At 43.3% G+C, this 129,967-nt stretch overlaps 1 protein-coding gene across 1 annotated transcript; it reads left to right on the forward strand.

Moving 5' to 3' along the window:
• Positions 1–53,410: 53,410 nt before the first annotated feature.
• On the forward strand, positions 53,411–117,996 carry LOC130681299 (androgen-dependent TFPI-regulating protein-like). Its single transcript, XM_057493987.1, has 6 exons — positions 53,411–53,609; positions 62,854–62,988; positions 64,539–64,640; positions 97,761–97,876; positions 109,224–109,375; positions 117,151–117,996. Exons 1-6 carry the CDS (start codon positions 53,457–53,459, stop codon positions 117,183–117,185), a joined length of 693 nt encoding a protein of 230 aa, XP_057349970.1. The 5' UTR covers positions 53,411–53,456; the 3' UTR covers positions 117,186–117,996.
• Positions 117,997–129,967: the final 11,971 nt, after the last annotated feature.

Raw genomic sequence — 129,967 nt, forward strand, 5'->3', positions numbered from 1 at the left:
AAGAAGAAGAGAGAGAAAAAGGGATAGAAAGTGTCTTTGAAGAAATAATTGCTGAAAACTTCCCCAATCTGGGGAAGAAAATAGTCTCTCAGACAATGGAAGTCCACAGATCTCCCAAAACAAGAGACCCAAGGCGGAAAACACCGAGACACATAATAATTAAAATGTCAAAGATCAAAGACAAGAACAGGGTATTAAAAGCAGCCAGAGAGAGAAAAAGATCACCTGCAAAGGAAAACCCATCAGGCTATCATCAGACTTCTTAGCAGAAATCTTACAGGCCACAAGAGAATGGCATGATATATTCAATGCAATGAAAGAGAAGGGCCTTGAACCAAGAATATTGTATCATTTAAATATTGATTTAATTGATACAATTAAAGATTATCATTTAAATTTGAAGTAGGGATTAAACAATTCCCAAATAAGCAAAAGTTGAGGGAATTTACCTCCCACAAACCATCTCTACAATGTATTTTAAAGGGACTGCTCTAGATGGATGTATGCCTAAGGATAAAAAGCTGTTACAAGAGAAAATAAAATAACAGCAAGGAAAGTAGACCAACCAAATACTAACGAAAAGCAAAATAAAATCAGCTATCCACAAAATCAGTCAAGGGAAACAAAGAGTACAGAATAAAACACCTAACATATAAAGAAAAGAAGGGAGAGAAATAAATAATCATCACACTGTGTTTATAATAGCATAATAAGTGAGTTAAGTTAGATGGTTAGATAGTAAAGAAGCTGCCCTCGAAGCTTTGGTAACCACAAATCCAAAGCCTGCAATGGCAATAAGTACATATCTATTGATAATAACCCAAATGCAAATGGTCTGAATGCACCAATCAAAAGACACAGAGTAATAGAATGGACAAAAAGCAAGACCCATCTATATGCTGCCTACAAGAGACTCACTTCAAACCCAAAGACATACACAGACTAAAAGTGAAAGGATGGAAAAAGATATTTCATGTAAACAATAGGGAGAAAAAAACAGGTGTTGTAGTACTTGTATCAGACAAGATAGATTTCAAAACAAAGAAAGTCACAACAGACAAAGAAAGACATTACATAATGATAAAGGGGTCTGTCCAACAGAAGGATATAACCATTATAAATATCTATGCACTGAACAGAGGAGCTCTGACATATGTGAATCGAATACTAACAGAATTAAAGGGGGAAATAGAATGCAATGCATTCATTTCAGGAGACTTCAGCACACCACTCACTTCAAAGGACAGATCAACCAGACAGAAAACAAGTAAGTACACAGAGGCACTGAACAACATATTAGAACAGATGGACTTAACAGACATCTACAGAACTCTACACCTAAAAGCAGCAGGATACACATTCTACTCAAGTACACATGGAACATTTTCCAGAATAGACCACATACGAGGCCACAAAAAGAGCCTCAGTAAATTCAGAAAGGTTGAAATTGAACCAACCAACCTCTCAGATCACAAAGGTATAAAACTAGAAATAAACTGTACAAAGAAAAAAAAAGGCTCACAAACACATGGAGGCTTAACAACATGCTCCTAAATAATCAATGGACCAAATAAAAACAGAGATCAAGCAATATATGGAAACAAATGAAAACAACAGCACAACACCCCAACTTCTGTGGGACACAGTAAAGGCAGTTCTAAGAGGAAAGTATATAGCAATCCAGGTCTATTTAAAGAAGGAAGAAAAATCCCAGTTGAATAGTCTAAACTCACAATTACTGAAACTGGAAAAAGAAGAACAAATGAGGCCCAAATTCAACAGAAGGAGGGACATAATAAAGATCAGAGAAGAAATAAATAAAATTGAGAAGAATAAAACAATAGAAATAATTAATGAAACCAAGAGCTGTTTCCTTGAGAAAATAAACAAAATAGATAAACCCCTAGCCAGTCTTATTAAGAAAAAAAGAGAATCTACACACATAAACAGAATCAGAAAGGAGAAAGAAAAATCACTATGGATCCCACAGAAATACAAAGAATTATTAGAGAATACTATAAAAGTCTATATGCTAACAAACTGGATAACCTAGAAGAAATGGACAACTTTCTAGAAAAATACAACCTCACAAGAATGACCCAGGAAGAAACAGAAAATCTAAACAGACCAATTACCAGCAACGAATTGAATAGATAATCAAAAAATTACCCAAAAGCAAAATCCCCATACCAGATGGATTCACTGCTAAATTTTATCAGACATTTAGAGAAGACATAATACCCATCTTCCTTACAGTTTTCCAAAAAATAGAAGAGGCGGGAATACTTCCAAACTCTATCTATGAACCCAGCATTGCTCTAATAACAAAACCAGGCAAAGACACCACAAAAAAAGAAAACTACAAACCAATAGCCCTAATGAACATAGATGCAAAAATACTCAACAAAATATTAGCAAACCAAATTCAAAAGTACATCAAGAGGATCATACACCATGATCAAGTGGGATACATCCAAAGGATGCAAGGATAGTACAACATTTGAAAATCCATCAACATGATCCACCACATGAACAAAAAGGACAAAAAACACATGATCATAACCATAGATGCTGAGAAAGTATTTGACAAATTTCAATATCTATTCATGATAAAAACTCTCAACAAAATGGGTATAGAGGGCAAGTATCTCTACATAATAAAGGCCATATATGACAAACCCACAGCCAACATCATACTTGTCAGTGAGAAGCTGAAAGCTTTTCCTCTAAGATTGGGAATAAGACAAGGATGCCCACTCTCCCCACTGTTATTCAACATAGTACTGGAGGTCCTGGCCACGGCAATCAAACACAAAGAAATTAAAGGCATCCGGATTGGTAAGGAAGAGGTTAAACTCTCCCTGTTTGCAGATGACATGATATTGTACATAAAAAACCCTAAAGAATCCACTCCAAAACTATTATATCTAATATCTGAATTCAGCAAAATTGCAGGATACAAAATTAATACACAGATATCTGTGGCATTCCTATACACCAATGATGAACTAGCAGAAAGAGAAATCCAGAAAATGATTCCATTCATAATTGCATCAAAAAGAATAAAATACCTAAGAATAAACCTAACCAAGGAAGTGAAAGACCTCTACCCTGAAAACTACAAGACACTCCTAGGAGAAATTAAAGAGGACACTAATAAATGGAAATTCATCCCATGCTCTCAGGTAGGAAGAATTAATATTTTAAAAGTGGTCATCCTGCCTGAATCAATCTAAAGATTCAATGCAATCTCTATCAAAATACCAACATCATTCTTCAATGAACTGGAACAAATAGTTCTAAAATTCATATGGAACCACAAAAGACCCAGAATAGCCAAAGCAATCCTGAGAAAGAAGAATAAAGCAAGGGGGATGTCACTTCCCAACTTCAAGCTCTACTACAAAGCCACAGTAATCAATTTGTTACTGGTACAAGGACAGACCCATAGACCAGTGGAACAGAATAGAGAGTCCAGATATTAACCGATGCATATATGGTCAATTAATATACAAATAAAGGAGCCATGGATATACAATGGGGAAATGACAGCCACTTCAACAGCTGATGTTGGCAAAGCTGGTCAGCTACATGTAAGACAATGAAACTGGATCACTGTTCAACTCCATACAGAAAAGTAAACTCGAAATGGATTAAAGAACTGAATGTAAGTCATGAAACCATAAAAGTCTTAGAAGAAAACATAGGCAAAAGTCTCTTGAATATAAACATGAACAACTTCTTCATCAACATATCTACCCAGGCAAGGGAAACAAAAGGAAAAATGAACAAGTGGGACTTTATCAAACTAAAAAGCTTGTGTACAGAAAAGGAAACCATCAGTAGAACAAAAAGGCATCCAACAGTGTGGGAGAATATACTCAAAAATGACATATCCGTTAAAGGGTTGACATCCAAAATATGCAAAGAGCTCACACTCCTCAACAAAAACCAAATAATCCAATTAGAAAATGGGCAGAGGATCTGAACAGACACTTCTCCAAAGAAGAAATTCAGATGGCCAACAGGCACATGAAAAGATACTCCACATCGCTAATCATCAGGGAAATGTAAATTAAAACCACAATGAGTTATCACCTCCCACCAGTTAGGATTGCCAACATCCAAAAGACAAACAACAACAAATGTTGATGAGGATGTGGAGAAAGGGCGACCCTCCTACACTGCTGCTGGGAATGTAAACTAATTCAACCACCGTGGAAAGCAGTACGGAGGTTCCTCAAAAAACTCAAAATAGAAATACCATTTGACTCAGGAATTTCACTCCTAGGAATTTACCCTAAGAATGCAGCAGCCAAGTTTGTAAAAGACATATGCACCCCTATGTTTATCACAGCACTATTTACAATAGCCAAGAAATGGAGGCAACCTAAGTGTCCATCAGTAGATGAATGGATAAAGAAGATGTGGTACATATACACAATGGAGTATTATTCAGCCATAAGAAGAAAACAAACCCTACCATTTGCAACAACCTGGATGGAGCTAGAGGGTATTATGCTCAGTGAAATAAGCCAGGCAGAGAAAGACAAGTATCAAATGATTTCACTAATCTGTGGAGTATAAGAACAAAGAAAAAATGGAAGGAACAAAACAGTAGCAGACTCACAGAGCCCAAGAATAGACTAACAGTTATCAAAGAGAAAGGGACTGGGGAGGATGGGTGAGAAGGGAGGGATAAGGGGGCAAAAGAGGCATTACAATTAGCACACATAATGTAGCAGGGGGGACATGGGAAAGGCAGTATATACAGAGAAGACAAGTAGTGATTCTATAGCATCTTACTATGCTGATGGGCAGTGACTGTAATGGAGTATGTAGGGGGGACTTGGTAATAGGGGGAGTCTAGTAACCATAATGTTATTCAAGTTATTGCACATATATAATACCAAAAAAAAAAAGAGTGCAGGAGCCCAAGTTTAAAAAGACATATGCACCCCTATGTTTATTGCAGCACTATTTACAGTAGCCTAGATATGGAAGCAACCTAAGTGTCCATCACTAGATGAATGGATGAAGAAGATGTGGTACATATACACAATGGAATATTATTCAGCCATATGAAGAAAACAAATCCTACCATTTGCAACAACATGGATGGAGCTAGAGGGTATTATGCTCAGTGAAATAAGCCAGGCGGAGAAAGACAAGGGCCAACCAATTTCACTCATATGTGGAGGATAAGAACAAAGCAAAACTAAAGGAACAAAACATCAGCAGATTCACAGAACCCAAGAATGGACTGACAGTTTCCAAAGGGAAAGGGACTGGGGAGGATGGGTGCGAAGAGAGAGATACAGGGGAAAAAAGGGGCATTATGATTAGCACACATAATGTAGTGGTGGTGGGCACAGGGAAGGCAGTATAGCACAGAGAAGACAAGTATTATCTATAGCATCTTACTACGCTGGTGGACAGTGACTGTAATGGGGTGTGTGGTGGGGACTTGATAATGGGGGGAATCTAGTAACCACAATGTTGCCCATGTAAGTGTATATTAATGATACCAAAAGTAAAAAAAAAATTTTTAACTGAACCAACCCTTCGTGGTCAGGCCTATTTCAGGTGAATTCCAGAAAGTCCCCTTTGACAACTGCTCCTGGAAGCAGGATACCAACTACACGTAGCCAGAAAAAAAACAAAATAAAGAAAAACAACTGCAGGAGAGAGAAGGGTACGTTACTCTGAGAGGGGCCGCATAGAGACAGTGCCTGGCACAGCTCTGTGGGGCACTGCACTTCGAGCAGATCAGATGAATCAGAAGGTGTTCCATACCCCATGCTCTGGTAACTGTTCCTGAGGGGAAAGAAAATCCATCTCGAAGATATCAGCCCACCTTCCAGATGGAGATGTCGTAACTGACTCTGAGGAGACCCAGGAGCTGGCCATGCTGCTGGAGATTTTAGCCCCTGGAGGGCCAAGAAATACTGTGAGGATCCAGCGTCAGAGTGTGGTACCAGGAATTACCCAGATTACCCGTGGGATGTTGGGGCCTTCTTGTGGGACCAGGAAACACTATGCATGTAATGGTATTTCCCTGTGCTCTCTGCAGAACAGAAAGCAATCACGGAGTTTCCTTTCTTTTATTTCCCTAAGACACCTGGGAAGAAACAAGCTTGGTCCTCTAATACAAAGAATTATCCAGGTTTGGGGAGGGAGGAATGTGACACTTCCCTCACTTCCCCCCAGTCCCCTACCGATTGTTAACCTAAGATGTTCTTGCTATAAATGATCTGGTATCAGAACCTGTCATCTCCAAGGGAGAGTGGAAGTCAGGGCCCAGGATCTTCAAACCTTACTTCCTGCTCTGCTGCTGGTGTATTGCCTCATCAGGCTTTCTTTGCCAAGGACAGTCACAGCCCTGGGGACAGATAAGAGAAGTCACCTGCATCAGTGATGAAGGGTTGCAATATAATATTGTTTCTTTTTAAAGTGAACACCTTAGATTCTATCAACACAATGTCTCAGGCTTCCAAGGTCAAGTTACTAAACCTTTCTTTGTTCATTTTACACTTGAACTCCAATCCCAAAAATAATCTGATTAGATGATCTGTGTCAACTACTTATTGGCTAGTTGCTGCAAACCACCTACGTATGATATGGAAGATACCTCTCAAGCCTAGTGACATTGGCTAGGACACCAGTTCGCATCCAATTCCAATTAGCTGTGTCCGCAGTAAATGTGGCAGCCGATTTTACCTCCCAAGCTAAGCATCCTGTGCAAGTCAGAACTACTGAGACAGGACAGAGGACTTAGGACCATTTTTTTCTTAGAAGGAGGTCATGCCATTGACGGCACGTAAGACTTCATGGACCCTTCTCTCCTCATCCGTTATCCCCATGACCCCTATTGACCACTCTGATCCACTCAAGTCCAGCCACTATGTGAAATCACCTGAGCCTAGACTCCAGAAGTGATTTCTGTTATTACAAACTCTGCTTTTGCTCACATAATGACAGGAAGGTCATCAAAGGGCTCATCTGTCAGAGCACCGCTCTGAAGTCCATCTAAGGAAGTTCCAGGTGGCCTTCTGACTTCCCAGATAGAAGGGATAACAGAAGTGCAAATCATGGGCATTAAATGGCAAAGAACATTGGAAGATCAAGTGCAGTTTGGGGGGAAATTAAAACTGAGAACAAAAGAATGGAAATTAAATTCAGGGCTGTTCCTTAAAAGGGTGGGTTCTGACTTTGATCTTGAAAAAAGTTTTCAAGGAAGAACTGTTTCCAACTCTGTCTTCTAACCTTTTAAAATGACTTCCATCTATTGCATATTTGGAAAAAGGAGGAAGTTGATGGTGATAAAGCAATCATCAGTTTGCATGTAAAACGATGGCATTTCCATGAACCTGTCACAAATATCTAAGTCAGTGCAAACAAAGAATAAAAAAAATTAACTTGCAGAAGTACAGCAAACACCACCACCAACTTTTCCATTAGCATCCTACTGGTACTCTTTTGCCGTGGATCTCCCTCGTACAGATGTATTGTTTCATTTCAGGTAGAAAATATAAACTGCATATATTGTCATAATTGAATTCCTTCAATAATTAATGTGTGGCTCTCTCTTTTCCTTTCCTTTTCAGCCTGTGGGAAAGTCCAGGAGGGACTCTGTCAGCCAGATTGACAGTTATAAGTTAGACAGCAGGCATTCAGACTGCAAGATGGGTTTGCAAGACTGTTACAGTCAATGTCCATTAATAGAAAGTGAGACCATTTCCGGAAAAACGTTGGCCTAGAATAAATAAAATATTTTTCAAAACTCAGCATTAGTCTCAACAAATGGAAGAAAAACACAGTTTTCCCTAGTGGTTAAAGCACAGGATTGTGAGGCTGAAGACCAGCTTCCCTGCCCCCGGTGTTCTCAGTACTAATGGAGATAATACCATCTGCCCCAGGTCTTTCAAAAGTGCAGAGAAATTATACAAGGCAAAGATGTGATGATTCTCTGGACAATTGTAATTGATACACAGTCAGGAAGGATGCACCGCCATATGTTTTTGTGTCTGTATGATTGTATGATAATGAAGAAACCCATTCTGGATGGTGGAATGCCTACAGGTAGCTCCAGCCTAGGCAGAGGGAAGTAAGGAGGCCTTATTCTGGGTCACACTTCCCATAGGCTTCCTAATGAGAACCACTTTTCTCCATTCCTCCCCACCAAACACAAACATAGCAGTATCCCCCCCTCGTTCCCCACCCTGACTCCCTTGTCCCTGATTCCCTTTAAAGTTTCTTATCTCTTGATTCTTCAAAGCAAATCGAAATGCTGGGGTAGTTTTCATGTCATTCTGGCCCGGGCATTTTAACCCATAGGAATGACTCTAATGATGGAGATCTTGGGTTCCTGTTTATTCATTCTTTACTGTGTCCTTCATGTTTTTGATCATTGATTCAGTGAATATCCATTAAGGGTTGACTATGTGCCAGTCATTGTACTACAACTGGAAATGCAACTGAGAACGAGAGGAGCGCGTCTGGGCCTTCATTAAGCAGACTTGGAAATAGACTTCCAAACAGAGAAAGACAGTCCACGTGGTGAGGGCTGTGACAGGGCACCCGCAGTGCTGTGGGGAGCTTCTGGGTTTTTGGGTCAGACTGCTTGGGGGACACTGTGGGGCACAGGGGAGTGGGGAGTGTGTAGGTTTGACGCCTGCTACTTTAGGAGAGTGGTGTTTTCATCTACAAATAGGGCCAATTCTGTTAGTAAGAAACTCATTGGGAAAAGAGTAAAAGTATTGGGTTGGGAAGCAAATGCCCTAAATTGATCTGCTTAGCCAATTATGTGTCTCTGAAGAATTCACTGAACTTTTCTGAGCTTCAGTTTCCCTCTCTGCCAAAAATGAGGGCAGAAGAGGTGGCTTTTGTGGTTTTTATCAGTTTTATACTTTTATACCAAAGTGTTTTTCTAATATCCAAACTAACCCTTTGGTCTAAGGTCCAAAATGCAGTTGTCTTTGAATATTTCCAAGGAATAGCTTTCAGTGTCTATTTTTTTAGTGAAACTATTTCTTGGCCACTGACCACTGCTGCACCCCACCTGTAACTTTCTTGGAAATCTGAAGTAAGAGCTTTGCTCAAGTGAATGGTAACCATGTGTTCTCTGGTGTCATGCCACAGGCATTGAAGAATGAGATGGTAACCAACTTGGTTTGCCCAACCAGGCCCAGCTCTCCTCATCAGTCTTATCATATCAGGATTGGAATGCCTAGGTCCATTGCATATGGCAGATGTAATGAACCTAGGCAGAGAGGGTAATGGGAAACATTAGAGGAAACAGTAATTCTAAAACAGATAAGCACACTTCATCATACAAACTTTCCTTGCTGTCAAGCTTTAAAAAGTATGACCCTAATAGAGCCAAATTAAAATGACAACTTCTCTCAGGCATATAATAATAAAAAATGACAGGCACTTTTAGAAGATCATCTGATCTAGTGCCCACACTTTGGGGATGAGGGAATTGAAGCTCAAACAGGATAAAATATTTTGGCCAATAACCCACAGCTGGTTGGAGCCAGCCAAGACCAGCATTCAGATTTTCTGATCCCCGGAGCGTGGGAATCAGGTTTCCTCTTTCCTTCACCTTGGTACCCCCGCGGGTTGTACCATTCGTCTTTAAGCTGTACACATTCCAAAGTGACCTCCGTCTCTGTCTGTTCTGGTTTCTCACCCCTGCCTGGAGAGGAAAGAGGATTTCCTTGCCTATCCTTAAATTTATCACTGCATCTTCGGATCACTCAGCACTCACTCTGCACCTCCCTTGCTGGAGGACCTCTGTACTGGCCTCTGGAAATCTCGTTTCCTTTACTGTCTGTTTTCTTAAAGGCCTAAATCAGATAAGCACACCTCATCATCCAGGCTCAATGCAAAGCAAGGTTGCTGAAGAACCAGTTAGGGCAGTTGTTTTCTCACCATACATTACTTTTGTGTTATCATGCATCTCTTGAGATTTTAATGGCATCGCTGTAGAACAAATGCTAGAAAAATAATGGATGATCTTATTGATCTATACAGAACAAGTACTGTTTGAGACTTATAATCTCTGTAAACACACACACACACACACACACACACACACATTCTCTCTCTCTCTCTCTCTCTCTGTTTTCCAGGAGTTTTTAAACCAATTCTTTGGTTATGCAGACATTCATTAAATATCTGTGTGAAAGTCATCATACTACTAGTTTTTCTGATATATAAATTACAGTATTAAAATGGATTGACAGGTAAAAACAATATGGTAACTATCTAAGCAAGAAGAGAAAGAAAGCAGTCATGTATCCTTCCTATATGTGCTCTGACACCATGTCTGCAAAGGCCAGATCATCCACCTGTTGGTTATTTTAAGAAAGAGGATTCTGGCAGCAGCTGGGAATCTGTCATAAATAACTTTCAAATCAATGTTCTAACACTGAGTCCTTTTCACATCTTTCTAAGGGACCTTGATTTTGGAGGTATTTTAGGTGACCATTCTCTTCAGAGATATAGAAAATGATAGAAGCTGTTTTATGGGCACCATGATTTTCTTCTTATTAGCTTTTCCCACTTGCAGGCTGGTCTTACCAGGTTCAAAGGACTTTCCACTGTTGAAGGATCAGAAGAACAGCAACTACGCAAGCATAATTCCTGCTACCTTCTGAGGCCATTTTAATCAACTCCATTAAACAATTAAACCAACCCACACTGCAAAATCTTCTGGTAGCTCCTTATAAGCACTAACTTTATTTATAGATGGATAAAATAACCATGAAGGCCAGAGATAATCCCCTGTGCCAAGTCGGTGATGACTCTGATTGAACTGGGAACTGAGCCAAGCTCTGCTAATGTTTCTCTGCTCTTAAGAAGCCACACTGAGATACTGGGGTGACCAGTCAGTAGCCTGAGGTCCGGGCCCCAGCACCGGCTTCCCTCTCTATCAGTGAATGGTCCAACCACAAGAGGGAAAATGAATGCTGCTCCACTCTCCTTCTCCATGTAGGACCATAGCTTTTAATAAAAATCAGTTCCAGAAATTCCACTTTACCCTCAAAAATCCCAGTTTTGGTGTTTGATGCTCCCCCAAACCTCCATGCCCCCCATGATTACTCTCTGCCTACTGCCGCTGTGTTGGCATCTTCCTGATTGTATGGGACGCTTTACTTGATCCACTGGCTGGTACCCCAGACCAGTAGCTTTCCTACTACCGTGAAGAGCTTAGCATTTACCTGCCCCCAAAAGGCCTCCCTATCATGCAAACTGGAAGAAGCCCAGCTGGGATATGCACTGTGCTGCCGTATGTTAGGTGTGTACACGTGTGCATGTGTGTGCTACACCATGGTCATGCCTGGTTAAGCTCAGCTGCCCAGTGCTAAAGCAAGTTTAAGTCATTCAAAACCACGGCAAAGAGTCATTCTCGTGACTGGCATTAAAACAAAACAGCACCCATACCCAAGGGAGAGCTTCAGCAGTTGCCTTCAAGGGTCTTTCTAAAGTCAGCAGAAAAGGAAGGTGACTCAAGTACCTTTTATTTATTTGTTTTCTTTCTCTTTTTTGAGAGATAATTGACATACGACATTATATTAGTTTTAGGTGTAGAATAATTTAATATTGTATATATTATACAATAATCTCCACAGTAAGTCTAGTTAGCATCCTTCACCACAGAGTTACAAATGTTTTTTTCTTGTGATGAGAACTTTCAGAATCTACTCTCCTAGCAATTTTCAAATATACAGTATAGTATTGTTAACTCTGTCACCATTCTGTACATTGTATCTTCATAATTGGAAGTTTGTGCCTTTTGACCACCTTCAACCACTTTGCCCATCTTCCAACCCCTGCCTCTGGCAACCACCAATCTGGTCTCTGTGTCTGTAAGTTTTGTTTTAGATTCCACATGTGAGTGCGATCATATGGTATCTGTCTTTTCCAGTCTGACTTAGCATAATGCCCTCTACTTTGGTTATCTCTTGATTGCAGTTGGAAAATTTTTGTTGCTAGAGCCTTTGAAAAAAATGTGTCAATATACAACGATGTGGGGGTTTTAATTGGCACTCTTTCTCCCACTGTGGACATTTGCAGGAAAGAGGACCAAACCACAGAGAGAAATGTCTTTAGCTACAAGCCCAAACTCTATTTATACCCCTACTTTTGTGAATAAGATTTACTCACTATGTATCTAATCTTCACAAAGAATTGTATCATGACAATATCTTAAGACAGGGTCTGCCCTTAGAAGGTACTCAGTACATGTTTGCTGAAGCAGTTATGAAGAATTCAGCTCATAAGAAATCTAAGTGATACGCAACATAGCAGAATTTAGTGGTAACCCTTAGTTACTATTTGATTCCCCAACAGGAAATACAAATACGACCTTACCTTTGTTTTCTTCTTCCAGAGATTTCAAGAAGAAATCTTGGAGTTTCAGGGTCAGCCTTTCCTTAAATTGTTTTTCTTTTATGCTGAATAAGCATTTATGATTTTAAAAGAGACTAAGCATATTCAAACAGTCATTTTACTTGAGTTTATAAGAAGAGTTCATGAAACTCTTTTTTTCTACTAACAGGGTGCAAGGGAAGATTTTTCTGATAATTGTTTGGTTAACCAGGGCCAATGAGACACATTAACTATGCTATTGATTTTTCACATTGCAGAAATATATATGCTTCTTAACTAGTGTCCTATATCCATTCTTTCCTTGGAGTAAAAAACTAGTTTCCAAACCTAGTTTTAAGAAATATTTAACAAAGATAGTCAATATTTTTAAACAGAATTTTGTAATGTTTTGTTTTTAATTATTAAAAATTAAATGGGTCTACTCCTTGAGTGGAAGATGAACATCCATGAGTCACTAGAGTGATCAGTGTCAGTTTTGTTTGAGAATCTCTGAGGCAATCAACTAAGAATCCCATGAAATTGTATGTCATTGAGCCATGAATACCATCTCCCCTGTTCTTCTACTTGGAAATGTCTCTTTCAGACATAGACATATATGTCAATGGATTTTTACTCCCCACTTGTAGAAGGGAATGACTCCCAAGCAGTGTTTGGCTTTGAGCAATTAAGAGGCATAGAATGTAAATACCAGGGCCAGTTAGGCTAAACTGATTGAACAGCTCTGAGTAGTTGCTGTGAGGGTAGTGAAGACCCACTGAGTACAGAGATGCTGTGAACTCTGACCACATCCTTATGTGACCTGCCATGTGCAGGACTCAGGGTAGGCAGGGACCTCCAAGATACTTTCCCCTTTGCGTCAGCCATACCTGATCTTCATCGAGTTGAAACCCTTGTGCTTGTGTCTGTCTGGATAACAGAGATCACCAGCAGTACCAAGGCAAGTGTCACTCAGCTCAATGCAATTAGGAAGTCAGTTTAGTGAAATATTATCAACCACTCACACTCCCACACCACTGATTCTACCGAACCACACAAGTCTTTCTTGACCAGGACTGTATCCTCAGCAGCCAGTACAATGCCTACTGCAAAACAGACACTTAGTAAACAGATTTGAACTGGATGCATTGCATGAGTTGTTGGAATAGAGTAAAGAAACTCCAGTATCTTATTTCCACAACTGCTGAAGTTCATAGCTGTAACGCCCTTAAGCTCCAAGGTCAGCGTTGGAAGGGAGGCTGGTGGAGGCTGCAGTGTTCACCGAGGCTTATACTTAATCTTTGCCCATTCCCTCTAAACCCACTGCTGAATGCAGTTGCTTCTATCATTTGTAGATACCAGTGCAGTTAGAGTTGCCGAGAGCTTCCTGCTACAGGAGGGGTGACTTGGCTGAAGCTGGGGTGTACCTTGGCTTGTACTGATATCTGTGCCTTATATGATAATGTGGTTAAATGTTGGCTCATGCCTTCTTTTAAATTAATATTACTCAAGACCCTCTTGGAAGTTTACTATTCTGTGACCTTGGTAGTCAGTTGATTTTCCTCTCTCTTCCCTGCACATTCGTGTTGAATAGGAGATATCTGCTCATTCACACCACTCAAACCAGATTAACTACTCACTTTCGCTTGTGTATGTGAAGTTATGTAGTACAAATCCTGAAAAATGAAAAAATCAAAACATGTCTTTAATATTATTTAAAATTATATGTGAGAAATTTATTTGAGAAATACTGTGGAGAATTTATCTCATGGTTTAATCACAGATTAGAGATCAGAGAACTGTTCATTATGTCTATATATGCTAAAATAGCTGGTTATCTTTGGCAAATCTGTTAGCCTCTCTGCACAGCAGGTTTGTTGTGAAGAAGACTAAACCATTTGATCATTCTTCTGGTTGGTAGACGAAGTGCTGCCCACCTGGGAACTTTGCTCCGAGGAAATCCCACTGTGCAGGTCCCAGCCCACAGGGCTCTGTGAAGGCAAGGACACTGTCCTGTTGATTAGTGGGCCTCGCATCAACAATGCCTGGCTCATAACAGACACTCAAAGAATATTTGTTGAATCAGCTCATCGATGCTTGAGGTGCTCAGTATGTCTGACATTTCTTCCTTCTGGACAGAATTACAGAATTTGTTCTACTCAATCAAACAAGTTCGTTATGGATTTGGTGGGAAGGAAAGAGTCAGCCCAACAGTTTTTCTTATTTAGAAAAGAGTAATTCAGTAGTATAAACAGGCAAATATAGACACCAAATGCTATTAACCAAAATTCCATTGTTTTTAATTGAGTTTAATCAAATTGTTTCTCACTTCAAATATCAGAGAATGCTACTTACTTACTTGGCGGTCACTTCCAGCACTTCAGAAGAGATTACTGGATTAACAGAAGGAATCTTGGGAAACACATATGGAAATTAAATAATGGAACACCATCATTTCAAATTGATTTAAGGAAATAAAGTGCCTCTTCTTTCCCCACCCTGTGCTAATTTACTATTCTAATTGACTAGAGTGTGGCATTCAGCAAATATCAAATAGCTGCATGTGTCACAGGCATCATTTTCCCTCACACTGACCTTCGATTGACCCTTCACGTTTCACCCTACAGCTAATTAAATCCAGGGACAGTTCGGTAAGACATTCTTGGCTGAAATATTTAGTGAGGGTCTTAAATTCCTTCATACTTGTTCCAACCTCTATGCCTACCTACCCATAATACATCTGCTACAGTGTCACAATATTTGTCAAAAAGCTACAGTACTTGCCATGGTAACACCATAAACACATCCCTTGCCCAGCTCTTCAAGGAGTTTATAAAAATCCAGCTGTAAAAATTGGCTATAGGCTGTAAGAGCTGGTTATTTTATGTGTGGCAGTTAACCTTTTCTCCCCCCTTTCTTTCTTCATGGTTCCCACTCCAAAACCGCTCATTTAAAAATATTTGCAAAGTAATTTAACATTTATTTAGCCCTCAGAGAGGAAATTGGAGTTGAGCTCGAGTTGACTTTTGTTAAGATTATACTTTCTGGAGACGTTGTCACTCTTTTCTTTTTGCCATCTGGGTGAGCTCAGCTGAAATCGGGAATTCTTTTTTCACCCCATCTCATTTTCTCTTGCTTTGGAAGTCTTCACTTCCCCGAGTGCCTTTTGAATATAGAGGGCCCCCTAAATAGGAAAAACACACAGGCATTTACCGAAAAAAGGGCAGCATGGAAGGGACAGATCATTCCAGCACAACCTCCATTTCACTGCAGCCCATTTCACTCCACTTGACATGGGGTGAAGTCTTTTTCTTCAAAGATAAGTTACATAGGTATCTGTTGCTCCATTGTTACTAATGGTTAAAGGTTTTTTTTTCTTTTCTGGTTTGGGTGCTTGTGCAGAAATCCCATTTATCCTTGTCCTAAAGTTTTAGATAAGATTGGCTGAGGTTACATCACTCATGGTGGATGGCTTTGACATAAGGGAACTCAAGCACCTAAGAAAAGGCAGATTTTAAAAGAAGATTGATTTTTTTTTTTTTAGTAGAATTAAACTGGTTAAAGAGAAAGAGAGAAACAAAAAATCCAAGAAAAAGTCAGTGGATACCCACTGGAACTACTTTGAGTTAGAGCCTTTGTAAGAATATACATATGTAAGTATACACATGTTAACTATGTGGCTTATGATTAGTTAGATGCCCTTGAGCAAAATTCAGTTGGAGGTGTTGATACAAGTATCACTTAGGCTAATTTACTTCAGGGCAAACAGAGTGCATGTAATAAAATAATTCCTGGAGAAAGGAGTGTGAATGGTCAGAACTACAAATCTAAATCAAAAGTGGGGCTAGGCTTCCTCAGGGCAAACATGTGTCGGGTCTGTTCTGCGGCTGGCGAGCTAAGGCACGTGTGTTCAAGATACACCTGGAGGGATTCTGAATGAGGTGGACAGGCTGGCCCAGCACAGTCATGACACTGGGGAGCTGGAGGAGCTTGTTTTTGGGAACTTCCCATCTTCCCTCATCCTGACCCCTCCCTTGCTTATTAACACAGTGCTTAGTACCTAGTACAGATGCTCAAAGATGTCGATGGCTTGTCCGTGATTTGATTTTACCCCTGTCACTTTCAGTTAGTGATAATTACTATGTATTATCTCGGAAATTGGTTAATTACTTCTCAAATCTATTGAGTTTTAATATCTTGAAACCATAACCCAGCAAAGGAAACAGCTCAGCTTGAACTTAAAAAATCCCCCTCTTTCACTCTGGCGGTGTGTGGTAGGTAAAAGCATCAGAGTCCTTAATCATAGAATGGCAGTCACAGAATGCTTGCAGTATAGGTGGTTATCTGTCAACTTTAAACAAATCATTGTCATGCACTCTGCAGCTTGGAAGTCCCCCCATCTCCCCATCACCTTGATGTCAAGAGGAGCTCCATGTGTGGGTCAGCCCTGCAAAGGGCTACAGAAGTTCATCTGAGATCACCCTGGAAATTCCCTTCTATGCGTGTGAGTGGAATGAGAAGTGATCTTATGGAGTAAATGTATTACAATGCAATGCAACAATCATCCTGAGCAGGAAAATAAATAGAGCTGTGTTCTTCTCAGTATCGGTTATAATTCAGGCAGGGGCAAATGCATGGGGAGGTCAAGCCAACAATTCTGGCTGCAGAGAGAAAACGGAGAGTCTTCTCTGTATTAGTGTGGAAGGATGAGCTCATGTAGAAACAGTGGAGGAAAGAGAAGGAGTCAAGGTCAAGGTCTTAAGGAACGCTGACATTTAGCTAGAGAGGAAACCATGAGCTTGAAAACAGGACTCCAAAAAGTGATCAGAAAAAGGGAGAAAAATTAGGAGTGTGTGTGTGTGTGTGTGTGTGTGTGTGTGTGTGTGTGTGTGTGTTACACGCAGGGATGGAGGTTCCAAAAACCCAGAGAAGATGGTTTCAACAAGTGTGAACAATACTATTGAATTCTCATGTAAGGGCAAGTAAAATAAGCAAAGGAAAAAATTATTTAGGATATTATGGGCTGCATTATGTCCCCCAAAATTTGTATGTTGATGCCCTAACATACTATGAAACAGTTTTTAGAGAAAGAGCTTTTAAGGAGAAAGTTAAGGTTAAATGAGGTCCACTAAGATTAACCCAAGATGATTAAGTCCTTATAAAAGAGGCAGAGTTATCAGGGGGTCCCGCACACTTAGGAGGACCCTGTGAGGACACAGGGAGAAGGCGGCATCCACAAGCCAAGAGAGAGGGCCTCAGGGGACACCAGCCCTGCCAGCGCCTTACCGAGGGCTGTCAGCCTCCTGAATTGTGAGCAAATAAATTGCTGGTGTTGAAGCCACTTAGCCCATGGGTTTTGTTGTGGCATCCCTAGCGGACTAGTACAAGCAACAAAGGTCATAGGCAACGTAAAGTAAGTGGAGACAGAGAGCAGAGCTAACTCAAGAAATTTGAATATGAGGAGAAAAAGAGAGATAATGGTGATAAACTGGGAGAGATGTGGGGTTTCAGGATTATAAGGATTAAAATTGAAAATTAGCAAATAATGAATGAGATCATCTTGCAAATGCCACTTTACAAAGACAAAATATCTGTCCAATTGAACAGCAGAGATACTGACATCCTTACCAGAAGCGTTTTTTGTTTTGTTTTGTTTTGTTTTTTTAACTTTTTTTTAACATTTAATTACCAGAAGCATTTTTAACATCCTTGATTCTACTAACAATCTCTGAAAGGTAGTCTAGGGTTTTTCTAATATGTGCCTCAAAACTCTCCCAGCGTCTCCCAACTTTCCACTTTTTTGTTACAGTAGCATCCTGCTTCTAGGCACCAAAATCCCCCTTAGTTTTTTAGGGCTGTCATCACAAAATATCATAGCCTGGGTGGTTTAAACTGCAGAAATGTATTTTCTCACAATTCTGGAGGTTGGAAGTCCCAGATCAAGGTGTCAGCAGGTCTGGTTTCTCCTGAGGCCCCTCTTCTTGGTTTGCAGGGGGCCATCTTCTCCCTGTGTCATCAATGGTCATTCTTGTGTGTCTGTGTTCTAATCTCCTTTTCTTATAAGGACACAAGTAATATTGGTTTAAGCCTGCCTCTGTCATCTGACAGATAATTACATTTTTGATACCCTATTTCCAAATATAGCCACTTTTTCAGGTACTTGAGGTAAGAGCTTCAACACGTGAATTGGCAGGAGGGTTGCAGGTTCAGTTCATAGCCCATCATGTAGATTTCTAACATGATCACGGGGCTGCTGTGATGAGAACAGATTGCAGAGCTGTAGCGTAGGATGCAAGGGTGTAAGAAGGCTTTTGCAACAATTCAGGTCGCTCAGTCCAAGGTGACAGTATGGTTGAGGTGGTAACAAGAGTTTGTACTTTGAAATATTTGAAAGGCTGAGCTGAGGGAAATTACTTTTGAATTGAGTGTGGACTGCAAAGGAGAAAAGTTCAAGAATAATGTTGGGGCTTTTGACCGTAGTGGCTGGAAGTGTGCCGTTGCCTTTATCAGAGAGGAGCAGATTAAGGGACAAGCACACTGGGGTGAGAGGATCGGGAGTTGTGTTTGGGACATACTAAGAGTAAGATGCCTATTAGGTACCTAAATTGAGATGTCAGGAAGGCATTTGAATGTGAGTCTGGAGTTTGGGGAAGAGGTGTGGGCGGCAGAGTCATTGGAGACGTTATTATATAGATGCTATTAAACATAAGAGGCTGCAAAAACTGCTGAGGGGAAGGAATGGAGAGAGAGAAAAATGTCCTGTGGTAAAGGTCTGGATCACTGCAAGATAAGAGGTGAAATACGTGAAGAAGAACCAGGCAAAGAGACTAAGAACGAGTGGTCAGTGAGGTAAAAGGAAACCCAGGGCTTGTGTGGTACTTGAAAGCCAGGTGATGATGTTTCTAGGGAGAAGAAGTGCCTGCCAAGGGCTCCTGAGAGCTCAGCACGAAGAGGACTGAGGACTGACCGTTAGATTCAGCGACATGGAGGTCACTGGTGACCGCGAATGTGTTTACGTATGTGAATCAGTTCTTACGAAGATAATCAACTCTGAGGCACTGAGAAGGTGAGCTCATGGATCAAACTGTAGAGGGGACAATGCCAGGGAAAACCCAGCCTTCGTTGTCCGCCTAAATGTCCTGCTGACCTCTCTAGGTCACCTGCTGCCTCTTCGCTGATCAAACCACAATAATGTCTGCGTCTTAAAGATAAGGTTGGAAATGCAGTCAACACAGTGTGATCTTTGAATCTCTGTAGACCTCGAGTTTTTGTCTCTGTTGTCATTACATGTTACCACAGTGCTTGGGACATAATAGATATAATAGACAACCAATACATGTCAAATGAAGGGATTAAAAATGAATATTATTGGTTAAGTAGATATCAGCCAACAAGTGACTAGTTTTCTTCCTTTACTCTGTGTTAGCCTGGATTTATTAGGGGAAATGACTTTGGAGAAAGATGGGGAGGCAGAAGAGGTCGAAAGAGCCATTCAGCCTTGGAGAAGATAGGGAAGGAAGGGTGGTTGAGGGGAAGCGTCTTAGACTGCTGCACCGTTTAGAAAGCATCAGCACAGCTCGCGGGGAGTCCCTGAGCCGGTGAAGCCCGTCAGAGGAGTCCTTCCCTGCAGGAGGGCGCCTGCCTTGTAATCCCATCACACCCAGTCACCGGCTGGGGCAGCCGTAGGAGGCAGCGCGGCCTTGATGCCAACGTGGCGGTGTTTCTCAGAGAGCAAAGCTGAGGCACTTGATCAGTCATCCTGCCTGCAGCCAAGGCCCGAGAGTCACTTTTCACAGCTACTTCATCTCTCATGTCTATTTGCAGCTTCCAACTCAATATTTTATATAAAGAGTGAATGCAAATAAAAGGAGGAAATGAAATCTGAAAACTGTCTTCTGCAGTCTCTAGTCAACTATTTGAATATCCATAAAGTACTTAAGGAAGTCAAGCGATTGTAATAAGCCATAATTAAAGCAACTTAGAATTGGTAGAAGATTAATCTTTTGTCTTAAATGTCTAACACATTATCACTATCTCATAAAATGATTTCATATCTTTAATAGACAGGATCAGTGAAGAAGACAAAGAACCCGCTCTCTGTTCTGCTGCCCATTGATCCCGTTAGTGACCAGCCTTGAATCAGCTGAGACCCCAGCTTGCCTCTTCTCTTCCATTCTCGTCCTCTTCCCACATAGATGTTCCTGTCAAGGTTACCGCACAGGCTGTTTCTTAGCATCCGTCCCAGAAAATCAAGCAAAACCACTTGTTCTCAATTTAGTTTTCAAAGGAGATCTTCCATCCACAGATTCACACTTGTGTTCATAAAGATGTGATTCAACAACCATGTGCTAAGAACATACTTTTTGCAAGATGAGTACTGATGAGTCAAAAGTCAAAGATTTTTTAATAAAGGAAAGTCTAAAGGAGAACATCTGGTTTGCATTTTTCAACATGTAGCACTCAGATTTTTGTAGTATAATGTGTTCATTTTCAAAAGAAATAAACTAAGTCACAATTTAAGGAATGACTTTATTTTCGCATTTCCTTGTGTGTTGATAGCGAAGTCAGAATTCTTACACTAGATTTTCTAATCCTGCAACACACTTGATCACTGCCTTGAGATGGTACGTCTTCTACAGGCTGAGAACATCAATGCCTGAGAATCATGCATTGTGCGTGTGTGACAGGATAAATAATTGTACTTTTGAAACTGAGTATTGATTCCTTAGTGGTCTATCATATTAGATATATCATTTCACTTGAATAAAGCAATTTTTTTCAGTATTGCAGAGGAAAAAATAACAGCTACAGGACATTCTGCTCTTAGTATATTAGTTACTTAAATGAGAACGTATGTTTTAAATTTAGCAGTAACCATGTCAGCCCTGTTTCTATAATTCTCCCCAGTAATATTTATGCATTAAGAATCTAAAGTGGGCGTGTGGGGAAGGATCACAGATTGGGGGAAAACTGACTTTTTCCTATTCTCCAGGGTGAAAGAAGCCATAAATTAATAATATATAATGCATTTTATAATTGTTCTTCTTCTTCTAAGGACTGAAAGCTCAACTGCCCCTTCCCATGTAACAACAACACCAGCATCAAGTGAAATATGCCAGGCAGAGAAAGACAAATACCATATGATTCACTTGTTTGTGGAATATAAAAACAAAGCAAAACAGAATGAACAAAGCAGCAGTAGTCATAGACACTCAGAAGGGACCGCTGGTTACCAAAGGGGAGGGTTTGCGGCAGTTGTCGGGGAGGATGAGGGAGAAAAAAAAGGCACAAAAATTCTTGATCATAATAAAAGTTGGTTATGGGGATAGTAGTAGAACATGGGAATATAGCCAGTGATTCTGTAACATCCTCCTATGTTGACAGATAGTAAGTGCACTAGTTGGGGTGAGGATTTAATAATAGAGGTAACTGTTGAACCACTGTGTTGTATATTTGAAAACAATATAAGATTGTATATCAATTCTTCAATAAAAAAATTTTTAAGAAATGACACCAACATCCTCTACTGTGTCTAAAGACACAAGAGAAAATCTAGAGAACCCTATTCACCTGATTAAAACATTCATTTAATGAGAGCTTTAATTATTCCATAAGAAGTTGAACAATTCTGAGGAGTTGAAACAATTTCCTCACGTCTCCAAAAGATTGTTCCTATTTTGGAGACTGAAGGTGACAGACTCACAGTCCTGGGGGGGGGGTCCAGAAAAATGTGTCTCATCCTATTTTGTTCAATATAAAAATAGTCAAAACATAGCTTGGAGGTAGCAATCAGACCTCTCTGTGAAGCTGTCACCAGCAAGGGGAAAATGGCTACTCTGAATTGTGGTGATTGTCACTTAATTTTTCTTTAAAAGATGATGTGAAACTTTTACACATTGATTTATGAGTACTGGAAACATCTGTCAATTTTATTTTGTATAGTAAAGTACTATTTTGGAAGTGTGCCCTTTGGTCAGCAGCACTAGTGAATTCTGAGTCCCATCCTTACTTAGTTTGGCCACACTTACGGGAACCCTATGACTAGAATTAAACCTGGACTTAATGTGTCCATGTAAATCTATATAATCTTTGGTCTACTTTACAAAGACCTCAGAAAGAGAGATTATGGAAGTTTTATTCCAGAAAGTTCTTTCCCTATTTTTTTCATCTCATTGATTCTTATTCCCTTAAAAGCTTTTTAAAACATAATAATGAGTACTTTGATTAAGTAGTTTCTCCTCCAATTTTCCAGGCTGCAGTAATCACCATTGTCTTATACTTTACTCAAATATCCCAGACTTAAATAACCTAAAAGCCTTTATTTTTATTTATTCACATAATAAATTATTTCAGTGTCTCTCTGGGGGCAAGGCCTGCAGTTGGCACACAGATGCAGAGCCTCCCAGGGCAGCAGCACCAGCCCCAGGCCATGCAGGACACTCGCGCGCTGTGTTGGTTTCAGCGTGGTCTCCCTCTTCTGTTTGCTTGACCCACACAGTGTTAGCAAAATCGAGAAGGAAAGAATGGGGGAAAGGCAGCCCCTATCTCTTTTTCAGCCACTCCCCCAACCCCCACTTTTTCTTCATAGCAGCATATAAGAATAAATTTTTCTTAGAAATCCTCAGTTTTCCTTTAGTTTTTCATGAACTAGGATTTGGTTCCAAAATCATTGCTAAAACTGTCACTAATAAAAAGACGGAATTATTATATTTGGCTTGGACCAACCATTTCAGATGGAGTAGATATTAGAAAATAACCAGAAGATCAGCTACATGCGTGTAAATAAATCATAAAAGAAAGTGTTGAACCATAAAAGAGATAACTAAAATGTTTTGGGTGTTAAACCTGGAGAACTATTTCCAGATGGGGACTGTCAAAGAACTGGTTTCTGAATTGAAAACTGGAGAGTGAGACACAGAAAGATGAAATGAGCATTTTAATTTGACAGTCAAGAAATGGCAATGGAAGGAATGGGGCATATGTTAAGGTACATGTTACACTGGGCTGACATAAAGGTATATGGTGTATCAGTTAGCTTTTGCTGTGATAACAAATAACCCTCACATCTCTGAGGTTTATAATCACAACTATGTTTGTCCTGCTTACAGGTCTGTCAGTTAGTAAAGTTTCTAGGGAGCCAGTGGACTGGGGAGTGTTGAGGTATTCCTTGTGATATAAAATAAAGCCAAAGTTTCCTCTTCCAGCATCTTCTATCACAAGGCTGTGGTAAAGAGGCACAAGGCTGCTGGGACCCTTTGGATTCTGGAGGCAGCACATGTCACAGTTAAGTATGTTGTTCCATTCAATTTACCAAGTTATCTTTTAGCCAGACAGTTTTGCAAGAGGTCAGAGCAGGATAAGGATCTGCAACAGGCCCAGGGTACTACATAAACGGTTCTACAACTTGAGTGCTTAGATCTAGCAAGTAGGAGGGTGAATGAAGTGTTCAAGATGCTTTGAAAGCCTTGAAGGAGAATCCCTATGAAGACTTGTAAGATTTGGATGAGTAGCTGTGCCCTCTTCTGCCAACTAATTGCGATCCCCCTTGTGAAAACCAGCTCCTGGGTTTCTATTGGTGGAGAATGAATATGTGACCACAGAAACCAAACTGCCACAGTCAGATCGCAACTGCCTCCATGGAATAATGGCTTTTCCTTCTCCCTTTCAAATTGTGTGCAAATAACTCTCACTGGCAAATTCTAACCTGGAGCAATACGTAGTAAGGGATTGGGGAAATGTAAGCCTTGGCTTCTCTGGAATGCAGAGGCCCTAGGAGCAGTGGTAGTGATGTCAAGTTGGCAAGGGAAATGACACTGGAAAGATAGACTGGGACTCAGTTGTGGTGGGCCTGAAATGCTATACCAAGATAAAAGGCAATAAGGACTCATTTAAGACTTTAGACAGAAAAGTGGCATGATGAGGGATTTACCCTACAGATCTTTCAAGTTCTCTATAGGTTGAAAGTTCACGGGGGGACCCAATAGAGTCTTAACTCCTACCTCTTAGCTGTGTTCCCTTTTGCCTGGACCTAAAATATATCATTTTATTTAATATTCACACTTAAATCCTTTTGGTCCTTTATATATTATCCTTGCAAGGTAGATTCTATCATCCCTATTTTTAAGATAAGGAAACTGAGACTCAGAGAGGTTAAGGAACTTGATCAACTTCCCCAGCTAAGGTATAAGAGCTGGTAGCAAAGTAGGTTTTCTCAATCTCACATCCAAATACTTCCACTATATTAGACTATCTCTCCCTGTGAACTAAGATGGAGGGATAGGAGCACTATAGTCAGAGAAGGTCCAGTGTGCACCTAACCTGAGGGTTGGTATCAATCTCTTCTTTGCATGCATTCATTTATTTATCCCTTCATTCAACAAATAACTAGGGGCTAGAATTTAGGTAATTCATAAGGGGACTGAAGGCATATTTTAAGATGTCTTAAACTGTGGGACTTTATATGTTGCATTTAACTTGGGTCCAGTTAAATTAAACCTGATTATAATTGGTTTTAATTGTCATCTCCATTAGTGTCTAAACTTCAAGCAGGTAGAACCATGTTTGTTTTGTTATTATAATTATATTGTTATGGTGATCTGTGATCAGTGATCTTTGATGTTACTATTCAACCTGTTTTGAGACACCATGAACTGTGACCATATAAGACAGTAAACTTGTGAAATGTTGTGTGCCTTCTGACTACTCCACCGACCAGCCATTCTCCCATCTTGCTCCCTCCCCTCAGGCCTCCCTATTCCATGAGACACAACAATATTGAAATTAGGCCAATCAATAACCCTACAATGGCCTCTTAAGTGCTCAAGTGAAAAAAGAGTCACACATTTCTCACTTTAAATCAAAAGCTAGAAATGATTAAGTTTAGTGAGGAAGGTGCGCTGAAAGCTGAAATACACTGAGCCCTCTTGCACCAGTTAGTCAAGTTGTGAATGCAAAGGAAGAGTTCTTTGAGGAAATTAAAAGTGCTGCTCCAATTGACAAATGAATGATAAGAAAGTGAAACAGCTTTATTTTGATATAGAGAATGGTATAGAGAAAGTTTTAGTGGTCTGAATAGAAGATCAGACCAGCCGTAACATTCCCATAAGCCAAAGTTAATCCAGAACAAGGCCCTAACTCTCCTCAATTTTATCAAGGTTGAGAGAACTCAGGAAAGTGCAGAAGAAAAATTTGAAGCCAGAAGAAGTTAGTTTATTAGATTTAAGTAAAGAAGCCATCTCCATAGCAGGTAATACAGGTGAAGCAGCAAGTGCTGATGGAGAAGCTGCAGCAAGTCATCCAGAAGTCAACTGAGACTCAGAGAGCTTAAGGAACTTGATCAACTTCCCCAGCTAAGATATAAGAGCTGGTAGCATAGTAGGTTTTCTCAATCCCACATCCAAATACTTCCAAGATAATTCATGAAGGTGGCTACACTAAACAACAGATTTTTTATGTAAACCAAACAGCCTTCTGTTGGAAGAAGATAACACCTAGGACTTTTATAGCTGCTGAGGAGAAGTCAATGCCTGGCTTCAAAGCTTCAAAGGACAGGCTGACTCTTCTGTTAGGAGCTAATGCAGCTGGTGACAGTAAGTAGAAGCCAATGCTCATTTATCATTCCAAAAATCCTACGGCCTTTTAGAATTATGCTAAATCTACTCTGCCTGTGTTCCATAAATGGAACAACAAAGTTTGGATGTCAGCGAATCTGATTACAATATGGTTTGTTGTATATTTTAAGTCCACACTGAGTTCTACTGCTCAGAAAAAAAATATTTTTTTCAAACAAATATTGCTCATTGACAATGCACCTTGTCACCCAAGAGCTCTGATAGAGATACACAATGAGATTAATGTTTCCATGCCTACTAACACAACATCCAATCTGCAGCCCATAGATCAGGAAGTATTTTTGACTTTCAATTCCTATTATTTAAGACATACATTTAATAAGGCTCTAGCTGCCATAGCAGTTCCTCTGATTCATCAGGACAAAGTAAATTGCAAACCTTCAGGAAAGGATTCACCATTCTAGATGCCATCAAGAACTTATATGATTCATGGGAAGAGGTCAGAATATCAACATTAACAGGAATTTGGAAGAGTTGATTCCAGTCCCCATGGATGACACTGGGGGAGTTTCAAGAGTTCAGTGGAGGATATAACTGCAGATGTGCTAGAAATAGCAAAAAAACTAGAATTAGAAGTGGAACCTGAATATGGAACTGAATTGCTGCAATCTCATGATTAAACATTAATAGATGAAGAATTGCTTCTTATGGATGAATAAAGAAAGTGGTTTCTTGAGCTGGAACCTACTCCTGGTGAGCATTCTGTGCAGGCTGTTGAAATGACAACAGAGGATTTAGAATATTACATAAAGTTTGTTGATGAAGTAGCAGTAGGGTTTGAAAAGATTGACTCCAATTTTTAGAAAAGTTCTATTTGGGGTAAAAGGCTGTCCAACAGCATCCCATGCTACAGGGAAGTCATTCTTGAAAGGAAGAGCAAATCAGTATAGCAAACTTCACTGTTGTCTTATTTTGAGGAGTGGCTACAGTCACCCCAACCCTCAGCAACCACCACCCTGAGCAGTCAGCAGTCATCAGCATTGAGACAAGTTCCTCAACCATCGAGAAGATTACAGCTTGTTTAAAGCTCAGATGATAGTTAGCAATTCTTAGCAATAAAATATTTTTAAATGAAGGTAGGTACATTGATTTTTTTAGACATAATGCTATTTTACACTTAATAGACTAGAGTATAATGTATAAACAAAACTTTTGTGTGTACTGGGAAACCAAAAAATTCATTTGACTCCCTTTATTGCTATATTCACTCTTTTACGGTGCTTTGGAATGGAAGGCCTGGTATCTCTGAGATATACTTGTAAATATTGTAGTGACTGAGTGACTGATGGAAGGACTGAGAAGAACCACATAGAATTTACCTCTATGGTGACAGTGAGAGCTGGCTGGTAGGTTTCCCACGCTGATGGGACTGGTCCTTCAAACCTGGAGCATAAGCTCTGCCTCACACGCTCTCCAGATTGAGAGCTAATACCTAACAACTCTTTGCCTGCTACTCCCTTGCCTCAAGGTGAAGAGTCTAAAAGAGACACCTCACTCATGTTATTCTCCCAGAAACAAACCTCCAAAGATCCTCCATTAGATTGCAAAGTTGGGTATAACATTAAAGACCCTTTTAAGCGTCTGTGTTCAGCCGATCTCTCCAGCTTTCTCTGCATCACTTCCCACCAGCTCCTCAAGTTAACCTGCACTCCATCCGTACAAGACTATTTGCAATTCCTCCTCCATTTTTCCACCAGAACTCCAACTTTCCCTTCACGATGCAGCTGTTCAAAAGTTGTCTTGATGTCACACCTCATTCAGAATTAGTCACACCTTCCTCTGAGATCAATGACACTTTGTTTATAACTCTATGATAGCTCTTTCCATACTGTATTGTGACGATGTATTTCCATGTCTAGCTCTTCTTGGACTTAGACCTCAGAAGTGAGGCTTTATTTGTCTTTGCACGAGTGGTTCCTAGAGAGGCCGTCAGCAGCACATAGGTGTTCAGCCAGGGGTGGGTGGATGAATGAGCCCAGAGTGTGTGACAGAGGCTTCAACTTGGCCCCAGGTTTTTATCCAGGCTTCTTTGCCTGGGTGTTCATGCTGGCCACACACAGTCCCACAGCCCTGTGTCTGCCACAGCGAGCAAAGGAGAGCAAAGGAGAAATTTTCCATGAAGGCTCAGTGATGTACAGGTCATGTGTTTTCAGTCACAAAACCATCCTCCAGGGGGGCAGTGGCATGGGGTGGTGCCTGTGACCAAGGAAGGCCCCAGGAGACCAAGTGCGGGAAAAGACTTTGAGGTTTGAATCCAAGATGCTCGCCTTTGGATCAGCCTGACATGCATTTTAATTTGTCTAGTTTGCCTGGGAGTGCAGGCTGATTTCTGACAGAGAAGACACCCGGTTACTGATTTGGTGAAACTGGCACTTGTGTGGCATTCCATCAGGGCATGTTCTCAGCGAGGGGAAGACATAAGGCTGCTATTGTTGTGACGTCCAGCACTGCTGAGGATTTCACCAGACATGTTCCCTTTCAGCTGAGAAATAGTCCTCCTTCCTTTGCGGCATGTATGAGGATGACAGCAAACTTTTATCTCTCCGGACAAGGTAGCTCAGACGCTTTCCTTGCGGCAAGGCAATCGATCATTTGGTTCTGCCAAGAGTGACGTGGAGTGTAGACCAGCCCTCACTGGGGTCCATTCCGCACACCGCCTCCTTTGAAAATACACAAAAACACGGGATGTTCAGGAGACAAGGAGCCCACTTGTGATTTTTATTTCCAAAGGCCCTTGTGTACTGGGGGCTTTGACAGACCATATCCACCCTCTGATGCAGACCGGAAGAGCTCTTCTTAGCCCCCAAACACGCCCCGAACCTCACTATTCTGGTTAACATTCAACTCTTCGCTCTGAACCCTTAAAAGCTCTTTCTGCCTGAAGCTCGCTGCAGAACATCTAGTATAGATTTTATTGGGTCTTGTGCTCTCCTCTTATGTTTCATATTGTTTCAGGTAGATTTTAAACTTCTAAATGACAGGAGACCCACCACGTGCTTCTATGGTAACTCTTGTAGTGCCTTGCACAATGATGAGCTCAATAAATAATTTGACTGACGTGTTCCCAAATACACAGTGTAAAAACAATGTATGAGAAATTAATCAGATTATGTCATCTGCTTTTTAGGCACCATCACAAGAAACCATCACCAGTTTGTAACTGAATATTGCTTCTTTTTGTAACCTTGGTAACAACTAATGCTCCATGACCTATGACACATTCAGTTCCCTATCAACTAAAGATGGTCCCCTAGCTCATGCTAACATGGGGTTGGTTTTTAGTCATAGGATTGAAACAGCATCACATTCTTGAGCCCAACCAGGATCTATTTGAAGAATTCTGTCTGCCATTCTTTTGTCCTACCTTAAAAATGATGCCTGAGGACGCTAGAGACCTGCAGGAAGGCATTTCAAAGACTAAGCAATGGGATGCATTCTTTTAGGAAAAACAATTGACATACTACAATTTATTCATATTACAGAAAGGCTGATAAAAAATATACCATCAAAATTTATAAAATTATGAGGATAAAAATAGAGTGACAACCTAAAGATGTTTGGCAAGCACCAAAAACCCCTCATCCAGTGATCATATGATTAAAGATATGAACGCATTGTAGAAGGACTGGAATAAATTAATGGTGCACAGAGACGCCATATATTCTTAAGGAAGCCAGGAACACTTGGGGTTCTGTGCTGAAAGGCAAATTACCAGACTTCTTGCAAAAACCTTACTTTATGGCCTTCCCAGACACTTGATACTGAGGGGAGGAGAGTATTGAGCTTCCCCACTAATACATGTCTTAAATTCATGTCCCCAGTCTGAAGTTATTTTTTTTTTCCTTGGATTCCCACAGAATTTTAGCTGTACCAGCAATATAATCTATATGCTGTCTGCCTTCTATTAGAATAATGTGCATGACATTTATCCTACTAGGTGTAGAGGTCTGTGACAAAAGTAGTGATAAGGATGATAAGGATGATGATGACGGTAAGAGCTAACATTTGTTATGCTCTTACTATGTGCCTTGCTTTACTAGGCTTCATTGATTTAGATTCGTTTTATCACGTCACATACTCATCTTTGTGTGCCCATTAGGCCTAATAGCACTTGGAATAAAATTATCTGTGATATCCACAAATGGTAAGCAAGTCCCATGGTTTATGTTCCCTTTGAGTAACCTGGGAACATGGGAATATTTGAATAAGAGCCAAATACATGACTGATTTTTCTCTCCCTTTATAAATTTCCATAAGGCTCCTCCACCAGACAGGGAGATGTGGTGATAGCTTGAGGACAATGCTATAGATTATATACAGTAAACGTGCTACCATTTCAAATTTGCAATGGAATCGACATACTGTGTCCCATGAAGATCACACAGTATTGAATATACATATACATATAGATATAATTCACATGTTCCAAATAAGCTCTGTAATGACTTTGAGAAGTCTCTATATGTTTCTAATTTGTCTACCTCTTTGAAAGTGGGTGAGCTCAAAAATGCTGGGTTTGAAGTGTTTGAATACCATGAAAATAGTAAAAGAGAAACTGCAAGTGTTATTCTAAAGCTCTAAGAGGCTTAAAAACAAATTGCAAACATCCTCAAGAAACTCCCACTCTTGGGGGAAATTATTAACTTGTGAGTAATGTGAAGACATTGTCAATAGATTCCCAGTTCATATCCTATGATCTTCATTGTTTATTCTTTAATTAGAATGAGCCCATCTCATATTTCTGTTGGACTTCAAAAATGCTCCAACAAAAGTAATTCCTCTTCCTACTCCCCATTCTGTCCTCCTCCTCCTCCCTTCTAGCACCAGTTTGACATTGTCCCGGGGTTACAGACCCCGAGGGAACTTGCTCAGAGCCAGTGAAGGTTAGAAGGAGAGGGGTGAGGGAGCGATGAGGGGGGAAGGGCATGGCCACCTTGAGCTCCTCGCTACCCTGAGCTCTGAAATGGCCTGTCTTTGTGACAATCTATGGAATTTCCCAAAGAGAAAGCTAGATCCTGTAGGGTTTTCTCCTTTCCTGATTAGGGAAATCTTAGATCCTGGACCTCAGAGTTTGCCTAAGTTTCTTTTCAGTGGTGGTCAGCAGGTCAAGATGGCTGAATTCCCAAACTTCCTGGATCTATGGGAAAGTTCTCAGCCTCTCCCCTTGCCTGTTTCCCTGCCAAACGGTGGGATAAAACTTGTGAGGACAGGTTTTCCTTGTGAGGTAGCTGAGGCATCTGCACCCGTTTCTGGCTGAAGACCAAGGTAAAAAAGGATTTGGAGAAACTTTACAGAACATCGTAGGGCTTAATCTGAATTTGGTTTTGTAGTTTGATAATTATTTAAGGGAATGTGATTGTTGTCTGGCCTTTTTCCAAGCAGTTTCTCTCTTTGATAGTCCTCACGCTTAGCTATAACCCCACTTAACCAGGCAGGACCCACGCAAGCCACTTCCACGTGGATGAATTATAAGATGTTGCCCAATTCAACACGATCATCATGTGGCCTAGGAGGTCGTTTTCAATAATAAAACTCCACGATAATAGAGCCTTGGAACTGTAATGAGCATCAGACATTTCAAAGGCCTTTGACCTGAGTTACCACTTCTAATCCTAGGAGAGAATTCCTCCATCTGTCCAATAAATCATTGGTCATATATCTCAGTAAAAGAGGCATTTTGTATTTTCCATCCATTCTTTTAAATAAGAAATAGAGTCAGAAGGGAAACGCATGTGATTGGCTCTCCTTGAGAAATGAGGAGGGGACACGCCCATCCGCGCACTCCCCAGGGGCCGAGGTCTCCGCTCACCCTGGTGGTGTCACCGGGACGAGTTTGGCTTTCCTCTCTACTCAGACCAGGGGGAGCAGCCACGCCACGGGGACTGTCAGTCACTGAGAACCTGGGCTCCCCCCACCTCCCCCTTCTCAGCTCTGCTGTGAAAAGCCCACAGCTACCCAACCACGCTCGGTGGAGAATCTGCAACCCTCAAGATCACCACCCAGTGTAGACTTATAAAGTGCTTTACTGGTTATCGCTCTGAACTCTTAAAACAATAGTTCAGGGAAGATATTACTTGTCATCTTATAGAAGAAAAGTCAGAATTTTAATGAGGTTAAGTAACTTGTACGAAGTTGGGTAGAACTTGGACCAGCCCCTCCCTTTTGGCGCATTGGCAGTGGAGGACTCAAAGCATGTTCCACGGACCAGCAACACCAGCGTCATCTGGCAGTTCAGTAGACATGCAGAATCTTAGCCACCCCCTCCGCCAGACCTACTGAACCTGCATTTTATCTAGATCCCAGGTTTTGTGTACGTGCATTGAAGGGGGAGAAGTACTCCAGCCAAGGGGAATTTCAGCTGAGGCCCCAAATGCAGAGTGACCTCAGGCAATGGATGTGTCCCTGGGAGGACTATTATGCAAGCTCACTCTTATTTTGTACTATTCATTTGTAGTTAATCCCCAAATTTAAATCCCTCTAGCTCTTCCATTTCTAGTGCAACAGAATCTCAACTCCTATGGGACAGATGGATCTCAATACCTCTTGGGAGTAAAGGCATTGTTTTCATGTGAATCTTTTTGAAGGTCCCTAATGAAAATGGGCTCATAGCTCCTGTTAATGTCAGAGTGATAGTTGGTCTCCATTTAGCTCGAAAAAGCCCATTTAGCTTGAATAGTATTGGAGATATTGATGAACAAGCAATATTGATTTTTGCTTGAACAAAAGATAACTAGTAATCGCAGGTTATGGTGAGCAGTTGGGAGGAGAAGTTCGCAAAGACCCCTAGGGGAGCAGGAAAGAAAGCTGTCTCATACTTTTCCCCCTGCCCATTAAAAGAGGGTTGAAAAGGCCAGTTAGAGTCTCTCTTTAAAATGTTATTACCCAAACAAAAATATTTACAGGTTCTTTTCACCTTCCCAATTTCCCATGGAAGTCAGGAAACCAAATGACATGATTTCAGAAACTGGGAAATTCCAGTTCTTTAAAATGCATCCCACACCCCTACCATCAGGTGCTTCCAAGGCCAGGAATTCCATTAATCAACATTTCTGTTCATCCATATTCTTGAAATCTTTGGGTGGTTGATTAAAAGCACTGGGTTCCATTACACATATGTAAGGCCTTTGGGAAAAGTAAACTGTGTGTTTTGGCCACTGGGAATCAGAAATCCAGACTCTTCATGATGAAATGACTCCTGTTTCTAATTCCCATCTTCACCACCCTGGGCCCAGTGAGACCTAGCTTAGGGCCCAGAGGTGAGTCTTCTCAGGCTGCCACATTTGGGACACACAGCGGGATTCAGGCCACTTGGAAAAACTCTGTATTGTTAGAAGACAAGTGTGTGATGATTTTTAGCATCATCCTTTTCATACTGTGGATGTTTAATTTGATGAGTCGTATGTAAGTTTGAGCCCCACGTGTATTATTTCACCTTTTTCTGTACTAAAACAAATATACCACCTCTAACCACAAAATGTGTAGACTCTAGTCCAACTTGGCCTCTACGAACCCATATCCACTGTGACCTAATCCACTTGTGACTTGTGAAGTTACAAGATTCCAAGTCTTTTATGTTGACCTGAAGATTAATTTTCTCTTCTGGATTTTGATTTCTAGTTCTGTTTCTGGGACCAGCAACCCAAGATCTCCTCATTGATGATTATTTTGTTCTAGCAAATCTCTAAACAACAATTTTGTATTGGAAAATTGATCTTTGATTCAATAATTAAAGCATTTGTTGAGGTAAAGAGTTTATAATGCAGTTAGTGTGAAACATTTAGCTGTTTTATAACAGGGAGTGATACGATTTGATCCATATTTTAGTAAGATCACTCTTGAAGCAGTGTAAAAGTAGAGCAGAAGAGGTGATTTAAGAGGCAGGTTTCAACCTCACAATGAATATCTCTCTCCCTACACAAGCTGTGTGATTTACTAGAAATTATCAAGTCAGTGGTACACATAACAGATTAGACAAATGCAGCACATGAGAACAGAATTTTTGAAAGCACCAGGACATATACGCACACAGACAGATGCAAATGTGCATGCACATGTAATCTGGAGTGGGGGGCCTAGGCTCTTAAAGGACCTATTTTAGCTACTGTTGTTACGTAACTCATCACCCCCATACTTGGTGGGTTATAAAGATAAGGTGATTCACTATTTCTCACAGTTTGGGCGGTTCCCCTTCGCATGGTGTTGGCTGGGGTGCTGGGGCAGCTGCGAGGTTCAAAGGGGCCTCAGTCCCATGTCCGGTAGCTGACGCTGTGGCTGCCTGGGAGCTCAGCTGGACTCGGGGCTCCCGTTCCCCTCCATCTGGGCCTGTCCGTGTGTTTACCTGGGCTTCTTAACTGTATAGTGATTCACTTCCAAGAAGCCTTCCAAAAAGTAAAGGCAAGAAAAAGTTAAGACCTCGCCTTGGGGGAACACTGGGTAATTCTGCAGCATGACATGAGTCAAACGAGGTCACTGGGCCAGCCTAGATCCAAGGAGGGGAACAGGGAACAGGTGCCACCTGTTTATGAGAGAGATCATAGCACAAAAGAGCAGTAGAATGAGAGAGAGCATTGTAGACACCTTTGAAAGCATAATCTACCATAGTACCTTTTAAAAGTCCTCTTGCATGGCACTCGAACTGTTTAAAATGGCAGGAGAAATATTATGATATCACTTTAAGAATATAAAGGGTGAGATATCTGAGATTTTGATAGTCCCCCTGTTTTAGAGGTACATTCCTATTCAATGGATCAAACACATTCCTGACCAGAGAAGGACCAGAGTCACTCATCACTCCTGGAGTGACAGAATCAGTTGGCACTGCCAGCTAGGGGAGCATCCCTACAGCATATTACCCTATAGCAAACATTCTCTGTCCTCCACTGCCAGCACTACACTAGGCATGGTGGGCTGCATGGGAAAAGCTCGCCCTCCAGCACTTGCCCCCAAGTCTTGAATACTTAGATGCATGCTTGGAATGAGAATCCCATTAGGATGGAGCTCCCAAAAGTCTACCTAGGCACACACTTCTGAGAGACATAAGAAGTTTGCCTAAACTTATCAAGAGCTTAATGGGAATAAACTAAGGAATCAACACTTGTTGACTTTGTTAGAATGCTTTAAAAAGGAACGGCTGGTTGCACCCAGGCTGGGGTGATGGACGGATCACTCTCCCCGGGGAGTGAGTCATGGTAGCATGGTTGCATGGTCAAATTAAAACTGGCAGCTCCCTGGGGAGTGGGGGAGGCTTGGCTGAAGAAGGCAGGATCCTGAGGATGCTGTTCAGATGTGTGACACCCAGTCACCTAGCTCCTTGCTGCCACAGCTTAACGTAGATCAGAAATCGTGGAATGACCCTAACCAGGACAGAAGGAAACTTTTCAAAGATTTTGTTACAATGAGCTCTAGCAAAAACAGAGCTGGGTGCTCAGCACTACCTGGCAGCTTTATTGGAGTAAGAGACAAAAATGTGACTTGTCTGTTGGCATAATGCAAAATCTATTCATTTTGTATTGTGAACACAAAGTTGGCTCCCAACTTGCACAGTGTAGCAAACGCATAGTAGGCAGTCAGCAACTGTTGAGTGGATAATTGCATGATTGGGACTAATGTCACAGACTAATTAATTGGGTTTTCCAAGTCTGCCATCTGCCCCCAGCTCTTATTTTACATGCACATACCTATCATTTGAGTTGCCTTCAAGGCCCTAAGAGACTGTATGTTGCTCCAGATTCTGAGGTGTTTCAGACCCAAAGTTTAGTAAATATTTCCTAAATCAAAACCGCACAGGCTGTGTTCATTCAGTCGACTACTCTGGAACAGTTGCTTCCCCTAGCGAGACACTCAGCAGTTAGAAGTAAGAAATAGGGCGCAAGTGGAAAATATTTGTAAAGGGAACAAAAGCAAATGGTGTTGTTTGCCAATGACATCTTGGAGAACCAGTGGGTATTCAAAGAGGGAAAACAAAGAGGCCTGGTATTCTAACATGACTTCCTTTCAAGCACACACAAACACACAACCAAAGTAAGGCAAGCCCTTTTCAGGGGGAACATTTCTGGCAGAAATAATTACTCTATACTTATTGCTGCTGGAGTTGTGGCCCAACAGGGGAAGGGAAAGTGCAAGGCGATGAGGGGGACCCATGGGCAGTGAGCACATCACAAAGGGCTCGGTTTGCTCTACCTGGAGAGGGGAGTGTATATTTTAAAATATCACATTTAATTAACACTTGCAGAGAGGAACCTAATGGCTCACACCAGTGATTCCAGGCAGCTTTTGTATGAAACAGATGAAGGGGAAACAACCTGATTAGGTGCTGGCCTAAAGCACAGTTTCCTTGAATTTCCGTTTTCCTCTTTACCATTTAATAACATGGCTGAAAATTAGTTCTGACAGCTAATCAGAGCGAGTGGCTCTTTCTTTTCCTGGAGTGGTTAACAAGTACCGTGCGTTGTGCCAACACGCCACACTGCTGGATGGCTGCACGAAGGGAAGGGCTGATTAGCATCGCTTTGCAGGCAGCCTTGTGCCTCCCTTCAGCCCAGCCAAGTGACCCCGGGGCACCCGGGTCTGCTCTGCGCCTGAGGGAGCCTGGGCCTGTCGGAATCCAGCTCTGTTTCTCCCCCTCCCCCGCCCCTCTCCCAGTGCCTCCCACTCATTCTTACTTCTGCTTCGGATGGCGCGTTGGAAATCTGTCCTACAAAGATGGTGTGTGGAACTAAATTTAGGCTGTGGAGTGATAAAGCAGGAATTAGGCAGAAGAACAAAATCAAATTCAATTCCCTCCTTAAGAGAAAAGTTTGGGGCCCAGGAGGCTGGCGCGGAAGAGGACAAGCATTTGTGTGTAAAGGCAGCTGTGAAGTGAGGTCATCCCAGGGGACTGGGCAGGTGCTCCCATCCCCCAGGGGTGTCCTTTCCTTGGCTGAAGGGAGTTTGCTCGCCTCACCAAGTTTTGTCCAGTTTGGAATGTAAAACAACACCATTGCTAAAAGGGCTGCAGTGGAATAGACCAGAGGTAAAGAACTTCAAGATGCTCCCGATGACCGCTGTATAGAGGGGTACGGTGATTGCCCCTTCAGTTAAAACTTAGAGCAACAGCTGAAGCGGCCAAAGGGGTGGTAACATAGGCCGCAGCATTCCGTGGGCCCTGCCCTAGAGCTGGTCTTATTTGAAATCCCAAGGACAAGCCCTGAGATGACAGTTCCTGACATGTCCCCTTCTTCGGGCAGAAGCCCGGGGAACAGGTTCTGGGTTTAATGGGGCAACATGACAAGCCAAGGCCTGAACTGTGGCAGCTCCAACTAACCTGAGAGTAGCCACGTCCAAGCCAGTGAGCCAGGGTGCACGCTCACACCCCAGGCGGCTCACAGCAAAGGTCAGGATCAAACCTAGGTCTGCTCTTCCTGCTGGCCCACAGGTTAGTTAAAGTTTGTCCTGGGGAGCTTTGGGGCCTCCGTGGGGGTGGCTCTGGGGCCTTCCTGGCCACAGACAGAAGCATCTGTAGAGGGTTTGGGTCTCAGGGCAGCACACACTGCAGCCGGAGCAGCTTGGCTTTGATCATTTTGTAACTTGGGGTTCAGGTGTAGGAAAAAAAGAGGCTCTATTACTCTAAAAAATGTTAGAAAACCACTGCTACATCACACTGCTTCATGGAAGAAAATTGCAAAGCTCTTTAAGTTCTTGTATGATAGAGATTTAGGTATAGGAAAATCAGTTCTTAATGGGAAGGTGTTCAATGGACATAAAGTCTCTATGTGAAATGAATAAATTTTAAAGATCTGCTCTACCACATAGTGCCTATAGTTAGCAATATGGTATTGTGGGCTTAAAAATCTGTTCAGAGGGTAATTTCATGCCAAGTGTGTTTCCAATAGAAAACAAAACAGCAACAAAAATGCCTAAGGGACACCAGGAAATTTTGGGAGGTGTCAGATGTCTCTTACCTTAATTGAGGAGATGGTATCACAAGTGTTTGCATGTGTCCAAACTCACCAAATTGTACTCATTAAATATGTGCCGTTCTTTGTAATCATTTATACCTCAATAGAGCTATTTTTTTCAAAAAAGGAAAATCAGTTCTCAGCTTCATTGATGGAAATGCGTTGCATTTGCACACACACACCACCACACACACATGCTCTCCATCACCCTGTTCTTGCACATCCCTACTCCAGCAGGACCATGCCAGCTCTGGAGGGAGTTGCCTCTGAACTCCCACTCACAGAAAAAAAAAAAGAAGTGGCTTTTCCAGCAACCACCAGCAACCACGCCCACACTTCCTGGCAGTCAGGACTGTCACTGTTCATCAGATTGGTATGCCACCTGCTCACCTTTGACAGCATTTCATCGCCAGCCTCTGAGGCTCTCCAAGGCAGAGCTGCCTCTCTTGTTACTTTTCAATCAACAAACTGAGTTACCACCAGTCTGAGAGGGAGACCTTGCCTCCTCATCACCTCTAGTCGCAGTGACTGTTCAGGAAGACAGCTATGCTGCCGAAAGCACGCACGGTGAGGCCAAATCTTAAGGAAAATGGCCCTCAGGTCACTGATATCCCAGCCTGATGGCTGGCTTGCATGGAGAGGTGGTCGCAAGGGCAGGCGAGGGGGCCAGGAGGCTGCTCATTTGCACATGACAGATGGAGCAGGTCCCGGCTGGGCCGAGCTCTGGGACCGGATATCCCCTGTGCGCAGGAAGCTGGGCTTGGTCTCGAGGCTCTGCCATTTCTCTTCTTGAGTGACTCCAGCCCCGCAGGATGAGTTCCACACAACGTTAGAATCGGCATCTGGGCTCATCACTGTGTGAGAATGAACAGGTGCCGAGGGTGCCAGGAGGGTGAGGGGCCGTGGAGAGGCATTTGTGTAGCTTCTCAGAACTGCAACTTGGGTGTCTGAACATCTGCTCTGTGTGCCAGGAAATTGTTGCCCGCTGTCTGCTCAATCCCAGTTCTAGTGTGAAATCTCAGGGTCCGGGTCGGACGTCTGTCCTTGATGCTAGTGTTCTTTCGGTGCCCCAGGAGTAGAGCTGGCTTGGAGCCATGATTCATACCTGATCCAAGTTTCATTGTTAACTGTGAACCAAGATCTCCATTTTAAACAATTGGCTTTTGAGGGGGCAGAAGAGGCACAGTTGTTAATGAGACATGAGTTTACAAATAATTATTTGGAGGAATAAGATTGCAAAGGTGTAATTTCCAAAGGATTGTTTAACTTTCTGTAAACAGGTAAATTAAAAACAAGCCTCCTCTTTGAGAGGGAAAAGGGAAACCAGTGCCAAGTGTGTAGCTTCATAGACAGAAACCTGGGATTGCATCTGCACGCATCTACTCCCCCACCACAAGCCCTCTCTCTGATTCCCATTCTTAGCAATTCTGCAATTATGCTTCTGAGCAGTGGCCACCATGCAATAAAGTCAAGATTGTTTTACCCAGTACTGAGGTTGCTCTGGTGATCGCCCTTCCCCACTCTACCTTCTTGGACAGCACAGAAATAAAAATCTGTGGGTTCTGCTGGATAGTGCTGAGTTTGAGTGTATTTCCTACAATTATGTAGAATGAGCGTCTTTTAAAACAATATCCTAGTCAGAAATCGCCAGTTGGTTGGGCAAACTCGTGCGGTGGGACCTGCTCTCTCAGAGAACACAGAGTATGCTAGCTCAGCAAGGCCACAGTGAAAATGTTTGTTTTCCAGAGCCGTATTTCCTGACGCATCAGGCTTCTGAAACTTTGCTCTCGATCTTCCTAGATCCCAGGAGTTTATAAACAGTTGTTGGCATTTGGTGGAAACAGGGACTTGGCATAAGAAACATTGAATAGGACAGCAAGAAAAGATGAATTGACCCCTTTCAAACTGTGGCCACATTGATTTCGTTCTTCCCATTTGTAGCTTTTTCCCTGGATGAACAATGCAGCAGAGAGGAGAGCTGGATGTATAGTTGCGTTAGAGCTGAAGGAGAATGTGGCTGAGGAAAGTCACCTTTGGAACGAGTGGCTTTCAGTTGATCGCATCCCTACCCCAAGCATCAGTTGGATGGAGCCACGGGACTTCTCCTCTCATAAAGTGGCCAGAAGCCATGGAGACGACAGTGTTTTGGCAACATCTCGCTTCCTTCAGGGCAAAGGCAAGTCAGAAATAGAAACAGGAACCAAGCGCCTGTCGGTTTGAAGATTCATTGCTGAAGGATCTAATTGAGCGGGGGATGCGTGTGTTTTATAAAATGTCATTGCACACCTGCTACGGTCTCTACTCTAGAGTCATTTAGTCTAGTGCGGGCGGAGTATTCTTACACTGTGACAAACCACCATTTGTGAAGGTAATGATGCTGGTGATGAAGACAACTAACATTTACTGGGGGCTCTCTGGGTGGCAAGCTCTGTTCTAAATGCTTTACATGAAGAAGTACCAGACAGTACTTGGGGAGTATACACGCTGGAAGGATCCCCAGGTGAAAACAGAATGCAGTATTTTGAAAATTTTCAGGATATTTAGCAGGTAAACAAAACAAAACCCTGCTAAGTTATTTGGAAAGGTAGCATAGTAAAGCGACTTATATAATGTTTTTTTTTAAATAGCCTTTTTCTTTTGGAATGATTTTAGACTTATAGAACAGTTGCGAGGACAGTACACTGAGTCCCTATATATCCTGATTCGGAGTCAGGGAGCAATGGCTTCACGTCCCAGTTCTGCTGCTTGTTATCGTGCCCTCGGACAGGCTGTTCAGCCGCTCAGCTCCTCAGATGTGGCTTCCTCATTTGTGAAATGGCGCAGTAAGCCTCGCTTTAAAGGATTGCAGGTGAAAAGAATGAGAGGATGTGTAAAGAGCTCTGTACATGCCTGGGCCATTGATTTGCTTGATAAACATTAGCATTTATTGTTATTTATATGGATGATTTGGTTGCAGCAATAAATTAATGAAAATAATACATGACAATAATTTTAAATGGCCAATGTCTACTCATTATAGTTTCAGCTTTTGAAAGGATAAGTTCCGTCTCCTTCCTTATCTTACTCCTATTCTTGGGCAACTGGAGGAGCTCTTAGTTCTCCCTTCACCCAGGCTCCGTCCACACCAGTCCAAATGGGTCCCCCATCTTTTGGTCTCACATTGTCAACAAGCATCTTCCCACCTAAAGAAAGGCCAGGAGGATGGAGTGGGAACACCCATCTCCTTAGACAGTTCAGGCTGCTGCAACAAAAGTACCACAGCCTGGGTCGCCTAAACAGTAGAAATGTATTCCGCACAGTTCTGGAGGCTGGAAGCCCAAGACCAAGGGTCCTGCAGCCCCCGTGTCTGGTGAGGGCCCACGCTCTTACAGGCGGCTGTCTTCCCCCGGTGTCCTCGCGTGGCCGAAAGCAGAGGGCGCAAACTCTCTCCTGTCTCCTTACCAGGGCGCTGATCCCATCACAAGGGCTCCACCCTCATGACCTTATTATGTCCCAGAGGCCCCCTCTCCAAATGACACCAAACTTGAGGATTAGTGTTTCAGTGTGTGAGGTTGGAGAGGACACACGCGTTCAGTCCATGGAACCTGTCCGGGCTGAGACGCTGAAATGTTCTGTTCTGGTCTGTTCAGTGGGGGCTCCGGAGTGGCTCACAGAGCACTCCCTCTGGGGCTCTGGGCCTGGGTGCCGGGACTCCCTCTTCTATGAGCTTCCTATTGTCTTTCTGCTGTGCTTCCAGTTGGGGATGGATGGTGGGTGGAAGGGAGAGAAGCTGGGGGCCCAAGAAACTTCTTCCCTTTCAATCATCTCTGCGGTACTGGGCTGTTTCTCTACTTCTCAAACACAGAGACCAGGATTCCCAGGCCTCTCTGTGGGCCACTAGAGCCATGTATATCTACCTCTAAGGACATTCCTACTATCTGATTTCTTTAGGAGAAATGAGACAATATTTGGGCTATGCATTCAAAATCAGATTTCTGATGCTTCAAAATTTGGTAAATAGTTGATGACACTTGAATTTTTCCACATTTTTCTCTGCTACCAAAAGATACTTCTTATTATCACTTATCATCCCCCTTAATCAAAACAAAGACACCAACTCAGTCTTGAGAGTTTGCTTTGCCTCCTACCCACCTTTGCCCATATGAACTTGCCCCCAGCACACACACACTCTCTCTCTCTCTCTGCCTCTCTCAAAGAAAGAGGTGATGATAACTCAAACCTGGGGCTTTAGGTCAATTTCAGTGGCTCTTTTCAATGCCTAAGAAACTTAGCAGGGGACATTGGGAAATTCTGGATCATTACAGTCTTAATGGAAAGCCCCAGGTCAACTTGTCTTCAGTTTAACAGCTAATGTTGACCTTAAGACACCATGAAATATGTTTGAAAATGTTTCCCATCAATGCTTTCTGGAAAGAATGTAGGCTGCTTGCAATGGAGAACTTACTGATAGAATGTGCATCTCCACCCTGCCATTCACCAAAGATACACTGCAAAAGCTGTTCCTGCAAACATACTTTCTAGTGGTGAGGTACTTTTTGGGGCAGATGCACTTTCTGATGAGGTGGTGGCTCTGAGGGCACATATTCCCCAAGAACTTCCCATCCTAAAAGCTACTGAACATTTACTACCTTATAGGCTGCATCCTTTGCACTTCACATATGCTCTCTCATCCAACCTGCACAGTAAGCTGAGTTGGCATTGCAATTACCCCCCATTACACAGTGGAAACTGAGATACAGAGAGGTTTATTAACTTTCTCACAGACACAAAGGTGCGAAGAAGTGAAACCAGGATTTGAAGAAGGGCATGCTGATCTTGGAGTTCATAATCGTGGCCACTTGTGAAGAGGTTTTATCTCAATTCACTCTAGAGTGTGTATTTCTTAGGAAGCCAACATTTAACTGCAGGCAGGCAGCCCCATCAAAACAGCAGACAACAATTTGAGAGCAGTTCCCATCATCCAGCAGCTTGCAAACATTTCCTCAGTCTTCCCCTTACTCTTAGTGTCCCCACAGTGATGTTACTGATGGTAGATAGCAGAGCTTTGAGCAATGTTAGTGCCATAGCTGAGGCCTGGATCTTCCTACTTGGCCACTAAGCCCATCGGCTTCTAAGCCAGTATATTCTCTCTTAGCTCCTGAGCCAGTGCTCATTCTGAAAGTTCTTGCAGATTGATAGAACCAGGGATGTTCACACTAATGCCACGCAAGAGCTGAAAACTGAATGAAAACTGCTTTGTTACTACAGTGGTGACTGAGGTTGTCATTAGGCCTGCAGTGAACTAATTGTTGTTTGCCCAAACAGAAAAAAATATCAGGTCTCCAGCACTTCAAGTGAGTTCATTGGTAAAGAGGCCTGGTGGTTTGAGGACAGCCTTGAAAACAAGTGGCTGTGCTTCATCTGTGCCCCATGCAGGACCTTCCCAAATCATTCTAACAGAACTCCCTTTGCATTTTAGAAGGTGGGACAGAGGAGGGGGAAAAGCAGAATGTCATGGACAAAAGTTCTGACGTCTGTGAAGACAAGTGTACAAAGGGTTGTAGAGGGTCAGAAGGAGACATTTCCTCTAACTGGCTGGTCACCAGCTGTACTTCTGTCTTTAGCAGCTCATAATCTGTGGAACATCCTTATCGTGAGAAGGCCAAGTTCCAAAGAAATCTACTTTTTTGAAAGGTAAGAGGGAGATGCTGACTATTCTGTACTGGTGTGTGGTTTATTTTAGGTACAACAAAAGCTGGAATCACTTTGAGCAACAAAAAATGTCATGAATGTTCTAGAGAAGAGAGGTGGAAAGCGCTTAGTGATCCTGGAAGCACCTCAACCAATGAGATAATGTGAAGCAATTCCAGATGAATAATTAATAGGTAATGATTCAGACTTGCTTGGCAGGCAGAAAATGCCAAGGAGGCCAACATATTTGACCTTAAACTTCAGCCATTTTGCAAACAAGCATTCTGTGAGATTCATTCATTTTCATAAAGTATGAGGATGGCATTTCCACTCAGAGTGCATCTGAGTAAATGATTAACTGAAACAACTTTTTTGACCAAATGAATCAACTCTGCAATAAACAGTCTGGCAGCAGCTCTTTTTTTGTTTGGTTTTGTGTTTTTGTTAAAGAGATTTTTTTTTATTATTAAGATGTCATTGATATACCATCTTATGAAGGTTTTACATGAATAACATTGTAGTTACAACATTCACTCACATTAAAGGGATTTTTAAAAAAACATTATAGTTTTACTGTTATGAATCACTGCCCTACGTCCTAGCAGAAAAGCGAAAACTTTCAAAAAGTCATATGATGTCATTTCAGCAATGTAGAAATAAGAAGAAAACCTTTAACAAGCAAAAAATATGTATCTGACAACAATCTTTAGCAGTGTAACTTTAAGCAGAATGTATAAATAAGCATGTGTATCTTAGTGATGCTGAGAGGATTTCAAGTTAGCTGCAATTCCTTAATAAAGACCACTTGTTTGTCAAGAGTTAGATTAGTCTCTGATCTGGGTTATACAGGAAATCATCTCCTGTGCCACTGTAGGAGGCATTATCAGTGTCCTCCCTGAGTACAAGGATGGGCAGATCGAGTAAGAAGCAAGGAAGCCTTTGCCCCCTACCAGGCCGAGGGAGTCCGTGCACACAAACACAGCCTGGGATCCTAAAGGCCTTCCATAAGGCTTTCATGGCCTGCCTTGCACTGGGGACATTGAATTCTTCTGGTTTGTGTAGAGCAATGGTCCCAAACTGGGAGTGATTTCTCCACAGGGCACTTTTTAGTAATGTCTGGATATAATTTTTGGTTGTCATAGTGGGATCCCAGTGGCACCAAATAAACAAAACAGATTAAAGTAGTAGCACAAAGACTCAGGAAATTAAATTATCATTGGAACTATACAACAGTCAGGTCAGGACCCTTGTGTTAAACTTAACCAGGGTGGTTGGTTGCTAAAATGAAAAATACCAATATAACTCAGAGACTCTTAAGATAATGATCGAACTGTCTAGGATATAACTAAAAACCACTGGTCATACCAAGAAATAGGAAAATCACAACTTGACTGAAAAGACCATCAATTGACACCAGCACAGAGATGAATCAGGTATTAGAATTACTTGTCAAATATTTTAAGGCAATTATTTAAAAATGCTTTAATGAATAACCACAAGTTCTCTTGAAACAAATGAAAAATCAAAAATATTAACAAAAACATCTCATTGGATGGGCTCAGGAATGGAGTGGACACAACAAAGGATAGAATAAAAGAATAAAGCAATAGAATTTACTCAATTTGGAAAACAGAGAGAAAATGGGCTGAAAAAAAGAAGAACAGAGCCTCAAAGAACTGTGGGATAATAACAAAATATTCAAAATTCCTATCATTGGAATCCCAGAAGGAGAGTAGAAAAAGAGTTGGATTGAAAAAGTATTTTTTTAAAAAAGTAATGGTTGGATATTTCTCCAATTTGTTGAAAGACAATTCTACAGATTTAAGAAATTGAAGAGTCATCAAATACAAAAAGTCCAAAGAAATCCATGCCACAACACATCATAATTAAACTTCCAAAAACTAAAGAGAAAGCCTTCAAAGCAATCAGAAAAAAAATGTCACATTAACTTTAAGGGAACATGATTCAAATAAAAACACATTTTTCTGAAACAATGGAGGCCAATAGGAAGTTGCGCAACATTTTCCAAGTGCTGAAAAAAAGAATTGTCAACAGTGAATTCTATATCTTACTAAACTATTCTCAAGAAACAAAAAATAAATAGGCACATTCTCAGATAAAGGAGAATTTAAATTAATTCTGTTGTTAGCAAAATTGCCCTTAAAAAAATGGCTAAACAAAGTAATTCACACTGAATGACAATTATAAAAGAAGGAAACTTGAAGCATTTGAAAGAATAAAAGAACAAAGTAGAGAGCAGAAATATTGGCATACAGTGGACTACCTCTTCTCATGAGTTTTATAAATCATATTAATAAGTAGAACAAAAGTTATAACACAATCTGATGATCAAGACAATGACATGTAAAGTGGGAATAGAAAAGGGACTGAAATGGAACTAAAGAGGCCACATTTTATTTGAAGTGGTGAAATGTTAATGTTACTAGACTGTAAAAAGTAACATATGTATATTGTCATACTTGGAGCAACAACTAAGAAAGCTATACAAAGAGATGCACTCAAAAACACTTTAATTCAATCAAGATGGAATCCTAAAAAGTGTTCAATTAATACACAGTAAGGCAATAAAGGAAGAACAGAAACAGAATAAACACAAAGAAAACAAATAATTAAATGGAAGACTTAGGCCTTAATAGAGCAACAACTATTTTCAATGTAAGTGGTCTAAATACACCAATTAAAAGACAGAGATTGGCACAATGGGTTTAAAAAAAACCACAACAAACCATAACCATTTATGTTATTTATAAGAAACTCACTTTAATTTCTACAAAAATACGTAGATTGAGTGTTAGAAAGATTGAAGAAAAGGTACCATGTAAGCATTAATTTAAAAAAGGAAGAGCAATATATCAATATTAGGTAAGGTAGACTTTATCTGAGCACAGAAACTTTCTACAAAGGGAGACATCACATATTGATAAAAGAATTAATCACCAGGAAGACATAACAATCCTAAAGATGCTATGTACCAAACAACAGAGACTCAAATACATGAAGCAAAAACTGACAGAGCTGAAAGAAGAAATAGACTAATCCATAATTACTGTTACAGACTTCAACACCCACCCCTTCAGCCAATGATATAATTTTTAGACAGAAATTCAGCAAATCAAAATGCAGTTCATGTATATAAGTATACATGATCTAGACATATTTCTATACAGATTGCTAAAATAAGATATTCAGAGCTTAACTGCTGATCTTCTTGTGGTTAGTTTCCCAAGTTCCAAAAGATTGAAACTGGAATGTACTGGATGGTCAACATTATGTTTCTTAACTTGCTCATTAATTCAGGATATAAAAATCTATCTGAAATATCTGAGTTCTCTTGTGAGAAAACATATACATTTTTGGTTAACAGTATTTGCAAAACATGCGAAATCTGGTACAAAAGCTTAAAAAGACATTCCTAGTTTGACAATTTCTCTTTAATAATTTTACCAGACCTCACATAATCCAGTGACACACAAAACAAGGAGGAGAAATTCAACCGAAAATTCTAGAACTTAGGAACAAAGTAATACAAAAAGCAGTGAAAGCTCACTGGCCTAATTGTGAAGAGATTTGTGTTGTGTTCATTGCTCCCCCATTAATAGCTGTGTGATTTGGGGCAAGTCTTTTACCCTCTCTGAGCTTTAATTTTCTCACCTGAAAAATAACAGGTTAAATTAACTGACCTCAAATGGTTCTTTTCTGCTCTAAATGTTTAAGACAATATGAGTCAATCTCATGCTTGTAAACAGGAAGAGTTCTTTAAGGCCTCCCAATTCAAAGGGCACCTTCAGAACTACCAACAGAGAACTCTGCTCCTCTGAGTGAAACTGAGATGGGCACAGAACACTGCATTCCACTGTGCAAGCAAAACTGAAGATCAAAGAGTAAGGCAAATCTGAATCAGGTTTCCCAATGTAACAGGCACAGTAGTGGGACAGGAAAGTTTTCGTAGGCTCGAGTTGGCTGGGTTTGGTGGCCCAAAACACACACATGTTCGCACCAAAAGAGACTTCAGAAGGGGGTCTTTAAGGAAAGTCCTAATTTTTAAGAAGCAGAGTAATCCCAGTGACCTCTGAGAAAAAACAAATGCCCAGAGGTGTGGCATAAATAACCCAAAGTGTGAAACACTTTATTCTAACTCAATTCTTAGCTGCACGTACAGCAAATGAACAAGGGACCACATTTAATTATTTCCATAATCACCTACTTTTCACTGGGGAGAGGTCTTTTAGAAGACAGTGTGGGTGATATTGGTTCAGAGGCAGCCAAGTTCATAGGAAAATAAAAATTGCACTGGATGATGAGGGTGGTAATGATCTGTAAATCCAAAGGGTAGAGAACCCCCAGGTAGATATTAAGAATACTGTAATACCAGAACTGCTGCAATACCGATCCATGCAAACACACCTTTATTAGCACCTAGAATCTACCTGCTACCATGAATAGTGCTGAGGGTCTAGATGCATATCAGACACTTCTAGGGGATCTCACATTCTGATTGGCTGTATGGAACCACAGTTATGGTTCCATCAGGAAAGGTAGCCCACTCAGGTGGGAATTTATTAATGGGACTGTTTGCCATAGGGTGGGCACAGTTAAGGGAGCCTATAAGGGCTCCAGGGGCACCAAAATGTACCTGTGGAGGTATGAATGTGCTTTAAAGGGAATAAGCCACCTCAAAATGGCTCTGTGCAGGTTAAGAGGGAAAGAGGATTACAGAGAAATCCTACCTACATGTCTTGAAGGTTAACATGATTGAGATTTGTCAGTTAGTTGCTTGTTTGGCACCATCAGCTGGAAGGGCCTTCCCCTTGTGCCCTAATGCAACCACACCCCCTCAGCTCTCTCACCGTCACCTCAGGAATTCTGATCTCCAATCCCTATTTCCATCTCACCGCCGTGCTGCCTGCACCATCACCGTGCAGAGTCTTCTGACACCTCCACCACGGTTGGCTCCATGGTATGCGTGGGTGTGTGTCTGTGGGCTTGGGGTTTCCTTCTAATCTCCTCAGAGGCCAGCCCAGGTCAATTGCTTCTGTAGCCCAGTAGATACCCTGTCTTTAGGAAGCAAGATAGTCACCATTCCAGGATGCTTGAGCCCATATCACTCATGAGGGGACCAACGCGCCAGTGAGGCTGACAGCTGACCAGCCCAAGGTCATGCAGTAGACTCACGCTGAGCCCCTGCTCTTTGTAGCTCATCATTCTGCGTCTGACCTAAGAATGGGTTATAATCTCTCTCAAGCAAAACTATTGCCAATGCTGGTGGCCATGACTACATCGTTCTGTGCAATTTCTTTAATCTTTATGTTCTACACAGTGTCTGGAGTTTCCCATAATGTACTCAATGCATTCATCTTTATCTCAATCTTCTGTATATTTAAAATGACAAAATAATGTTCAGGATAAATTGGTTGTATTAGTAAGTTATGCATACCTCTATTATAGCACTTATCGTATCATGCTATAATTTTTGTTTACATATCTGTTCTTTGCCACTTGACGGTGAGTTCCCCCAGGGCTTAGGCTATGTCTTACTCACCTGAGTATTCTACCTTCTCCCTAGAACTCAGCAGCTGAACACTTTGAAATAGCAGATTTTTAGCAAGTGAGCCAGCTTCATAATAAGGCTCAGTAGACAAGTATGCCTAGTATGCACATATTCATTTATTCAGTAGATATTTATTAAGTTCTTACTGTGTATCCAGCACTAATCTAAGCTCTGAGAATCCAAACACAACATCTATGAACTCTGTGAGATAATAGCACATAAAAAAACATTGATTCCTAATTGCTATGGACTAAATGTTTATGTTTCTCCAAAATACATATTTTTAAAATCCTAACCCCTAAAGTTATGGTATTTTAGGAGGTGTTGTGAGTGGAAAACTCCATAAGGGTGGAGTTTTCACGAGTGGAATTAGTGCCTTTACAAAAGAGATCCCAGAGAGATCCTTGCTCCTTCTACATGTGAGGACACAAGAAGAAAACAATCTAGAAGTGATTTCTCACTGGACACTGAATTGGCTGGTCTAGCTTCTGGAACTGTAGGGAATAGTTTTCTGTTGTTTACAAGCCACTCGGTCTATGGTATTTTTGTTACAACAGCCTGAATGGACTAAGACACTAATCATCAGGCAATTTGCAGAGATGATTGAGAGGTTCAGGGAAGGGTTCCTAGAGAAAGAAACTTCTGAGCTGCATTTTAAAGGATGGTTATGAGATAACCAGTCAAAGACATGTTGAAGGGAGGCTATCAGGGACAGGAAACAGTAAGAGTAAAGGCACTGGGACATGACAGAGCCAGGTTCAGTTGGAAAACTGCCAGCTTGGTGTTGTTAGAGGAAATCAGGTATGAGACAAAAGATGAGGCAGGAGAGAGTACCAAAGCCACTTAGGAATGGACAGTTTATTAAAAGTTATGGAGCTTGGAAGTTGTCCTTTAGATGATAGTGACACAGTAAAGGGACTTAAGCTGGGGTTGGGGATATGGTACAGCTGGTATTTTAGATAGAATCACTCCCTGACCTTGAGCAGAACAGAATTGGGGGATAGGACTAGAATCAGGAAAACCAGTTAGAAGATAGTTGCCATAGCATTGGAAGGAGATGAAGAGGATGTGAATTAAGGCAGTCATAGAAGGGAAGGAAAGAAAAGGACTGACTTGAGCTTGATTTAGTAGATAAATGTATCAGCACTTGGTGATTACTTGGATTTGGAAGGGAGAGAGAGAAGACAAGGAAAACTCTCAGGTGGATGGTGGGGCCCTCCTCACAAGACAGAGAATAGAGATTACAGGTCAGGTCTGGGCAAAAAGTTATGAGATCATTTTAGATATCTTGAGTTTTAGGTGTATCTGACTCAGTCAGAAAATGTGCAAAAAGTAATCAAAGATATGTTTGAAGCTTTGAAGAGGATGAGGAGCGGGTTGCAGCCAGATGTATACAATTTGTGTTCATAAACTAGAAAGCAGTGGTGGAAACCGTGATGGTAGGCAGAACAGCAAGGGTGAGAACATAGAGTGAGTTGGGCAGAGGACTGGGCCGGCTCCCTGGGAAACACCGATACTCAGGGCTCTGCCAGAGAAAGAGGAGCTCATAAAAGAGACTTAAAAGGAGAGTTAGCACATTTTGAAAGTGTTGGGAGCTCAAGTCCTGCTCACACATGGCTTCCTCAGGGTCAGCTTTCCTGACCACCTGACCACCCTAGGTCCACCTCTGTTATCCCCTCTGATAAGTCCCCTGTGTTTGCCTTCATAAAGCCACCTAATTATAAGTTAACACATGATTGTAGTATTGTTTAATGTCTGTCTCCCTTACTAGAATATAGGCTCCATGAGGGATTGAATCTCTCTTATTCCTAGAAAGCACCTATTAATTAATAGTTGTTCAATAAGTGCTTGTGAAATTAAAGACTGGTGTTCCAAACTCCCAGAGGGTAAAGAATTTCAATGTCGCTTTAAATAATCAACCTCTCTGTATATTATTCAATTCAAAGTGTAAAATAAGTTTATTTTACATTTTTAGCATTTCCTAAGTAAAAAATTTTAATTTCTATAGACCATTTTTTAAGTCAGTGAACAAATCTCTCCTACTTCTTCTGTATCTGCCAAGAGGTCTCCAGATACTTGGAGAGTGGAGACAGGCAGGTTACTAGCAGACTTAGTGTGTATTAGTTTGTAATATTGTGTAGCTAAATGGTGACACTGTCATTTGTTCCCCAAATCTCCATCTGGTCTTTGAGCAGGAGACAGATGACCAAAATGCTTCATGAAAATGTGTCTGTTTATCAACTAGAGATACAAATTATCATGTGAATATGGTCAAAATGTAGAATTTCCTTTAGGCAATATCTTTGTGGAAAATTTTACAAGAAAATATATTGAATTCAGAAATTACATATTTTCTATATGCAATACTTCACATATTTATGTTACATGTATCATTCATTAAAATGCTAACAATTGGATTGTTTACCATTAAAATTCACAAATAAATTTAAATGATTGTACCAATATTTATTAAAGGCTTTATCTGTGGGCACTGAGGCTAATGCAGGGAAAAAAATCCAAGTGTTAAAAAGCCAGTATCCAGGTTTGGACACAGACATTTCAGAGATTTCCATTTTTGTCTTCCTTCTTTTTTCCACTTTTGCTCAAATTCTTACTCATCTGCAAACTAATGCTCACAAGTTGTGTGTAAAGGGATAAACCCTTAAGTCTACAGTGATGTTTACTATGAAATACCCCAGGAGACATAGCACAATAACGCATAAGTGCACCAAATTCAAAGCATGGCTGATGCTTTACTGAGGGAAATTTTCTGAGGGGAGAGATAGAGGAATCAAAGGGGCTCAGCAGGGAGTGGAGAAATACTGCAAAGAAAGTGCGCAGCTGTGAAGAATGAACATTGATTCTTTGTGGTCAGGCACACTGGTTAGAGTGCAGATGGCAGCTCTGTCTCTTATTCACCTTTAAATGCATTCTTTTAGCAGCTCAGGGTTCACGTTCTTCATCTGAAAGTGAGGATCATAATGGTACTTACTTCATTATGGTGTTTTAAGAGTGTAGAATGAGCTAATATGTGTAAAGCATTTGGAATAACACCTGTCCCATAGTGAGGACTCTAAAAGCCTTAGCTGCTATTGTTATTTGCAATTTTAACCTAGGCCATGGAGTTGGTACAGTGTTGGGCTGCCATTTCCCAGGTCATTCACTCCCCTGGGAATGGTTACAGTGCAGGCCCTCTACTGCCGGCTCAGGTTTGCGCTCTCTCACTTTCAATCCTGAAGCTTGGGTGGATGACTCTCAGGAGGTGGGTTTGTTTAGTTTTGTCCTCCATGTGCGGCCTGCAGTTACTTCTTCCAGTACTTGTCAGCCCTGGCTAAATCTTCCAGTAGCACCACTTACAGACTTAACTGACTGTAAGTCGGGAGCACTTCCCTTGGGACTTGCTCAGAACCCTCTGTGGGTGCCTAGGGAAGCAAGCTGGTGAAGTCACAAGGTATCACACTTCCAGCTTTCTCTCAGGTCCCTTCTGTTAAGTGTGAGGCGGGCCCGAGTTGCGTAAACTGCCCAGCTTAAGCACATTCTTGTCCTCTCCAAGGCAATGCAGAGACCCTCACCCTGTCCCAGTAATGTCTACACTCAGGTATGTTGGGGTCATGGCCACATCCGTCTTCCTATGCTTCCTTGACCACAGACCTCTTGCTGTGCTTCTTCCCTCCCAGGGCACAGAAACTCATGAAATGGAGTGTCTGAGACAGCCCTGGGTAGAGAAAGATTACAACACCCTTTCTCTTTCTACTTGACTCCCTCCGCGCCCTAAACATGCTCACAATCCCTTCTTCCTGATTTTTCAACCTGCTCTTCATTCTTTCAAGAGATATTATTGCAACTTCCTTGCTCTGCTCCAATGAAAAGGAAAGAAAGGAGAACACAGCCATGAAGGTGTTTCACTGGAGTTTATTGATATTCCATTAGATCTTATCGGTATAATAACTCACTTAACCATGTCACCACCCCAGCCACACAGTGCAAAGTGCAGCATTCACATTGCTCTCTGCCCTCTTCCAAGCCTAAAGGTTAACACTTATACAAATCTGCTCTTATCTGAAGGCATCTGAAAACTAGTAATAATCCTGTTTCCCAAGTTTATCAGGAAAGAGAGCCTATGAGAGAGGCAACATTCAGCCCTATTGGAACTCTCAATCCCACAGGGGTGTTTTTCGGCGTCCCTGTCTGCCATAGGACTTCAGCCGTGACACACAGAAGGGCACCAGAGGAAAGTCACTTGAGACGTTCACAGCTCCCTGGCCAGCGCGAGCCATGACAGGGACTTCTACATGCATATACCACTTCCTTGTTTTGAGTTGGTATATTTTCCTCAATTATACCATCTCCCTACAAGGAGTGGATCAGCGGAAATCTGAAGTCTTTCTTAATGGCGGCCCATGGAAGTACTTGACATTGATTAATCTTGTAAGTTCACCTGGCCGTACCAGGAATTGATCTATTTGTCTATAATATTGGTGCTTCTATACATATCACCTTTGAATTTCTTTAAATATAAAGTTTCCATTATTTGCCTCCCTTCTTCATTCTTTGTGAGTTTTGGCTTTGTCTTTGGCTGGACAGTTTGCTCCAAGAAGCCCAAATTGGAAGTTATCTGTAGCAATATTTTGTGTCAGCTAATTGTTAAAAGCTCTTTTGAAAATAGCCTTCTCTTGGAGTTCTTCTCAGAAGAGCTCAAGTGGGGACTAAATCATTGGTTTCACTATGGGACTGAGTATAAATGCAGGAGGGATTTTGAACTATTGTTGGGGAAGTCTGGAAGGAGAGGTAGAATAGCGTGTGTTGCGTGGGAAGTACAATTCCCAATGAGGAATAATGTGATTTCATAGCACACACAGGCTGGCAGATCCATCTAAGAGAAGCGAGCACATTTGCCATGTTCAGATCCCACCTCGATTCTTAATAGGCTCAGGCTCCTTCTTAAAGGCAAATCACCCAACAGAATGGCAAATACACATTTTCAAATATTTACAAACCAATCACATGACTTGATCCCTTCTTTGTAGCACGACTAAACACATTCTAATAAATGAATGAGAGAAAAATAGACTTTTTAAAATGTTTTGGGAGTAGGTAAAAATATTTTTGGAGTTAAAAGTTAAAAATGATGCACTTTGGGAGGATGCTAGGTAATATTTGAGATTTTTAACTAAAATGTATGATGCCATATAAACATCTGATTTCAGAAATCAGACAAAATATTCCAACCTTTTGGAATCATAATCTTAAACAGAGGTTATGAATGTTCAGAGACAGTGACACCTCTGAAACGCGGAGGAGAAGTCTGGAGAGTTCAAGTCAGAGAGGCCTGGGGGTTCTGTCTCCTCCTCCTTGGTCACTTGCTGGCCTTTGGTTTTGGTCTAAAAGACGTGAGCCTGAGCCCAGCTGTAGTGTGCTTGAAGATAGCAAGGTGACTACTTGTTTCAATCATAAAATTTTTTGAACAAACAGAAATCAATAACAACAAATGCTTTTGTGTAACTAGAATAATACATCAAGAACCTCAGCTTTGTCTATCTATTGGCTTTATGTTAAAGAGAGTCAACTGACAGAGAGGGGTGCCAGGTCAGAACTGATGGTCAAATCGAATCCAAATTCCAGTGTGGACGTCCCACCTCACACAAGGCTTGGCTAAGAACAGATCTACCACCTGTTCCCACAAACCAGCTCCGTAGCTTAATTCTAGCTCAGTTACAAGCCACAGGTCCCTCATACTTGCAGGTATGGAAAAAAACCCACTTACCTTGTCAAAGATACTATTATCTCCTGATGTTAATCCCCTGTTGCTTCCCTGCCTAATCAGCCACCAAATCCTATGTTTTCCTTGTAGCGGGTTCATCCCTCCTTCCCTTATCACGTTTTGCTTTGGTTTGGTTTTAAACATCATTCGCCTGCTTGAGAAGTATGATCTGCTACTCAAGATGCTACGGTGGCTCCCTCCTAGCCTATGGGCCCAATTCCAAGCTCCTGACTTAAGTGCACACCTGCTTACCCAGGCTCAGGTCTGCTGCCCCACCACCAGCACCCCCCGAAAGGCTGGTCTCTCTCGAGGAAGGCCTGTGCTTTTTCCAGGGTTGGTCCCTAGGCTTCTTGCTGTCACTGCTCTTGCCATATTCACACTCTTCTTGAATGAAAGTCCTCCTGCCTCTCCACCACTTTGCTCCCTTACACGACCACCCCCAATCTCTCATTGTTCTTAAAACCTCTGCTGAGCAAATCCAGCCAAGGTATGTTTCTCCTTTCCCTGAGATCTTACAGCTTCTCTTGGTCTCTGCTTAGTTATGTACAATATGGTTTTCTAATGGCCAGCCACATGTAAGTCTTAACATTCTAGTCAATTGGAAATGGCTCCAAAACAGGAGTTTTGTTTCCAGGACCTTGCCAGCCCTAATGTTCTCAGATCCTATTATTGTATTTGCTACCATGTCTGGCACAGAGCACCTCCATAATGAAAACAGGGTGACTTGGTGTGTTGACTGGACTTGTCCCCAGCTTTTTCTGTATTCCTGAGCAGCGTAGTCTTTTCTGATCCTTGAAATAAGCAGAGAGGGACTTACCTGTGGCTGTTGCCTTTCTGCACACTATTAGGTATCATCTTGAAGGTGTAACTTAATGCTGTTTTCCCATTGATGAAGATGGATTGAATGTGTTTCAGAGGCTCAATTTAAGGATAGAGTTCCAGTATGTTACTTCAGGTGAAATATTGGGCCTTACAATTTCTATCTCTTGAGGTCTTGTGGCCTGACTAATGGTTGTTTCCTAAAGATTAATTAGTGTTAACAATTAGTTAGTGGTTGTGTTTATAAAGTCATAGAGGTCCCATAATTTGCTATAACATTCCTAAATTTATTTTATGTTAGCTTGTTGAAGTCAGGACCCCATTCTGCTTTAGAGGAAATTGACACCCCTGCCCTTTAAACAGTTTGAATGTCTAGGTGGCTGAATATCAGTTATGGTCCCTTTTAAAAGCCAAAGTCCACCTGCTTGCAAGTCAGCATTCTCAGTGTGCCCTATTTCCTCCTGAAGCTGTCCCAGGGGATTCCAAGGGGGGACAGAGGATTGGTGGCAGGGGGGTGAGTTGGGGTGGGGGGTACCACTGTGAATTGGTCACGGAGACCAATGCCGCCTAGTGCCCAAGGAGAGTAAAGGAAGGAGAGGGAGAAGTGACTCTCTGCACAATGAGGGCCTGAACTGACTCCAGAGAAGAGGCAGCCAATTCCCTGCTGGCAGGGAGAGGCCGTGTTGTCTAGTGGTTACATGCAGGTGCTCTAGAGTCAGGCGCTCTCTGGATGGTACCTTAGTTCACCACCTACTGGCTCTGTGACCCTGGGCTGGGTATTTCTTTGTGTCTTCCATTTCCCAATCTGTGATATAGAAATAGAAACAGTGCATCAGCACACCACAGAGTGCCCAGGCGGGATAAATGGCCTGATATGTAGGAAGCCTCAGAAAGTGTGTCAGCAGTGGAGAATGGAGAGAGAAGATGGGAGGGCAGGGCGAGCTTCTGGTCACCTCATCTGTATTTAAAGGTAGTGCAGAGAGGAGGACGGTTAGCGGGACATTAGCCCCCTCACTGAGCACCATGGGTGGTGGGTCATGAGCCAGATGAGGGTCACCCACCCGTCTCATGGCGCACGCGTCTCCCTCTATAGGCTGCAGGCGCCAGCCTCCAGCTGGAGGAGGACCCCGGCTTGCCCGCTGCAGCTGCCCGGGGGCGCCCTCTGCTTGGGCGCAGGGCGGAGGGAGAGTCGCAGGCTCAAGCGGAGGGCGGCGAGTGCTGGGCCTGAGACAGGGCAGCGCGGTGGGCGTCCTCGGCGTGCGCACGGCAGCCCGGGCTTCCAGAGCCTGGGTCTTCCACAAACGTTGTGTCCCCGCTTCTCCATCCACCCCACTCTCATCCAGGGACTGTCCCTGACGCCAAGGAATGCAAGCTGGGGGCTGGGGCATGGAGGGGACTCTCAGCTCAGTTTGGCTGCCGAGTTCATACAGTTTGCTGGGCTTTCCTCTTAAACATCGATTTGCTTCTGAAACACTGTTAGAGGTGCCACATAAGTGGGATCTCTGGGGGGTTCTGGGGACCTCCTCCCCATTCCCCCACCTCCCATAATGAGCAGAGGCACAGCCTTTCTATCCTCTCTGCATAAATCTGTCCCAGCCTCAGGCAGCCCTGGCCTCCTGACCCTCACGCTGCCACAGTGACGACAGCAGCCTCCGCCCGCAGGTCCTGGGGTCGGCAGAGCAGGGCCCGGGAGCAGAGACCCTTGAGGACCCACTGTTGGTACAACTCCAGCCCGTGAATAATGAGGAGCTGGGCCTCATTCATGTTACAGCACCCACCTCAACACCTGGGGCCAGCCTTGGAGTCCTGCCATCGGGTTAATATGTAAATCTGTGGGACTCTTGAGTTCAACAGGGTCAGAAGTACACTCACCTGCCTATTCCACACAGATGCTTAAGGCCACGCTGTTAGCTCTCAGATAAAAGGATGAGGGCTGGTAGAGAGGAACAGTCATCAGCAGTGCCCCAAATAAAGTAGCTGTCATTTATCTGAGCAACCATGACAGCACTTTGCTAGACTCTTTTCACATAGCATAGACATTAGTGATTGAAGGTCGGCTTCTGGAGCCAGACTGCCTGGACATGAGAGCTGACTCTGCCGTTTGCCTGCTGTGTGATCTCAGGTGAGTTGCCTGACTTCTCTGTGCCTGTTTCCTCCCATGTTGCGGGTACTGTGGCGTGGCCGGCAGAGGCCCCACCTCTCCTCCAGCATCGAGGTACGCACTCCCGGGTCCTGGGAGGAGTGCTGACAGTGGATGACTCACAGCTGAACTGCCCCAGACTCACCCTCAGCAGAAGGGATCTGCCTAGACATGGCGTAGGGCCCTCCCTGGGGTCACTGTATCCCCTGACTGGCCCCAGAACAGCTCCAAGGGCCAGCCCAGCTCTGGAGCTCCTGCGGGCGTCTGCTCCGTGCAGCTGCACTGCCTGTTTTGCTGATGCTCAGTCCCACTGCCTCCCTCGCCTCTCCCTCCTACAGATGTTCTGAGAGCTCCTCAATGAACGCTCTGCGAGTGGAGCTCAGAAACACAGCTTCTCTTTCCCAAGGAACCTGACCTACATAATGTAAAATAGTAAACGAACAGAAGCGATTCCTCCCCCTCCTTCTCTCTCTTTTTCTCCCCAAGGCGTGTTAACACAGAGCCCTCCCTGGCCTGTATTATGTCTAATACCATTTTGGCACCTAACAGGCACTCTGTGAAAGTGGGTTGCATGAATGAATGACCAAAAAACGGTTCTAACGGTAAGAGGCACTTCCTAGGGACCCCATCCACCTGTAAGATAGTCCACCCCACAACCATCTAGTGCCACACTGAAGCCAGTTGTCATCAGCTGTGTAACAGTGGCCAAGCATTCTCACAATGCTTCCCAGCTTGTCCTTCACGGTTCTTGCCTCCTTCTCTTCTTTCCTATCACCATTCCAGCTTGTGTTCTTCCTACCATTTCTTCTCTCATGTCCTTTACCTCATTCTCTTATCCCAGTTTCTCTCTTAAGCTACAAGCACATGAATGATGATTGAATATCACATGCAATGCAGAAGTCTTTGGCAAAAGCTTCCTCTTCGAGCTGCAAATGCCGCTACTCTCACCACCACAGTCATATAAAATACTCATCACAGTTAGTCTCCACTTGCTGTTCTATTCTGGAATCGTCTCTAGCTGCACGTATTGCGTCATCACGAAGGCGAGACCTAAGAAAGTCCCAGCCTGTCCGACTCAGGCAATTGTGCTGAGCTGGGCACTGAATTACTTGACTCATCCATTAAGAGGGGTTATGTCTTACTGAGAAAACTTGTGGAATCTCCCTCTTGGGAATTATATTTTTTTAAAGGAAGAAATTCTCATTTCCTGGGATACTTTAAGGAGGGTTCTGACCTAAAGGCAAAGAAATCAACTTGATGAGTTTAAAAGGCTAAGTTTCTGTGATTTCAGAATTTTTGTAAATTTTGGGAAGGCGTGTGAATGTAGAAATTAAGTCGGTTTTCGAAATTGCACTAGTTAGAAGGAATGTAATTCAGCTCTTCCAGGTGGTAAATTTGTCAGCTGACAACAAAAAAGGAAGACAGCTAACAAGCTTAGAACAGCAGCTTTTCAGAAAAAGACATAAAAGAACAAATGGAATTCGGTAAGAATGGGTAGAAAAGATAAATCGGAGCAGCAACAGCTCTGAAGTAAACCTTGATCAGGAAGATACCATTAGCTCTGTTTCTTGGGCAGCCAAAATAGCTGAGAAATGTAAACAACAGTGATTTTGTTGTGAGATTCTTAAAAGGAGCCCATTTGTCGCTGTCTCTGTGTCGGCCTGTTCTGACTGCGGAAACAAAGCACCACAGACGGGGCGGCTCACGGTACAGCAAGTGGCATCTCACAGCTCTGGGGGCTCCAAGTCCAGGTCAAGGTGTCAGCCGGGCTGTTCACTTCTGCGGCTCCTTGGCGTGCAGATGTCAAGCCTCACGTGGCTGTCCCTTCATGCGTGTCTGTGTCCTAATCTCTTCTTTTAAGAACACCAGTTGGATTGGATTAGGGCACACCCCATTATTTCATTTTAATGTAATCACCTTTTTGAAGACTAAATACAGCCACCTTCTGAGGTCCTGAGGGCTGTAACTTCAACACGTGAAGTCGCGGGGGGACATTTTCAGTCCGTAACAGCTACCATTTTCTCCCTTAATTGTTCTTGCTGTCTGTGTTTTATGAGCATCGCATTGTCATTAGAAAATGAGCAAACAGTTGTCCCACCTGCGGGCCGATCCAAACCTTCCCAGGAAGCCCCCGTGTGGGTGGAGCTCGCGGCGCCTCCCTCTCCTCGCCCCCCGCTCTGCCCGGAGCGCCTCTGTGCGCTGGTCCTGCCTGTTTATTTCCCTTGGCAACACCCCGGTGCCTCCCTCCTGAGCGCCTACATGGGGCTCCTTAAATATTCTTGTTGATACAGATGATGGCATGTCAGCACAGATTAAGATCAGTGGGGACAGAGCTGCTTCACACACACAGCTGGCATCTTTACAGTGGGGCATATGCCTGTGGAGTGACGTGTGAGCTGGGGGCAGGGAGGGGGAAGTGATTGGCAACTGTGCGGTGGGGAGCAAACTTTTATTGCTGGAGAAGCCACGGAGACTGAGTAAAGTGTTCTTTCCCTCAATCCAGTTTCCACACTGTGTGACCGGGAAAGCAGGAGAAAGTCAAGAGCTTGACTCGTGATGACTCTGGGAAGCACTCGCTCCGGAAAGCGGTCACATGGGCTGCACACGCCGGGTGGGGGCGGCCTCTTCCCGAAGAGGGAAAACCTGGCAGCCGCTCAGTGCTCAGCCCGAGATGAATTGCTGTGTTGATAGGACAGTGCAGGCCTCCTCACCCGGCCCCAGGCCCCGTGCCTGCCCTTCCTAACTGACACAGCTGCCTGCTGTGGCCTGAACAGCAGGAGGTGAAACCAGGGGCCAGAGGGAGCTGCAGGAGGGGGTGTGCGGACAGCTTCTGACAACCATGTGCAAAAGGCTGTGCTCCAAAGCCTATGGCCCAAGGGGCTGAATGTCAGAAGTACATGACAAGTATGGGTGGTAACCTCTCCATGGCATTTAAACCGTTGCCCCCCTCCCTGGAAAACCCCCTCTGGCTCAGAACTTCCTCCCCCTCTCAGGGACCACGGGGTTCTGGGACATCCCTGGTTTTCTAGCATCTGACCACTCTTTGCTGTTTTACTGCCCCTTTATCTACCCCGGTCCCTTAGATGAGGGCATTTCCCCAGAATGCACTTCCCACTTCTCTCCTCTTTACACAGAAATCTCATCCCACCTGGAGGGCTCACTTCCTCCTCTCAGAAGCCCCACTTCTCTCGAGAAATCCAGGTCTGAATTTCCAAATGGAAACCCCTCTAGACAAGAGGTCCTCAACCTTAGCTGTCCTGATTAGAGTCAACTGGGAGTGTTCTATTTTAAGATATTTTTAAATATTTTTAAAATGGGAGACTATTTTGAAGTCCTGAAGCCTCAGCCATACCCCCAGACCCATTAAATTAGAATATCAGGGGGGTGGGGAGTGAGGGGTGGGGGGTGGGGGTAAGAGGGTAGAAACCAGGCCTCTGTGTATTTTAATTCTTCCACCTGGATATAATTATCTTTCTTCTGGCCTCCCACAGTGCTTTATTTGAACTATTCTTAGAACCCCCCTTTTTTTTTTAAGTCTGACTCAAACACCAGACTCTGGGTTTCAAATCTGGGCCTTGACATTTACCAACCGAAAGACTTTAGTTAAGTTTGTTTAGCTCTCTGTGCCTGAGTTTCCTCACCTGTAAAATGAATTGGGAGAGGTCATAATAATAGGACTTACCTCAGAAGATTGTTATGAGAAATTAAAAGCCTAGATCAGTGCCTGACAAATAATAAGAGACCAATGAAAGTCAGCAATTATAGCTCTGAGTAGTTGGAAAGATTTTTAAAGTGATAAATATATGTCTAATCCAGGGGTTCTAGAACTTCAGCACAGGTAAGGATCACCTGGAGAGTTTGCTACAAAACAAGTTCCTGAGACCCATTGCCAGAGATGCTGATCACATAGTCTGGGTGGGGAGGCGGATGCTGAGGTCCTGCATTTCTAGCAGGTTTCTGGGTGTGTCTGTGCTTTGGTCCAAGGGCCCCATTGGGCTCCACTTCTGCATCCCCTCTCTCTCCCACCCTGCAGCCCAAGCAGTGCCAGGAGGGCGATTCTGCTATTGCTTTCCTAGCATTCTGACCTCAGAGCTTGTTCCCCAAGGCCAGCTTGTTTCATCATTAGCCCATCTCCCCGGGTTCTGGAACATTCCTGCCTCCCACTCTCAGAGCAGAGCCCAAATGGCTCATTTTGTACCCAACCAGTGCTTTTGAGGAATAAGATGGGCTCTGATGCAGGCATAACTCAAAACCATCCCCAACTCCTCACTGTTGTCACCCAATAGGCCTTAGATTAGAAACCACAGGTTCAGGCAAAAAACTAAGGATGGTGTGAGTTTGCCTCTGTCTTCCTCCCTCAGCCAGATTTTCTTTGTATGTACTTCAGGCACCCCCTTTTAATGAGGAAAGAATGCTGGCTATTCCCTCAGATAAGCCTGATGCCATTTTGTGCATCTTCCTAAGGAAACACAGAACTCCTCCATGGTACTGCTGTCGCTGATTCTGGCTTCCCAGCAAGATTGCAGCACTAGGTCTTTAAAAATGTTTTCTTCTGAGGAAGAGGTGAGAATATGCCCACTGCTATGTCTGGCTCTGTGACCTTGTGTTGTTCATTTTTTTTTCTGCCCACCTCTGTATGCCAAGGTATCTCTCTCATTACATCTCCTTTTAAGCTGACTCTTTATTTTGTTTCCATTTCAGCTCAAATCCATTACACTAAATACTGTATACATTATTATCCCCCAAACGACTTTACTCAATCAGTTTTAGTGAGCAAGGCCAGGGACCAGTGAGCGGGAAGACCAGCCCTTGAATTGGCTCTCAAGCAAAACAGCCAACAGCCCCCTCCTCCCCAAATCAACTCTGCTCCCAGAGGAATGGAGCTTTATGTCAGTGAAGAATGTATTAATTAAAGCAAATGAAAATGCCCTCATTTATTGTAATGAATTTAGCTCTTGCAGGCCATTTTCTACGGGGTCGCCTGCCTGGAAGATGTGCTGAAGAGAATTGAAAGAAAAAAAAGCATTACGTTTGTAACTGCCTTCAGAGACCTCCTTTTTACCACCCTGGCCTTTCCGATATCCACAGTAAGTTACAAAGATGTGCACGTGATGTAATACACAGGGACACATGGACAAACACTCCTCCTGGGGAGCACAGCTGGCCATGAGCCGATATTGCAAACCAGAGCGAGTGCACTTGCATGATGTGTTGCCTGAGGACTGCCCTGCCTTGCCCAGTGTCTTCTGGAAATAGGACACATTACTGACCAGATTTATCATTAGCCTTCACCACATTGTGACTGTGTGGTACAAGATCCTTACTGCTGTCTAGTGGGGAAGTTGAAGGAAATTTCTTGATCAAAATACAACTGAGATAACTTTGGTGCCATCGGGGTGATGGGAATAGAGGGTGCTGGGGAGAGAGATGACTAATTTTCCTTTTTATACATCTTGTTTCTCTTGCTACAATAAGCAAATGTTACTTCTGCAAGTAGAAACCATGAAAAAAAAAAGTATGAGAGCTTTCAAAGTTGGCCCATGGAAGAAATCAATGGAGGCAAGAGACAGTCTGTCTAAAATACTTGGTTGAGGGCACCCAGTGGATGTCTCATTCATTTTGTTGAATGAATGGACATCAGGAAGAAGCAAGATATGTACAAGGAGTCATTAAGTTTGTGATGCTTGCTGATACTGTCCACATTCCTATGACATTGCTTAGGTTTTCATTCATTAGTTAGAATGGAAATAAACTGAGATCACGCCTGCTGGCTGCCCACTAGCCCTATAATTAGAAATGACTACCTCCTTCCACCTGTCATTGTGCTGCTTCCTATAGTATTGAGATTTCAACTTTAAATGATAAATGAATCCCTCCAAACACCAATGAGTGTCAGGTAACAGAGCAGGTCCTGGAGTTTCAGTTCACTTTGCAGGACATCTCCCCCTCCACCCTCATAAATCTAAAGGCCAAGTTTTTAATAACAATGGAGTTTAGTCATTTTCTGAAGGCTTAGATATTGGGCCTTTGGAATTTGAGAAAGTATGAAGCTCAGGATATTAATAGTATTTTTCCCCATCTTTATACTGATTTCATAACGTAGATGGGCACTTTGAAAAGATAGCCAAGAGGTACCAGAGGATCAATCCAAAGCTCCGAGCAATGGAGAGACTCAACTCTTGGGGAACTGGCCTGGGAATCGTCCCGGGAGCTTGTCACCTTTCCTCTCTCCTAGCCTTCCTGCTTCTCTTTGTCATGCCTGTTCCGAGGGTGGCCAAGGAAAGTATAAGACTCAGGCCGCTCCACGTGGCAGCTGTCAGCACTCTTGGTGAGCGCTTGAAGAAGAGAGAAGTCATTGGTTACAGCGAAATGACTTAATGGTCTGCAAATCCCATTTATCTCTATCCTCTGCCTGCCACGATGACAAAGAATTTGTCCCTAACTCTCCGGCATTCCCGCACAGGGTGTAGCAATTCTACAATAAGGCATTTTTCCTTTCATTTTACATTTCTGTAATGTATACCAAAGATATCTCTAAAGCTAGTATCTATTTTTATTCTGCTGTGTTTCCTTGGTTAACTTAGAAAGCTGATCGGAAACAAACTTAACGGTGCTATGTTTGTGTTTCATTTCCCAGTTTGTATTTGTAACCTTCTGGATCCTCTTTCTGTATGACCGAGAACTTGTTTTCCCTAAGGCCCTAGACGATGTCTTTCCAAAGTGGTACCATCATGCATCGGTGAGTGATGGGGAAATACAGTGAATATACAAAAGCAATACTCTCTGTTCTGAGAGCTCCAAAGTGCCGTATTTATGTTGCAAAAGTTATCCTCAACCCCCAACATCCTGTTCACGCCTCCCTTTCCATCCTGTCACTATTTAAAGAGCACACTGAGGATACAAAATGAACAAAAACTGGTACTGTGATCTCAGTCACTGAGAGCAGAGCGGATGTCCAGGCAAGACTCTCTGACAAGTTGTTTATGAAGTCATTGAAAAGACATGCAAGCGTAAGGGTAGGCAACTTCTTGGTGGCTGCCGTCCTGGGAGAAGTGACTTCAACAAAAAATAACATGTAGTTAAATTCTGACCTAGGAATGGAATCAAGCAAGTTTAAAAAAAATCCACCCCAGCATCCCAAGACTATCTCACAGCTCGGCAGCAATTTCTTAGCTAACACCTGATCAGGACTATTCCTCACAAATGGAATTATTCTCACATTTCGATGAATACATTTCCATTTGATTTTTTTATTTACCCATTTATTTTTGAGGGGTTGAATAGTAAAAAGAATCTTTTCTGAGCTATTCAGGTCACTGGTGTCTGAGTACTGGTATTGGTAGCCTGAAGGGCAGAGCCGGAGCGAGGCCGCCATGAAGGAGGGGGTCTGAGTCAGCAGTACATGCACAGAACTATCGTTCAAAGGCCTAACTCAGTTCTCAATACATACAGATGGATTTCCACATTAGGAGTTCAGAAGGAGGTCTGCTTCTGCAAAGCAAATTACATTACAAAAATGGGGAAACTACAGGGGCGAAGCATACCGAGTCCCCTCAAGTTCACAGGCTTTCTTCTATTGTCTTAAACCTACATGATTACCAAATGGGAAAAGAAAGTCATTCAGTGACAGCCCCTCCACATACCCTGCCCCCCATAAAGATGTACTTTCACTTGAAACATGTACTCAGTGAGATACTGATTATTAATTGACTTAAGAGACACAAGTTCTGATCTAAGTAGAATCCAGGACCAAAAACTGCATATGAAATAAGTCCCACCTCTCAGGGACCTCTCCTACCACCTTCTTTTTGTCAGGCCACTACTTCACCTTCCAATTTCTCTTCACGTTTGTCTGGGGCACCCATGTAGGGAATATTCCTGCTTTTTATGGCCCTGTATACTGTACTACGTCTGCTCCTCAAGTATGAACTCATTGAATTCTCACAACCTTCTTTAGATAGCAGCTATAATCCCGAGTTTTACAAATTAAAAAAAAAAAAAAGGAAAAGAAAGCCCAGAGAGGTTAACTGATTTGCCTGGGGCCGCCAAGCTCCTAAGTGGGACGGCTGTATTTAAATCCAAGGCGAATTCACTTTTCATTGCCTTTCACTACAGTAAATGCAAAACTTGTGGTTCCATCTGGGTTTCATAATTCCCGGGGCAGTCAATGGATGTCAGTTTGCTTGATTAGCATAGCAAAGTAGGAATTCTCACTTAAAAAAAAAAATCCAGAGTCCTCATCTGCATGCTAGTAAGTCAAAAGTCAACTTTAGAAAATGAAGTGATTTAGGACAACTGACTGAGCTTCGTGTTACCAAAATAAAAAGGCACAGACTTCAAAGTGGCTAATTTTGGAGTCCATCATATACACCAAACACCTTTTCAAGGCTTTGTGAGCTTATGTGGTAGTTTCCTTATTAGAAACTGCCTACTTCTTTAGGGTGTCATTTTCCACATGGAAATGAGGTTGGATTTCTTCCAAATAGTTATGATGGTGATGCCCAGCATTTGTGACCTTGCTAAACAACCATATGGATTTTGGTAATTTTGGAAGCAGACAGCTGAATAATGTACATCGTATCTGTAAGCTAATTGGCATGGCAGACACAGTATCACAGAGATCCTAAAATACCTTTGTGCCTTCCTGACCTGGGGCTTTCTGTTTCTTGCCCTTTGATCAATCAAGTAACCTGAAGCCCTTGGAGAGAAAGGGCTGAGGTCAAAGGAGGAGGGACAATGGTGACAAAGGAGGAAGAGGAGGAGGCAGCCTCCCTGGGGTCAGACAGACTCCTCCGTGTTTCTGTTAATTGGAGAAACTCCCAACAGAGCCATTTCTAGGGAAAATGTTGGCATCAGCAAAATCAGTGTTGAGGGACCCCAATGTGGTCACCCCCAAACTTCCATGATGCCTTTTGATGTCTGCTCCAAATCCAGTGCCCCGACTGTATCTCATTCCTGTCTCCCAGCTTCAGTCCCTTACTCAGGACGATTTCTATCAACTTCTCCTGTTCTATCCCAAGGAATGTTCTCTGTTAACTTTTTAAATGCTAGTATAAACAAATATGGAAAAGGCTGTTACCAGGTGTGGGGAAGTTGGGGTTCCTACGGCCAGGATCCTCCCTGAACTTAAACCACCTGATGGTGTAACTGGCCTGTTGCTGGGCTGCCGCTTCCACACCTGTAGGCAATGAGCTATTGCGCTGTGTAGAGAGCTCGGCCCGGTGCTCTGGGCGGAGGCAGAGACGCTAGTGCTCGACCTACCGCTGGAGAACAAGCTGGGTGATAGACCTTTTCACCCCAAAGAACATTTGCTGTCATTTTCTTTGGTCATATTGAATCCATAGCGAACTTACCTGGGGCTGAAACCCATTGGCAAGACAATTGGCAAAAGTTGGCAGGGTTCACTGTTGACCAAGGAAAAAGACAGGCTGCCCTGATGGGAGGGGTGCTTCAGCGGGCTGCCCCTGTGAATGGGGAGACAGTGGATCATCCCCCAGTGGGTATGTGGTCGGAGGTGGCTTGCCTCCTAGAGGACTGGGCCCCCCTCATGACTGGAGGCAAGTGGAGGTGACACCTGAGGCTGTAGGGGTGGCCCTTGGCATAGTAAGCAGATCCTTTGAGAAGCAGAGTGCTCGTGAAGCAGCGGGGACTGTGGGTTGGCTGCTTCTCACAGTCTTAAAAAGGTCTACAGAGGAGACCCAAGAAATTGTGGCATGAAAACATGAGCTGCAAACTTCGGTGGATTCCCTGAGGAGGGAAGTGGCATTGTTGCAAGAAGCGGCAGGAGAACGCGAGCTGCAGACTTCTGTGGATTCCCTGAGGCAGGAGATGGCCTGGATGTGAGAGGAGGCAGCACGGGAGTGCTGGCAGCAACGGTGCCATTGGAGATGAGACGGCAGTGCTGCCAGGTGTTCTGAGGGAGGAAGAGGTCAAGGAAAAAGATGAACTCCTGAGGGAAGCACAGGCGGAGGTGGCATGAGAACATCAGCTGTGCAGCATTGAGCTGAAGGTAAGAGACCTTCTGAAGACAAAGGTAGCATTGCTGTGAGGCACTATAGCAGAGGAGGCACTTGGGGGAGTGGAGAGAAAGGTGCCATCAGCCCCAGAAATGGAGGAGCTGGGGAAGGATGAAGGGGTGGTGCTGGAGGCACTGACGCCTCCTGTATTGAAAGCACGCCCAGCGGTTGTAAAGAAAATAAAGTCCCAGCAGCTGAGAGTTCCCCAAGGGGAGGAGCAACCCCCTCCCCAGTTCGTGGAGCACTCTATGGTCTGCCCCTATACTCGGGCTGAGCCGGTGGCTGTGGGGATGAGGGGTGGATGGAATTGTTCTGTCGGGATCAGAGATGGGAAAGCTGTCTTCCCTGACAGTGCAGCCCACCTTGAGGCAGCGATTACAAAATGCGAGGTGACATGTACAGTAGCTGAAGTAACGAGAACCCGGAAAGAAATAAGACCTGTTACAGGAGGAATATCAGGTGCCCCATAAGGGTTACCAGGACCCAGATGTGGGTTGATTTGATATGGGCAGGAGTAGATAGAAGGAAATAAGATGGGAAGCCAAATCAGATCTTACTGGAGCTATGGCAACAGCTGAAACCAGAGCAGCGGTTCCAGCCATTCAGACCAAAGAGACAGAGGTCAGAGACAGAGCCACAAGTTCGGTCTGTGTGTCTGCAAGACTTTTTGCTGGAGAGGCTGGAGAACAATATTCAAGCTTCCTTACACAGGAACCATTGCAGAGGACTAAGGGCACATAGATTGAGAGGAGAGAATCCTGGAGGGGTGGAGTGTGGATAAAATGAGAGTTCCTGTGGCTAGGATTCTCACCTGGCCCTGCTTGACTAGCTCACTGCACACCTGTGGGCAATGCATGGCTGTTGACACATAATAGAGCTCTGCCCAGTGCTCTGCACGCTACACTGTGGCAGGGATGCAAGGCTGCAGGAGAGCAGAGCAGAGGACAGAGGCCCAGAGGATGGCTGTGTGGGATGGCTGTGCAGAGAGCCCCAGAGGAGAGCTGTGCGGACAGAGGGGCCCAGAGGCAGAGACCGGCTTGCTGCATACAGACTCACTCTGAGTGAATGGGATTCTAGTGACTGACCTACCACCTGGAAATAAAGTTGGGTATAACCCTTTCACCCCAAAGAGCATTCTGTTGTCCATTTTCTTTGGTCACATTGAATCCATAGCAAACTTGCCCGGGGCTGAAACCCATTGGCAAGACACACCCTTAAATCTGATTGAGGATACACACCCAAAGTTGAAATAATAAAGTAACGGTTAATACCAACAAAAGTCGTGATTAGGTGGGGTCATTCTGCACCATGTGATTACTGCCAGATGGGCCACACAGACAGGAGGGCTTCTATGCCTTGTGTGTCCTGTTCTGGCTGTAACTAACATGTGTGTTATGACTGAACAATCTTGAAGGCCTCTGAGTCCTCTCTGGGGGTGTTCCGGGGAGTCAAAACGTCAAGGGAGTGAAACTCCAAACCTCCCAGTTTCTTCCTCACTCAGAGCATGTGAGATGCTGTCTGTCACTAGATTCAGATGCAAGCTCATATGTTCTTCTTGCATCCATACGCTTGGTATGAAACTATGAGGCAGCTAAGTAAGGGAGGTGAGTCCTGATTTGTAAAGGTCAATTGTGGGTATGTCGGCACCAAATGGCCGCCCTCTGTCCTCAAATATTACAAACTCCTCCGCCACGCCTTCCTGGTTCCTCACCCGGCCCTTCCTCAAGGCAGAGGAGACCCATAATCCAGGTACCTCCTGGTAGCTTAGAGGTTTTTTATCTAAGGAAAACAGAAATACCCATAACATTTTGTGCACAGTTTTAGAAGGTTTAGAACTCAAAATACCATTTATGAGCCCCAGGTTAAGATCTCTGGCCAGCTAAACATGTACTTGAAAAGAGGGCCACCAGATAGTTTTTAATGCTAAGTTCAAATAAAAAAGATGGAATCAAGAATAATTCATCTTTAAAAGTCATTATTGTATGCTTAGTGCTATTTTCATCTCCATGGAGTGACAAAAGAAATATGAGATGCGGTTTCTAACCTCCAGTAGCCTAGAGTAGATATATGTCTAATTATATAAGTATATTCCGACCCATTCTTGTAACCTCCTAAAAGCAGAAGCAGTGTTCTGTAGTGTCTTCAGGAGAATATTGGCTATAGTTAAAAAAGTAAAATAAAATCAACAACCAAGAACCCTTATTATTCCCCAGAAAGTCCATGTCATCTGAAAGAAAGGGACCTGGTCAGGATTCCTATGGGGAACTCTGTCTCCCATTCACATCGTTTCCATGTGGTCTAAGACATCATCAGCCAGAGCTGTTCTGCTAATACAGCCCTCCAGCCCTTGTCACTCAGAGGTCGGTAAGAGAGATTCTATGGAGGGTACTTGAAGCATGGTCCAAAGTTAATGCAAACCATGTGGCTCTTGTACAGTGAGATGGCTGGAAAGTAACTCTCCTCAACAATATCTTTGCAAGTCACAACTCGATTGATACCACTTTTATAAAATATAATATTTTATAAAAATAATAATCATCTCACTATAGGGACTCTGCCTTATGATGCACATTTACTTTTTTCTAGCTACTGTATATAACAGTAAGACATTTGACTTTAACATAAGGAAGTAGTAACAAACATTTATAGAGTGCTTACTATGTGCCAGGCACTCTTCTAGGAGCTGAGGATGAAAAAATAAACAAGACCACCAAAAGTATCTGTCCTTACAGAGATTACATAGTCCTGGTGTGGAGGACAAGCAATATATGTATACACAGTAAATGTATGACAATACCAGAGAGTGAACATGCTAACACTAAAAATAAGGCAGGGTAAGGGGACAGAGTTGGTGTGTGTGTGAGTGTGAGTATGTGTGTGTGTGTGTGTATAGTTGCTGGTAGGTTTAATAAGGTATAGGGCAATCAGGATGGCAAGGGAGTGCCTCTAAGATGAGCTAACATATTTTTTTTCTGGACCTAGAGTTTTTTTTTTTTTGGTCTCATTAATCTAGAATTACATGAAGAACATTATGTTTACTAGGCTCCCCCCTTCACCAAGTTCCCCCAAAAACCCCATTACAGTCACTGTCCATCAGCGTAGTAAGATGCTGTAGAATCACTACTTGTCTTCTCTGTGTTGCATAGCCCTCCCCGTGCCCCCCACGCACTATACATGCTAATTGTAATGCCCACTTTCTTTTTCCCCATCCTTATCCCTCCCTTCCCACCCACCCTTCCCAGTCCCTTTCCCTTTGGTAATGGTTAGTCCATTCTTGGGTTCTGTGAGTCTGCTGCTGTTTTGTTCCTTCAGTTTTTCCTTTGTTCTTATACTCCACTGATGAGTGAAATCATTTGGTACTTGTCTTTCTCTGCCTGGCAAATTTCACTGAGCATAATACCCTCTAGCTCCATCCAGGTTGTTGCAAATGGTAGGATTTGTTTTCTTCTTATGGCTGAATAGTATTCCATTGTGTATATGTACCACATCTTCTTTATCCATTCATCTACTGATGGACACTTAGGTTGCTTCCATTTCTTGGCTATTGTAAATAGTGCTGCGATAAACATAGGGGTGCATCTGTTTCAAACTGGGCTGCTATATTCTTAAGGTAAATTCCCAGAAATGGAATTTCTGGGTCAAATGGTATTTCTATTTTGAGCTTTTGAGGAACCTCCATATTGCTTTCCACAATGGTTGAACTAATTTACATTCTCACCAGCCATGTAGGAGGGTTCCCCTTTCTCCACAACCTTGCCAACATTTGTTGTTGTCTGTCTTTTGGATGGTGGCAATCCTTACTGGTGTGAGGTTATATCTCATTGTGGTTTCAATTTGCATTTCTCTGATGACTAGCAATGTGGAGCATCTTTTCATGTGTCTGTTGGCGATCTGAATTTCTTCTTTGGAGAACTGTCTGTCCAGCTCCTCTAACCATTTTTTAATTGGATTGTTTGCTTTTTGTTTGTTGAGGTGTGTGAGCTCTTAATATATTTTGGATGTCAACCCTTTATCGGATCTGGCATTTATGAATATATTCTCCCATACCATAGGATGCTTTTCTGTTCTATTGATGGTGTCCTTTGCTGTACAGAAGCTTTTCAGCTTGATATAGTCCCACTTGTTCATTTTTGCTTTTGTTTCCCTTGCCCGGGGAGATACATTCATGAAGAAGTCGCTCATGTTTATGTCCAAGAGATTTTTGCCTATGTTTTTTTCTAAGAGTTTTGTGGTTTCATGACTTACATTCAGGTCTTTGATCCATTTCGAATTTACTTTGAAGTATGGGGTTAGACAGTGATCCAGTTTCATTCTCTTACATGTAGCTGCCTAGTTTTGCCAGCACCATCTGTTGAAGAGACTGTCATTTCCCCTTTATATGTCCATGGCTCCTTTATCATATATTAATTGACCATATATGTTTGGGTTAATGTCTGGAGTCTCTATTCTGTTCCACTGGTCTGTGGCTCTGTTCTTGTGCCAGTACCAAATTGTCTTGATTACTGTGGCTTTGTAGTAGAGCTTGAAGTTGGGGAGCGAGATCCCCCCCCCCCACTTTATTCTTCCTTCTCAGGGTTGCTTTGGCTATTCGGGGTCTTAGGTGTTTCCATACGAATTTTTGAACTATTTGTTCCAGTTCATTGAAGAATGCTGTTGGTAATTTGATAGGGATTGCATCAAATCTGCATATTGCTTTGGGCAGGATGGCCATTTTGATGATATTAATTCTTCCTAGCCAAGAGCATGGGATGAGTTTCCGTTTGTTAGTGTCCTCTTTAATTTCTCTTAAGAGTGTCTTATAGTTTTCAGGGTATAGGTCTTTCACTTCCTTGGTTAGGTTTATTCCTAGGTATTTTATTCTTTTTGATGCAATTGTGAATGGGATTGTTTTCTTGATTTCTCTTTCTGTTAGTTCATTTTTAGTGTATAGGAAAGCCACAGATTTCTGTGTATTAATTTTATATCCTGCAACTTTGCTGAATTCCAATATTAGTTCTAGTAGTTTTGGAGTGGAGTCTTTAGGGTTTTTTATGTACTATAGATGAGCTAATATTTTAACAGAAATTTGGATAAAGTGAGGGAGGCAGTCACAGGAAGCCCTGGCAGAAGCAGACTCAGGCAGATAAAAGAGCAAAGACCCAGAGAGGAAATACTGGCATCTTTAGGAAGCAGCAAGAAGGCTAGTGGGTAACACCTGGGGACTAAGGATGGTTCAAGGAGACGGCCCCCCCAGCCTAAACCTTGGAACATTCCAACTATCAGCACTTGGAAGGAAAAGCAGGAGAATTCAAAGAAGGAGACTGAAAAAAAGGAGATGAGGAATTAGGAGGAATCCCAGTGTAAGTTCGGTCTCTTGGAAGTCAAGTACAAAAATGTTACAAGAAAGAGGAAGTATTTTATGTCAAAATCTGCTGAGAAGTCGAGTATGATGACCTTGAAAGATGACTTGAGTCAGAATTTTCCATGGAGTTTGGCAATGTTGAACTCTAGACTTAACACCTTTAAACACGAATTAACTTACATTTCTGGACATCAGAAGTTCAAAATACATCTTAGGTATCAAAGCAAGGATGGGGATTCTAGAGGAGAATCTGTTTCCTTGCCTTTTCCACCTATAGTTTGCCTACATCCCTCAGTTCCTGGCATCCTCCTCCTTCAAATCTTGTGGGCCATTAAATTCTAAAATCTTCTCTGATAATTTTCTGCTCTAGATAGGGTTCACCCTAGAAAGCAAAAACATGACTGCCAACAGTGACCAGAAAATGGCCCTGGGAAATGATTTGTCATGTGACCCTAGGGAAAGTAGGATCATACTAGTCAAGCCAGTGAACAGAGGCATCAACGGTGTTCTTCTCCAGGGCATTGTTCTAAAGCTCCTGAGCAAGAATGAAAATGGAATCTTTTGCCACACCTTGACATTTACTTGGCTGTTTTACAGTTTCATCACTACAGTGTTATTTATGAGCTATCCTCTTGCTTTAAGACACTTTGCAGCCATCTCTCTCTTCACTGCATAACCTTCCTGATGTCAGGTAGGTTAGACTCTCCAATGGCTTCACCTGGGAAATTTTGAGAAGATAAATGAATGCTTAAAGCTCAACAGTGAAATCAGAACTAAACTGGGATTAGGAAGCACAGTTAGCTCAATAAGAACAACACAGCCCTCAGGAAGCCTTAACTTAAACAGAGGAGATTCTGATAATGAACTGCCAAAGGATTACAGTCCACTTAGGGTTTCATATAACCAGAACCAAGCAATCACGGTGCCTGCTTTCTTCATCTCTTGAGAGCAGGAACCAGAATGGTGAAAAGTACATCTTTTTCTTTTTTTAATTCCCAATTCAGAGAACTTCCATTTTGGACAGAAGAATGCCTGCCTTTACAATTCTATTATGCAGTGGTTCTCTATCAACAGGCTGCTTTCTAAATAGAAGAATACCAGTACAAAATACATCCTGATTTTAAAATCAAAGTCAAAGGTTTTTAATGATCAAAAAAATATACATGTCTTAAGAAGTTACTAGGGATTGGGATAAATGACATCATTCAGTGCCCTTGAGGATTTGCTAGTGGGCCTCCCTCCTGTGTGATGTGATTAATCCTCACTTCCATGGCAACCATGTGTAATGCTACCAACAGGAAGAATGACTTTATGCTGGAGAATAACCAGGATGGAGAAACTCATAACAGGAGCTCCTAAAATCCTCTGAAATACCAAGAGAAAGAAACAAAATCTAAGTGGGTAGAAAAGAGCTGAACTCCCACAATCTTAGAACAGAAGTGAAAATGTCCGAGAGCAGCCGTGGGTGGGTGAGAGCCTTCGCCGTCGGATTTGAACGGACAACCCCTTCCTGATGAGAAGCCAGCCCAGAAAAGCCCCCCGGGTGTTCCTAGTTGTTTCATAACCCCATGGGCAGACACTATGACAGTGGCGGAGGCCCATCCTTGCTTTGAACAGGCTCCCAACCAGCCGCATCGCTTTCTCTAATCTCTATTTTCTCTGCCTACGAAGTGCTCACTTGTGCCTAACTGGGAATTCAAGTTGGTTCAAACTATCTGCCTCTTACCTCCATGTCCCTCAGTTACCTGCCAGTAGAATGTGTTTGTGGGTCATTATCTAGTCTTCTTCATGGTGATTCTACTTGTGCACCTATGGCACACCCACCACACAGATACCCAGCTCTCAGGTTTTATAAGTCCTGAGTTTTAAATTCTCAGCCCTGTCCTTCCTCCACCTCTCCCAATTCAATAGGACATTTATTTATATATACAGCTTGACATTAAACAACACAGGTTCTGAACTGCATGGGGTTCACCTATATGAAGACTGTTTTCAATGAATATATTAGAAAATGGTTTGGAGATCTGCAATAATTTGCAAAAACATTTTCTTTTCTCCAGGTGAATTTATTGTAAGAATACAGTATATGATACATGCAACATACAACATATGTGTTAATCAACTCTTTACTTTATCAGTAAGGCTCCTGGTCAGCAGGAGGCTATAAATAAAGTATTGGAGGAGTCAAAACTAAGAGGTGGATATTCAACTGCTGGGAGGGTCAGTGTCCCAAACCCCCTCCACATTGTTCAAGGGTCAGTGTAAGTATTTGCTTTGCTACATCCTTCCTAAATCTCACCAGCTCTTCCAACCTGCCACTAGTCCTTCTTACCAGCTTCATCCTCTATCACCTTCATGTATTCACTAGATTCATTCATTTTCTCTAAAACTCTGCACTAGAGCAAAGCTAAAGAGGAATGCAAACCTGGGGACAAGGCAGAGCTCTTTCTCTGGGAAGCTCATGATTGATGAGCCACGACAGGCAGGGGTGATTGCCAGTCTGGGGAGGTTGGCGAGGAGGTTTGCTCAAAGTGGGATCCTGTTTTTATGTCCAGCGATTCGACACTGAGTGCCGTGTGTATACTTACAGGGTTTTAACAGTGGACTGACAACTGGAAGTGCCTTGGATGCCATTAAAGGGCACCTCCACTAACAAAAATCTACCAGCATGTTGGCACACTGTGCATCCATCCATTCAAAGAATCAGCTATCTAATTATGAATGTTTAGAAACAGAATGAAAACATTATGTTCAATAATAGGCCTGCCAATCAGGGGCAAGAGAGTGGGCCATTGCTTGAAAATGCTGTTTTTGCTATTGTCTTAGGACATATGATTGTAACCCAAAATAATATGGTGACATTTCCCCTTTTCACCCATTTCATGCCTGACAGTATTCTTTTGTAGCAAAGATTGGCAGACAACTAAAATACTTAACCTATCAAATAGTATTTAATAAAAGTCTTTTGTCTCCAATCAGCCCAGACAGGTTAGTTTAAAACTTGTATGTGGGAACATTTTAATTAATATGCATATTTTACTGACATATTTTTAAAACTTTACTAATCTTATGATGTCAGACTTAGTAGGATTAAAATATCATGATAATCATAGAATTGTAAGCCTGGCAAAAAAAGGGTGCTTAATAATATTTGCTGACTGGTATTTGACAACTGGAATATTGAGATTAATGTCCAGTGGGAATGACACTTAATCTTTGTGGCTTTTTTTGACATAATGACATTAAGAACATGGAACACTAGAGCATTATCTAATCCAAGAAACCACCAGGCACAAGTTATCAGGGAATGGACCAACTAGTGAATCATGTTCTATCTTCACAAATGTCCTTTCACGTCTGTTAAATTTCTTTTTGGGCCAAAAAGATTGGAAGGGATAAATTATTAGGAAGATAGGTGCTAGAGCTTGAGCCGTAAAAGATTGGGATGAGGGGAAGCAAAATTTCCTAGCTCTGAGTCTAAATCGCAGAAAGGATTGATCTCAAATGTTTTCTGCAAATTAATTTTTTATGTCATGAAAAGAATGACATAAGTACCAGAAAAACCTCAATTTTGGCCCCATTTCCGCCATTGTAATGCTGTTTGGTTCTGGAAAAGTTAACAGACCTTTCTGAGTATCGGGTTCCTTAAAACAGGTGCATTTGCTGTTCTTAATTCTTGGTGATGTTGTTAGGAACATATAAAATAATATATGTGCACATAAACTGCTACCAGGGATACATAATGACTTATGCCAAATCGTTGTGAACTTGGAATCACCATCAGCCATTCTCCATTCTGCTCTCCATGGCAGGTATAAGCCTGGAACCACACACAGTTCATAGAGGCCCTCGCTATATGGTTCTAGGAGAGAGCTGGCCAATGAGAGGCATTCTCGTGAGATGTGGAGGAGAAAAAGCCCTTTGTCTCTACTGGCAGCTGAGAACAGCATTGTGGGACAATTGCAGGCATGGGGCTAGGCACAGTTGCTGAACAAGCACCTAGGAATCGTATACTTTATACCACACGCAGCTGAGACCAATGGTGGTAGCTCCCAGAGACTTTGGGATTTGCCACCGCTTCTTGGCCAGCCCCTTCAATCACCCCCTTCTAGCAGACATTTCCCTTACTTTTACTCGACTACCCTTTCCAACAGCTGCCTGAGCCTCTCAACCCTTTCTCTGTGGAATCCCTCCGTGGGCTTCTGTGTTCCTGATGAGATCCAGGCTGATAGAGGAGCATAATCCAGCCTAGAATCCTTAACATGAAGAGAAAGTTATCCATTCAAGGGAAAGAAAGTCCTGGGTGTAGAGTATAACAGGAGCCTCAAACAGACATTACAAGATGCCAAAAATATTGAACAAAATATGTTTTAAAATATTTTTAAATGTTTGTCTTATGGGCCAAAAAGTCATGGAATTTCCCCAAAGCTAGAATAAAACAGAAAAGGAGCTAACAAAGAGAATGAGGTGCAGGCAATATTTGAAGGGAGATTCAGTGGATATTTCCTGGAATTTATGAAAAATTAATCCTCGGACTCAAGAAGCAGCAAAAGTATGTCACAGCACAAAGGACAGACATCTAGTCACTTGCACAACACTGCAGACACCCCAGACCAAAAGAAGATCCTAGAGGCAGCCAGATCAATAAGATGAATTTTCCAAAAACAAATATGTTAAACTGACAACAGATTTCTCAACTGCAGCAAAGAAGCCAGTAAACCATGGAATAAGTGCTGATAAGTGCTGAAGAAGAACCTGTCAACCTCTTTACTCACTGAAAGTATCTTCCCAAACAGAGGCAAACTAAAGATATTTTCAGATACACCAAATCAGTTTGTATCACCCAGGCCCTCGGTAAGGAGAAATGATAAGTATGTACTTCAGGAAGCAGGAAAGTGATCTCACAAGGGAGGTCCAAGATATCGAACCCAAGGGCAAGAAATTTTGGTCAGCTTATGGGGATTTTAAGAAAGAATGACATAAATACTGGATGAAAGAATGACTTAAAATACTGGATGAGAACAGAATGTAAGTTTGGAGAGAGATGATTGGACTTAAGGCATTCTAAGGCCTCCTTGAATGGCTGGTGGAAAGGGGCTAGAGAGAAAGACTTATATTAGCCATTACTATGTTAATAAGCATGTTAAATGCCTAAAATAACCACATAGAGGTGGAGTGTCTGACTTCTGTGTCAGTAGAACAGGAAAAACTGAATAGGAAAAGAAATACACTGATGAGAATTTGAATCCATGGTCAGAGGCTGTTCTAAGGTGTAGAGAAAAGAGAGGGAACAGGACTCGGTGTGGGGTAGCCCCAAACCACGAACACTGCAATACAGGAAGTGGCTTATGGGGGCAAGGCCTTTAGTGCAGATTAATTTACCTCCCCCCGAATTTCTACTGTTCTTCAAGGCACAAATCTCTGATTTATGCAACTAGCCCCCAACTGAGCCATTCCAGTTAATCATATGGTCTGACATGGGGAGTCGGGTGGCAATATGGGGAGGTCCAAATACGTTTGAGAGGAAAATGCAGTTTCCAAAGTCCTCCTTTTAAAGGGGAAGCATAAACAAGAAAGAGAGCTAATGATTAAGTAATCCATTGTTCATCCCTCTATCAGAGATCAGAGCTCAGCTCCCTAAGGCTTATTCCACAGGCTGCTATTTAATAATACTAAATTCTGATTATAGATGCATGTGGTGAAGTCTTTCTAATCTTGGCAACTCTCCCTGGAGGGAAGGCCCTTGGGGTTTTCTGGCAATTAAGAAAAAGCTCTTGATTGTAAAGTGATCTCTGGAGGTGATCAGATTGCCTGCCTTCCATGCTAGGCAGTGTAACAATGAAGCACAGGTTTGTCTTTATGTTCTGGTGGATGCTGTTTGTTTAGTTTGCGTATAATTAAAGTTGCAGGGTTGGTTTTTAATGTCCTCAGGATGGCTTGGCTTCTTTTCTCGTTAGCATCAGTATGGAAGTTCTGCACACACACCTACAGAACTTAGGCCTATCCACCAGGAAAGGGGTGAAATGCAGGAACTTTCTGTAAGCCGGGTACCCCACTGAGCGATTGAACCTCCCTCCCAGCACTCACACCTCCTCTGCTGCCTAGTGCCTCCTCATGAAGACTACCAACACCACACTGGCCTCTTCTCCAATTTCTCAATATTCCCTTCTATTCTTGCAAGATCAGGCCATCTAGTCCTTTCAGCTTTAGGCTTCACTGAAAGTGGGGTGGTGGCCTGCTGTTCTGCCATTTATTTTTCTGACACCTGTTCCCTGTGTCCTCTTTCAAACTGTCCCCTCTATGAGAATATAAAAGTACAGACCTGGAGAAGAACATCCCCTCTTCCTTCCACCTGAAACAGAACAAACCTCAAGTTAGAGCTTCATTTTCCTGGGCCCCACCATGATTTTCACCAGGATCTGTGCTGTGGTGGGGTCGGCAAACCAGGAGCTTCTTTCAGGACAGACATCGACATTAGAGCCACATAGAAGAGAAGCTGGTATGTCTCTCCAAATGGAACAGAGCCAAGAAGACTTGCCCAGACCCCTAAGAGGGACCGTCCATACTTGTTCTGCTCACTCTTCTCGTTCCGTCTCCAGCCCTCTCCACGCCGCCAGATCCAGGCAACTGCATTTGCCCCCAGCTTACTTCTCAACAGCGGTCGGCACAGTAAGCTTCTCCCTCCTGGAAACTCTGCTTTTTTTTGGCTCTGTTGATACCACACGGACTAGTTTTCCTCCTGCCTCCTAAGTCTCTGCTGGTGTCCCCCCCACTCCTGGCCTCTAAATGATGGTGATCTTCCAGCTTGCCCTGGGCCCTGCTCTCTGCCAGAACCCTTTCCCTAGTAACCACATCCATCCCCACGGCTTTAATTCTTCCCACGGGCTGAGTCTCCAGCTCAGACTTTCTTTGGGTTCCAAATTCACATTTCTTGCAGCCCACCTGACCTTGCAGCTACAGATGCATCTACAGGTTTGGCACAGATGTCTCTGAGTCAGCCAATGTGTCCTGAAGAGGACATGTTATACATGTTATATTGCCTGTCCTGTCCTGGGCTCCTCCAACTCAGGAAACAGAGCCGCATGCTCCCAATTGCTGAAGACGGAAACCAGCACTGACCTTGCCACCTCCCTCCATCCTGCCCCCCTCATGTCCAATCCATTAGCTGATCTGATCCAGCTACCTGCAAAGTATGTAGCAAATCCATTCACTTTCTAGCTCCACTGCCAATACCTTGTGGTGTGGTGTCCACCTTCACGTTCACCTGAACCACATAGTACCCCCAAAGTGCTCTTCCTGCTTCCATTCCCAACCTTCTCCACACAGCAGCAACATAGGTTGGAAAATAGCATCCCTCTTCCTGATACTCTTCAGTGAGTTTCCATTACACTTGAATAAAGCCTGAACTCTGGTTCTGCAACTCTTGGAGCTCTCCTACACCAGGACCTTTGCACAGGCTATCCCCCTTTCCTGAAATGTTCTCCATCTGCTTTTTCCTTTTATAATTTAAGCCCCAGTTTTAAAATGACCTTCTCAGGATGGCCTTCCCTGACTATCTTATTTACAGTATGTCTATTCACCTTTCTTCCTGCCATTAGAAGCAATTCTCTGCCTTTTTCCTTTGATCACCTTTTTCATCTGATTATACCTCTGTGGTCATTTCTTTCTTCTGATGCATAGACTCCTTTTTGTCTCCTTCATAGCACAAATTGTGATTGGTATCTACATGTTCTTTTACTTGTGTATGGAAAATATTGCTCATTAGACTGTAAGATCTCCAAAGGCAAGGACCATATTCATTTACCATTTGATCGCCAGCACCTCACAAAGTGCCCACATGGAGTGGGCACTTAATGAAGGTTGTTGCATGAAAGAATGCATGAAGTCTTCACCTCTTCCTCTGGTAGCCTCTCTGAGCCCTTGACAAGCCCCAGAATTCTTCCTTAGGGACAGAGCGGGTGTGCTGGGAATCAGGGGCATTTGAGAAAGAAAGGAAGCCTTTAGCAGCCCTACCTCAGAGTCTGCGGCTGACAGTATATACTTTGAAACTTGGAGGTACTTTTTGTTTGTTTGCACAGAAAGTTGTTAGTAAAATTCTAGAGAGATTACTGATACTTTGAAATACCTATGGGGTTTTGGTTGTTGTTTCTGAGATATATGGTATATTAATGACTGATCTATGTTCAGGGATGCACAGAGTCATAGTCCTGCGTGTATGTTATTGAATGAGAGCTGAGATGACGCCTGCTCTGATTAGGGCTGTGGCTCACAGATGGGTTCTCCCGGAGAGCCATCTTCAGGCTTACACTCCCCTCTGTGACCACCATTCGCTGATGTGAACTAGGTAACTGCGCCATCATGTCACCAGAGTAGGAAGAAGCCATTGAATCAGGAAGGAAAAGAGGCAGAGGCTGCAATTAAGAGGAGAAATGAAGATGTGGCCACAGAGGTGACCAGGTGAAAAAAGGTGGTCAAAGGAGAAAGGAGGAGAGTGGGTTGAAAAACAGCCTCCTTCTATCCCTGTGAAAGTGGGCCAATATCCCCATTCTCTGTACTGCAGGGCTGGCACTGGCCCTGACAGACATTCTTGACAGCAGCCAACCAAGGTTTTCTCCTGATGGGCAAAGAGGCTGGTAGTGAAGTGCTGGCAGTATGTGGTGCCCCACCAACAGGCATAGGACAAAGTCTTTGGTGGCTGCTGTGGAACCTAAGCTTCTAACATCTCAATAGAAAGTAAGAGTCTTTTAATTTTGAAGGGAAATTTTTTAAAAAAGCCTATAGGGAGGGGAAAGTTCACATGTCACTTCCCTTCATAGGAACAGAGTTTAACAGTGAAAATGCATATTTGAAAGATAAACAAAAGAAAACAAAGCAAAAACCCTCATGCTTTTTTTCTCTGAGTTTGTAAACCAAAAAGTACATGATCATTTCAGGGGGATACTCTCCTGGCACAAACTGGTTAGGAATACAGGCTTGTGTAGTTTGGGCATCTCTCTCTGAATATATCTAGGAATTCATAAGAACCACATTTTACTATTCTATGGTGAGAAGGAATTTTATGACTTTTTGAGAAATGTTTTGTTTTTTCTAAGAAGACCATGATAAGGAAGTGAGCCAAATTTCTTGGCAGTGGGAAGATTGCCTCAATGCCCCAGGCTTGTGTTCCCAGGGGCCAGAGGTTCTGAACAGCCCGACTTGATCGTCAATTTGTCCTGCATGTGGGTTCTCAAATTTTACATTTACAAACTTGTCCAGATTTCCACCCACCCTCGGGGTTTGTAGAGCAGACGGCAATGACCGCAGCGGAGACGTCTCCATGCTAACCTTTCCTTCAGGGGCTCCAAGGTCCATAGCCAAGAATGTATGAGCAGGGGGCTGCAACCCAAAGGCACAGAGACTGGGTAAGGGACCTGAAGGAAGCCCGGGAAGAAGCCCGGGAGGGAGCAGGAGCCAGGTGGGGGCGCGAAGAGCACGTTCTCCCACGCTCACTGCAGCCTCCATGCCCCTGAGCCACGGGGAGCGGGGCTCATGTTCTCGTAGCTTCTTCCACGTTTGACACATTTGACCGCACCTTTATCTCAATATTGTCTCTCCTTCCTTACCTTACTTCCAGACCTTCTGACAACTCCTTGTCAACTGCCTTTGCAAGATGCTCCTCCTTTGCTCACCACTTACATCAGGGATTCTCACCTGTCATTGATTATGCTCTCCAGGGGACACTTGACAATGTCTGGAGACAGCTTTGTCACAACTGGGGATGGCCAAGTGCTCCTGGCACCTCAGGAGTAGAAGCCAAGGATGCTTCTAAAGACCCCACAATTCGCAGGCAACCCTCTGCAACAATTCTCTATTCTACAATCTCAGCCACACAGTGGTTGGGAAACCCTGGCTTAATTACTGCTGTTCCATGGTGTTTACTTCTAGATCCTTTATTCCTCTCACTCATATACTCTCTTTGGGTCATCTCTTTGGTCTTTGGGTCATCTCATCTGCTGCCACGAAGATAAATATATATACGTTCTGATGGTTCTCGAATCTTTGTCTCCAGCTAGATTTCTCTTTTGAGCACCAAACTCATATATCACCACCTGACTGAACATTTTCAGTTTGCTAACCTACAGACAGCCCTTTGGTTTCTGTTTTGGTTTGCCTTTTTTCAATCTCAGGAAGAAAAAAATGTTTCTAAGTGAAAAATTAGTCTGTGATACATAGTTATCTGTTTTTAATAAAAGGAAATTACAATGAACTGTTATTTTGAAAGAACTAAACAGAACTTAGTGGCCCTCTATGAGATACTAAGTCACAGTTTGCATGCTACAAATGCTTTTGAAGGGAAACCCTTTAGCCTTTTAGGAAGAGAGAGGTTTTTACCTGGTGAGCTTTGCAAGAGAACGAAGTCTTTGCCTTAAACTTGGACTCATTCTCTTTCATTGAGGACTCTAAGGGCTCAACCCAGTGCTACCTACCATCGTCTAACACGTTCACAAACTCCACTGCATAATACTTTAGAACTAGCCTAGTCCTAGTATGATGCTGTAGGGTTACAGTAAATATAACTTGAAACGCGTTATGATTTCTTTGATTTCAAAGATATCTTATAAACCTTTCAATTGCCTAGTGCTGAATCATAACTGCTCCCCATGAGATATTTGAAGGATACTGAATGCGGGCATTTCCCAAGTAAACTTCCCCTTTTCTTTTGCCTCTATGCCCACTCTCAGCTACGCCCTCCTCTACTGTTAAGACCCCCTGCCTCCCTCAGGGAGCTTACGTGTCCCTCCTCACCACATACAGATGAACCCTGAATGAACTGCTTGCTTGTGTTTGGGAGAGTCAACAGTGAAATAACTGCTGTTCTTGCAGAACAGCTGGGGCATCCCGTTAGGAAGACCCTGATATGCCAGTGAGGGAAAGCTGGAGGCAGGAAGGGGAAACGGGGGAAGTGGGTCCATCATGGAATCATTCACGCTTGGATTTGGAAGTTTGCTCCTGCGCTTGTGCGTACAGGGTACTTTCCGGAATCACTGTCATCTCCCAGGGAAACCAGCTGCCTACACATTCTGAGTCCTTTATTGGCACCATGATGAGATAGCTGAGAGGCAGGGACGGTGCCCCGAGAGACAGAGACCTTACAACAAGACAGGATCTGCATGCCTCTGAAACATTCCCTTTCTGGAAAAGAACAGTCTCCTTCCTCCAACTTGAAGCAGATTTCTAGAGAGCTGCCCATCTGTCTATGTCTTAAAAGCAAGTCTACATGTGTGTTCTACGAGCCAGGCACAGAGGCATGGGAGGAAGGGCGGGCTGAAGATTGTTGCAGAGGAGGGCACTATATAGAAGATGTTTTACAAAACCTGGTGCTCCCACCCGGCCCAGCCTCAGATTCAAGCAGCCAGTGAAAGGTGGGGTGCTCAGCTCCACAGGCAGGATCGTGTCCTTGGTGAGGTTCTTTATTTGTAATAAAAGGGTGTCAGCATTGCCATTGACTCTCTGAATTCCTCCACGCACTTAGAGCTGTGTGTCATCAATAGCGTGTGATACCTACACTCCAGGCTCTAAACAGAATAAAATACTGGCTATTGTCTGATTCATAATTGGAACAAAAATAAAAATAAAAACACCCATAAGGGAAATGGGATTTCTGGACTCCATGTACCTGTCTGACCATCAGAAGGCTAACTAATTATACTACATTGTCTCCTTACTGGCAGAATCCCCTTCTGTAGATTATGTTTTATTATTTTGCCTTCAGACTTCATCAGGTTATGGAACCCAGATCTTTGAGCTGCTTGCTTTGGGGACACTGTCTTGAGCACTGCCTACCATTGATCAGTGCCCCTAAATTAAATACAAAAGTAGACATTTTTTTGGAGCTCTATGCAAGTGGGAAAGTGTAATTTCCTCTTAAAAAAAAAAAGACCGAACTGTATACATCCCATCTCTCTCTTTTTACTCTGGAATCCAATAGCTAAATTTGAATCTCCATCATCACATCCCAGCAAGCCTCTGGTTGGTGCATTCCTGTGTCAGTGTTCTCCTGGGTCCTGATTTCCTCTTGTGACATGGATGTGTGTGCTTTTGGTTGTAATGCATCTCAAAGACATGTAGGGCGGGTTAGGAGACAAGAACTGAAGAGAATATAGTTCAGTAAATAAAGCAGGAGGAACACCAGGGAAGGAAACTGAATCAAACATAAGGATAATGAGGTGACAGGTTTGAGTGGAGGAAGGGAGCCTGTTGAAATACTGTAGAAAATGACAGATGAGATCAGGGAAGGAGTGGACAGGGGCCCAGGCACAAGTGAGCCACAGGAGGTTTTTGAGCAGGAAGTTACTGCAGGACGGTTGGTCTGACTGCAATTCTGAGTATGTGCCAAAGCAGGGGGAAGCTAGGGAGGTGACACTGGGGATGATAAAAAGTCGGCAGCTATAGGAAGCATTTGAGGGGGAAAATGAATCAAGTTTGGCTCTGAGAAGTAAAGAAGGAACCAGTGATTACAAACAGGCATCTGGGGTGTTATCATTTGCCAGAGTTACATTAGAGGAATGGATTGGGTGCCTTGGAGAGGAAAGGAGAGAGAGGAGAAGAACAGAAGGAGGCAGATATATTCCTGATTGTAGGGTCCTAGAATCCCAGGTCTTTCTTTGTCTTCCCCTTAACTGGGGAGAACCTACATGGACACTTCTTTAGCATGCTGGACACCGTCAAAGCCCACTGGCTTTCTTGCAGAAGCGTCTACTTTTAGATGTTGGCCAAACTATCTATTAACCCAAAGGACAACAATGCAGTAAGTAAAAAAAAAAAAGAATCAGAAACCCTCCTTAGAGGATTCAGGAAGTTATCCCTGAACCACCTGTTCAGTTCACATGGGAGTTCCTAAACAATGACAGGCTTCTCTCCCTTGGCCCCATGGAGCATCTGTTTCTTTTCCCACATCAGTGAGGACCATTTGCATTTCTCCCACCATCTTATTATGAGAATTTTGAAACATAAAGCAGAGTTGAAAGAGTTTTACAGGGAACACCTGTATTACCTGCCACTTAGATTCGACTATTAATAGTTTACTGTATTTGCTTTATCTCAAATCTGTGCATCTATCCATCTGTCAATTCATTTTTTTTGGTGCATTTCAGAGTGAATTGCAAACATTACTACTATTCCACTGTAAATAAGACTTCATTTTTAACTTCTGTTTTCTGATTTTTCACCAGGCAAGCCTGGGTCAGCCCACCTAGGTAGCCTGTGGAGACCAAAGGGAAGCCTGTGGCTCTTTCTCTGGGTGGTGTATCTTCCGGGTCCCTCCTCCCAAGGCATTTGAACACCAACTCTTTAATTACAGTGGTGCCTCACCTGTGTACTTGAGTTTCTAGAAAGTAGAAAAGGGAATATTTACAAATTCAATTATCTTCTAAACTCTACTATTGAGACTGAAAAGACTCCTGCAGGTGGTGTAGGTGGAGAAGTTAAAAATAAGAAAAGAAACAAGTTATTCCTTAGGGATGCAATCAATAAAGCCTATGTCAATGTTTTCAGATTTCTGTCTATCACATCAACTTAAAGCAAAATTACACCATTAGAAACATAGGTTCCATAGAGTATACATACGGTCACTGCTTTTCCATATAAAATATTCCCAGAAAGACCACTGCCTTTGTTCCAATCTCCAGAAGTTAAAGGAGAAACTGCAGTAGGAAAATTGGTAAGGAATGAGGTAAAAGCTTTTAAATGGCAAATGGATGGTATCATCAAAATCGGAGATTGCCTTACCAGGATTTACAAAACAATTAATACTGTGTGTTTTTACTGCATGTAGTTTTCAAGCTTAAATAACACGATCCAGCAGTGTAATAACAAGCATGGGTATGCTGGCATTCTATTATGGTTCTGTTTTGCCTCCATTTCTATGTTCATTGTATTTAGACTTAAGGTTTAACTGATGTTTTGGCCACGTTTTTGCCCCTGAGGAGATTTTTTTGAAGGCATTCATTTAAAAAATTTATTTAATATGTAGTAAGCAAATATATCCTCTTAAATGCACCCTGAAATGAGATCTTATCAGTGCAATAAAACTTCCCTGAAAAATATCTATCCATTAGCATCATAAACCAACTGAAGACATGATCTTGGAGACTTGGGGGAAAGGACCTCTGCTGAAGAAGAGTTAATTTCAGCAATTAGTTCATGGATCCAAGTGTTGCCTGAACAGTGGGAGGGAGGAGAAGATGGAGGCTCATGGGAAGCATGCAATATTACATCAGCTCATCATTAAGAACAGCCTCTGAAAGAGAAATTCACCGAATGACCCGTCTGAGAAAGTAGAAACTGGCTTGTTTTCTCTGGTCAACTCAACTCAACACAAGAGCTACTCAAACAAGAAAATGAAATCAAGGAAAGATGCAGAGATTGTATTTTTTTTGGTATTATTAATCTACAATTACATGAAGAACATTATGTTTACTAGGCTCCCCCCTTCACCAAGTCCGCCCATAACCCCATTACAGTCACCCCATCTACTGATGGACACCTAGGTTGCTTCCATTTCTTGGCTATTGTAAATAGTGCTGTGATAAACATAGGGGTGCATCTGTCTTTTTCAAACTGGAGTGCTGCACCCTTATTGTAAATTCCTAGAAGTGAAATTCCTGGGTCAAATGGTAAGTCTATTTTGAGCATTTTGAGGAACCTCCATATTGCTTTCCACAATGGTTGAACTAATTTACATTCCCACCAGCAGTGTAGGAGGGTTCCCCTTTCTCCGCAACCTCACCAACATTTGTTGTTGTTTGTCTTTTGGATGGCAGCCATCCTTACTGGTGTGAGGTGATATCTCATTGTTGTTTTAATTTGCATTTCCATGATAACTAGCAATGTAGATCATCTTTTCATGTGTCTGTTGGCCATCTGAATTTCTTCTTTGAAGAAGTGTCTGTTCAGCTCCTCTGCCCATTTTTTAATTGGATTATTTGCTTTTTGTTTGTTGAGGAGTGTGAGCTCTTTATGTATTTTGGATGTCAATCCTTTATCGGATCTGTCATTTATGAAAATATTCTCCCATACTGTAGGGTACCTTTTTGTTCTATTGATGGTGTCCTTTGCTGTACAGAAGCTTTTCAGCTTGATATAGTCTCACTTGTTCATTTTTGCTTCTGTTTTTCTTGCCCGGGGAGATATATTCATGAAGAAGTTGCTAATGTTCACATCCAAGAGATTTTTGCCTATGTTTTTTTCTAAGAGTTTTATGGTTTCATGACTTACATTCAGGTCTTTGATCCATTTTGAATTTACTTTTGTGTATGGTGTTAGACAGTGATCCAGTTTCATTCTCTTACATGTAGCTGTCCAGTAGTGACAGCACCATCTGTTGAAGAGACTGTCATTTCCCCATTGTATGTCCATGGCTCCTTTATCATATATTAATTGACCATATATGTTTGGGTTAATGTCTGGAGTCTCTAATCTGTTCCACTGGTCTGTGGCTCTGCTCTTGTGCCAGTACCAAATTGTCTTGGTTACTATGGCTTTGTAGTAGAGCTTGAACTTGGGGAGTGAGATCCCCACCACTTTATTCTTCTTTCTTAGGATTGCTTTGACTGTTCGGGTTCTTTGGTGGTTCCATATGAATTTTTGAACTATTTGTTCCAATTCGTTGAAGAATGTTGTTGGTAATTTGGTAGGGATTGCATCAAATCTGTATATTGCTTTGGGCAGGATGGCCATTTTGACGATATTAATTCTTCCTAGCCAAGAGCCTGGGATGAGTTTCCATTTGTTAATGTCCTCTTTAACTTCTCTTAAGAGTGTCTTATAGTTGTCAGGGTATAGGTCTTTCACTTCTTTGGTTAGGTTTATTCCTAGGTATTTTATTTTTTTTTATGCAATTGTGAATGGAATTGTTTTCCTGATTTCTCTTTCTATTGGCTCATTGTTAGTGTATAGGAAAACCACAGATTTCTGTGTGTTAATTTTGTATCCTGCAACTTTGCTGTATTCTGATATCAGTTCTAGTAGTTTTGGAGTGGAGTCTTTAGGGTTTTTTATGTATAATATCATGTCATCTGCAAATAGTGACAGTTTAACTTCTTCATTACCAATCTGGATTCCTTGTATTTCTTTGTTTTGTCTAATTGCCATGGCTAGGACCTCCAGTACTATGTTAAATAACAGTGGGGAGAGTAGGCATCCCTGTCTTGTTCCCGATCTCAGAGGAAAAGCTTTCAGCTTCTCACTGTTCAGTATGATGTTGGCTGTGGTTTTATGATATATGGCCTTTATTATGTTGAGGTACTTGCCCTCTATACCTATTTTGCTGAGAGTTTTTAACATTAATGGATGTTGAATTTTGTTGAATGCTTTTTCAGCATCTATGGAGATGATCATGTGGTTTTTGTCTTTCTTTTTGTTGATGTGGTGGATGATGTTGATGGATTTTCAAATGTTGTACCATCCTTGCATCCCTGGGATGAATCCCACTTGGTCATGGTGTATGATCCTTTTGATGTATTTTTGAATTCGGTTTGCTAATATTTTGTTGAGTATTTTTGCATCTACGTTCATCAGGGATATTGGTCTGTAGTTTTCTTTTTTGGTGGGGTCTTTGCCTGGTTTTGGTATTAGGGTGATGTTGGCTTCCTAGAATGAGTTTGAGAGTATCCCCTCCTCTTCTATTTTTTGGAAAACTTTAAGGAGAATGGGTATTATATCTTCTCTGTATGTCTGATAAAATTCTGAGGTAAATCCATCTGGCCCTGGGGTTTTTTTTCTTGGGTAGTTTTTTGATTAACACTTCAATTTCTTTGCTGGCAATTGGTTTGTTTAGATTTTGTGTTTCTTCCTTGGTCAGTCTTGGAAGGTTGTATTGTTCTAGGAAGTTGTCCATTTCTTCTAGGTTTTCCAGCTTCTTAGCATATAGGTTTTCATAGTAGTCTCTAGTAATTCTTTGTATTTCTGTTGGGTCCGTCGTGATGTTTCCTTTCTCATTTCTGATTCTGTTGATGTGTGTTGATTCTCTTTTTCTCTTAATAAGTCTGGCTAGAGGCTTATCTATATTGTTTATTTTCTCAAAGAACCAGCTGTTGGTTTCATTGATTTTTTCTATTGTTTTATTCTTCTCCATTTTGTTTATTTCTTCTCTGATCTTTATTATGTCCCTCCTTCTGCTGACTTTAGGCCTCATTTGTTCTTCTTTTTCCAATTTTGATAATTGTGATGTTAGACTATTCATTTGGGTTTGTTCTTCCTTCTTTAAATATGCCTGGATTGCTATATACTTTCCTCTTAAGACTGCTTTTCCTGCGTCCCACAGAAGTTGGGGCTTTGTGTTGTTGTTGTCATTTATTTCCATATATTGCTGGATCTCCATTTTAATTCGGTCATTGATCCATTGACTGTTTAGAAGCATGTTGTTAAGCCTCCATGTGTTTGTGAGCCTTTTTGCTTTCTTGGTACAATTTATTTCTAGTTTTATACCTTTGTGGTCTGAAAAGTTGGTTGGTAAGATTTCAATCTTTTTGAATTTCCTTGGGCTCTTTTTGTGGCCTAGTATGTGGTCTATTATGGAGAATGTTCCATGTGCACTTGAGAAGAATGTGTATCCTGTTGCTTTTGGGTGTAGAGTTCTGTAGATGTCTATTAGGTCCATCTGTTCTAGTGTGTTGTTCAGTGCCTCTGTGTCCTTACTTATTTTCTGTCTGGTGGATCTGTCCTTTGGAGTGAGTGGTGTGTTGAAGTCTCCCAAAATGAATGCATTGCATTCTATTTCCTCCTTTTAGTTTTGTTGGTATTTGTTTCACATATACTGGTGCTCCTGCGTTGGGTGCATAGATATTTACAATGGTTATATCCTCTTTTTGCAGTGACCCCTTTGTCATTATGTAATGTCCTTCTTTATCTCTTGTTACTTTCTTTGTTTTGAAGTCTATTTTGTCTGATACTAGTACTGCAACTCCTTTTTTTTTTCTTCTCCCTATTGTTTGCATGAAGTATCTTTTTCCATCCCTTGACTTTTAGTCTGTGCATGTCTTTGGGTTTGAGGTGAGACTCTTGTAAGCAGCATATAGATGGGTCTTGGTTTTTTATCCATTCAGTGACTCTATGTCTTTTGATTGGTGCATTCAGTCCATTTACATTTAGGGTGATTATCGATAGGTATGTACTTATTGTCATTTCAGGCTTTAGATTCGTTGTTACCAAAGGTTCCAGGTTACTTTCCTTACTATCTAAGAGTCTAACTTAACTCACTTAGTATGCTGTTACAAACACAGTCTAAAGGTTCTTTTCTATTTCTCCTCCTTTTTTTCCTCCTTCATTCTTTATATGTTAGGTATCAGATTCTATACTTTTTCTCTATCCCTTGATTGGCTTTGGGGATAGTCAATTTAATGTTGCATTTGCCTCTAAATCAGCTGCTCCACCCTCCCTACCATGATTTTATTACCTCTGGTGACAGCTATCCAACCCTAGGAACAATTCCATCTATAGCTGTCCCTCCAAAATAGATGCAGACATGGTTCGTGGGAGGTAAACTCTCTCAGCTTTTGCTTATCTGGAAATTGTTTAATCCCTCCTTCAAATTTAGATGATAATCTCACTGGATAAAGTAATCATGGTTCCAGGCCCTTCTGCTTCATGGCATTAAATACATCATGCCACTCCCTTCTGGCCTGTAAGGTTTCTGCTGAGAAGTCTGATGTTAGCCTGATGGACTTTCCTTTGTATGTGATCCTATTTCTGCCTCTGTCTGCTTTTAACAGTCTGTCCTTATCCTTGATCTTTGCCATTTTAATTACTCTGTGTCTTGGTGTTGTCTTCCTTGGGTCCCTTGTGTAGGGGGATCTGTGGCTCTCCATGGCCTCATAGACTAGCTCCTTCCCCAAATTGGGGAAGTTTTCAGCAACTACCTCCTCAATGACACTTACTATCCCTTTTTCTCTCTTCTTCTTCTGGTATCCCTATAATGCAAATATTGTTCTGCTTGGATTGGTCACACAGTTCTCTCAATATTCTTTCATTTTTAGAGATCCTTTTTTCTCTCTGTGCCTCAGCTTCTTTGTATTCCTCTTCTCTAGTTTCTATTTCATTTGCCGTCTCCTCCATCGTATCCAGCCTGCTTTTAATAACCTCCATTGTGCTCTTCAATGATTGGATCTCTTACCGGAATTCATTCCTGAGTTCTTGGATGTCTTTCCGTACCTCCATTAGGATGTTGATTATTTTTATTTTGAACTCCCTTTCAGGAAGAGTCACGAGGTCCATATCATTTAAATCTTTCTCGGGAGTTGTATTAACAATTTTACTCTGGACCAGGTTCCTTTGGCATTTCATGTTTGTATGTGGCGCCCTCTAGTGTCCAGAAGCTCTTTTCTGGAGCTGCTCAGCCCCTGAAGCAATGTCAGGGGTCGCAGGCGAGCGGTACTGGTGCCTGGGGGTAGGAAAGAGCTGTTCCCCGCCTCCTGGCTGCTGTGCCTGTCTCCACTGCCTGAGCCAGTGGGCCGGGCACACAGGTATAAGTTTTTGTCCCAGAGCAGCCAGATATGGATCCCTGCTTTCCACAAGCAGCCGGAATCCCAGTCTCCCCAGGAACTCTGCCTGTATTAACTCTCCAACCCGGTAGTCATGCGAGTCTCATGAAAGCACCATGAAATGTAGGTTTGTGCTCCCAGAGCAGATCTCCAGAGCTAGGTATTCAGCAGTCCCAGGCCTTCCACTCCCTCCCTGCTCCGTTTCTCTTCCTCCCGCCCGTGAGCTGGGGTGGGGGAGGGGCTCGGGTCCCGGGAGCCACAGCTCTGGTACATTACCCCGTTCGGTGAGGTCTGCTCTTTTCTCCAGGTGTGTGCAGTCTGACGCCGTCCTCTTTCCTGTTGCTCTCTCAGGGTTGGTTGCGCCAATTAAATTTTCTAATTGTATCCAGTTTTAGGAGGAAGCCTCTGTCTCTCGTCTCATGCTGCCATCTTTAATCCTCTTAATTCACTTATTGAGCTATTATAAACACAGGCTAATGATTCTTTATTTCTCTCCCTTCTTATTCCTCCTCATCCATTCTTTGTATGTTAGGTGTTATATTTTGTGCTCTTTTGTGTTTCCTTTGACTGCTTTTGTGGGTAGCTGATTTTATTTTTTGCCTTTAGTTAGTATTTGGTTTGTCTGCTTTTTTTGCTGTGATTTTATTTTCTCTGGTGACATCTATTTAGCATTAGGAGTGTTCCCATCTAGAGCAGTCCCTCTAGAATACCCTGTAGACGTGGTTTGTGGGAGGCGAATTCCCTCAACTTTTGCTTGTCTGGGAATTGTTTCATCCTTTCTTCATATTTAAATGATAATTGTGCTGAATACAGTATTCTTGGTTCAAGGCCCTTCTGTTTCATTTCATTAAATGTATCATGCCATTCTCTTCTGGCCTGTAAGGTTTCTTTTGAGAAGTCTGATGATAGCCTGATGGGTTTTCCTTTGTAGGTGACCTTTTTTCTCTCTCTCTGGCTGCCTTTGATACACTGTCCTTGATCTTTGCCATTTTAATTATTATGTGTCTTGGTGTTGTCCTCCTTGGATTCCTTCTGTAGGGAGTTCTGTGTGCTTCTGTGGTCTGGGCGACTATTTCCTTCCCTAGTTTGGGGAATTTTTCAGCAATTATTTCTTCAAATACACTTTCTATCCCTTTTTCCCTCTCTTCTTCTTCTGGTACCCCTATAATGTGGATAATGTTCTGTTTGGATTGGTCACACAATTCCCTTAATATTCTGTCATTCTTGGAGATCCTTTTTAAGAGATCGTATTTTAAAATGTAATTAGCTGATTTTCAAAATGTGTAGGATCCCTGAATTTCTGTCAGTGGAGAACATTAAGTGCTCTTGGTCTCCCAAGAGTCTTGGAGTTAAGTGTGTGACTGTCCCAGCCTTCGGGATGCATCTTTGGAGCCTGCAGGGCAGTGATGAAGGACTGTGGGCTGCATGGGTTATCTCACTGATGAAGGCTTGCCTTTTCTGCAAGTCACGCAGATGAATCCTAGTGCACTTTTAGCCTCATATGCAAGGAAACTGTTTAAAACAACTATTTATCTACTGGCATGAAGTGAGTAAAAATAAGTGCTTATTTTCCAGTTGCCACTCGTGTAACCTTGTAAAAATTCTCTGTGGGCTGGCAAATGTCCATGTTTATCTACAAGGCTATTTTCAACCAGAGAATCTAAATTCGAATTATTATACTAAGCTTAAATCAGTACTTCATGCTTATAGTTCTGTCTCCAAGTTATTCAGATGAAAGTAGGTACTACACCAAGGAAGAGGAAAAGGCAGACTTCAGTAGACAAGGGTAGAGAAAGAGCAATACTGTCCTTTTAACCAATGCTTCTGGAATGAGATATTTAAAGGAAAATCTACCAAAATGATGGCTTAATTGACAAGGAAAGTTAGCTTCACTCGATCCTCTCTGTTTACACATACTATTGTTTCAGTCTATGATGTTTTGTTTATTCTGGAAGGAAATATTTACCCCTTCTGAGATAATTAATTTTTGTCAGCTTTGCCGTTTATAAGGGAAACTGAGAAACTGTTAATTGAAATACAGAATGAGTCACTGTTTTCAGTAATTTTTGGCAGCATTCTAATTTGTATCAATCCCAGCCTAATTATTAGATTTTTTTGGAAGAAGAGAGCATATTTGATTTTTCTCTTACTGAATTTTTTCTTCCTTTTTTTAATATGTATGTGTTGCCTGACAAACGTTATATAATCTATATCAACATGAGGTGAAATACCCGTACTTTTGAAATACCAGGAGGTTTATTGTGTCACACTTGGCTCTTCACAGCAGCCCAATATTTAGAAAGCTCACAGAATGCAGCCTTCTTCCTTTCCTCATTCTTGACTGAATGAAATTCCCCAGCCTTGACTGAAAAATGTGATTCTTTGAAAGACCTTTTAGCTGATATTAAGCCACAGTATATGGCCCGTCACTAATGACATCACTGAAGTAAACTTCCCAGAAGTCATCAGGAAGAACTCATTTGGAAATCCAATTGACTGTCACTTGCAAAGGGCAGGCTACTAGAAGAGGTGACCAGTCATGCATTCCTGACTTATTTGTTGTAAAAGCATTAATCACTGTGAACTCATTTGCTCCTAATGCAAACGCACCACATTGTTCCACAGGAATTCTGTTCCAAATGATCCTTAATGTAGAGAATGGAAGCTGATGACTGTGGGCAGGGTTAATAAAATCTGTCAGATCAATGGCCAGCATAATGAGACTGTTAATGGTTCCTAATAAAAGTTAGATCTTCCTGGCTGTGGCAGAGAAAAGGCGGACAGATAGGCAGGTGGCTGTGCTGGGCAGACAGCCCCATCTCCTGCCTCCCGAGGCAGTCCCTTGGTGAAAAGAGCATCCTGGTCAGAAACAGCATTGCCAGGGCTGCTACGTGGCCACGGCTGGGAGCATCGGCACCAGCTCTGGGCTGCAGAGGGAGCACAGGGTGGCCACAGGGCGGCTCTGCTACCGCCAGTTGCTTGCATGCCACAAGCCAGGGTGCATCCAAGTGCTGGTGGGGTAGATAGCCCAGAACTTGCCACCCCACTGCACACTGGGCCACCACTGAGACAGAGGATGACAATCACAACGTTAATAGTGATGGTCACCGTTCATGCTCACTGGACGCTCTTGTGAGCCATGGACTAAGCCCTTGCTTGACATGTGCTTTTCCCAGTCCTCACAGCAGTACCTCTACTTATAATGTGCACTATTTGTTGCCCATTTTATAACTGAGAAAGTTAAAGTTTGGTCAGATTCAGTAACCAGCCCAAGGTCAGATTTGAAGGCGTGTGCCCGTGAACACCATGCTCCCCTATCAGAGGAGAGACACAGAAGCGATAGCCTAAAATCAGCCGATGAAAGATGCAGGGCCTGGCAGTGGGCCTAGAAGGTTTTCCATCAGTCCAGCCCACCAGTCAGCATGTTCAGAACGAGCCCTGGAAAAGCATGTAAAAGCTGTGCTTTGGCTCCAGTGCTGTTCCTCTAGGCTTTGCTATTCAGGTGTGAGAACCCAGGGCCTTGCTCTGTGCCACCCAAATGTGATCTTGCTGGGACCCCATCAGGGGACACCCTCCTCTGAGGACTTGTTCCTTCTCATCCCACTGCTGCCCCTTCAATCCTTGTCACATTTCTTGTCATCAGAGGGCTTGGCCTCCTGATTGCACCCTAGCTAGCTCAGGTAGAGCAAGAAGAAGCTACTGCCTTCTGGGGATGCCTTCGAGCACAAGAGAACAGTGCCCAGGGCTTCAGCAGGTTGGCTGGGCATGGGAGCATGGAGACATGGGCAACGAGACATGCCCAAGCTCCAGGGACTATTGCAACAGAGGGGCTGCCTCTGTTGCCTCAGGGCTCAAGAACGGGATGGAGTGGAGCTTGCAGACAGTGGCCATGGATGCCAGAGGCTGCCAGGAGCTGAGGCAGTCGGGGAGCAGGGATGAGAGAGCTGTAAAGATAAAAAGCATAAAATCCGAGCACTATTGGGTGCTTCCAAGTGGTGGGATGGAAGCACAGAGCACGGCTGAGGAATACATATGAAAGGAAACTGCACACAGACCCAGTCACCCTTTCCACATCGGTCCCTGTCACCAAGAGAGGAGGACTCAGGAGTTTTCACACCTAGAAACACCACTATTCCTAAAGGCCGTTTACTTGCTTGTGTCGCTAAAAATATCTAGAGTTAAGGTTTGAAAGATGTGAAGAAACATAGTTATGAAGAAGAGGGTGAAGCAGGGAGGAGTGGGAGAGCATAGAGTTTCGGGGGGGTGCCCACCACCACCCACCGACAGGACGCCGCCATGGTGCCAAGTGCAATGGGGAATGCAGGGCCAGGCCAGGCATGTCCTCTGGCACGGCAGAGCTTCTGAATGCACATCACAAGTGCTAGACTACATGGCATGGGATGCGGATGCAGCAGGAGTGAGTGAGAGACATCAGCAAGAGGAAAATTCAGAGGCAGCATCATGCGAGATGGCGTCGGCTGCAAAACACGGAGATGTTATGGACACGGAAGGAAGACGCACTTCACACAGCTCTGGCATGAACCAGGCGTGAGGGTGAGAACATGCAGGAGGAGGGCAAAGGAGAAGGAAGGAAACGGCTTTGTTCTAGTGGAGGCATGTGTGTGTGTGTGTGTGTGTGTGTGTGTGTGAGTGTGACAGAGATATTGTGCATGGTGTGCAGGTGTATGTGTGTGAGTTTGTGTATGTGTTTGGACAGGGGAATAGCAGGTCATAAGCAGAACCAGAGAGGATGACAGAACATTACCAAAAGCCTTGAAAGCCAGATATGTGTTTGGGCCAGTATGGTAGGTAATAGGGAGCCTCTGTAGGTGTTTGGCAGCTAAGGAGCATAATCTAAGCCATGTTTTGGAAAGTTTCATCTGCTAGTTACAGAAGAAGGTAGATAGCAGGGGGACGAAAAATCAGGGGCACTGTAGGCAGCCAGTGTGCCGTGGCATGATGATCTGTCGTCTTCTCTCCTACAGCACACAGTTATATTACCCCTCTCCTTGACTGAAGTCACCCTCGGGCCGCACAGCTACCCGCTGAGGAAGACAGGACTCACCATACTGACTGCTTTCAGCGTTGCATATCTCAGCCGGTAAGAATTGCAGAAAGAAAATCCACTTAGCCTTGTCATTCAAGACTCTGAGGGACATTCCAACAGAAGCATATTGTTCTGTAGCAATGCCTTCATCTTGGGTTAGCAGGGACTTAACCATCTTTACATTTTCAGGTAAGAAGGATTCTTCTTGTTCAGTTTTAATAGTCTTGGTACCACATAGATGCACAGGTGTGGGTAAACACAGGCAGCAAGTTATGAATTTCTCTGTTACAAAGAGTTCATCATGTCAAAGCTATGCTTTACTTTCCCCAAGAAAATGTTGATTTTTGGTTCCACTTGCATTTAAAATGTCTGAATGACTGAATGATTCAAGACATCTAACTATATTCCATCTAAACAGGCATTTAATGGATTGAGCACGCTAGGTCTAGTCCATTCCTGCTGCCTGCATGATGATGGGCTTATTTGCTCCAACATCTGGCACAAGGGCTCCTAGAGGGCATCAGGGCGATTGTCCCAGGTTTGCCGAAGGGCCTAGCTGGAGGCAAGGGAGATAAATAGTTGGTCTAGATTTCATCATTCAACCACTTGGCAACACTCAGTCTCAGAAGTGCTGCCCAGTGATCTGTAATCAAGGGAAAGTGCTTGGCCTTCCACGCAGTGACTAGAGAACCTCCTTCCTGTTCTGGAGGCTTCTCACCCATTGCCATGCTTTTGCCCTACTGAAAGGGGCTTGCCACGCATATTACCCGCAGATTGGAAGCTCACTACAATGTTCTTCCTCTGGTATAGGCTCACATGAGCTCCTCCTGTCTGACAATCGGAGTAATGCCCCCCATCCCTATGTGGGGGACTTTAATTCAGTGCAGTGATCTGCCAAACAGAGGCCAGAAAGAGAGCCCACTGCAAAGGACTGGAGCTCTAGAAGTGCCTGTTTCCTGGGCTTCTCCCGCCTTTGTCTTACAGCCAGGAACCTTAGTGCCCAGAACTCAGGCGAGCTTCCCTCCCAGCTTTCCCTCCCTTTTATCAAAGTATGGTCCTCTTAACCTCTCTGCAACCCTCTTCCCTGAATGCTCAAAGTCTTTCTTGCTTCTCATGGCTCCAAAAAGCACTTTGTCCATAAATCTACCCCGAGACTCCACTGGGTTCTGTGCTGTTCTCCAGCCTGGGGCCTTTGCATCTAACAAAGGATACTTTTAGAGAATAGGGCTTAAGTTGGGGCCTACTGGTAGGTGAGGTCTTGGGCATTGTGTTGAGATGGATTCTGAGACCCACAAAAAATGAGTTTTGGTATCATTTAGAAATATTACCAATAGCATGGACCGGCGAGTAGTAGGGTGTGTGCTGTGTATTCGCCATCTCTGGCTTAACCCAAAGGGATAAATCCCTAAAGATGGAATATCTGGCACCTGAGGTGGGGTAAGACAATATACACATCAAGGCACTTTTCTCTGCTGTATCGCGTGGAGAACCAGGGTGAGCTGTCCAATTCTGCACATGAACTTCCATCCCCTTTTGCTGTTGTTAGGCTTAAATCTGGTTAAGTCTTTCTTGCCAAGTGTCACTTTTGGAGTTCATATATAAGGTAGCACTTCTGAACTATTAACTTTTCCTACCCAGCAACTTAGAAGTTGACGAGTCCTCACATCTAACCCTTGCTCTTTTATCTTCAGAGACCAAGAAGGTAGAAGGGCACCTAAGGCCACTGGTTGATGGAGAGATAAGAAGCAGTGGTAAAAAGGGCTTGGCTTGTTGGGGCCCAGCCATATGTTCAGACCATGCAGGTAATTGGGGTTTGGCGAACGAGGTGCAATAGAATGGGGGCCAGGTGTGAGCACCTATCTGTCCATTCAATTATTCACCAGTGCCAGGCACTGCGCTCTGACGTGAGGATACACCAATACACAAGACACCACGCTGCCTGTAGGGGCTGTGTCGGGGAAAGCATAGTGCAAGAGAGCGGGAAGACAGGGTGATGAGACTTTAACCGGGTACACACAGGCTCTGTGGGCACCAGGCATGGATGCTGAGGGCTGGCTTCTTAAGGGAATTGATGTCTAAGCTGAGACCCAAAGAATGAGCAGGACCAAGTCAAAAGAAACATGGAAAAGACTTTTGCGCAGAGGGAAGAGCATCTGTGAAGGGCTGGAGGAGCTGAGGTATGGCTTGATGGCGAAAAAACTAGATCCTGAGTCACATTGATCAGCCTGGACTTCTCAACCGAGGGATTTCCCACAGAAAAGTTTTAAGCAGAGGAGTGCAGTGGTACAGCTCATGTAAGAAAGGTGACTCTGCCTTCTGTGTGGAAATTAAAGAGGAAGAAGATGGGGAGACCAGTTGCTGGCATTTGTGGTAACTCAGGAGAATTGATATTATCCAGCTAATGACAGTATCAGTCAATCTTCAAATAGTATCAGAGAGAGTGGGTGGTGGAAGGTGACTTGGACACCAGCCAGCAGTGAGGACCTGAAGCCTCGGTGGGTTAAATGACATGCCCAGGATCACATGGCTGGGACCTAAACCGAAGTCTCTGATTTCCAAACCCAGTCCTTTCTCCACTGTATTCACATGGCCAGGTGTTTGGTCAGCTCCCTGTTTGTGCAGAATGCTCTGCTAAATGCTGGAGGGGTGGGCAGGCAGAAAAGCCTCCCCTTGTTCCGGCAGTGGAGCAGCTGCTGTGCTGTCCTTGTTCCCAGCTCTGCGCTGGGATTGGACGTTGGGGTGATGCAGTGGAGCAAGTGGAGGAAGGCCTGGGGCCATCACCAGCAGGACTGTGACTGGGTGGCCCAGCAGGGGCTGACGTGTTCCGGATTCAGACTTCCTTCTCATTAATGAAGTACCAAGTCAGCATTTGTCCCATTAGGACCCATTGCTGCGAGAATGAAGCAGATCCACCTGCACGCAGGCCTTTCATGCGGGTCCTCTGACCGAGCTTCCCCACCTCTCCCTCTACCCCCACAGGGGAGCACACACTCTGCTGCTTATGGACCGACCCTAGCTCAGTGCTCTAGAGTCCGTGGCTCTCGTGGCCGCAGAGGCCACCAGCAAGGTCCACAAGCTGTGGCTATCCATGGAGATGTTTCCGGGAAGTGGCTGTGGGCCAGCTGTTAGGTGTGATAGTTTGGATGGTCAAATAGGGAAATGGCAAAGCAAGAATGAGCCAGAGGATGTGGGCTCAGGCCAGAGAGAGCGTGAGAAACACACATGAGTCAGAAAAATGGCAATAACGCTGAGCTAGAGAGGCATTTCACTGCTGAAGTCATGTTACAATGACCTAAAAATAGCCTCTCAGACTGTGGGGACTGCCTCCTATGTGGCACTGGCTTTTCGTTATTTTTCAGATTGCAAAATTGGAGGGCTGGCCTGTAAGTGGGAAAATAAAGCTTTGCAAAGTAGTAACAACTATAAATCTTTCATTTCCTTTGGATTGCATTAGTCACCTGCAAATACGGTAGCTCATAAAATCCTGCTTCTCTCCCACTCGGAAACAGCTCACTTGGCTGGCTCGCTCACTCTGCGAGGCAGGGGCGAGGATCAGAAAAACAGAGACGTCCCTGCCGCTGGCTCCTATTCATTCCTTTATCGAACAAATATTTCCCTCAACAGAGGGCTGATCCTGCTGGGAAAGGCACAGTTAGACAAGGCCGAGCCCCAGCCTGCAGAGGCTTTGCACTTAACTAGTGGAGATGAACTGTGATCACAAATCATAAGAACACAAGGTGGGAAGTGATAAAGGGCCAGGGCAAGTCCGAGGAGCCTGGGAACACAGGGGAAGCAGGTATGTCTGGCTGGGCAGTGCGGGAAGGGCTGCATGAACAGTGGGCTGGGGCTGGGCTCTGAAGAACAGCTGGATTGGAATCCCCAAAAATGGGAGAAACTGAACGACATGGCAGGATGCAAAGGCCAAAAGGGGTCAGAACAAGTGGGAGCAACGGCCAGTAGCTCGCTGCAGCTGGATTTACTAGTGAAAGAGACTAATAAGAACGCTTTCTGGAGAGCCCGCTCATGAAGGCTTGCAGATGGGAGATGAGAGGAAGTCGGATACAGTGCGCACAGTGTGAGATTTGCATGCTGCTGCTGTTTGTTTCCTTCCATGGCACGAGGGTGGGAAGAATTAGTAACACAGCCAGAGAATTGCATTTTAAAACGGCTTTCTTGCCAATCATGCTTAATATGGATTAGAGTGGCATGGCCTAGGAAGCAAAACAGAATAAAAACAAATGCAAATAAAAGTTTGCCAGAATGTCTTGGCATCTGATTTCATCACAATGTCTTCTTCTTCACCACGGCTATGCCATGGTTCCAGCACTCAGAGCACTCTCCTACCAGCTGCAGGCGATGCAGTTCTCCACGACCTCCATCTCTGAAGAGTCCTAATAATCCAATGAGTGCACACACATGCCCCTGCTGTACACTTAACCCCCCATGTGCATCTCCCCCACACATCGTAAAGGCACAATGCCTAGCCTCTTGGCCCTGACATCTCCACTCGGCTCAGCTTTAAGGTTAGCATGCCGATCCCACCACTGGCAGTGCCAACCTGCTGTTGCCCATCTTCCCCTGTGCTGCTAGCCATGGCGACAGTCCTGGCTGGCCTGGAGCACACCACCTCCTTGCTCTTGGTAGACCAGAAATCTGCTGATGCCATAAGTGTTTCTGCAAGTGTGTTAGCTCTTGCATGCTCAGTGCAGGCATTGTACACACATACAGCTATAACCCAGCCTTGGGGGAGATATTTGTAAAGTCGTTTCTCAATAGCAGCTCCAATGAGGCAAGAGAGAGGACTCCTTTTTTCTGTTCTAGACTCACTCAGGTGAGGTCTTACAGCAAAACTGCCTGATCCTGCTGGGAAATTCTAAATTTCCTCCTCTTAACTCTTGCACCCATTTACACACTCTCACACATATAGACATCTTACCCCTGGAACACAATAAAAACCTGCAGAGCGCTGCCCTACGCTGAGCTCCGAGCTCACTTACCTTGCTATTCCCGTAGCAAAAGTGTGCCCTTACTGCCACGAGTGCATTATGGTGAATTCCCTCCCAGGGGCACCAATACCCTTTCCTGAAATATGACCTCTTTCTGGGACCTTCTAGATGCACCATAGTTTTATAACCTTGAATCTTAGGACCAGAATCTCAGCCCTATTTTCCACAGGACTCCTTAGCCCTCATGTAAATTAACATCTGAAAAGAAATATTAAGATGCCTCACAACTCCCCTTATTGTCAACATGTGGAGTCCAGGCCTGCCAGGATGCAAACTAAAAGGGCTGGAGGAGGAGAACTAGGAGAGGAAATGGTTATCTACACTTCCCATCCTTCCTGCCCAACCCCAGCTCCTGCTCAGCCAAAATACCTGTTCACAGAAATTAGAAATATTAACAGCCAGAATCTGTGCAGTCAGGGACATACCTGAGCTACATTATTACAGTAACAGAATGGGTACTGTGGATTAATTGGCATGTAGCAGGCAAATGAGAAGGAAAACCCAAGGGTAACTCTCATAATTTAAGGCCATTGATGAGGAAAACAGGGATTCCACTACAGTTGCAGAGAAGGGAGGAAAGAAATTATTTTAGGTATCAGTAAAAGGTTCAGTTTAAAATCTCATATCTGCATCTCATTCCAAAAACTTCTGGTTTAATTGGTTTAGGATATATCCTGAGCACCAGAATTTTTAAAGCCCTCAGGACAATTCTAATCTTCAGCCAAGGTTGAGAATCACTCACCTAGAAGAGCTTCCATTTGGAAATTCAGACCTGGCCTTTTCAAGAGAGGTGGGACCTTGGACACCCAGGGAGTGAGCCATCCAGGTGGGATGAGACGGCTATAGAGAGAAAGAGGAGAGAAGTGGGAAGTGTGTGCTGGGGAAAAGCCTCATCTGAGGGACAGGAAGGAAAAGGCGTCAGCAAAGCTGCAAAGACTGGTCGGATAGTAGAAAGCCAGGCATGTCCCAGAACCCTATGGTCCCTGAAGTGGGGACGAAGTTCTGAGCCAGAGGGGGTTTTCCAGGGAGGGGTGGGCAGCAGTTTAAATGCCATGAAGAGGTTGCCATCCCAACAGCTCTGGTTATTGCTGATTTTTCCAACATCTTGGCAAACTATTTACCTAAGACTTCACCTTCACAATTTCTCTTCAGTCTATTTATTTATTTATTTACTTTCTTATTCACTGCTTTACCTAAAATTTATTTGTAAGTAAATCATAATAGGAATTTTTTAAAGGATAGTAGAGATTCACAACTTAATATTAAAAAGCGGATTTAATTTCTGTAGCTTGTTAAAGCCAGAGGATGTTTTTAATAAGTCATCATTCATACTTGATTAGTAGGAAGCCTGAGAAGGCAGGTGAACTGGGTGTGACTAGGGGGTGGGTTTCAAAGGCAGCGAAAGCTAATATCCCACCTAAGGAATCACCAGGTCCCATCCCCTCTCAGGGACATTTTCCTTATAGGAAGTCTCCTGCTAACTTCTTGGATTCCTTTGCAGAATATAAACACAGGTTGTGCTTGCCTCCTGGTATCAGATGCTACCGTCACCCTCTCACATGTCTATGTACGAAGGTGGTATGAAAATACGGGGCCAGAGGATCCTTTTATTCTATTTATTCTGCTGGTGTAGAAAGTTATGTCATGAGAATTAACACTTTAAGAGGTATATGCCTAAAGTGCACAAAAGCCCTGGTTATCTTCTAATCTCTAACTCACAGACTTCCACTATTTATTTCCCTACTGATAAGATGCAAAAAATAAAAATTTCATGATAATCATTGGATACTACAAGATTTAGGATGAAGAGATGATAAGAAATGAATTCTTGTTTACCAGTTTGTGCCTGGCCAGCCAGACTCATGTAGATTCACAAAGTAGGCAGTTCCAGAGGACATAGAGTATTGTGCTGTGAAACAAGAGTCAGAATTACTGGCCTCTTCAAAGTGCTAATAATGTGGGCATCATATTAACTGCAGTTTGGAAGGCCACTGGGTGCATTTTCCAGTTTTCAGAGGCTGCGGAGTTCTTGGTGGGTCAGGAAGCAGATTGCTGCCTACAGCGGCTGCAGAGAATAGCAGTGAAAGGCATCTATAGGGGCTGCGTTCACTCACGAAAATAAAGAACTTGCCATGTTTCCACCATGAGCAAAATGGAAGTGCATGATAGATACCATCCCTCTCCCATTCCAGGATAGTGAGAAAGAGTCAGATAAGCAACAAGAGTAAGTGAATGGTAAGGGCAGCATACGGCCTGAGAACCTAACCAAACGGTTACAGGACATCAAGGAGGTCTCTTAAAGAGAAACTGACTCTTAAGCTGAGACTTGAGGATGAGTACAATTCAGCCAGAAACAGAGCAGGGATCAGTGGGTCCCAGGAAGCAAACAGGTCATGGGTGTTCCCAGGAGAGACACAGCATGGTTGAAGGCCCAGAACCTCTAAGCCTGCTTCATTCAAGCAGCAGTAAAGGGGCCACATGGATGGACTGCAGACCTGAGGGGGCCTGGCTGTGGGGGACAGTGCAAGGCGGGGTGAAGGAGCTGGGGTATTTCCTAAAGCATTAGGGATCACTGGAGGCAGGGAGGGAGCCCATGGACAGATTTCAGTTTTAGAAAGATGGACGGGGTCCTCTGGTGTGGAAAGCTGATTGCAGGGAGCAAAAGCCCAGACAAGGCGAAGGAGCCTGGACTGAGCTCAGGAAATGGGTGCAAGGCCCTGGGAAACATTACCTAGGACTTCCTGGGCGCTGGGCTCTGACGTGGGGGTCAGGGACGCGCTGCCGCTGACTGGGGTGGAGGACACCGACAGATTCAGTCATGGGCCTGCTGCGTCTTTCCTTCCTTTTCTCTCTCTCTTTCCTTTTAACATATACCTACGAAGCCATAAGGAAGTGACGCCAACTGGGTCTGACCATCTCCTCGCTCAGGCCTGGTGACTGCCCTCTATACCATACACGCAACCTTGCCTGAGATTCTATTTGTATTTTCATTTCTTTTCTCACTGTCAGCACACCTCTGCCTTTCTTTGTACTTTCTCTGGGAAAGTACAGATTCATTTGCTTACTCAGGAAGTTCCCTTTATGAAGCCTGGCACTGAAACAAAAGTGAAGCCAATAAACAGAAATTTTCCAAGCCTCTGGGGCAATGTCCTTATTTGTGGACTATCTTATATAATGTGCATGGGAACTGGGAAGCCCTGATTTCAAGGATGTCAGTAAACAAAGTGAACTAAATGCAGCAGCTCGTCTGGCGTGTGTTCGGAGAGCTCTTTGTTGACTCCAGACTCCTAGGCTGAGCTGCTTGGGGGCATCTACTCTCTGTGCCTTACACCCTCTCTGGCCTGTCACCAGGAGCAGCCAGGCAGGAAAGCAGTGCCGTGTGTATCCTTCTAATGACCCATCCAGCATCTCAAAGAACCAAGTATTGGTAACAGTGATAATGCAGGGCAGTAAAATTTGCCACCCCAAATGTGTCTCTTTGGCATGTGGATTACTTTAAGCTGATTATTTTCAAGACACAGAAGGCTGAGACCTTAATAAACTTTGACCTTCCCCCTAAGTTCCTAAAAGGAACTTAAATACAGGCCCTGCTCCAGGAAGGGAGCTATCTCCATAGATAACTATACTGTAATATGAACTAGGGGTGGTAGATGGGAAGGAACCTAGTAGTCTGTGGGTGGGAATTCCTCTCACTGTTCTGTGGTGTCTCTGTGGCCTAGCAAGCATTTGTTTACTAAACATTTATTCCTTTTCCTCTTCCTGTGAATGGTCTTCCTTTCCTTTGAAGGGCTAGACCCCTACCCACTTCTCCTTAGCTCTTGAGAGCATCTAAGTCTCAACTGCCTGACTGCCCTTGGGTCTCAGATTCTTCGGGAGCCCCTTTACGTGTATAACTAAATGTGATTTTCTCCTGTCTGCCTCATGTCAATTTAAGTCTTAGACCTGCCTAAAGATCCTTGAAGGGTAGAGGAAAATTCCTCCTCAAGAATAATTTTTATTATTTTTTTTCAGTCTAGTAAAGTTTTGGTTACATGAGAAGAGCATCTAGACAAGTCTGAGACAGCGGATTGACACTAGGGGCCAGTAGGGCGGCCAATGGCCAATCCTACATTTGTCTGAGCCTCAGAGTGATGCCACTTTAAAATATTTCTTTATTTTGGCAAAATACACATAACAAAATTTACCATTTCAACCATTTTTAATTGAACAATTCTATGGCATCAGGTACATTCACACTGCTGAAACTCTGTCCCCATCAAGCATGAAGTCCCTATTCCCCCCGTCCCAGGGCTCTGACAGCCACAATTCTACTTTGTGTCTCTACGATTCTATGGCCCTAGGGACCTCATCTAAACGGAATCATATGACATCTGTCCTTTTGTGACTGGCTAATTTCACTTAACATAATATCCCCAATGTTTATTCATGTTGGAGCCATGTGTCAGAATGTTCTTTTTGAAGCTGAATAATATTCCATTCTGTGTGTATACCACATTTTACTCATCTGTTCATCCATAGACAGACACTGGAGTTGCTTCCATGTTTGAGCTGTTATGAATAATGCTGCTATGAATATAGGTATGTCTTTTTAAGTCCTTACTTTTGATGCTTTTGTGTATATGCCTAGAAGTGCAATTGCTGGATCATATCATAATTCTATGTTTAATTTTTTGAGCAACTGACAGACTGTTTTTCATAGAAATTGTATTATTTTACATACCCATCAATAGTACCCAGGAGTTCCAATTGCTCCCCATCTTCTCCAACACTTGACATTTTCTGTTTTTCATGTTATTAGGAGCCATCCTAATAGGTGTGAGGTGGTATCTTATTGTAGTTCTGATTTGCATTTCCGTAATAATTAGAGATGTTTAATATCTCTTCAAGTTTTTGTTGTCCATTTATATGTCTTCTTTGGAGAAATAGCAGTTCAAGTTCTTTGTTCATTTTTAATTGGGTTGCTTGCCTTTTTGACTTGCAGTATTTACGTATTCTAGGCATAAATCCCTTATCAGATATATGATTTGCTAATGTTCTTCCCATACCCCCAGGTTGCCCCTCACTCCACTGATTGTGTCCTTTGATGTACAGTGATGGCCCCTTACATTTCACACCACAGACGCCTCCCTTGCCTCACCCCTAGGCCTGGCCCTGATTTTGCACAAGCATTAGCTTGAACTTAATGTCTTTGAAGCAACCAAGATCACACTTGGGTTTCTGAAGGCTTTTAATTAAACACAGAATTTCATTCTTCCATCTGAATTCTCTTTATAACCTGGGGTATCAAATTTGAATGCTGCTTCTGAAGCATAACCTAGTCTATCCTAACTGTTACAAGAGACGAGGAGCCTCTGAGAAAGGTTGCTGAGAAAACTCCCACTGCGCCATCCCTCTGAAGAGAGACGCTTCTTAACTCTTACTCGTAAATAAGCAAAAATGAACTTAAGTCATTACAATATTCCAAGCACTGTTCTATTTTACATCATCCTTAATCCTGACAACAGCTTTAGAAGATGTATGCTATTTGCACCCCCACGTTACACATGAGGGCAGGGGACAGAAACGTAGAATAAATTTCTGAAGGTAACATGGTGAACAGGTGACAGAACTAGGATTTGAATCACAAATGCCTGGTTCCAGGTTTTGTCCTGTCAACCAGTTATAAACTGTAGCTGATTGGTCATCTTCCCCTTATTTAATGTTAAAAGTTATTTCAGATTTTGGCATCTTTCAGAGTAGTTGGTTTCCCACAAACTGCATTTTTAGGCCCCACTTAGACACCACAGCTCTCTCCTGGCACGCCTTCTCCTCCCCCCAGCTTACAGAAGGGGCTTGTACTCCATCCTCCCACGAGCTAGATCTGAGCTTCCTGTCAACCGGGCCGTTCCTCCTTCCCACCCTAGCCATGCGGCATCTGGGAGCTGAAATCAGGCCGAAAGGCAAACCCCAGGGGTACTGTATTGGAGCATTAATGCTTGATATCTGCCCCTCTTACCACAAGGGACTTGGGATAGCTGATGAAAAGCCACACCTGACTCTTAGGTACAGAAAAGCAAACCCCACCTCTCGGGGGTAGGAGTAATTCATGTTTGCACACACTGTCTTTGGCTGAAGTTGTGTTGAATTTCTCCCATATTCTTTCACCAACATTGAATTTTAATGGATTAGGTAAAACAGCGAAGCCCAGCCCATGGAATAGGATGTCTCATTGAATCAGGTCCATTCATCCAGGCAAGACTCCCTCCTGTGTGTGGAATACCTCAGCTGTCCACAGGCATCCCCCATTGCTCCTTTTCATCTGCCTGGGCTCCAGGACCCCACTGATCTTAAGGATAACACGGCCTCCCCCACGATCCCCAGCTGTCCTAATCACTGTGGCTTGTCATTTTCCACAGGGTCCTATGGATCTACTCTGAGACGGGTACCTGGGCGTATCCCGTGTTTGCCAAACTCAGCCCGGCGGGTCTCGCAGTCTTCTTCTCCCTCAGCTACGTCCTCGTTGCTGGCATCTACCTACTTGGAGAGAAGCTCAACCTCTGGAAATGGGGTCAGTTCATTTCCCTTTTACCTACAGACCCATGTCTTCCTTTCCTTCTCTCCACTCCTCCTGGTAACAGGAGGAATGGCTCTCAAGCAGGTCAGTGATGCTTAATGTCTCTGTCCGAGGGACTCAAGCAGTTGCTACCAAAGTAGGCAGAGGGAACGTCTGGGGGAAGTTTGCACTTTCTCAAAGGACCGCATCAGATTATCTCCCCTCCTCCTCCAAACAGCACCTCATTTAACTTCAAGGCTGAATATAATCTCTTTAGAAAGCTCAGGACACAGAAAGCAAAGTATTGCCTTCCCCAGCATGAAAAAAATGGGCTCAGGGCCCCCCTGTTTTCACTGAGACATTGAAGGATACAAGCCATAACCACCCAGGTTTCTTTTTGAAGGAAGTGGGTCCAGAAGACCTCTTAGTGCCCTCCCCGGCTGTGCCCTCCCCGGCGGTGCCCTTCCTGACAGTTCCCTCCCTGGCTCTGCCCTTTTGGCAGGGCCTTCCTTCCCCAGTAGTGCCCTCCGTCGCTGTGTCCTCCCCAGCAGTGCCTTCCTTCCCCGGCAGTGCCCTCCCCAGCAGTGCCCTCCCCGACGAGTTCCCACCTTCCCAACCTTTAGTAAAACATTTACTGGAGAAAATCACATCCTATACTCGAGATTAGAGCTCCCATTTGGACAGGGTGTTGGAAAATGCAAATATGTCAGTAAAGTAAGCTTTCTAATTATAGGTGGGTGGAAGCATGTTGAGCCTTTATAAGAAAAAATTATCTTAACTTTGATCATTTTAAAATGAAGGACTGTATTCTCTTCCTTGCTGTCCCCACCCTCCCCAGCCTCAAAATATTATGGTGTTGGAAAAGGAACCACCAAAAAATCAGGTTTGCCCCCAAAATCAAAACACCCATGATTTTTATCCTACCTCAGAAGTACAGGAGCTCCACCCTGATTTTGTAAATAAGAAAAAGCAAGAGCCACCTTCAGCCCCCACATCACACGCCCACATGCCATTCTGTTCTGTCAAAATAGAAATGGCCGAAGTGGCATCTTCTGTCCAGTCTATGAACTGGTGTGAAAACATGAGCCTGTGTATAAGAAAAAAACCAAGAGTGTATATTTCTGAGAAAGGACTGAGATCCTGCAGAAATAATTGTGCAATTTGGCTTTTTCGCATGTTTTCTACTTTTGAACAATTTAACTGGGTGAGAAAGTCTCAAAGGCAATAGCCTCCTTGATAGCAAACACTTAAAAAATGGAATACTAACAATTACTCCCCAAATCAGGACTCCTAATCACAGGAAATTATCCAGGAAAAATAATGTGTTGACATTTCAGATGTGTTGATATTTAACTCAAACTAGTTTTGGCCCCTTGAAGTTCCCTTGAAGATTTTTGATGCCTTCCCCAAATCTATATGTAAAAACAAAAAAAAAACAAGAAAGGAAGAAAAGAAGAAGCAAACTAATCCATTTGAAATTTGGCAGAGGTGGCACACGCAGAGAAAAGCTTAAATACTCAGAGATTAGAGAACAATAATGTTTTAAATCAACTGTATCAAGTTCAAAAATGAATAATGTCTACATTGTTACTCTGCGGTGACTTTTCAACATCCATTGAATTATAAACAAAATTTTACCTACATTTAATATTATTGAGATTACTATTTTCAACACAAAGCTGCCTAACCAGCTTCATTAGTTAAGCACTATATGCAGTTTTTCTCTATGATTAGGTCCCAATGAGGAAATCGGCTGGCGTCCACATGTGGGGCCTCATTTCCATCGTACATACGTAAATGTTCATGTGAGTTCTGAGAGGCCACTCTCAGTGGCTACATGTCTCTCTCCTCTGTCTAGAGTTTTAACTCCCTAAGAAGACAATGGGGAAAAGGACCCATACAGCATCAGAATAGGATCACGAATGTGTCAATTCTGAACAGGTCTTAATCCTAAATGGTCTAATAACATTAAAAAAGAAGTTAGATCACTTAAAATTCCAATGACAGTGTACACTTTCAGACTGCCTAAAACTAAGCTGAGCTAGTGAACACGCTCTCCCGTGTCCTACTTCACTTAAAACACTAAGCCCACCCTGATTTACAGATGAAAACGCAATCCCTGGAATGACACACGGGTCTCGGTGCCCCAGGCCTGCCCTGGCGTTTGCTGTCCTTCTGAAGGTGCGCCCCGCGGCAGACTGCTCGTTTTCCCTACACGTTGGTGTTGCTCTGTCATGGCCTCTGGCTCTCACACCCCGTCCTTGGCTGTCTCACACCCACTCATCCATTTCAACACACTTCTCCCAGGAAGCCTTCCCGGGTCTGCCCAGAGATTTGGTTTTCCATTACACCCTGAGTTTGGTGAGGGTTATGAGTGTGTCATATGCACCTTTGAATTCCCGATTTCCATGAGCTTACCCAAGGATCAATCAAGGCAGAGAGGATATCCAAGGGCTCCTCGCTCTAGGCATTAAACACAACTTGGTATAAAATGGTTCTGGAGATAATCAGCTAAGTTTGGAGGTTGAAGTATTAAACAGGGAGTTTAAGGTGCACTGGAGGGCAATGCTATGGTATACTAGTTGGAGAGTTTTTGAAAAAGAGACACATTTTAGGGCAGGCCAAGTGGAACAGGGAGATGGACATTGGAAGAGGAATCAAGGAAACTAAGGGATGTTCCTCACCTGGCCACAAAACAACCTTGTAATTCCTGTCAATACACTTCAATGCTTTAGTGATTCCATAACCTCTAAACAGGGTGGCCACATACATCCATTTGCCTAGGACAGTCCTGGTTAGTGCCTGCTATGCCAGTGTGCAGACAGTTCAGCCTCCTTAAGACTTGAACAATCAATTGAGTGGTCCCACTATCTGTGAGCACCTCTCCAAACCTTCTGTTCTGGAACTGTGGAAGCGTGCAAGTAGCCATCCATCCGTCCAAATCCAGGCTCGCCCTAGCCTCCCACCTCCTGCTGCAGCCGGAGCTTCCTTGGATGAGAGCAGAAATGCAAAGGAGGGCTCTGGTGATGCAGAGGAAGGCAGCGCTCAGGAGGAAAGGTCTGTGCTGCACTGCCGGGCTTCCTACCTCGGTCCTACCAGACCTGTGACACCGGGCAGGACACAGTGTCTTTGTGGTCCAGTTTCTCCTACACAGCATGGAAACAATACTGTCCTCCTCCCAGGATCCTAAATCACTTGCAAAGTATTCAGTGCCTGGAATGGGACCTGGCACATGGGTTAGTTATTCTTGCTGTTAATTTCATACTCCCCAGGCAAAACCCAGTAACCTCCTTTTCCATGTGGGCTTTCCAATCCCTCTGTTCGATTTGATGCCTTAGTTTCTACTTTCCCCAGCTGAAGGCAATTGAAAGTAGCAACCACCTAATCACATGTAAATGGACAGAGATGGTGTGGTCCCTGAACAATGTATAGAGGGAAATAGGATGTCAGGCTAATGGAGGCTAGAATTAATTGGAATCTCTGCTTCTGAAATCCTGAGACATGGTGTGACCTGTTGGGGAGTCACCAGCCAAGTACCGAATGGTTGACAAATATCAGCCAAGACCCACCTGTTAAGCAGGTATTTCTCTAGCAACTAGTTCTCAACCTCGATTGGAGAGTTTAAAAAATTATAATTCCCACGCTCACCCAGACCAATTAAATACATACCTCAGGGGATAGGTACATGAAATGGGAATTTTTTAAAGCTCAACAGGTATTTCAGTTTACAGTCAGGGTCAAGTGCCACTGTTACAGAGTAGCGCTTCTCAAACTGACATGTGCCTCCAAATCTTGTTAAAATGAAGATCTTGTTAAATTGTAGATTGTCACTCAGTAGATTTGGGGGACAGCTTGGGATTCTGCCCTTCTAGTGTGTGCCCCAGGAACAGTGAGGCTGCTGGTGTGGGCACAAGGCCTTATAAGCTGCAGGACCCTGGGCTCCAGCAGGTTTGACAATTATGCCTGCAGGAGTCCTTGTCCAGCATGGTGCTCTCCGTAGGTGGCTGCTGGCTGAGAAGGGTGTCAGTAGTGATGGCCACAGCTGCTGAATGTCTTCTGCTTTCTACCTCCTTGTGTGCCCTGTCAACGGGTGAACACGAGGAAGAGAGAGGATGTCAGGAATAGGAAGTGATACCCGTAATCAAATGTAAAATGGAGAGTATGTGACGTTCTCCAGGAGTGCGGAGATGCAGCAAGCTGGCCTATGTACCGGGAAGACAAATGCTGGCAGCCTCAGGAAGGCCCTGCTGGTTTAAGAATATGCTGTGGCTCACGAAGCTCTCAGGAGGTTCCAGAGCACCACCCTGTCTGACTTCCTGTCACTGTCTTACCCCGTGCCCTCTGTGGGCTTTTAAGTGTCATGGGACAGAGGGCTGATGAACACGGAGTCAGCCATTGGAACCAGATACCACCTGGGAGATTCCATTTCTACTTTTTGGGCACACTTAGGTGGGACAGTGACTTCAAAAAGTGGTCGAAGCAGGCAAGGGGAAGCAGCCTGTGGCAGATCACGGTAAGCGTGGCCACCATGTCTGAATCTGCAGGGATGCCCCAGACAGAAGGCTCCCACCCTGAGTGGGAGAGGGAGCCGTCAGAGACCTAGGAGAGGCTCCCTTATCTCTCATTCAAGTCCTCAGTTTTCTTTTCTTTTCTTTTTCCTTTTCTTGATAACACACAAGGATTCACACATTAGGACACAATGGACACAAGTCCATCAGGAAGAGAAACCCAGCCCACGAGATATATCAGGCAAAGAAAGGGCTAAGCGCCTCCAAGCCAAAGTGGCAGGACGTCCTGTATGTAGGTGTGGCTGGAGAGGCAGTCAGCTTGCCCATGTCCCACGACCCCCCTCCTCACGTTCCCGAGGGACACATGCTGGGAGTCAGGCTGTCCTTTGTCAGATTCCAAGACCGTAAGTCCTTTTCTTCTAAGGAGAGTTCATAAGCTAAAAGTTCCAGTCTAACCAAGAGACCTGGTGTCTGTGCCTTGGAAAGAATGACATTGAAACCTTCCTTTAATACTGTTTTCTGTAGACCAGATTTTTTTAAAAGGTGATTTTATTGTTGAAAGCTGCGTAGCAGTCATCTAACCTCCCTCTTGGGTTTTGTCCATGAAAACATTTATTATGTTCCTTCTGTCTTGCTTATTGACGCTGATCCTTTCTGAATGAAAGAATCTTGAGATGATCCCCCATGTATGACTGAAGCAGGTCCACTGGGGCAGCACTTAGTCCTCAACAAACCACGTCTCCGTGCTTGGCCTGACCGCCTCTCCCTCAGCCCGCATAGCGCACACTCTGCATCACTGCCTCTCCCTCTTTCTGGGTCTCTCTGCCCTCAGGGTTTCTCCACCAGAACCTCAGCTCCATCTCCTTCCTGCGGCTTCTACACTGAGACTCACACTTATCAGGGCTTAAGCCTCATTCTTCTCACACCTGCTACCCCCCAGCCATCTGCCTTCTCACCTTTTTCCAAGCCAATCTGCTGAAACCAGGCAAATGTTCTTCATATTTGCATTTCGGAGTCTAGCAGGAGCTTCTGTCATCGTAGATACATAGGTGTAAATCTTTGTTAATAGTGGGTTTTACTCATGCTGTGCTCTGACTATTGGAATAGTAAGGTATATAATTACCTATGGTATCCATAGTGATGTTGATTCAAAGAATGGTTCCTTTACCATGCCTGCAGGAAACATTTGGATCTTGTACAAGATGAACATTTGATGTTCAGCCTGAAATATCTCCTTGGTACAATCTAGCAGACAAAGAAAGGACAGAAATGAGTCGGGGTGGACCTAACTTCCTAAGTGCCAACTAGAAGACATTCCACTGGGCAAAATTCCCTTGAATGGAGAAAAGAGTGATAACAAATAACCCCATTTCCCAATCAGAGTTTGAAATCCTTTTTGTGAATTTTGTTTGGGTAAGATAATTTGATCTATTAGTGAGTCAACAGCCCCCTTATCTCCGGCCATGCCCTATGGGAGCATGGTCAGAGATAAATTCTGAAGACTCAGAGAACCTAGAGAGTGTTCAGCTCTGTGAGAGCTCAGGACATAGGATGGACCAGCACCTGCTATAAACAAAAAGACAAATATGATTTCTGTGGTGCTCACAGCAGGTAAGTACCTACAGAATGAAATGACTGTTGGTGCTCCACACAGAGAAACCTGCGGACAGCGCCTTCTCTAATACATTGTCAGGCAAGTGGGAATTTCTTAGTGCTCCATCCGGCTGCTTGATTATGGATGTGGGAGACGGATCCAGTAAAAGAAGCCACCTGCTGTCCTCCCCCAAATGATCTTCCTGCCACTCCTCTGCTCCTAGGCTGCTTCTCTCTCAGCCTTCATGTTCTGCTGTGCTCCTCAAATGGAGGGGTCTCTAGTCCTCAGCACCTGGGGTTGATGGAGGGAGGTTATGACTACAGTCAGACTTGAGAGGCTGGGAGCTGGTAAACAGCAATGATAAAGAAAGTTTTAGGACCCTTCAGAGTGATTGCAGGGAAACAAATCTGAGAAGTTTGTATTGAACATGCTCTTGGACATGAGGGATTAATGTGTTACTTAGCTGAAAAATGTTTCATTAAAGGCCCAAACTGCATGTGTCAGAAAAGAGAAGGTATTGTGTTTGTACCAATAGACCTAATATAGAGAAGGCCAAGTGGGGAGGAGAAAATTCACATCAAAAATGAAAAATAAGTGGAAGCATAAATGAAAAACAATCTGAAGTCTATCAAGCTGGATAAACTAGCAAGGCTTTGCTGGAGTGACTGGGGGCAGTCTGGATGGATGAGGAGAAGAAGAAAAAGGGAGAAGACTGTCCTTTAAGTGTTGAGAGACTTGAATACAAAGATGGCCACAAAGGCTGTGTGGTGAGGAGCTGGCTATCCCAGAAAATCAGTGTGATAAGGGAGGCTTCAAGCCATCAGTCACTAAGGCCTCTGAGAAGGGGACTTCTAGCAAAATATAGGGAGTTGAAGATATTCAGTGTTTACTGCTAAGGACATAACGGATGGAGGAGGCAGGGTTTGAAGGGTGACACATGGAACTAGGGGCACGAAAGTGCGATGGCAATACTGCCACAAAGCTAACTAGGCTCTCACTTCTAGAATGGACCAGAAAAGAAGAGTTTTCAAAGTAGGATTGATAACATTTAGCAACAGGCAGGAAGGATGATGCATTAATTAAGTTTTAGTCATTATAAAACTTACGCAAAAATTTATGATCAGACTGTATGGAGTTACCAACCCATTGGCTGATCCAAGTCAGAATCTAATACTGTAATTTCAATAGAATAGAGCCCGTCTATGAGCTTACTAACACTGAATCAATATGCTAATACTTTTCCATCCAGGCTGTAAGCTGATTCTGTGAGATTCCTGGAATGACCCCTAATTAGGTGAACTTCGGTCTTCTGTTTCCTCTGTTTGCGGTGGTCTCTTCACCTCCATCTGCAAAGTCTTAAAGTTTGTTGATGGATTGTGTGCAGCCGGCAAACATGTGGCCAAAAGCAATGGTAATCCTGTTAGGTGTGCAGAGCCACGTGAAGGCGAGTGGCACTGGCGGTCAACTGGCTACTGTGAGCAGGTACCATGTTAGACAACAGAGTTGCTTCTCGCCCTGCAGCAGTGGTCATAAGCCTTCAGAACCCCTTCAAGTATGTCTTCTTGCCTTGGGAAAAGTGTCCTTGACTTTCCACTGACTCAAGTCAGGGTGAACGTCTAGCCACACAAAAATATCTGTTAGGGAAACCCTGAAGTCTGATACCTCTCTCTCTGCTCTTGTTTGTACAGGTGACAAGAAGCAGCTGAGGGAGAAGAGGAACTAATTATATGCTGTCTTCCAAAGGCTAAAGATGAAGAAAAGAAGAGAGTTTCTTCCTTCCTTCCTTCCTTCCTTCCTTCCTTCCTTCCTTCCTTCCTTCCTTCCTTCCTTCCTTCCTTCCTTCCTTCCTTCCTTCCTTCCTTCTTTCCTTCCTTCCTGGTGCAGATTCGTGGTGGTGCGACATAGGAAGGTAGAAAGGACTGGGAGTGTTATTTAAATTTAATAATATGGTGATGAAGGTAGCTTAATTTGAGGACTCGTGGTTTTTTGAGGGGTTTACTGGACGTGCATTTGACACCTCCTGCAGTCTCAGAATTTTTTACCTTTGGTCAAAATCTGGCCAAAGGCCAAAGAAACTCACATAAACTGGGTGTGAGAGAATGTCTGAGAGCGAAGAGAACTCATGGTCATCTCAGCACTTCATGTGACCGACGAAGATGCTGAAGGCCCAGGTGAGAAGTCACGTGCAGACAGCCAGAGAGGTAGTGCGTAACCAAGACAACAGCTTTTGTCTCCCAGATCTTCCAACTCCCAGTCCTGTGCTATTCTTGAATAATCCCAAATTTCTTCCAAACAAGCATTTTCATAAACTAGTTATTTTAATGACTTGCTCATCCATTTTTTTCCTCTTGACCTAGATAGCTTCAGCTAAAGTTGTCTACCTGGTATAAGAACAAATTAATTGGGAAAATGAGAGAGTAAGCTGTAAGAATTATTGTGAGCAAGCATTTGAGGCAGGTATAAACATTGAACATAGTGATACTGTCAAAATCTCTTCTGTTCAAATATTGATTAATTCATCAAATAAATATATATTTTTCATGGAAAGTGATACGATCATGAGGCTGCTGAGATTGCTTTGGCACAAAGAACTTTGTCAAGTTAATTTATGGTTTAACAAAGCTGATTGTCAGGTGATTAACAAGGAACCCTGCTTTGATTTTCATGGTAGATTTTTCTGGGTCTTTAATTACAGGCACATTTTGTAAAGAACACAAATGACAGGTGTCTAGTGGTGGGCAAACATATTGGTGTCTGTTGGTGTGTCACTGGGTCCCTGGGGGTCAGTGTGTGGGAGTGATGGGCACTGGACTAATTGTAGTTGGGCTTCCCAACTTAACATTGTACAGGAGCAATTTGGTGAAAATGGGTAAAATTTGGTAAAAACTGTCCCTGAGACCTAATTAGACCTTGGTTGCTGCATGACAGGCGACTGTGAAATAACTACCCCACATCAGAAAAACCAAGAGCCATCTTGAAGTGTTAAGGAAAAAGGCAGAATAGCCCGGTAGGGCAGGCAGTCCAAGAGAAGAGAGGGACAGACACCAAGAAACCTCACCTGTCTCTCCTCCTCTCTACTGGTATCTAGACATGAGCCTCCGGCCCTTTTGGACCGAGCTGGGAACACCACCTCTTTTCCTATACCTGCCGCTTCTGGACTGCTCTGCATGCCTGGTCTCAGCAGGAGGCCAGAGCCATTGTCACAGTGGAAATTCCCCGAATGTAAAGCCTGTGGGGATCGCCTCAAGTTTCCACACCCCAGAGATGACTCGGGCTGCATACTTCTCAGAGTCATAGTTAGCTCTTGGCTGGGATGACTTGCAGATTTCTGTTTGTGGCTTCACTGTACCTGGGACCAAATTAAACCTTGATTGTCGCATAACTGGTCACCAGGCAGGATCTATTCCAATCCCAGAAACACCTCAGCACCATTTCCCTCTGAGTACATACCTAAGCACATAGCACTTCCTTGGGGCTGCTGTCTCTTAAGAAAGCTGCAGAGGCTTACAAAACACCTGTGATCAACACTGATTAAACATTTATTAAAAGATATATGGTATTTGCTGCCTACGCAGGCTGTGTTAAGTCTTTAATGGTTAGAAAACAACAATACAAGCCAAATGATGATATAACCAGCAATAACATTTGTATAGTGTCATGTAATTTACAACCAAGTTCACCTCCATGATCTTATTTTATTTCTACAAAACTCTTATCAGTAGTAAATGTATTATGTCCTCATTTTAGAAATGAGCAAAATGAGTTTCTGATATTAGTGTGCTGATAAATGTCTAAAAACTAACTTTCTGGAGAAGAAGGTAATTTAGGACCCTGATTTGTAGTGTGTGCGCATTTCTATGGTGTTATCACCCCACTGTGACCTTTTTCAAGCTACCAACATGCCCCTGAGTGCAGAGTTGGGAAGAGATACGCACAACCACTTGACCCTCGGGAACCTGTACAATCTGGACCCAGCACACCACTGGGTTCACAGGAGGGAAGTGACTGGTCCACAGTGACACAGATGGTTGATTCATGAGCCCTCCTTCCTTCCTCTGTATTACAGAGCAAACCAGTAATTAGCCATCCAAAGATTAGTCATCCATTTTAAAAAGCAAAATATGGCTGTACATATGGACAAAAGAAGGTGGTCAGGGGACCCCACCTGGTGAAGTCTCATCCATATAAGCAGAGGGAAGAGTAACGCCACAGCTCACGCACTGGTCCACACCTGAGCTAATGCTCTGGAGTTGCTAACTCGCATGTGACACCAGTTGTGAATTTTGGGAGAAGACTTACATTGTTTGTCTAAACAATCCATAGCCCCATCTTCCCACAAAAAGGGTCACATCTTCCTCAGGCTACTTTCAACTCCTGTGCACCTGCTCATGAGAAACACCTTAACTGGAAGTCAGTTCCATGCACCGTATCCCCAAACACACTGCGCCTGCATGCGGGGAGCGGGAGGCGCTGAAGGTGGAGCAGGGAGGCCGGGCCTCCGTGGCAGAGCTCTGAACCCATCCCAAGTCTGGCGTCCCCCACTCCCAGACCCAAGTGTCAGAGGCCAGAATCCATACAAGACGTTGTTTTCTTTCCTCAAGCAGTGGGTGGCTCTTTTTCTTTTTTCTTTTTTTGATAAAGCATTTAAGTAAGCAGCAAAGCCAGACAGAACTGTTTATTTATAGCTGTGGATTTTCAATGCAGTATAAATTAGAAATCGTTACTGAATGAGGCCCACGCCCACTCACACACGCAGGGCTGCTAACCGTGAGTCCTTTCACACGGTTTGACTGTACACAGTCTAAAACGGGAGAAAATGACATGCTCCGAGTCAAATGACGAAGTCACAGCTAAACTGCAAAGCAGAAAACCAGCAATTATTTTTCCTCAGCACAATATGGGGAGTGCGACAGGTGCAATTATTCAATATTATTTAACAGCACCAGTTTGTGGTATAGGGAGAAAATAAAGGTTTCCATGTCTTGGAGAGAAAAAAAAGAGAAAGAACCTGCCTCCTGCCTCCTGTTTCTGTAGATTAAGCTGCGGTAGTTGCATTGAAACTGGCCAGGATTCCAGAACCTCCTGGCTTCCCCATCCTTCCTCCCCGGAAGCCTGCAACCTGCGTCATCAGGGACTTCTGAGAAGAGGCCCCTTGCCTTGGGGACCCTGAACATCCTCCTCGGAGGCAGGGGCTCCAGTTAAGGCCGTGGGGAGGGAAACGGCGGAGGGGCGGAGGCTGGGTGAGCTGAGTTCCTGCCCTTGGAGGGAGACCTCCTGTGTTGGCTGTCCTCCCTCAGCTGAATCAAGGTCAAGGAGAGGGCCGCCCGTCAGGTATTGCTGTACCCCCCACCCAAGTCCCCGGCTCCCGGCTTCCCTACATTGTTGTTCCTACACCCAAGCCTTTCCTTAAGCTGGTCATGCTACCTGGGAAGACCCTTCTTCCTCCAGCCACAGTCTCTCATGGCTCCAGGCCTGCCTGCAGGGCCCCTCACCCATCCTCCTAAATAGCTTTTCCTTAGTTCCGTGGGGGCACTGAGCTCATTGCCTTCCCTCAAGCCCTGTAGCAGCCACCTCAGCCCCACGCACATCCCTTCCTCTCTCCTTCCTCTGACCTGCTGGGTTCTGCTCCCATGACAGTATGTGATGCTGGATAAGTTTCAGAACCAGAGCAGGTCTGAATTCTGATCCTAACTCACTGTTTATATAGAACCTGGGGGAAATAACTTCCTTCCCTCACCTTGGTTCCTTACAGTCATATGATAATACTTAGCATGATTCAATATGATTTTTGAAGTGGAGGGTGCAAGTGTCAGCCATCCAGGATTGCTCATCCCACTCTGCTTGGCTGCAGACTCCCTGAGGCCAGGGGCCAGGTCTCAGTGTCCGGATCCACAAAGAGACCGAACTGCACTATGAGAAAGCACTGAAAATACAGACTGACTTGAGGATTCATTACTGTTTCTTAATCCTATAGGCTTCACCACCAAATGTCTTCCTCCTCGCCCAGAAGCTGAGATTCCTAACATCAGGCTCCCTGTTTCATTTGAAATACGCTCTCCATTTTAATGCTGAATCCTATTAACTGTGGTGCCCAGGTTATAGTTTCATGTGACCTGCTGGTGGAAAGCACACTGACAGAATGGGACGAGGGACGAGTAAACTTGTAAAGAGGAAAAGGAGATGGGGAATGGCCTGGAGAATAAAGACTGCGTGCAGGTGAGCTCCGGATAGGATGGTTGGATCGCCCTGGCTACCCCCAGAGAGCCTAGGGGTACTGGGCTCCAAGTCAGGGACACTGACCTTTATAAGAGAAGTGGGGGCAGGGGGGCTCCAAACACAAATTTATTCTCCTTCTGGCCCGTGCTCACCCCTTCCTTATAGATGGTGTCTGCTTGCCCCGAAGGCCTGGCTTAGTCCGACTCTCCCTGCTTCAGCCACTCCTGTGGTGAGATGCCCCAGGCACTTCGAGAAGGCTCTCTGCTCTAACGGCACCCCAAGGATCTTCCTAATGGACAAAAAACAATTTTTTACCACAGAAAAAGCATTTCATTTGAGACAAATTTAATATGGATGTGCGAGAGCTGACCCATTGACTTACATTTATTCATGTTCACTTATTAATGACAGGTATTTGATGATTGAAAGTCAGCTTTAATGGGAGGGGGCACACCTGGCAGAGGGAAAAGGGGGATGTTGTGAGAAAAGGACCAGGTACAGAAAGGGCAGCTGCTTACTCTGGGGACAGACCTGGCCTACTTCCCAATGTTTTACCATGCAAATTGCCAAGAGGTGACTGGGTGTGTGCCGTGGCTTGCCACCCCACCTCCAGAGAGCTCAGCCATGGTTAGCGGGCCCCCACATAGAGTGGGAAGTGACGTCAGCCATTGAATGGCCAATGCAGTTCTGCACGCCTTTGGAGGAGTGGAAAGAGGAGGCACAGCTGGGACGTGTCACTCTTTGTGTCTCTTTCCTGATGGTCTGGCTGGCACTAGGGGAACTGAAACTCACTTTACGGCTGGGGAGAGAGGTTGTGGTTGGGTTAGCACCATCTTGAGAAGAGACAGAGCAAAGAAAACATCTGGAGTCCATTGGCTCCTGAAGAACTTCAGCCAGGGTTGAACTTGCCCAAGATTCCTCCTTATCCAAACAGCAGTCAGTCCCAGAGGCCCTGAAGTGCTGACAAGAGGTGACATGCATTAAGGGCACACCGTGTGCTGCTCTGAGGGCAAGGAGGCAGGACTTACACACCACTGCATCCGCCACAGAGCAGAGTGCACAATACACAGCAGACTGTCAATACACATGTGACCGCGGATTGACACAGCATGTTCAGCATCTCATGGTGGCATTAAGACTCAAATCCAGACCTACCTGACCAGATGTTGCAATCATTTCCACTCCACCATGGCTTTTAATCTTTCCTGATTGATACCTTCAGAAATACATTTTACATCATGACCCAGTAGAAACACACAACAAACACACCTACATTCTTAATATGTGCAATAGACTGCTTTATTTTCTGATCATTTTCTATTATGTGAACTATATTATGATCAGTTAATTGACTTCTTAATTCAAAAATGGGGCTACAACCAATAAGTTGAATGACATTACAGTCCACTGTACTAAAGAATTCATTCATTCACTGAACAAGGAATTATAAACTTCCTACTATGTGTGTGGTGCTGGCCACATGCAAGCGGTGGCCTGAGGTCATGATGATCATCAGGCGTGATGGAGCATGAGGGTCATGGCTTGGGCCATTTGCACGGGCGTCAGGGATTTGCACCCTTTGATCCTGCAGCGCCTTCGGGAAATGTAGAACCAAGCCTTGTTTCTCCAGCTAAGTGCATGAGCAGCTGCTCTGCGAGACTCAGCTCCTCTGAGGTGCTGACAGGAAGAAGAGGAAAGGTGCTGGTGCCTCGATCACTTACAAAATCTTACAGAACCTTCCACTGAGGCTGAAGTCTGGCCTGAGCACATACATTCGGTTACACTTTAGGGATATGTTTTCACTCCACACTTAATTTTATTAAGATGTAAATTATAAAGTTAGATGATGTACAGTTGGGCAAAAATACTGTATGATTTTGACCTTGCCAGGAATCCGGCACATGATTCTGAAAACTCTCAACTTAGGTGTGTTTAATTCCATTTGAACAATTTTCTAATTACCTTCTGAAATGCACCCAGATGGTCATATTCTGTATATGCATTCTCTCGACTATGGATGAGCCCATTCAGTGGAACAGATTTCAGAAAGAAACTTAATATATGAGTGTTGCTTTGAATATTAACTTCTGAGATGGTTCCACACATGACTGGAAGGGGACGTGGTGTTTCGAAATGCTCTGTCTTAGAGACCGAGGCTCTGTGGAGGACTGGGTCTGTACAGCACAGATTCGTGTGCGGCACACCTTCACAGGTGTTAATGATGCTCCCGAGGCTACGGTCTTGGGCATGGCTTCCAAATCAGGGTGCTGAAGGCCACTGCCCCCATGGTTAGACATTTTATGACCAACCTCATGTCACTATCCTGCTGCTTTAACACTGCTCACCAGGTAAACTGGGTGAGGTGTGAAGGAGTCTGGGAAAATCCGTGAGCTTATGCCCTCCTGACCTCTTGCTCCTTCTGGGAACAAGACCCATTACTGTACAAGCTCAACGCACATGATCAATATATAATGTCCGTGGCAAGGAGCACAGTCACGGGTCTGGTGGCCCATTAACCTCATCTGCATTTACCTGCAGGCGGCTCCAGGCTCAGAGACCATTAGTAGCTGAAATGGGAAGAGCAGCCATGGCCAAAGCATGGCAGTTACTGCAAAAGGCCAGCCAGGGTCTCGTTTCTGCCCCCTGCGCTGTGGTTGATGGAGGGTCAGGGGTTCCCTACCCGCCCCTTCCTATCGCACCTCGCGAGGGGCCTCGGGATGTGGCTGTAACCATTGTTAAACCAAGCGCCACACTTGCAGTGGGCATTGCAGGGGCAATAGAACTGCCTTAAAGCTCCACCAATGAGCTACAGTTCCTGAAAAGGCTGGTAGCCAGGGAGTAAAGAAGGCCCACAGGATATGGCAGGCAGGCAAAGTTCAGTTAGTCCTATTTCCACAGCATTTACCATCTTGGATGACTCATTCAGCCTTTCAGAGCCGGGTTTCCCCCTTATACAAATTGGGGGTCCAATACTTACCTTGTGTTAGGGTTACTGCAGTGTTTGGGTGGGATATAATGGACCTAGAACACAGCCCAGGGTCTGGCACTTGATGAACTTCTATTTGCTCCTCTGTTCTCATAACTCAGAAGCTCTAGTAGTCCAGTGAGGGGTACTTACAAGTTATCCTTTGTGATCTTGGTAGATTTAGTGTTAAATCACAGAGGATGGAACCACTGATTGGGGCACAAGGGGTCAGAACACTTTAAGGGGAGGGACACTAACTTACAGTCTTCATGACTTCACAAAATCAACTAGAGGGTTCCAATTATTCCCTAGCTTGAAGTACAAACAAGAGAGCATTGCATATGACCCAACAGAATGAAAATGGGAGAAGGCAATGAAAAATGGCAAATGCCATGGACTCTGCTAATTCTAGTTTTTAGAACCCTCCAAGTCTTCATAAAATGCTAACATTTCCAAAACCATCACCACTTTAGGTAGGCTTACATTAAGGGAAGCAGCACATGCCATCTTCTTCCCCTTTGCCACCCAACTGTGGAGACACCCCCTGAGCAGTCCTTGCATTACAGGGCAGGAGACAGAAATTCGTGTTTCAATTCACAAAAGACGAGGAGGCCATCCCTGACATTCCGGGGGAGCAGCATTTAAAGCACATCTGCTGAGTTTCAGTTCTCGCGCCTTGTGATAAGATGACTTGGCAGGGTGTCCTCACCACGGTGGTATAAATGCAGTGGGGTGCGGGAGAAACACACTCTCTCCTGGTCTTCAGCCGCATTTTCCTTCCTGTCATGAGTAATTCTAGGCCTGCCGTAAAATGGAATGATGAGCGCCCCCTGGTGGCTAAATGGACTCTTCCCTATTTTTGGAGATTCTTGTGTTGTGGGAAATCCTGCGCCTTGTTCCATCCAGTGAGCAAGTCGCTATGTGAGCTTCATCTGTTCTTTGCCTGTGCCCCTTCACCCTCACAAAAAGAGTCAATAAGATATTTCATTTTCAGTCTCTTTGATCCACACACTGCAAATATCTGGGCAAATATTTAATCCACGTTCTGAAAGGATAAAACACATTTTTCAGAAATTTAATTTCAGAAATGTAACATACATTCCCTAATTGTAAAAAGCAATAATCTTGAATTTCTAAAAATGTGGTTTTCTATAAATCTTAATTATTTTATCAAATACGTAAGTTTTGTTCTGAGAGATAGGCCCTTAGGTTCTCTATCTTCATGCACTCAGGTGCCTACAGTGGGAATCTGAGCACCATTCTGGACTGTTCCTTCTCCCACCCACCCATCCAGTTATTCACTGCATCCTGCCAATTCTACTTCTGCTGCTTTCTGTTGACCAGCTTAGCTTAAAGCTCCATCACAATATGCTTTTTAAAAAATATTTTTAAATTTATTTTTGAGTAGTTAATACCTGCATGTGCTATAAAATTCAAAATGTACAATAGTGAATGCATTCCCTAGCCTCTCAGTTCCCCTCTACAAAAGCAACTACAGTTCCAGTCTTTTGCATATGCTTCTAGAGGTACTGTACAAGCATATATGTATATCGTATATTTATAATATATTTCTTTCACAAATGATGACACACTGTTCTATACCTTGGTTTCCCATCTCTTAGTACACATTGGTGAGAAATCCTAAATCACATAAAGAGGGCTGCCTTATTCTCTTTCGAGAGATTTGTAGAATTCTATTATATGTACATTACCATAATTCATGTAATCAGTTCTGTATTGATGGAGATTCAAATGGTTTCCAATCTTTTTCTATTATGAGTCAATGCTGCAATAAAGATCTTCATACAGACATCATTTTGCACATGTGCCAGGATATACTTGGGATAAATTCCTAGAAGTGGAATTGTTGGATCAAAGGAAATGCATATTTTTACTTTTGATAGTTATTGCCAAATTACTCTTCCCAAAGGTTGTTCCAGTGTCTACACTCACTAACAAAATGTGAAATCCTATTTTCCCAAATACTCAACAATACAGTGGGCTATAGATTTTATGTATAGAAATGTCATCTCCATATAGTTTTAATTTACATATTCTTATTATGAATGAGGTTGAACATCTTTGTGTGTTTAAATGTGTCTTCCTATGTCTTATTCCTATGTATTTTCTGTGAATAGGCTTTTATATCTTTTATCCATTTTTCTGTTTGGAGTTTTATTTATTTCTTATTGAACTGTAGGAGCTTATAGCAGGCAACCTTCAAGATATGCCAGATGACCCTTAGCTCCTGGAACTCACATCCATTTGTGATCCCCTCCCACATTGTACTATGGGTCTGAGTGACCAATAGTATATGGTGGAAGTGATAGCACATCATTTTCGAGATTACCTTGTAAAATCACTTGACTTCCCTCTTGGTAGCTTTCTCTCTTGAGTCACTTGGTTTGGAGGAAACCAGTTGCCATGTGAGCCAGATGCAGATGGAGGCGGCTAGGTGGCAAGGAATTGAGGCCTCCAGCAAGTGGCCAGAGAGGAGCTGTCAAGCCTTCAAACTTCAAAGTTTGACTTCTATCTCACAAGAGACTCTGAGCCAGAACCACCTGGCTAAGCTGTTCCCAGGTTCCTGACCCTCCAAAACTGAGATAATAAATGCTTGTTTTTCTGAGCTGCTAAATTTTGGGGTAGTTTGTTATGCATCAATCAATAATAGTATGGAGCTCTAAATATATTACGAAAATAAGCCCTTTCTCTTGAGATTCAGCTTCTTTATATGAATTCCAAATACCTTCCTATTTGTTGGGTCTTCTTCATGATTGCTTTCTTTTTTATTTCCCTTCCTTACTTTCTTGTTATACAGATTTTTAAAATTTTTACACAGTTTAACTTACTAATTTAGGGGATTACCTTTATACTTAGAAATGATAGAGAGGACATTGTTAAAAAATATTCCTAATTTCATTTTCCTCTATTTCAAGGAGCTTGGCCATTTGATCCAATCCTCTTGAAATTGACTGAAAGTAATGAATTAACATAATTTCCTTAAAATCATCAAAGAAATGACAAGGTAATAAGGAATAATCAGACCAAGTTCTAAGAGACTGCAGCAGCCCATAAGGGCAAGAAAAGCAACCAAAGCCTTTTGCCCTGAGCACATATTGGAAGGACTCGTGTTACTGTTTTGAAGACCTCACAGAGTAGGACGCTCCACAGCCAAAGCTTAGAGTCCCCCAGGTTGACCTGCTAATATTAGACATCCATCTGTGTTAACACAGAATCCCAAAGGAAGAAGCTTGAGGATGCAGGTAAAGCAGAAGGAAAACCACCTGCCACTGTCCCCTCAACTAACAGTTCCAAAACAGAGTTGTCCTAATGCTGAGCAGAACAAAAGAAGGGAAACACATGCACATACGTGCATACATGCAAGCTGTCCCCGAGCAGTTCTACACAGAGACCAGCGTCCTGGAAAAGTATAGCTTAAATTTAAAACTTAGGAGTGGCTTAGAAAACTTGAAGCCACGACTTTAATTTGAATTGGTTACAGAGGGGTAGGGCCTCCAAATGCTTGGCAGAAGCAAATGGCAAAACTGTCTGGAGAAGGGTTTCTTCACCCGAATCACAGGTATTGCCAACACCATGTCTCATGGACAGTAAGCGGTGTAAACTCAGTGGTGACCAAGCACAAGAAAATAAATTATAATGAGAAAAGAACAGCAACAAAAAAGAAAAAAAAAGTGATTTAAACAGAGCCTGAAAGATTTCAGGCCCTAAAATAATCAGCGGCAAATCAAAAAATACTATGTTTAAAGAAATCAGTATTAAAAAAAATATCTGTGGTGAACAGGAACTCAGGGGGAAAAATGACCTAGCAGATCTGCAGAAGAACCAAAATGGAACATCTGGAAGTGAAAAATGCAAAAACATAAACTAAAAACTCAATGGGTGGGCTTGAGAACAGAACTGACAAATCTAAAGAGAATTAGACATTTGGTAAAAAGAAATTATCCCAACTGGAGCATAGAGAGACAAAAATGGGAAATGTAAGGGGGTAGTTGAGAGAAATGGGAGACCAAAAGAAGTCTAACATAAATGGAATCTTAAGAACATTATGTAGAAAACCAACTACCAGAATTAGTGAATGTATCAATGTTAGAAGATACAAGGTCAAACATACCCCTCCCCAAAATCAGTTGTCTTTCTATTTATCAATAGAAGACATTTAGAAAAAAAGATTTTCAAAAATACCTTTTACAATAGTATCAAATACTTTAGGTCTTTAAATTAAGGTAGAATTTATATACAGTGAAATGCACACATTACATGTTCTGTTTGATGAGTTCTGACAAATACACACACCTGTGTGCACTATGCCCCACCTCCTTGCCCCGACCCCTACCTGCCATCAGGATGCAAAATATTTTCATCATTCCAGAAACCTCCCTTGTGCCCCTTTCCAGGAAACCATTTTTCTGATCTTTTACAGTATAGATTAGTGCTGCGTATTATAAATTTCATCTCAGTTGTATCATATAAGATATACTCTTTTGGGTCTGGTTTCTCACCCGCAGCAAAAGCATGATGTTTTACAGGTTCTCCATGTCTTTGCTTCTATGTTTTTGGAAGCAAAACGTGGAAAATTTTGTTCCATCACAATTTGTTTATCCATTTTCCTACTGTTAGATATTTGGGTTACTTTCCATTTGAGCCATTTTAAATGAAGTTGCTATGAAGAGCCTTGTACAAGCATTTTTGTGGACATATGTAGACCCATTTCCTCTTTTCTCATGGGGAAATACTTAGAAGTGGAACTACAGGGTCAAGAAGCACCAAGCACACTGTACCGGAATTGTCCACATAAATGTTGCCTCATTGGATTGTAAGCTCTTTGAAAGCAAGACCACGTTTGGCTCATTGGCAGTTTATAGAGTAAAGGGCCCACAAGAGGTATGAACCATGAGTTTGCTGAGGAGAAAATATAAAAAGCACAAAATATCTAAGTAGAACTCTATCTTCAGTCCAGCTTGTCTTGGTTATAGCATGGCACTGTTTCAAGGACATAAACACCTTATTAAAATGTCTTTTTGATGATTTTTTTTTCTTTGACATATCTTCTTTTTTTAATTTATTTTTATTTTTATTTTTTTTGAGAGGGCATCTCTCATATTTATTGATCAAATGGTTGTTAACAACAATAAAATTCTGTATAGGGGACTCAATGCACAATCATTAATCAACCCAAGCCTAATTCTCAACAGTCTCCAATCTTCTGAAGCATAACGAACAAGTTCTTACATGGAGAACAAATTCTTACATAGTGAATAAGTTTTTACATGGTGAACAGTACAAGGGCAGTCATCACAGAAACT

This window comes from Manis pentadactyla, chromosome 16 (genome assembly GCF_030020395.1).
Source record: "Manis pentadactyla isolate mManPen7 chromosome 16, mManPen7.hap1, whole genome shotgun sequence".
In the NCBI taxonomy this organism is placed as follows: domain Eukaryota; kingdom Metazoa; phylum Chordata; class Mammalia; order Pholidota; family Manidae; genus Manis; species Manis pentadactyla.

What these genes read in the sequence shown, in the direction of transcription:
- LOC130681299 (XM_057493987.1), top strand. Translation starts at nt 53,457, where the DNA reads ATGACAGGGACTTCTACATGCATATACCACTTCCTTGTTTTGAGTTGG. An exon ending in AGCGTTGCATATCTCAGCCG is followed by an intron (nt 97,877 to 109,223) that starts GTAAGAATTGCA and finishes CATTTTCCACAG; the next exon opens with GGTCCTATGGATCTACTCTG. An exon ending in GCTCAACCTCTGGAAATGGG is followed by an intron (nt 109,376 to 117,150) that starts GTCAGTTCATTT and finishes TTGTTTGTACAG; the next exon opens with GTGACAAGAAGCAGCTGAGG.